A 141,707-nucleotide genomic window follows, 5' to 3' on the forward strand; every position below is an offset into this window, starting at 1 on the left:
ACTGCACATAGTTGGGTCATGCTTTTTTTATCCATTCTGCCAATTTTTTATTTTGATTGTTGAGTTTAATCCATTAATATTTAAAGTCACTTCTGAAAACGTAGAACTTCTGTTATTTTGTTATTTTATCTCTGTTAGTCATATACCTTTTTGCCCTCAATTCTTCCATTAATGACCGCTTTCATATTTGTACTGTAGCATTTTGAGTCTCTTCTCATTTCCCTATGTATATATTTTTCAGATTTTCTTTTCTTAACATAAGGTTTAAATTTAACATCCTAAATCTATAACAATCATGATTTCTTTGGTAATAACCTCTGCTAAATGCAGAAAAATTGTTCTCCTCATCTGACAGCCCACCTTTTTGTTGTACATTTTTCTACATTTGATGCCTAAAATCATTACTTTCCCATTAGCTTTATGCATTTGCATTTTAGGACTTGCAAGAAATAAAAATGATGCTAAATACCAAAAAATACAATATTTCTGGTATTTCTTATTTCTCATATGGTTACCTTTACTGACGACCTTTATCTCTTAGTGCTGCTTCATCCACTGCCTAGTGTACTTTCCTTTCAGTTTGAAGAACTTTCTTTATCATTGTTTGTAGTGTAGATTTATGGGACATGAACTCCTTCAGCTTTTGTTTATCTGGAAATTTCTTGATCTCTCCTCTATCTTTGAAAAATAGTCCTACTGATTTAAAAATTCTTGGTTAGCAATTGTTTTCATCCGATTTAAATACTTAAAATACCCTTTAAATATTTCATCCCAATGTCTCCTTGCCTCCATGGTTTCTCATAAGAAATTATCATTTAATCTTTCTGGGACTCCCTTGTACATAACATGTTCCTTTTCTCTTGCAGTTATCAGAAGTCTCTCCTTTTCTTTGTTATTTGACAGTCTTGCAAGAATGTGTCTAGGTTTGCTATGCTTTGATATTGTCTTATAAGGAGTTTTATTGGGCTCCTTATTCCCTATACATATTTCTCTCCTTCTTCTCCCTCTGGGATTCCCATAATATGTACATCGGTAGGCTGATTGTGTCCCACAGATATCTCAGGCTCTGTGTCACTTCTTCTTTCTGCTCAGCAGTCTGAATAATTTTAGTTGTCTATTCTTCAAGTCACTGGTTCCTCCTCCAGCTGTAAATCTTCTGTTGAATCCCTTGAAGGAATTTCATATTTCAGTTATTGCTTTCTTCAACTCCAGCATTTCTATTTGTTTACTTTTAAAAATTTCTTTCTCTTTATTCAGAGTGTTGCATCATTCATTCATCATTTTCCTGATACCTTTTGTTCTCTGTGTTTTGTTTGATCTCTTTGAGCATATTAAAGACCGTTTTTTGGAGTCTTTCTCTAGTATATCCAAAGTCTGGTATTCTTTGTTTGGGTTTCTGAAGTTTTATCTCATTCCTATGTTTGGACCATTTTTTGTGTGTCTTCCAATATTTTATTGCACACTGTACATTTTAATATTTTAGAGCTTTAAGTGTGGGATTGAGTCCCTATGCTGTCTCTTCCCTAAGTCTGTATCCAGCTAGTGATATGACAGAGATTTCCTTCAGTGCAATGAACTAACAAAAACAAACCCAATGCAACAAACACATTTCAGTCTTTTCAAATTTTCTCTGTGTTGGCTGGGGTTCTACTTCAGAGTTTAATCCTGCTGTCAAGGTCAGCCAAAGAAAGAATGTGAAGGTGTCCTGTCTGTCCTTCCTGAGTCTGTGTTTTGTCCTGGGGTGATGACCTTAGGAATTCCCTCACTTACTGGAGTCCAAATGCCCCCACTACTTCTTTTGAAATAGTCTCCCACCTCCCAGTCACTCTAATATGTCTTAAAGCCTGTATTTCTTTACCCCAGTATGTTTAAGTTCAGTTGATTCTTACATTGCTTAAACTTTCATCAAACTGCTTCTTGGAGGCTGAGCCTGATAGGAGTGTCTTAGTTCAGCCCTTCAAACTGCTAACCAACAGACTGGGACTGACATACAGGTACTGCCATATGCATGTAAGGGTTAAGCTGCTCCTTCCATATTGTGGCCAGGGATTCATAATGGGGGTGCAGGCCAGGTCTAGAATGCATCCAGGATGAGGGGGCAGGAGAGACAGCAGGGGTCACTTGAGCTTCTACTATTTTTAAACCATTTTATTCACACACTATAAAATCTATCCAAAGTGTGCAAGCAATAGCTGTCAGCACAATCACAGAATTGTGCATTCATCACCGCAATCAATTTTAGAACATTTTCAATTCTCTGAAAAGAAAAACTTAAACCCTTTATATCACACTATAACTGACATTTACACTTGGTTAAGATACTTAACCTTTGTTAAGATTGATGCAAGAACATTACAATGTCATTGTTAACTATAGTCCATAGTTTGAATTAGTTGTATTTACCTCACACACCACCTTATTTTTTATCTTTTATCTTTTTTTTTTTTTTTTGCATGGGCTGGCACCGGGAATCAAACCCGGGTCTCTGGCATGGCAGGCGAGAACTCTGCCTGCTGAGCCACCGTGGCCCACCCCCCACCCTATTTTTAACACCTTGTAACAGTGATGTGCATTTGTTCTAATTCATGAAAGAACATTTTCATATTTGTAATATTAATGACAAACCTTGATCAGCATGCTGACAGAAACAGATACTGAAAATCTCTCCTTGGAGATTCAGTGTTAAAAAAGAAAAATACTGAATTATTGAAAATCTGGAGGAGGATATTGCGTGAAGAGTGGCCCTACAAATCCTAAATTGAAGAAGTAGAAGAATATCAGGTAGGAAATTTCCATGCTGGATTGGTGGATCTTTTTCTCTTGCTCTCACTCAGTCTCACAGTGCGGGATGGGCAGAGAAACAGCAGCTGAGGCACCTCCTAATGTGGACACAGAAAACACATCCTTTCACAGCAATGGGACAGACCCTCACCTTTTGGAGAACTGGGGCCAGAGAAAAGCATTTCAATGCCCAGGTAAGTGAGAAACAGGGAGTCTGAGAAAATGTGGTAGAAGCAGTGTTTCCAGCCATGGGTCCTAATGTCCTCCCCCCACCCCTGTGAGAAATGGCATTGAGAGACCTGATCCCTGCTTGAAGAAAGGCTAAAGACTGGGGCAGTAGGGGGTGTACTCTGCCACAAATAAGGTGGGGCATACGAAGCCATATTGAGCCAGATTTTGGCCAGCAAAGATATGGAACAGCACAACTGCTTTTCAGCCAGACCTGGAGCTTGGCAGCCAGTGCTCTGAGGATAATTACGTTATCAAACACCGCCATCTACTGGGCATAACAGAAAATGCAAGAGAATTGAAGGGTTTCTTCAGAGACTATCCTGAAAATTTTTTCAGGCCAGCTGAAGTGGGTCTAGATCTCCTGCGTAGGAACCCACCCCCATTTTGGCTGAGAAACATACAAAACCCAAATGTTAAAGCAGTGCCCTAAAACAAACCCAGGTCTTGCAGAACAGTGAAAAGCAGAGCACCACTGGGAGACAGTAAATTTGTTTTACCCCCAAACAGAGACATTTCTGTGGTGCCCAGTGCTTGCTCTCATCCCTGAGGTAGGCTGCTGTAGAGGCCTGGTTTTGGGGGGAGACTGAGAAGCAGAATAATCTTAAATCTGGTTGGTGAGGGAGATAAACAGAGAAAAATGCAACAAACATGAAAACCCTGGTAAAAAGAGATAAGGCAACCTATAGATTAAGCAAAGCAAGAAAATCAGATGCCTCAACACCAGCAGAAAATTACAACTCATACCGGGAAGAATGAAGATGTGTCCCAACCAAAGGAACAAATTAACACCTCAACTCAGACACAGGAATTGAAACAACCAGTTAATGATGTTAAAACACATCTTCTAAACCAATTCAATGAGTTGAAGAAAAATATGGAAAAAATACATGAAGGATATAAAAAAACACAGGGGTGTCAATACAGAAGAACTCAAAAGCTTGAAAAGACAATTTGCAGGACTTATAGGAAGGAAAGGCACAATAGAAGTGATGAACAACACAATGGAGACATACAAGAGCAGATTTGAAGAGGCAGAAGAAATGAATAGTGAGCTAGAAGACAGTATATCTGAAATTCTACACACAAAAGAACAGATAGGGAAAAAATGGAAAAATTGAGCTGGGTTCCAATGGCAATTTTGTACAAAATTGTAATATTGTCCAATGGCAATATTAAGAGCATGAATATATGTGTTATGGGTGTTCCAGAAGAAGGCGAGAAGGGAAAAGGGGCATAAAGAATAATGGAGGAAATAATGAATGAAAATTTCCCAACTCCTATGAAAGACATAAAACTACAGATCCAAGAAGCACAGTATACACCATACAGAATAACTCCAAATAGATCTATGACAAGACACTTACTAAACAGATTGTCAAATGTCAAAGGCAAGGAGACGATTCTGAAAGTAGCAGGATAAAAGGGGTCCATCATATACAAGGAAAGTTCAATAAGACTAAGTGTGGATCTCAGCAGAAATCATGGAAGCAAGAAGGCAGTGGGTTGATATATTTAAGATCCTGAAAGAGATAAACTGCCAGCCAAGAATTCTATATCCAGAAAAAATATTCTTCAAAAATGAAGGAGAGGTTTCCTGGAAGATGAAAGAATAGGATAAGCCGAGTGCACACCCCTGCTCCATGGAACAACTAGAGAAGTGACAGAAAAATGAACAAGACAGTAGTTCCAGAATGCAAGTGACCTGAGAGAGTCTGATACACCATATATAGGGAGGTCCTGGATGAAAAAGCTGAGTAATTGTGATGCAGAGAATGGGGTGAGTTGGCTCGGTCATGACTCTGCTAGGGAAAAGAGACCATGCCCAGGAAAGTACCTGCACCCTGCAGCTAGCTTGGAGATTAGCCCCTTTAGCCCCACAGGCTGGAGCTCCCTCAGGGAAACTAGAAACCACCAAACTTGCTTTCCCTGCTCACAGAGACCGTCTATTGAGTGCACAGAGCCTACAACTTCCCTTTCCACGCAGAGGCCCAGACCTCTCAAGAGTGCATAGAAAGGGAGACAAGGATGAGGAATCAAGACATGCTGAGTATACTTACACTATTATCAGACAAATTAGACTTCAAGTGTAAAACAAATAAAAGAAACAAAGAAGGATACTATGTATTAATAAAAGGGACAATTCTTCAGGAAGCATAACAATCATAAATATCGTGAGTCAGGGTGCCCCAAAATATCTGACACAAACACTGACACTGAAAGGAGAAGTAGACATTTCTACAATAGTAGTTGGGGATTTTAATCCACCACTCTCATCTTTGGATAAAATGTCAATAGAGAGGATCAATAAGGAAGCAGAGATGTTGAATAGTACAATAAATGAGCTAAACTTGGCAGGCATCTATGGAACATTGCAACAAACAACAGCAGGCTACACATTCTTCTCAAGTTTTGGATCATTCTCCAGAATAGACCATATGTTAGGGCACAAAGCAAGTCTCAAGTAAATTTAAGAATATCAAAATAATACAAAGTATTTTCTCACATCATAATGGAATGAAGTTGGATATCAATAATAAGTGAAAGCCTGGGAAATTCACAAATTTATAGAGGTTAAACAACAAACTCTTAAACAACCAGTGGGTCAAGGAAGAAATTACAAGAGAAATCAGCAAATATCTCAAGGCAAGTGAGAATGAGAGCACAGCATATCAAAATTAAATGCTTATATTAAAAAAGAAGAAAGAACAAAAATCGAGGAATTAACAGCTCACCTGGAGGAAATGCAGAAAGAACAGCAAACTAACCCCATATCAAGTAGAAGGAATAAAACAAGATTCGAGCAGAAATAAATAGAACTGGGAGCATGAAAACAATAGAGACAATCAATAAAACCAAAAACTGGTTCTTTGGGAAAGCCAATAATTTAGATGGACCCTTAGCTAGGCTGACAAAGTAACAAAGAGAGCAGATACAAAGAAATAAAATCAGAAATGGGAGTGGGGACGTAACTACTGACCTTGCAGATATAAGGAGATTGTGAGCAACTATATGCTGTCATATAACTAGACAACTTAGCTGAAACTGCCAACTTCCTAGAAAAGCAAGAACAACCAACATTGATTCGAGAAGAAATAGAAGACCCCAACAAACCAATCAGGGTGAAGAGATCGAATCAGTCATCAAAAATTTCCCAAAAAAGGGAACTCCAAGACCAGATGGCTTCACATGTGAATTCTGTCAAACATTCAAGAAAGAATTAGTACCAATCCTACTGAAGCTCTTCAAGAAAATTGAAGAGGAGGGAAAGCTACCTAAATCATTCTGTGAAGACAGCACTACCCTAATATCAAAACCAGGCAAAGATGCTACAAGAAAAAAAAATTAAGACCAAATCTTTCATGAATATGGATGTAAAACTCCTCAGCAAGACACTTGCAAATGAAATCCAGCAGCAGAATAAAAGAATTATACACAATGACCAAATAAGTTTTATCCCAGGTATGCAAGGATGGTTCAACAAAAGAAAACCAATTAATGCAATACACCACAGAAATAAATTAAAGAGGAGAAACCACATGATTATTTATGCTGAAAAGACATTTGACAAAATTCAGCATCTTTTCTTGATGAAAATACTTCAAAGGATAGGAATAGAAGGGAACTTCCTCAACATAATGAAGAAAATATATGAAAAACCCACAGCCAACATCATACTTAGTGGAGTAAGACTGAAATTTTCCTCTAAGATCAGGAACGAGACAAGGATGCCCATTGTCAGTATTGTTATTCAACATTGTGCTGGAAGTTCTAGCTAGAGCAATTAGGCGAGAAAAAGAAATAAAAGGCATCCAAATTGGAAAGGAAGAAGTAAAGCTTTCACTGTTTGCAGATGACATGTTCCTGTAAGTAGAAAATCCCCCCAAAGTACAGTAAAGCCACTAGAGCTAATAAATGAGGACAGCAAAGTGGCAGGATACAAGGTCAACATACAGTAATCAGTAGTGTTCCTTTACACCAGTAATGAGCAATCTGAGGAGGAAATTAAGAAAAAACTACCATTTGCAATAGGAACCAAAAGAATCAAATATCTAGGAATAAATTTAACTAAGGACATAAAAGACCTTTACACAGAAAACTACAAATCTTTGCTAAAAGAAATCAAGGAAGATCTAACTAAATGGAAGTATATACCATGTTCTTGGACTGGAAGACTAAGTATAGCTAAGATGTCAATTCTACCCACATTAATTTATAGGTCCAAGACAATGCCAATCAAAATCCCAGAAACCTACTTTACAGAAATAGAGAAGCCAATAACTGAACTTGTTTGGAAGACTAGCTTGCCCTGAATAGCTAAAAATATCTTGAGAAATAAGAATGAAGTAGGAGGTCTCACACTACCTGACTTCAGAGCATACTAAAGTGGCCGGAACAGCATGGTGTTGGCATCACAATGGGTGTACTGACCACTGGAATCATATTGAGGGTTTAGAAGTGGACCCTTAACATCTATGGCCACTGATCTTTCATAAGGCAGTCAAGTCAACTCAACTGGGACAGAGCAGCTGTTTCAACAAATGGTGTTTGTAGAACTGGATATCCATATCTGGAAGAATGAAAGAGAACCTCTATCTCACACATTATATAAAAATGAACTCAAAATGGATCAAAGACTTAAAGATTAGAGCTTGGACCATAAGATGTTTAGAAGAAAATATAGGAAAAGGTCTTAAGGATCTTGTGATATGTTGTGGTTTCCTAGACCTTACATACAAAGCATGGGAAATTAAAGAACTAGATCAATTGGGTCACTTCAAAATTGAACACGTTGTTGCATCAAATGACTTTGTCAGGAAAGTAAAAAGGTAGACTACTTAAAGGAAGACAATATTTGGGAACCACATATTAGATTATGGTTTAATATCCAGAATATATAAAGAAGTCCTACAATTCAACAACACAAAGACCAAAAACTTTATTTAAAGATGGACAAAAGACATGGACAGACACTTTCCCAAAGAGAAACCACAAATATATGAAAAACTTATGAAAAGATTTTCAACTTCACTGACTATTAGTGAAATGCAAATCAAGACCACAGTGACATATCATCTCACTTCTACTAGTACAGTCATTATTAAGGAAACAGGAAACTACAAGTGCTGGAAAGGATGTGGAGAAAGAGGTACACACATTCACTGTTGGTGGGAATGTAGAATGGTGCAACCACTCAGGAAGGCTATTTGGTGGTTCCTCAGGAAGCTAAGTACAGAATTGCCAAATGATCCAGCAATCCCATTATTAGGTAGATATTCAAAGGAACTTAAGGTAAGGACACAAATGGATATTTTCACACCAATGTTTATAGCAGCATTATTCATGTTTGATAAGATATAGAAGCAGCAAAAATGTCAGATGATATATGAGGAAATTGTTAAGGAAGTCAGCACCTCCATTAAGAAAATTGGCTACAGCCCTGATATAGTAGCATTTGTGCCAATTTCTGTTTGGAATGGTGACAACATCGTGGAGCCAAGTGCTCACATGCCTTGGTTCAAGGGATGAAAAGTCACCCATAAGGATGGCAATGTCAGTGGATCAGTGCTGCTTGAAGCTCTGGATTGCATTCTGCCACCTACTTGTCTAACTGACAAGCACTTGCGTCTACCTCTTCAGGATGTCTATATAATTAGTGGTATTGGTACTGTGCCTGTGGGCTGAGTGGAGACTAGTGTTCTCAAAATGGGCATGGTGGGCACCTCTTCTCCAGTCAATGTTACAACCGAAGTAAAGTCTGTTGAAATGCACCATGACTTTGAGGGCATGTGGGCTTCAATGTCAAGAACATGTCTGCAAAAGATGTTCATCATGGCAATGGGGCTGTGACCACAAAACCGACCCACCAATGGAAGCAGCTGGCATCACTGCTCAGATGATTGTCCCGAACCATCCAGGCCAAATCAGTGCTGGCTATGTACCTATGCTGGATTGTCACACAGCTCACATTGTTTTCCAGTTGACTGAGCTGAAGGAGAACATTGATTGCCTTTCTGTCAAGAAACTGGAAGATGGCCCCAAATTGCTGAAATCTGGTGATTCTGCCATCATTGATATGGTTCCTGGGAAGCCCACGTGTTGAGAAATTCTTTGACTATCCCCCTCTGGGTCATTTTGCTGTTTGTGATATGAGACAGACAGTTGCTGTGGGTGTCATCAAGGCAGTGGAAAAGAAGGCTGCTGGAGCTGGCAAGATCATCAAGTCTGTCCAGAAAACTAAATGAACCTTACCCATAAAACCTGCCACCCCAGACTTAATCAGTCATGAAAGAACAGTCTCTGAAGTGTTTGTCTCAATTGGCCATGTAAGTTTAATAGTAGATGACTGGTTAATGATACCAATGCATTGTAAAACCTTCAGAAGGAAAGGAGTGTTTTGTAGACTATTTGTTTCATGTGGCAGTTTTAAGTTTTTAAAATCAGTACTTTTTAAATGGAAACAATGATCAAAACTCTGTTACAGAATTTTGAGATTCATTAAAACAAAGTTTAATGAGAAAAGAAAAGATCAATTATCCAAAGGTGTGCGGGTTTATTTCTGAAATGCAAATTTGATTCCATTATTCTATATGTCTGTCTTTATGCCCCAACCATGCTGTTTTGATTACTGTAGTTTTGTAATGTTTTAATATTAGAAAGGGTGAGTTCTCCAAACCTGATCCTTTTTTTCAAGACAGTTTTAGCTATTTGGGGCCCCTAACCCTTCCATATGTATTTGATGATTGGCTTTTCTGTTGGCTAGTGCAAAGAAGCCTGTTGGAATTTTCTTTGGAATTACATTGAACATCACTCTGTATATCATTTTGTATAGAATTGACATCTTAATAATACTTAGAGATTTTCAATCCATGAACCCAGAATGTCTTTCCAATTATTTAGGTTTTCTTTAATTTCTTTCAGCAATGTTTTGTAGTTTTCCATGTACAAGTTTTCACATCATTGATTAAATTTATTCCTAGATATTTGATTCTTTTAGTTGGTATTGTAAATGGATTTTTTTTCTTGATTTCCTCTCAGATTGTTCTTTACTGGAAACAGCACTGATTTTTGCATGTTGATCTTGTACAGTGCCCCTTTGCTGAATTCATTGTTGAATTTGAATTGCTACTATTTTGTCGAGAATTTTTGCATCTATATCCATGAGGGATATTGGTCTATAATTTTATTTGCTTTTGATAACTTTATCTGGCTTTGTTATTATGGTAGTGCTGGCCTCATTGAATAGTAGGGAATTGTTGGTTCCTCTTTAATTTTTTGAAAAAGTATGAGCAGAATTGGTTTTAGCTCTTCTTTGAATGTTTGGAAGAATTCACCTGTGAAGACATCTGCTCCTGGGCATTTCTTCGTTATAAAGTTTTTGATAACTGATTCAAACTCTTTACTTGTTTCTTGGTCTGTTGAGATCTTCTATTTCTTGAATCACTGTAGGTAGTTTTTGTGTTTCTAAGAATTTGTTCATTCTCTCTAGGTTATCCAATTTATTGGCATGTTAATGTTTATAGTATCCTCATAATCGTTTTCATTTTTGAGGGATCAGTAGTAACGTCCCCCCTTTATTCCCAGTTTTGGTTATTTGCATCTTCTCTCTTTGGTCTTTGTCAGTCTAGTAAAAGGGTTTCACTTGTATTGATCTTTTCAAAAAACAACTTTGGTTTTATTGATTCTCTCTACTGTTTTTATTCTCTATTTCATTTATCTCTGCTCTACTCTTTGTTATTTCCTTCATTCTGCTCACTTTCTGTTTAGTTTGCTGTTCTGTTATTCATTCTTCCGTGTTTGAGGTGAGGTCTTTGATCTGTGCTGTTTCTTCTTTTTAAATACAAATGCTTCATGCTATACATTTTCCTCTGAGCACTGCCTTCACAGTGTCCTATCAGTTTTTATATGCTGTGTTTTCATGTTAATTTTTCTCAAGAATTTTCCTGATGTTCCTTGAGATTTAATCTTGACCCATTGTTTGTCAATGTGTTGTTTAAATTCCATTTATTTTTTGATTTTCCGGTTCTTCCCCTGCTATTGATTTCTAGTTTCATTCCATTATGTTACAGAAAATGCTTTAAATACTTTCAACCTTTTAAATTCTTTGAGAATTGCTCTGTGACCTAACATGTGGTTTATCTTGGCAAATGATCCATGTACATTTGAGAAGAAAGTGTATTCTTTGTGGGGTGCAGTGTTCTGTCTGTTCATTTATAGTATTGTTCAAGTTCTCTGCTTCTGTATTCAATTTCTGTATAGATATTCTATCCATTGATGAAAGTGCTGTACTAAAGTCTCCAACTATTGTTGTAGAGGTGATATTTCTCCCTTCAGTTTTGACTCATGTGTTTTGGGGCACTGTTGTTAAGTGCATAAATATTTATAATTGTTACTTCCTCTTGGGTAATTGACCCTTTTATTAATACTTAGAGTCTTTGTCTCTTGTAACAGATTTTGACTTAATGTCTTTTTTGTCTTATGTTAGCATAGCTAGCCTAGTTCTCTTTGCATAGAATAGTTTCATCCTTTCATTTTCAACCTGTTTGTTTCTTTTTGTCTAAGGTGAGTCTTTTGTAAAAATCATATCGTTGGATTGCACTTTTAAATCTGTGTCTTTTTATTGCAGATCTTCATCCATTCACATTCATTGTACTTACTCAAAAGAAGGACTTACTTCAGCCATTTTGTCCTTTGTCTCATACATCTTATATCCTTTTGTCCGAATTTTATTTTATTGCAGCATTTTTGCGTGCATATTTCCTCTTTCATAATGTAATAGATTGATCCCTTTCTCATTTCCATTTCTGTGTTTCTGCATATATTTTAAATACATTCTTTGTGAGGTTTGTATTAAAGAACCTAATTTTATAATATGGTATTTTGCAAACATAAGTTAATTTCAATAGAATACACATTCTCTGCTTTGCACCCCTACATTTCCCCTCTTTATCTTATTTTGTCATGTGATATCGTTTTATATTTTGTGAATCCATAACATGGAAATAAATCTATTTCCTTTTCAATTATATTCTAAATTCCAAAAAGAAATAAAGAGTAGTTATATACTAAGGAATCCATACTATTAGATTTTTTATTTGCCCATGTAATTACATTTACTGGAAATCTTCATTTCTTCATACTGCTCCAAATTATTATCTCAGGTCCTTTTCTTTCAACTGAACTCCCTTTAGCACTTCTTGTAGGGCATGTCTCTTTGTGACAAACTCTCCCAGTTTTTGTTTATCAATGAATGTCTTAAACTCTCCATCATTTGTGAAGGACAGTTGTACCAGATAAAGGATTTTTGACTAAATTTTTCTCTTTCAGTACAGTAAATAAGCCATACCACTGTTCTCTCGCTTCTGTGGCTTCTGATGAAAACTCAGCACTCAGACATTGAGGATCCCTTGTTTGTATCAAGTCCTTTTTGCTGCCTTCAGAATTTGTTCTTTATCTTTGGTATTCAATGTATTGATAAGTATGTCTTTAAAAATGTCTCAATGTTTATCTAAGAGATGACATTCTATTTTCTTATATTGAACCATCCTTGCATGCCTAAGATCAGTGTCACATGACCATGCATAACTTCTTTAGTGTGTTGTTGAATTTGAGTTGCTCCTATTTTGTTGAGAATTTTTGCATCTATATCCATGAGGGATATTGGTCTATAATTTTTTGTTTGCTTTCAATAACTTTATCTGTTGACCTTCTTGGACATGTACATTTATGTATTTTCTGAGACTTGAGAAACTTTCAGCCATTATTTCCTCAAGTATTCTTTCTGCCCAAATTTCCTTCCGCTTTTCTTCTGGTGCTCCCATAATGAATATGTTGGTATGCTTCATGCTATCCCACAAGTCTCGAGGCTCTGCTGAGTTTCTTCCTTCTTTTCTGTACATGCTCTCCTATTTTATGATTTGGTGATTCATTGGACTCAACACTGACTCTTTTTTAATGATTTTTTTGATTGAGATATAATCATTCAAATTGTATGATTAGTGTTTTACACTATCATCATAAAGCAGGGCATTCATTATTACAGCAGATTTTTAAAGATTTTCAATACTCCAAAAACAATAAAAATAAGAATAAAATTAAAAGTAAAAAACACCCAAAACATCCCATACCCACACCCCCCCCACTATGGTTTATTTATTTATTTTTATATATTTTTTCTTATTCATCTGTCCATACACTGGATAAAGGAGTGTCAATCACAAGGTTTTCAGACTCACATGTTCACACCCTAAAAGCTCTATAGTTTTCCAATCATCTTCAAGAATCAGGACAATTGGATTACAACAGTTCAAGTTCAACAGTTTCAGGTATTTCCCTCTAGCTACTCCAATACACCAAAAACTGAAAAGGATTATCTATATGCTGCATGAAAATAACCTCCAGAAAGACTTCTTGACAGTATTTGAAATCTCTCAGCTGCTGAAACTTTGATTCATTTATCAAAATAAATTTAGTCAAGAAGACTTTCTCATTCCCATGATGCCAGGGCCAGGCTCATTCCTTGAAGTCATATCCCCCATTTCCAGGGAGATTTATACCTCCAAGACTCATGTCCCATGTAGATGGGGAGGGCAGTGAGTTCACTTGCAGAATTGACTTAGAGAAAGAGGCAACATCTGAGCAACAAAAGAAGTTCTCTGGGGGTGACTTTTAGGCATAAGCTTACGTAGGCTTAGCTTCTCCTTTGCAGGAAAAAGTTTCATAAGGGCATGTCCCATGCTTGGGGCCCTGTCCAGTCAAATTGTCAGTCCCCAATGCTTGTGAGAATATCAGTTCTTCTCCTGGTGGGGAAGTTTAATATTTCCACCTCTTTCCCCAGTTCCTCAAGAGCACTTTGCAAATACTTTTTAATCTTCTAGCCAGTTTACTCTGGGATGTATCAGGGCATCACCCTAAACTGTAGAAACCAACAAGATCTCTACTCCCTATTCATGGTTCCATGTAATTATGGTCTTTGAATAAGCTGACCATTCAAGTTAAATTAGATAGTGTGCTACTGCAAAAATGAACTTTGCACCAAATAAACATCCCTTTCTTTTGTCCCACACAGAAGTTGAGGTTTTAAAATATGGACCATATCATCCTTTTATCTTTAGTCTGACTTACCTTTGTCCTACCCAGATCACCTTCATTCATATCTTTAATTGAAATCTGATCACTTTTCAGTGTTTTTACCAGTTGCTGTGTGAGGTAATGCTGACTTTCATAGCTGTAGAACTCTAGCTCCAAGTCTCAGGTGTCACACAAATATCCGAAGTTTGATGAAATGACCAGTTTATACACAAAGAGCTCAGCATCTCAGAATTTAGAAATAGATACAAGTCCGGAATAGATGTGACTGCTGTCAGAGCTTACAATCTAGGAACCATTACAATAGGCCTTCACCTGATAACCTGCGTTCTCAAATTCAATTCTCAGAGCTTTAGTCCATGTTAATGAGGAATTATAATATTTGTCTTTTCCTTTCTGGCTTAATTCACTCAACTTACCATTCTCAAAGTTCATTCTCCTAGTTGCATGCTTCATGACTTCATTTCTTCTTGCACCTCCTCAGTAGTACTTTGTATGTGTACACCACAGATCCCCCTTCCGGTATTCAATTGAGGTAACCTTAGGTCACCTCCATCTGTTACAATTCACAAACACTTCCACCATAAACACCAATGTGCAAATATCCATTCATGTTCCCACTCTCACTTCCTCTAAATATAACAGGGCTGCGGTATCATATGGCACCTCCATCCCTGGCCTCCTGTGGAGCCACCACCCTGCCGTGTAGAAAGGCTGCACCACTCTGCTTCCCTACCAACCGTGACTAGGTACATCTCTCTCTCCACATTTTCTCCAGCACTTGTATGTCTCTATTCATTTTAAACAGTTTTATTCGCACATCACAAAATTCAATCTAAGCAAAAAAACCAATGGTTCCCATTATAATCACATAGCCATGCCATCACCACTACAATCTATATGAGGCATTTAATCACCATAATTGTTCACTCTAGGCATTCTTAAGTTATACCATCATGGTTTTTATCCTCTATCTTTCCTTCTGATGTCGTACATGCTCCCAGTCCTCCCTCAACCACACTCACACTCAGCTCCATTTAGTGTACTTATGACATTGTGCTAACATCAGATAGTATTGTACTATCCATTCCTGGGTCTTTACAATCAATCCTGTTGAACATTCTGTACTCCTTCAGCATCAAATGTCCAATCTCTACACTTTTTGAATCTCCAGATAACCTGCGTTCTCAACTTCAACTCTCAAGGTTCACTCACTAATGTTAGTTCATATTAGTGAGACCATGAAGTATTTGTCCTTTTGTTGTGGGTAATTTCACTCAGCATGATGTCCTCAAGGTGCATCCCTGTTATTACATGCCACATAGCTCTATTCATTCTTACAGCTGCATAATATTCCATCAAATGTATATACCACAGTGTGTTTATCCACTCATCTGCTGATGGACATTTGTGCTGTATCCATCTCTTAGCAATCACGAATAATGCCTCCATAAACATCAGTGTGCAAATGTCCATTTGTATCCTTGTCTTCAGTTACCTAGCAATGGGATTGCTGGATCATATTGCAATCTAAACTTAGCTCCCTGAGGAACCACAAAACTCCCTTCCAGAATGGTTGAACCATTTTACATTCCCACCAACAAAAATAAGTGTGCTTTTTTCTCCACATACTCTCCAGCACTTGTTGTGCTCCGTTTCTGTTATTTTTTTATAATGGCCATCCTAGTAGGTTTGAGATGATATCTCAATGTGGTTTTGATTTGCATTCCCCTAATAGCAAGTGAAATGGAGCATCTTTACATATGTTTTTGAGCCATTTATATTTCCTCTTCAGAAAAGTATATGTCCATGTCTTTTGGCAATTTTTTAATTGGGTTGTTTGTCTTTTTGTTTTTGAGTTGTTTATATATTCTGGATATTAAACACTTATCTGATTTCCAAATATTGTTGACCATTGTAGGCTGCATTTTGATTTTCTTGAAAAAGTCTTTGAAGTGTTCCATTTATCTAGCTCTTCTTTCGTTGCTTGTGCTTTCGGTATAAGGTTTAGAAATCAACAACTTTCTCAAGATCCTTAAGATTTTTCCCTACACTTTCTTTTAAATGTTTTATGGTTTTGATGTCAATATTTAGGTCTTTGATCCATATAGAGTTAATTTCTGTATAAGCTGTGAGATAGGGACCCTCATTCATTCTTTTGGATATGAATATCCAGTTCTCCAAGCACCATTTGTTGAAGAGGCTGCTCTGTCCCAGGTGAGTAAACTTGACCAACTTATCAAAGATCAACAGACTGCAGGAGAGAGGACCTATTTCTGAACACTCAATTCAATTCCATTGGTCAGTACACCTGTCTTGAAGGTTAGTAACATGCTATTTTTTTAACTTTATTATTGTAGAGTATAGCATATATATAAAGCAAAGAAATAAAAAAAGCAATAGTTTCCAAAGCACTCTTCAACAAGTGGTTACAGGACAGATCCCAGAGTTTGTCAAGGGTTACCATACCATCCTCTCAGATTTTTCCTTCTGGCTGCTCCAGAATATGAGAGGCTAGAGGACTTAAATACTTTTTTATCATCACAATAGACTTTTTTCCTTATTTTTTTTGTGAACAATAACGTATATACAAAAAAGCTATAAGTTTCAAAGCATAGCACGATGTTCTAGGTTGCTAGCCGCCAGAATGCAACACACCAGAGACAGACTGGCTTTTAATAAAAGGGGATTTATTTTGTTAGTTCTTCAGAGGAAAGGCAGCTAACTTTCATCTGAGGTTCTTTCTTATGTGGGAAGGCTCAGGGTAATCTCTGCTGGCCTTCTCTCCAGGCCTCTGGGTTCCAACAACTTTCCCCAGGGTGATGCCTCTCTGATCTCCAAAGGCCTGGGCTGAGCTGTGAGTGCTGAGGTGAGGAATGCTGAGCTGCTTGGGCTGTGCTGTGTTGAGTCTCTCATTTAAGCACCAGCCAATTAAATCAAACATCATTCATTGCAGCAGACACGCCTCCTAGCTGACTGCAGATGTAATGAGCAACAGATGAGGTTCAAGTACCATTGGCTCATGTCCATAGCAACAGAACTAGGTGCCTTCACCTGGCCAAGGTGACAACTGAACCTAACTACCACACATGACAATCAGTTGTAGAACATATTTCAGACTTTGACATGGGTTACAATTTTACAATTTTAGGTTTTTACTTCTAGCTGCTCAAAAATACTGGACACTAAAAGATATCAATTTAATGATTCAGCACTTATATTCATTTGTTAAGTCCTGTCTTCTGTGCATAATTCCACTATCACCTTTGATCTTTCCATACCTCTCATTGGGGGTTGGGGCTATGGCAATTCTAAATTTTTGATATTGGAAGGGTCTATCACTAATATGGGGTAGGGAGATGGAACTATCTGATGTTCTGGAGAGGCTGGGCTAGGTTTCAGGACATATCTGGACCAGGGACCCATCTGGAGGTTGTAGGTTTCTGGCAAGTAGCTCTAGTGCCTGGAACCTTTGTGGAATCTTATAAATTGCTGTAGGTGTCTTTAGGATTGGCTGGAATGGTCCTGGTTGTGGGTTGGCAAGTTATGATAGGTAGCAAGGTCTACCTGAAGCTTGCGTAAGAGCAACCACCAGAGTAGCCTCTCGATTCTATTTGTACTCTCTCTGCCACTGATACTTTATAAATTACACTTATTTTCCCCCTTTTGGCCATGATGTAATTGTTGATCCCACGGTGCCAAGTCTGGACTCATTGCTGGGAGTCCTTTCTCACATCACCAGGGAGACTTTCACCCCTGGATGTCATGTCCCATGTAGTGGGGAGGGCAATGATTTTACCTGCAGGGTTGGGCTTAGAGAGACTGAGGCCACATATAAGCTACTATAGGTAGTCTAAGCTTCTTCACTACCTACATAAGCTTCACAACAGTAAACCTCATGATCAAGGGCATGGCCTATTGATTTGGGTGTCCCTACGTTTTGACACAATTAGGGGATGGCTTGATGGTAAGGTTTAATAGTTCCATAGTCTTTCTCCCCTCCCTCAGGGGACTTTGTCAATACTTTCTCATTATTTGCTTAATATACTTTAGATTGTTTCCAGGCATTACAATAATTACAATAATCTATACAAGATTAAAGGATGTCTTTCTTATTCTGTGCTTCCTGTGTTTCAGTTGTTCAAATGAACTATACAAATACGTTGAATTAGATTATGTACAACAGAAAATTTCAGTTCCAGATTAAATAAACCTTTCTTCCATTGATCTCAAAGAGTATGTGTGGTTCTAAAATATAGACACTGTCTTCCTTACCCCTATGTTCTGAATTACTTTAACCCCAATCTGTTTGGCTTCATTCTTATCCCTAAATATCAGGTTATGTATATAAAACAGCTTCTCAAAATCCAGAAATAATAATCACCATTCCAGACTTAATGTGTCTACACTAAAAGCTTACAATCTAGGCCCCTTTTTTCTTATAAGCATTTTCTAAAAGTGACCATAACATTTTTTCGTTTCTGGCTTATTTTGTCTCACCAAATGTCCCACATGTTCATTCACATCATTGCATGCCTCACGACATAGCTCCTTTCCATAGCAGCACAACCTTTGTCATAAGTATACAACACTGTTCACCAATCTCCTTCTCCATCAGTGCATCTTTCAGCCACCTGCATTCATCAGGCATCATGTATAATGCCCAAAGTCCACAGTCCATCAGCATTCTCAATTTTAGGTAATTTCATTTTTCCCAAGAGAAAGAAAACCAAGAAACACACCCTCGTCAAATAGGAAATCTAAACCTCCTCTTAACTCTTGTCCCTCACCCCATTATTTACCCCTGCTGTTGCTGTGGTAGTGCTGATGGTTTCCTTTTGAACATAACTCACAGGATGCAAAAGCAGTTTTTCCCCTGTACCCTGAACTTAAACACTCTTTATACAAGAATCATATCTTTGAAGTAATTCTTATGAGAGCTCATTCATATTTATAGTGTGAGTCAGTGGGACACATATGTCTATACAACCCTTTCAATACTGTTCATTTTCAATAGGTTAATATTAATTCAAGACCCACTAGAGAATCACCTTCACACCTATCTACTCATTTACATTGGAGTTCAACCTCATTAGCTAACAGTTCACCCATCTCTAGCTTCTATGTATCTCTAAGTCCCCTGTATTCTGTATTATGAGCCTCTGATTATACCTTTATGCTGGTCATAAAAGTGGAATCATACAGTAACTGTCATTTTAGGTCTGGCTAATTTCACTCAGCATCATATCCTCAAAGCTCATCCATCTTGTCATGTGCTTTAGGACATCATTTTGTCTTACTGCTGCATAATATTCTATCGTATGTATATACTACATTTTGTTGATCCACTCGTAAGTTGATGGGTATTTGGTTTGTTTCCATCTTTTGGCAATTGTGAATAATGCTGATATGAAGATCGGTGTGAAAACACCTGTTTGTGTCGTTGCTTTCAGCTCTTCTGGCTATCTACCAAGTAGTGCTATTGCTGAGTCATAGGGCAACTCAATATTTACTTTCCTAAGGAACCACGAAGCAGTCTTCCATAGTGGCTGCACCATTGTACATTCCCACCAGCAGTTCATAAGTGTCCCAGTTTCTCCACATCCTCTCCAACATTTATAGTTTCCTGTTTGTTTAATAGCGACCATTCTTATAGGTGTGAGGTGGTATCTCATTGTAGTCTTGATCTGCATTTCCCAAATAGCCAATGAAAATGAGCTTCTCTTCATATGCTTTTGAGCCATTTGTATTTGCTCTTCAGAGAAATGCCTATTCATATCTTCAGCCCATTTAATAATTGGATTCTTTGTTCTTTTGTTGTTGAATTGTATGAGTTTTTTGTATATACAGGAAATCAAACCTTTGTCTGGTATGTGAGTTCTAAATATTTTCTCCCATTGAGTTGTCTGCCTCTTCACCTTTTTGACAAAGTCTTTGGAGGTGCAGAAGCATTTGATTTTGAGGAGTTCCCATTTATCTATTTTTTCTTTTTTGCTTGTGCTTTGGGTAAAAAATTAAGGAAGCTACCTCCTATTACTAGGTCTTGAAGATGTTTCCCTACATTTTCTTCTAGAAGCTTTATGGTGCTAGTTCTTATATTTAGGTGTTTGATCCACTTTGAGCTAATTTTGTGTAGTGTGTGAGATAGGGGTCCTCTTTCATTATCTTGGCTATTGATATCCAGTTCTCCCATGCCCAATTATTGAAAAGAATATTTTGTCCCAGTTCAGAGGATTTGGGGGCCTTGTCAAAAATCAGTCGACCATAGATTTGGTGGCCTATTTCTGCACTCTCTATTTGATTCCATTGGTCAATGCTTCTGTCTCCGTGCCTGTACCATGCTGTTTTGACCACTGTGGTTTTATAATAGGAATTAAAGTCAGGGAATGTTAATCCTCCCCCTTCATCATTCTTTTTTTTAGGATGCTTTTAGCTATTCAGGGTCTCTTTCCCTTCCAATTGAATTTGGTAGTTAGGTTTTCCAAATCTTCAAAGTAGGTTGTTGTAATTTTGATTGGTACTGTGTTGAATCTGTAGATCAATTTGGGGAGAATTGACATCTTAACTATATTTAGCCTTCCTATCCATGAGCAGGGAATGTCTTTCCACCTATTTAGGTCTCCTTTGATTCCTTTTAGCAACGCTATGTAGTTTTCTGTGTATAAGCCCTTTACGTCCCTGGTTAAGTTCATTCCTAAGTATTTGATTCTTTTAGTTGCTATTTTGAATGGAGTGTTTTCCTTAACTGACTTTTTGGCTAGATCATTGCTTGTGTGTAGAAATGTTACTGATTTTTGCACATTAATTTTACATCCTGCCACCTTGCTGAATTTGTTTATTAGTTCAAGTAACTTTGCTGTAGATTTCTCAGGCTCTTCTAAGTATAGTATCCTATCATCTTAAAATAATGAGAGTTTTACTTCTTCCTTTCTAATTTGGATGCCTTTGTCCTGCCTGATTGCTCTGGCTAGAACTTCTAGCACAATGTTGAAGAACAGTGGTGATGGGGGCATCCTTGTCTTGTACCCGATCTTGGAGGGAAGGCTTTCAGTCTCTGTTCATTGAGTATGATGCTGGCTATCGGTTTTTCACATTGAGGTAGTTACCTTTGATTCCTATCTTTGAGTATTTTTGTCAGAAATGGATGCTGAATTTTCTCAAATGCTTTTTCAGCATCAATTGAGATAATCATGTGATTTTTCCTTTTTAATTTGTTGATCAATTACATTAATTGATTTTCTTGTGTTGAACCATCCTTGCGTTCTGCTTTAATCTTTGTTATTTCTCTTCTTCTATTTGCTTTGGGGTTAGTTTGCTGTTCTTTCTCAAGTTCCTCCAGGTTCGCTGTTAAATCCTCGATTTTTGCTTTCTTTTTTTAAATATAGGCATTTAAGTCAATAAATTTCCCTCTCAGCACAGGCTTTGCCACATCCCATAAGTTCTGCTAAGTTGTATTCTCATTTTCGTTCATCTCCAGATAGCTACTAATTTCTTTAGCAATTTGTTCTTTGACCACTGGTTGTTAAAAGTGTGTTATTTAATCTCCATATATTTGTGAATGTTCTCATTCTTTGGTGATTATTTAGATCCAGCTTCATTCCATTGTGATCAGAGAAAGTACTTTGAATAATTTCAATATTTTTAAGTTTATAAAGACCTGTTTTGTGCCCCAGCATGTGATCTATCCTGGAGAATCATTCCATGGGCACTAGAGAAGAATGTATAACTTTGCACTTTGGGGTGCAATGACCTATATATGTCTGTTAGGTCTAATTCATTTATGAAGTTATTTAACTTCTTTATTTCGTTGTTGATCTTCTGTCCAGTTGTTCTATCTATAGAGGAGAGTGGTGTATAGAAGTCTCCTACTATTATTGTTGAAACCTCTGTCGCTCCGTTCAGTTTTGCCAATGTCTGTCTCGTGTACTTTGGAGCTCCTTGATTGGGAGCATAAACATTTATGATTGTTATATCTTCTTGCTGAATTGACTCTTTAATTAGTAGATAGTGTCCTTCTTTGTCTCTTATGATGTCTTTACATTTAAAGTCTATTTTGTCCAATATTGGTATAGCTACTCCTGCTTTCTTTTGGTTACAACTTACGTGGAAAACCTTTTGCTATGTTTTCACTTTCAATCTATTTGTATCCTTGTGTCTAAGATGAGTCTTTTGTAGGCAGCATATAGCTGGATTGTGTTTCTTAATCCATTCTGCCAATTTGTATCTTTTAATTGGTAAATTTAATCTGTTAACATTCAAAGTTATTACTGAAAGGGCATTCTTGATTCCACCATCTTATCATTTTTATTTTATTTTTCAGATCTATATATTCTTTTCCCTCTTTCTCTTTGTATTCTTTAAATTACCCTTAATAGTATTCTTCAATATTGTGGCCTCCTCCAGACGTCCCTCTCCTGTGTTTTTTTTTTCAGCCAGCAGAACTCTTTTTAGTATTTTTTGTAGGGCCAGTCTCTTGTTGACAAATTCTTTCAGGACTTCTTTGTCTGTGAAAACTTTAATCTCTCCCTCAATTTTGAAGTACAATTTGGTTGGGAACAGAATTCTTGGCTGGAAGTCTTTCCCTTTCAGGATCTTGAATACCACTGCTTTCTCACCTCCAGGGTGCTAGTTGAGTAGTTTGAACTAAGTCTTATTTGATTTCCCTTGTATATAGTAGATTGTTTTTCTCTTGCTGCTTTCAGGATTTTCTGCTTCTCTTCAGCATTTGACAGACTGATTAGTATGTGCCTGGGGGAAGGCTTATTTGGATTTATTCTGTTTGGAATTCTTGGGCTTCTTTGATTGTATATTTATGTCCTTTGTGAGGGTTGGGAAGTTTTCCCCCATTACTTCCTCAACTACTCTCTGTGGCCCTTTACTCTTCTCTTCCCCTTCTGGGACACCAATAATTCTTATATTTGTGCACTTTGTTTTGTCTGTCATTTCCCTGACTTCCCATTCAATTTTTTGCCATTTGCTGTTTTGAGTCTTTGAATTCAATTATCCTGTCCTCTATATCACTTATTCTTTCATCTGTCTCTTTAAATCTGGTGTTGTGTGCCTCTAGTATGTTTTTCATTTGGCCAACAGTCTTTAATCTCTGTGATTTCTGCTATTTTTCTATTTATTCTTTCAAATTCCTCTTTGTGTTCTTCTGCTGTCTTCTTGATCTCCTTTATGTCATTTTCTATCCCACTTATTTCATTAAGTAGAGTTGCATGAACATCTTTGACGTTCCAACATCTGAGTCTCTTCCGGTATTTTAATTTTGTCATTAGGCGGGGCTGTATCTCTCTGCATTGTGATAGGCTTAGTGATCTTCTGCTGTCTTTGTCATATGTAGATATCTTGATTGAATTACTTTGGGAGTTGATTTCTTTCAGTAGTCTAAGGCCTTGTGTTTGCGGGATGGTTGTATATCAGGGAGCAGGGTACAGGGTGCCGCACTACAGTATGGTGATTTGTTTCAGGACAGGTATGGGTGCAGTTTGGGGATGTTATGCTGATGCTTGTGCATGTGGGCACCCAACAGCCAGTGAGGATGCAGCTGTGCAGGTGCACCAGTCTGGGGGACGTAACCCTGGTCTAAGGCATGGGGACCTTTGTGCACATGCATAGAGCTGTGGCAATAGGTTGGCATTATGCCTTTGTGGATTGGGGGCAGATGTGACCTGGCTGTGCAGGTCGACACTTTCTGAGATCTGGGAAGTGAGGCTGAGGGCTGTGTGCATGCGCATTCTAAGACTACTGTAACATGCAGTTCCCAGAGCTGAATATTGTGATTGGGGGCCCATGTGCATGAGTGGACCTGAGAGTGCCATAAACAGACACACTGAGCTCAGGGAGGTGGGATGAGACTGCGACACTATGGGCAGGGGGGTGGCGGGAGTAGCCTAGGTTTGGAGGTTAGTGCCTGCAACCTTTATGTGCTGGTAACAGCCTGCAGGGAACAGGGAGAGGGAGGCAGTGCTCAGGAGGGTTGCAGGAGAGGTGGGTTGGGCTGCACTTGGGGTGGGGGTGTGGGGCAGGTAAGTGCACTGGGGGCTGGTGGGGGGGTGCCTGGAACACAGGGAATGGAAGTGGGTGGGGGGTTCAGGTGCGTGGTGTGTGGGGTGAGTAGCCAGTCGTGGGGCTGTGCTGGTGAGGGTAGCATGTCCAAGGAGCATGGCCTGGCTTACTTCCTAGTCCCGTGTACCCATCCATGCACTCCCACGGGCCCCACTGTTCTGCACCTCCACGCCAGCCTCCAGCTTTCTGCCTTGCAGTTCCTCAGCCTCTGCAACCAGGGCTGCCCCATGTGGTGCAGAAGGCTCTCCCAGGTCAGCCGCACTCCCAAATTGCTGCCTCAGTCGCTCTCCTGTCCCTTCTCTAACTTTTCCATAGAACAGAGCTAATCTCAAGCTGCTCTAGTTGGCCATATTCCTGGAAGTTCTTGGTCTCCCTCATTTTTGAAGGACAGTTTTGGCAAATATAGAATTCTTAGTTGGGAGTTTTTCTCTTTCAGTATCTTAAATATATCATCCCATTGCCTTATCACCTCCATGGTTTCTACTGAGAGATTGTACTTATTCTTATCAAGCATTAATTGTATGTGATAGATCACTTTTCTCTTGCTGCCTTCAGAATTCTCTCCTTGTCTTTGACATTTGACAATCTGGCTAGTAAGTGTCTTGGCATAGGTCTATTTGGATCTATTCTGTTTGGGGTATGTTTTACTTCTGAGACCTGTAACTTTATGTCCTTCATAAGAGTTGGAAATTTTCATTGACTGTTTCCTCCATTATTCTTTCTACCTCTTTGCCCTTATCTTTTCCTTCTCAAACCCCCAGAATATATATATTCTTGTCCTTCATGCTGTCATTCAGTTCCCTGAGACCCTGCTCAAATTTTTTATTTTTCCCCATCTGTACTTGTGTGTAGAATTTCAGATGTCCTGTCTTCTAGTTCACTAATCCTTTCTTCTGCCTCTTTAAATCGGCTGTTGTATATTTCTATTTTGTTTTTTGTCACTTCTATTATGCCTTTCATTCCCATAAGTCCTGCCGTATGTTTTTCAAGCTTTAGCGTTCTTTTGTATGGAACCCTGTTTCTTCATTATATCCTTCATACTTTTTCCATATTTTCATTCAGTTCATTTGAATTGATCTAGAAGGTCTGAATCATCTTCTACATGTCTAGTGTTTAGCATCATTAATTAATTGTTTCTATTCCTGTATCTCAGTTGAAGTGTTAGTTTGTTCCTTGGGTTGGGCCATATCTTCATTCTTCCTGGTATAAGTTGTGTTTTTTTGCTGATGTTGAGGCATTTGGTTTTCTTACTTAGTTTATTCTAGAGGTCATTTTATCTCTTTGGCCTAGGGTTGTCCTGCTGGTTGCATTTGTTCCCTATATTTTCATGTTTTTCACTGGTCAGTTGTCAGATTTATTTCCAGTCTTCCCCCAAAACCAGACACCTAAAGCAGCCTGCCTCAGAAATGGAAGTAGGCAATGGGCACCACTACAATGTCTCTGATTGTGGGTAAAATGAGTCCATTATCTACCCTTGGTGCTCTGTTTTTCACCATCATGCAAGACCTGTTTTTGTTTTAAGGCATTGCATTAACAGTTGGGTCATCTGTGTTTCTCAGACAAAACAGGGGTGGGTTCCCAGGCAGTGATCTAGACCCTCTCCAATCAGTCTGAAACACTTTTCTGTGTAGTCATTGAAAAACCCCTTCAACTCTATTGCAGTTTCTTTTCTTTCCAGCAAATGTCAATGTTTGATAACTTAATCTTCCTCAGTGCACTGGTTGTGTTTCTCCATATCTGGCTGAAACTGCAGGTTTCCTGTGCCCTCTCTTTGACAACCAAAATATGGCCTAATATGAGTTTATTTGTGGCAGGGTGCACCCCAGCTGTCTCAGTCTTTATCTTTCCCCTAGGCAAGGATCAGGTCTCTCACTGCCAGTTCTCAGAAGGGTGGAGGCAGGACTTTCAGACCCAGGGCTAGAGACACAGCTTCTGTCCATGTTTCTTCAGATTCTCTGTCTCTCATTGAACTTGGCCTTGAAATGCTTTCCCCTGTCCGCTATGTCTCCAAAAGGTGAGGGTCTGTCCCACTGCTGTGAGAGAATACGTTTCTTTGTCCCCATTCAGAGGGAATGCTGTTCCTCTACCTATCTTGTGCTATGAGACTGAGGGAGGGGGAGGGGAGAGGACTGGCTGGTCTGAGACAGACATTTCTTACCTGCTCTTCTTCTACTTCTTCATTTGAGGATTTGTAGGGTCCCTCTGCAGTCCATATCCTTCTCCAGATTTCTGAGTACTGCAGAATGGTTCTTTTTTAATGCTGAACCTCCCAGGGCAGGCACTGGGAATCGAACCTGGGTCCTCTGGCACCACAGGCAAGCATTCCTGCCTGCTGAGCCACCATGGCCCGCCCACCCCAGGAGAAATTTTGAGTAGATGTTTGCAGCACCATGTCTATGCCATTACTCAAATTCTCCCTGTGTATGCTCTTCTGACTATATGATTTCAATTGTCCTGTCTTCTAGTTCACTTATTTTTTCTGACTCTTCATATCTGCTGTTGAATGCCTCTAGTGTACTTTTATTTCCATTATTGTGTTTTTCTTCCCCATAACTTCCGTGATGCTCTTTTTAAACTTTCTAATTCTTCTTTTATTTCACTCATTGTCTTCTTATTCTCCTTTAAAGCTATATCCAAATTTAGCTTATTTATATCCATATTTTCCTTTAGCTCCTGTCTTTGATTAGTTGTTCCACTCTGTGTTTTTTCCTGAAGTTTTAATTTTTCCCTTGACTGAGCCACCTCTTCCTGTTTTTTGTTTGGCCTGTATGGGCATTATATTGTCTTGATTTGCTAATTCTAGATGTCAGTTTCTCTCTCTTGCCTAGGGTTTTAGTGTAGGTTGGTTTACAGTACTGGATCTTTCCTGCATTACCATGCTTCAGTGTCTCTTTTTTTTTGGCAAATTTTCTGCTTCTGGCAACTTACACTTTAGGGGATTCTGATCTATGGAAGCAGGTAGAGTCAGTATTTGAAAACATCGTATTTTTTCATTTAAGTACACCAGCAATTCGGAACCAGGCCGAGAGTGTGATAAGCTCACCAATAGTTCTACCATAGGTCACTCTGATAGCTGGCAGACCACTCTGTCTGCATGTGCCATGCCAAGTGCTAGATCCCTGCCTTGGACTATGGGGCCCAGGCCCCCTTTTCTGAATGAGTGTGGGACTCAAGTTGCTGTTGTAGATGGCTTTGTGGTCAGCAACAGCAGCAGGAGGTGCCTGGGCCACAGTACTGCTGCTGTGCAGCTGGCAAACCATAGAGAGGGAAGTCAGGACTGGCAGGTCTGCACTGCTATTCTATTTATTTTCTCTACCTCTGGTTTGGCCTTTCTCGAGTCTCTATTGTCCTCCAGAGTTCCAAGCAAATTGAACCTGCCCTTTCATTTAACAGTCTCCAACGGAAAATATTTCCAGGGATATTTTACACCAACACCTTAATGAGGTTTCGAATTTACTTTTGTAAAAAGGCACAGATTTGAACAGATTCAAGGTTTGATGCATTTGAAATGTTAGCAGCAAAATCGATTTTTTACTAGTGACATAATTTTTCTTTCAGAGAATTTTATCCAAGGCTTACAGCTCTAGGAAACTACGGGTGGGGTGCAATCCTCTTACCCTAGCTCCACATTCCAGGAAAAGCCCCTTCATCTAAGTCCTTTCATCGTTCTTCCCTTAGAGGAGAGAAGGAGGTGATCATCTATGTATTAGTTTGTTAAGCTGCCAGAATGCAATATATCAGAAATAAAATGGCTTTGAAAAGAAAATTTAATAAGTTACAAGTTTACAGTTCTAAAGGCTGAGAAAATGTGCAAACTAAGACACCAATAGGAGGTTACCTTCACTTAAGAAAGACTGATGAGATCTGGAACACCTGTCAGCTGGGAAGGCACATGGCCGGTGTCTGCTGGTCCCTTGCTCCTGGGCTTCATTGCTTTCAGCCTCGGTTCCTGTGAGGATTCCTCACTTTGCTACTCTGGGGCTGGCTTTCACCTCTTGATTTCCCTTGGCTCTGTCGAGGTTCTGACCTGCTTAACATCTTGTGGAATGGCACATGGTGATGTCTGCATGCCTCCAAGCAGCTCTGAACATCCGTGTCTCTGTTCTGAGTTCTCTCCAAAATGTTTCCTCTATTAAAGGACTCCAGTAAACTAATCAAGACCCACCTTGAATGCACAGAGTCACATCTTCATGTAATCAAATAGTCACACCCACATTTGGGCATGCCACATCTCTGTGGAGATAATCTAATGAAAAGCTACCACCCAGCCGTACTGAATGAGGATTAAAAGAAGCAGTTGCTCCCGCAAGAGTGATTCAGGATTAGAACATGGCTTTTCTGGGACATAATATTTTCAAACCAGCACAGTCTAGATTAAGTACCCTGTGATCAGTACTACTGTGCATTAGCAGGTGAAATCCACGCATGTAGGACATATTCACGCCCCTCTCTTCTATGCGGAGAGGTAAACTAAGCCAGTTCTCACTTGTGAAGGCTGGATTCTTCCATGATATTCTATCTTTGTTTCTTCTCACTGGATATTTTGGATACTGCCATCTATGCATGTTAAGGGTCAATTTGTGGTAAGGTGTGGAAGTAGAGGGGAAGAGAGACCTGGCTTCATTCCCAAGTCTAAGCCTCTGCTTCAACCCCAATTGGCCAGGGGGCTCTGCATTGAAGGATACTGGGAAGTGGCCCAGTGAATGATAAACCAGTCCTTTGTGTGTATGTCTCCCTTAGGAAAGTACTGGGAGGGGATAGAATGGCTGTATAGGATAGAAGTGGTGCATTCTTATGTCCCCTGGACAAATACTAGCTTCATACTATCAGATTCTTACCAGTTACCCCATGCATTCAGGTGTCTTTAACTCTACTGTAGATGGAGTACACATCCACAGAAATATCATAATCCACATTCAAATGTCACATGTTCCTATTCAAATAGACATGTCTTCATCCAGACGTCAGCCCTTGATCTTTGCAGGCCTGGTTGGTAGACTCCCTGCATGACAAGATAAGATAAATTTCTGCAGTTCTTAACAGCTCCAACCATTCAGAGGCACCATTTTCTCCCTGCTGTCCTTTTTGTTTTTTCTCCATTCATTCTTTGGAGGGCTCTATCCTACTCAGTCTTCATGGCATTTGCTCTCATTTTCTGGATTCATATCAGATTGTCATAAATGTACTTCTGCTCTCCTAGGGATTATGCTAATACACAAGTCAGTCTGAATGTCTGTTGATGGCAGGACCAATCGAGATCTCCTGAATTCCTGTGATTCTCTCACACATATCTTGTCCCTCAAGAGGTCATGTACCATTCTCTGGTACCATGAAGTCAATTTTCTAGTTCTTAAAAATGGTTCTCCAAATAATCAGGCTGACCACATTTAAGTCTCATTTTACCTCTCAGAAGATTAACCTTGACATTTAGATCATCCAGACTGGCAACCACATCCTAGGCTGACTCTCTAGCTTCTGCTAGAATGTTCCATGGGCACTAGAGAAGAACGTATAACCTTGCACTTTGGGGTGCAATGACCTATATATGTCTGTTAGGTCTAATTCACTTATGAAGTTATTTAACTTCTTTATTTCCTTGTTGCTCTTCTGTCCAGTTGTTCTATCTATAGAGGAGAGTGGTGTATAGGAGTTCATAGTATCATCTTATGATTTCTGAATGGAGCGACAGAGGTTTCAACAATAATAATGAGATACTTCTGATCATCTTCATTATTGCTTGCCTTTTATACAATGTTATTTTATGCCCCTCACATTGTACAATTGCTTTGAAATAAGCACTACATATAACTAATGTCATTTTGAGAAATGTATTTCAGCAATCATTAAATTGTATATTCAAAAATTTCTCCTTTCTTGAAAGGTATCCTAGTTGTCTTGCAGCATCACTACCACTTAGAAATATGCATTTTATTGTACAAAAATCTCACATGTGCAGGCCCATGGGATAATATAAGAATAGCCAAAATAGAATGAGATAATTTTCCCTTTGGCGATCAGTTTCTACATATACCTCCAAGTGAGCAGGTGGATTAATCTTTGTATTCTTTTCTAAACTGCCTGTTCTATAACTGTTTCTCCACAATCGGAAAATCAATTCTCTGTTCCCATAGGTTCTTGGCACGCCTACATTCCTCTTGTGTCCCCAAATAAATCCACTAGCAGAATCATATCCATATCACATGGTGCCGTCACTCAATTTGGACCCTTGGGGAACGGTCATAAACTCAGCACTCTCAAATGCATGCTCAAGAAAGAAGAGTGGAAGACCTTATGGCAAAGCTAAGATTGCTGTAGTAAAATGATTTTAGTATGGAAAGCAATTTTCCATTTCAATTCATGTGTATTCAGTATCAGACTGTGTTGAAAATACTGGTGTGCTGCTTTGAAGGTATTACGTACCCCCCAGAAAAGCCGTGTTTTAATCCTAATCCAAGGTGTGGAAGCAGCCGTTTCTTTTAATCCCTATTCAGTACTGTAGGTTGGAAACTGGATTTGGTCATCTCCACTGAGATGTGACTCATGCAATTGTGGGTTTTAACCTTGGATTAGAGGGAGATGTGACTCCACCCATTCCAGATGGGTCCTGGTCACTGCATCTTTTAAAAGAGGAAAACTGTTGGAGAGAGTCAGAAATGACAGAAACAACAGAGACCTCGGAACTGACAGAGAGAGAGCCTAAAGAAACGACAAGGCCTAGGAGAAACAACAGAAGCCTCAGAGCCTAAAGAAACTTCACAGCAGAGCTGACAAAGATGCAAACACGTGGAGGATGGAGACACAGATATTTGGAGATGCTTGGAGCTCAGCCAACGACATTGCCATGAGATGTTAAGCAAGCCAGATATTCCAAGAGATGAAAGCCAGCCCTGGAGAATCAAAGTGAGGAACAGAGGCTGAAAGCAATGGAGTCCAGGGCGATGGACCAGTGTCCCCTCCCAGCTGACCAGGGGTGTTGCAGACACATCGGCCTTCCTTGAATTAAGATATCTTTCACTGGATGCCTTGGTTTGGACATTTCCACAGGCTTAGAACTGTAAACTTGTAACTTATTAAATTCCCCCTTTTAAAAAGCCATTCCCATTCTGGTATATCACATTCTAGCACCTTAGACACGAAACACAATTGGTTCATGATGAATTATAAGATACTATTTGACAAATATTAAAATCGTATTGCAGTTTTATTTAACATTTACCTTAGTGTTTAATGATCATACTTGATAATATTTATTTGTGCCAGGTGACTGATGTTTTCGTGGCTCCTATATGACATTTCAATATTTAGTAGATTTATTTTTATCTTATGAATTAAAAATACCTTCGTGAAGATTTTGCTAACAAAGATGATTAGAAACTTTCCCAGTGTCTCAAAAGGGATAGATACTTCAATGTAAAATAGTCAATGGATTCCTAAGAGGAATTTTTCAATGATGACAAATGCAGCAGTTTATGCTCTTCATTCCTATAGTATTGCCAGTATGAACTTTTAAAAATAACACACCTGTTAATATTCTTTCACATGTAGGATGCAGTCAAAACTATTGGCATGTGGCCTATAAGGACATTTTTAGCAGGCCCATCTCTCCCATCTTCCCTAGTTCCCCCACCTCTTACCTGGCACCCATCATAATGCAGAACTCGGTCTTTTTCCATGTTACTGATGAATTCCCCCATAATAGCCCTGGGCTGTGACTTAGTTTTGGTGACTTTGCTCTATTTTCCTTGTAGCTACTATAATTTGGTGCTTGCCTGTCCTAAATTGTCAGTGCTCCTTGGTTGTTGGCGCTGGGACCTGCTCTTGGGTCAGGAAGGAAAAGCACGCCTCTGACTCAGCGATGCTGCCCTGGGCAGTGCTGGGAACTAAGCAATAGGGCTTTTCCTTACTTCCATGTGCAGACTAGTTCCACAGAAACGTACCTCTGGTATCTCAACATGCTCACCTTGGGAAAATTGGACATATCTCAGCATTCCAATCATGGAGGAGTTTATCAGGAATTTCACAAGCCGAAAGCCTCATGGTACGGTCCTTCCGTTCTTTTGTAAATTGCCCCTGGTGTTGGGTCATTAGTGTTGTGTAATCTTTTGTGCATTCATGGAGCTCCTCAATACATTGGGGAAGGTGTTAGGTTACAAAAGCATAAACAAGAATGTCAGGGTATCGGGCAGGTGACTAAAATTCCTGCAGAACTACGTCTGTGATGGGTGAAAGATGAGTCCATCATCCTTTATCTCTCTCCGTGTTCCTTGCTTCCTGGATGACATAAGATATTCATTTATCTTCTAACCCAGAGCAGCAGAGGTGCTGGTGTTGTTTCAGGAATGCTAGAGCCCTTTTCCTAGGTCTGTACTTCTGAATCTAAAAACCACTAATGCTTGAGTTTTTAATCCCCAGCACCAGGGCACGAAAACATGAAAGAGGAACCTAAGCCCTAAGCTAGAGCTAGTGCAGGATTTTTAACAACACTTCCCAAACAATACTATTTTCTTTCTAAATTGTTTTCAAAGTAGAGAGAATTCTGTTATGTTTCCTTGGGTTTCTGATATCAATGTGAGAAATCTAACTCACCAAATCAACCAAGTAAGGTTACAATAAGTCAGAAATGTTTGTGTGGAGGTGGAGGTGGGCAATGTGACCCTACATCCAGGTTGGGGGTCAGCTCGTGGCTGAACCTCCCGCCCACCCCATTCTGAGGTCGGTGGTCTTTGGTGCAACAAAAGTCTTATCAACCTCCAATAGGCCCCCTGAGGTGCTTCGTTTTTCATGGTCATCCCTTGCATGGCAGACCCTGGTCAGGCAGAGGGGTAAATTGGTTCTCAGTTGATTGACTTTGTAGAATGTGTGGGGAACTTCCCAACATGGGCAGAGGAACAGTTTGGAATATTAACTGACTTTTTCTTCCCTACTTCCTAGTACACTTCTACATTCCCACGATATAATCAGTCAGTCAGCCAGTCATTTGCTCCCTCAGGGAAAGCAGAAAAGATAGGAATCCTCACCCTCGCTCAGATTAAATGGTTGTCTATGTGCCAATGAAGCCTCAGTCTGGCCCCCTCTTTCCTCCATCCCAGTGTATGGCCTCAAAGCTACTTCCTCTAGACCAGAGAGTAAATGCTCTTTCCTGAGAGATTGAGGACCAATTTTCAGATCTGGTACTGTTTCTGAAGGAATCTGTGTTCTGCAAAAAACAACAAGAAATGTCACGATTCTTGTTGGAGATTAAATGCTTGCGTCTCAACAGAATGGCAACTGAGATTTAGAAAACTATTTATACCTGCCAGAGCTATAACAGGTTAACTGGACCCTGACATGTCCTTTCAGTATAAACAACTATAAAAATGCACATAAGGCAGTGCAATGGTGGCTCAGTGGCAGAATTCTCGCCTGCCATCCCGGAGATCCAGGTTCGATTCCCGGAGCCTGCCCATGCAAAAAAAAAAAAAAAAGTGCACAGAAGTCATTAGGAGACTGTTGTTGGAGACTGGACAACAAGCAGTACAGAGCTGTGATCTTTAAGAGAAGAAGATCACGTGAGATGAAACTTATGTTTGTCCCAGCACTCTGCCTAGGGATTTGTTCCAGACTGTAGCACAGGGACGTAGAGCCCAAACAGAGTACAGCAATCTCACTAAGTCGAGGAGACAAAGATCAGGGTTTGTAGCTGCTACAATAACTGAAATTCACCCGTCCTATCTGAAGAGGAGGCGCAGATTTCATCCTGGGAAACTTTGAGAAGCCCATAACAGAGCATTTCTGTGGGGCTCAGACTGTTGAGAAGCTTGGGCATAAAATTCAGACCACTGAAAGGCGGGGCACTAAGAATACGAACCATGTCCATAAGTATATGCCATATCCTAGAACTAAGTTCAAAACTGATAAATATCCACCCTAACAAAGACAAAAACAAGCCTGATAGGACCAACAGGACCAACAGTAATGTATTTAACTGCTTGCCAAAACAAAACCGAACACTGTTTTGTGGAAGATGACAAAATCCAAATTTTAAACAGTGCATCATTCACAATGCACTGCACAAAATTAAAGGAAAAAAATTTCTAAGCAGGCCAAGAAGCAGGGAGTGTGAACTAGAATCCACAAAATTACCAATTAATAGAAAATGACTTCAAGATGTCGAAACTGTTGGAATTAGTACAAGAGTTAAAGAAAAATATGTCCAAGTTTCCCCTCATCCTCCACCCTCACCACAGCTAACATCACAGATCTCTGTGAATTAAAGTGGTTTGTTTAATAACTTGTTTAAGCTCACACAGACAGTGGTGGAGCCAAGATTTGAACCCAGGGAACTTTTTCCATTGCACAGGTATTAGTGACAATTTTGACTGACAAACTTCTTCTATATTTAGGAGTTTGAAAATAGATTCCTCATTTTGCATGATATAAAATGAAATGATAACAGATTAAAAATTATTTTAGTTCAGATATTTTGTAAAGTTCCTCAATGGGGGGGGTGACAGAATGGAAATGAGATTTAGGGAACCCCCCCCACCATGTACTGACATTGGTATCTATCCTTCTGCCCCTACTTCTGTGGCTGGAATGGAAATGTGGAATTTGGACTCTTTCCTGCTGAAGCAGTTCTTAGGCTTTCCGATATGAAGAATCTTCGCCTCAAATGGCTGGCATGACCTGGCACAGATGGGCACTGTGTCCCTGCATCACCCCATGTTTGTACTTGAACCCAGGTCTGTCTCCAGAATCCTTGTCCTTAATGACTCTGCCAGTGTTTCCTGAACTTCAGGAATCATCTGTGTGCCATCTTTACTCTTTTAGCCATATTCAAGCATGGTAAATAATATTACCTATTTTCTCCAATCTATTTAAATACCTCATTTGCATTTATTATAACTCTGGTAAGGCTTTTAGTTTATCAGTCTCACGTGATAGTCTCATCTTTGTGTTTGGAAGGCCTAATCATTTTTCTTTAAATTAAATCATTTCACATCAATAACTGAATGTGAAAATGAGACTTTATATCTCTAGCATACGTGAAAAGCCAGAATCATTGCCATGTTGGCAAATGACCATAAAAGCATATTCAAGTGAAGCAAAAAAGCATTGTTTAAACAATTATTGCATGTGTATTGAGACTTTTAAATGGCTTGTTCAAATATACCACCCGAGTTCATTTTGTGTGCCATCTGAGTGTACTTTGGGAGGTTTTAGCAATGTGAGGCAGACTCCTATAGCCCGATTCCTTCTGAACATATTGACAGGATTTAATTTCTAGAACTACAATGCTGGGAATAACAGTCACTATATCAAAGTCACAGCTTGGCGTACTGACTACTGATTGTCACTGGTGTAGTGACCATGATTGTCCTGACTGAGTGGCAAATGGACTTCCCTGTGGAGAGCCGCCTCCCGGGTCAGGCCTAGTGGACACGCCGCAGCCTGCTCTAGAGTTCCCCCCGCCCATCGAGTGAGCCAAGATGGCGCCCGCATCCTGCTTCCGCGTATGACGCACACACCCGCCAACCGCATCTACCAATCACCCCTGTATACGTGGTGTTAGCCTATTGGATTTTGATTATGCATATAAGGCGTTACCCGGACGGGGTAAGCGGAGACGACCCACAGGGAGCCGTACCTGACGGCCGCATAGAGGTTGTTCCCCCGCGGGGTATCTTGTCCCGCGTGGAACCTGTAACAGAGAATGCAAGCTTAACTCCAGTAAAGGTCTGTGCTCACAACCGTTGCGTGCCTCGAACCCGTGTTTGTCACTTAAGTTGGTTTGCCTGCGTCTGTCTCTTTCTCCCCTCCTGTTCCCTTCGCCGGCCGGGGATCAGAAGCCGAACGAGACGGCTGCCGACACTTCCCCACATACTCTTAGGGTAACTGTGCTTTTTAAAAAAAACTATGATAACCAGTTTGTGAAAGTTTTCCGTACCACTCCAGGTTAACGAATTCAAAGTGGCCTTGACTGAGTCCATGTTTAATCTCCTCTATATCCTCAGCGCTTTGGACATCCTTTGGAGAACAGAAAGTTCTCAGTAAATGTTTGTCAAATAAGTTCTCATGGGTCTTTGAAAATTCTATTCCTTCTTCCTGGAATGTCATTACCGTAGACTTGACGACTGATAAACATGAATTCATCCATGCAAACCTGGTGCAGATGCTCCTGACTTCCTCAGGAAGTTATTTGTTCCTTCCTCTCTGTTCCCAATAGATATTTCCCATGCCTTTTATCATAGGTACTGTGAAGTTGGTTTGAGACCTGATTCTCCAATTAGACTCTGAGCTTTTCAATAGCAATGACTACTTCTGGTTTATCTTTGTAAAAGTTCATTAGCTTTTATAGCTATTGAGTGACATCATGTGATGGTCTTCATTTCCAAAACTGATTGTGAGTTCTGTGTTATAAGGGAGCAAGATCATCCATTCTTCCAAGCCACACAACTCTTCAGTCACTAAACATGCTCTTATACACACACCAACCCTTCTACCATCTCTTGGTTCTTGAGATTGCCAAAGTGTTGAAGTTTCAGTTAAGCCTCTTTCTTCCCCAGGTTGCAATCTCTGGACCCAAGAACTTTATATTTACCTTAAGATCAAGGACACTGTGTTTGTTTGTTTGGCAGGGAGAATGAACAGACTTTTCAGCTCTGGCGTTGTTTAAATCAAACTGAGTTCCACGAAAAATATTTGGATTCAGAAATAATCTTGTCGACCGCTTATCAAATCTATTTTGGACAAATAGATTTGTAAATGAAGTTTTCCAAAATATCTTCGAGTACATTGTGGTAAATGTAAATGTGGAAGGAGACAGCTTGGGTAGGAAGAGAAAGGGTGCTTCTGGGATAATTTGTTGGGATAAAAGTCATGAAAGATGATATTTGACCCCCAAATATTCTTCATTCCACCCCAAGCAGGTGCCTCCATCCCACCCCCACCCAAGGTAAAGAAAACCTGTCAAGCCCAGCCCATCAACAACCCAAATTGTCCTTACAGCTCACAAAAGTTAAGTAACTTGCTCAGCCTAATTTAGCCAATAAGGGATGATTTCATTGACCAAAAAATTTAAACGATTCTCCACCACACCAGCATTTTCTGATTCATAAATCCTTTTCATGGGAATGTGTTTGGAAAATGTTCATTTTTAAGTAGCCAGTAAGACATTCAAGTAGAAATGTTCGGGAAGCAGTTGGATTAATTGGTCTAGAGCTCTTGCAAGAATTCAGGATTGGAGATACAAGTTTGGAAGCCATCAGTATATTAATGTTTCAATTTATTTCTGAGTTTGGTCACATCTCACCAAGGACTGCAAGCAGAGAAGCTGTGAAGAGAAACAGACAGCTGGCAAAGGAGGTTGCTATGCAACAGATGCGAAATCTAAACAGAATTGATTTGGCTCTGTGGATCAAATGTTGTGGCCCCAGCAAAGAGCTTCTTTAAGTGGAAAAACTGAGACAGAGAGAGAGAGACAGACAGAAAGAGATAAGAATGGGGAAAAAAAAAACAGAAGCATTGGCCCTTGGCTTGGAAAAGTACAGGTACACTGTTAAATCAGAACCCATCACAGTCATATGTCATTCTGTCACTTAAGCAAACAAGAACAAATCAAACAAACACTTCCTATGTCATCCTCAAAGCACAGTATCATATGGGCCTTGGCTAAGACTGCCAAAAAAAAAAAGAGGAATATATTTTTTTTACTATTTTGTGGAAGTAGAATTGAATAGAAAAGTAGTAAAAATAATTTTCAATGTCATGATACATGCTAAAAAATTGCCTACCTAAAATATTTTATTGGTTTACATTTCCAACAGTAGTGCATCAACATTTTCTTTTACCACCTCTTTACCAAAACTGGGTATTATCTCTCCTTTTGTTTTTGCTTGGGCAGGCTCCGGGAATCGAACCGGTGTCTTGGGCATGGCAGGCGAGAACTCTGCCTGCTGAGCCACCATGGCCCGACTGCATTATCTCTCTTTAAATGTTGTTAATTTGATGTAATCCTCCTTTGTAAAGGAAGAATTGTTCATCCTCTCCACTATTCAACCCACTCACCTCCATGCACAAAGTAATGTGAGACTCTGAAGAATATAGTGAAGTTGTCAACGTGACAAAAATTTCATTTCACTTTTCAAAAGGTTTCTTTTTTTTTCAGAGAGTGTGTGCATTTTTAATTTAAATAGATGCAGGTGGGTAAAACTTCATTAATAAATTAAACAATTTTTGACTCAATCACCTTAATGCTAGAAGAAAGTGTCAGATATTGTGATTTTTCTTTGATGCTTACATTGCCTTTAAAATTGCAGAAGCAATGCATGCACCTAGTAAAATGTAATCAAGGGGTGCACGGTGGTTCAGTGGTAGAATGTTCATCTTTCCTGTGGGAGACCCGGTTTCGAGTCCCGCACCATGCACCCCCCCCCCCAAAGTAATCAATGCCCTTTTTTTTTAAAAAAGTACAAGTTCCTTCCCCTCCCATTCCATTCCCTTTTCCCAATTGTGAACATTTAGTATTATATACTTCCAGAACGTTTGCCTTGCATTTACAAATACGCACGTACACACAGTTTTTTCTTTGTACATAAATGTAACATAGATAGATGAACTAGAAATATAGATATAAAACTTGTTGTAATACTCCATTTTATTCTAATTTATTCATCTATTTATCAAATACACACAGTTTTTTCTTTGTACATAAATGTAACATAGATAGATAGACTAGAGATATAGATATAAAACTTGATTTCCCACTTGTTTTGGAGTTTGGAAAGGTTTGGAGCCATTTGGAGTTGACAGACATTTAGTCAAAAGGTTTCCTAATATAGAAAAATAAGACATTTTACTGATTTTCTAACCTTCATGTGTACCACATCTATGAGTTCTGAGTAATAGTTTCTCTCTTAGATTAAGCAACCAGAGTCCCTACCCTGGCTTCGGTGTAGCTTTGCCCCTCACAATGGGATAAGGAATCTGGGGGCTGAGAGGAATGCCCACCTGGAACCCTTGCAATCCCTCCCACCACCACCCCCCGCTTGTAGACCATATTCCAGTTACCTGGTACCCTGAAATTCCCAGCCCAAATGATCCCAGGCCTATTGTCAAGGCCTTTTTTTTCCTTTTTTTAGGTCTGTCCTTCTGAGGGTAAATCATAATGTAACTGAGTGGTGGCCAAGAACAGCTCTTTATGTTGGAAGGGGGGAGTGTGAATATATATTGGACTTTCAGGGCTTGGGTGTCTAAATAATGGAGAGAAAAGGAACTATGAACCAGGGACCTCCAGTTTACCTCTTGCCTTGTACAGTATAAATACTAGGAACAGACTTGTTGGGTCACATCAAAATTAATATACACATAAATATAGCTAGTTGGGGGGGGTGCTATATCTACCTGTGATTTTTTTTCTTTAATTGCTTGTTTTATTAGATAAACTTGATATTTGCATCCTTGAGTTGTGCCCAGAACCAAGCAGCCTAGATTCAAATGACCATTTCTCAGAGTCCAAATTATACTGACAACTCATTTTTGACAAAAGCATAGTAGTAATGATAATATTCATATTGTTCCTATAATGTATCAAATATTTTACGTATTGATCATCTGACACATTATTTCTTACACCATCCTTTGAAGTGAGTCCTATTATCTTGACAGAAAATAAAGTGAGGCACAAACTTGGGAAGTTCAGTGCCCAAGGTGGTCACTGCTGGAGACGGTTGCAGAGCCAGGTGGCCTGGTCTCCTCGGGCCATAGTTCTGAGCCATTGATACTGTGTAATTGACCAGAAAAAGGGACAAAGGAGGGGAATGATGGGTGGAATTGTCTGTGATCCCAAGTCTCTCCTTCCAATTTGTACCTAGGAAGAGAAGGGACATTAATGAGCAGGAAGCTTTCTACCAAGAGCTTTTTAAGGTGCCTTAGGAGATCAAAGGGACTGAGCCTGATGGCCCCTCAGAATGATCTACCTGAGCTGGTGAGCCTCATGCCCACCGTGGGTTGTGAGGGCAGCAGAGGGATCACCAGACAGTCTGGGCCCCCTGGAAGCCAGATTAAGACCAGACAGGAGGCTGGTGGAGCAGCGGGGGAGGGTAAATGGCACTCTGACCTGACACCTTCCATTTATGTCACTGGAATCATTCCTCTTCCTTGGGGGCAAATAGACAGTGATGATTCTGTCAGCTCTTTGTAATACTCACTGGCAAATGTGATTTGAATGGTTGGAGACATTTCATGAAATGAAACCTCCTTGCTGGACATTTACACCAATATCTTGGTTTGCTTTTTTTTAACTATTTTGCTCATCGTCATAGCTTTTAAGTGGGCTATTAAGTCAGACAGATGTGGGCAGAGAGCCTGGTTCTGCCCCTGGGTACGTGCCATGATCATCTCCACCTGCTCATTTGTAAACTGGGGTTGACATCAGCGCCTGGCTTGCAGGCTGCTCTCACACTTTCTACTGATGTTAAAGCGATATAATAGACGTGAGATAAAAATCTTGGCAGATAGTGTGCCCTTGTCCTGTCTTCTTCCTATGCAATAAGGACAATATTGATACAATGTTTAACTTATTAGCAATCAGAAAAAAATGAAAAGAAGGCACATCATCATCATAATAATCAATACATTGCATTTCATATATGGTAGCGGTGACCTGTTGTGCCTATGGAAGTAGAAATTGATATGGACTCTCACTACAGAATTGTGACAAAATATATTCGTTGCCCTTGAAAGTGCTTATCCTTTGACCAGGAAATTTCACCTTTAGGAATGTAGCCTACGGAAGTAATGAAGGGTGTTTTAGCTACAAGGATGTTCCTGGTTGCATTGTTTTATAAATTTGTTTATGAAAACGTGCTCTGGCAGCACTGTGGTAGCTAGCTGAGGGAGGTAGAGGGCCATATCTACCTGTGATTTTAACAGCTGCAATAAAAAGACATCAAATATATATCTTCTCCACACTACTCGTCCTATAATTCAATGTGTAGAGCGTTAGTTTTATTTATATTATTTTATTTAAGTTAGATGTATACTGGAAATTTTTGCTTTTGCTGAGAGCAAAATTTCTGCTAGACACACTTTCCATCTCTGAAAGTTTTCATGTCAAGACATTTTTTTTTCCATTCGATATTTTCAGTAGATATGTTCATTTGGTTCTCCCAACCTCCATTTCATCCTCTTTCTAGTATGTCTTCCTGAAGATTCTCTTGCAGCAGATTTATTGTTGGAAATTAGATTTTCCCAGTGAAATAGAGTCACACAATATTTAAAGGAATAAGTTGGTTGTAGATCATCTTATTGAAGCTTTTGTTTGCCATCTGCTCAAAAGGAAGGTTATGAATATGGTAATATATAGTCTTTAGCTTTTGGGGTGTTGAAAATTTGTTTCAGTGACTGGTGACAGATTCTGGGAGTCATTTCTAAAGGTGCATCCTAGAGCTCACTCCTCCAGCCTTTCCAATAATTTATGTTAAGTTCTAATTCCCAGTATTAAATCCCTTTCTGCACAATCGGGTGGAAAAACTCAGAATTCTGATGTCTGCTGTATATTTCTCACTGTTTTTAGCAAAGCCCTATGGGAAAGATGATTCTAAAATGTCAGTCTTAGCAGGAGACAAGACTGTGGCTCCAAACCTTTCCTGGGCGCCACCTGTAAAGGCTTCTCTTTAAGAAAATGGGAGTGATCCAAGAAGCAAAAATCAGATTAAAGCTATCAACTTTCCAATCCACGTCTATCATTTTCAGAGAACATAAATTTTTTTTTTTTCTGTGAAGAAGAGGGAATGAAGACGGGGTGAGAACAAAGACCAGTCAATAAATAATATAATTTTTCAGCACACACAGACATATCTAGAGGAAACACTTCTGGATGAGTGGAATAAGGACCCCTGAAAATCTGCTCTTCCATAAAAGCATCAACAATATGGCTAAAAATTGTCACAGTCAACTTTTAAAGACCCCCTGGAAATGAACCAAAGGCTTACAAAACTCAGAGGAATGTTTATGCAAGAAAAACTGCTGAATCTTGGTAATAACAGAATATCAATCTGATAAAAATCACCATGAATAACACACAGTTAGCATCACACTTAATGAAGAAAGGTAGAATGCTTTCTCCTTGTGATCAGGAACAAGATAAGGATGTCCTCTTCCACTGTTTCTATTTAACATTCTATTGGAGGTTCTATCAAAGGGAACTAGGCAAGCACATGAAGTAAAAGTTATTCTGATTGGAAAAGAAGAAGCAAAACTGTCTCCATCTACAGATGACATGTCCTTGTACGTAGAAAAATACTGAAGAATCCACTCATACATACAAAGAAAAAAAGCTGTTAGAACTAATAAAGGAATTCAGCAAGGTTGTAGGACACAAATCCATCTACAAGAACAAATTGTATTTCTATACAATAACAGGGAACAATCTAAAACAAAAATTGAGAAAAATATTCCCTATAAAATTGGATCAAATAGAATACAATAGAGGATTAAAGTTAACAAAATAAGCACAAGATTTGTATGCTGAAGACTGCAAAATATTCTTGAAAGAAATGGAGGACTACCCAAATAAATGGAAATTTACCCAGTATTCATAAGAATAGTCTTTTTCAATAAATGATGTTAAACAATTGGATGTGCACATGCAAAAGAGTTAGGTACAATACAAAATAAATGGTTCAACATGGATCAAAGATCTAAATATAAGACCTAAAACTAAGAAGTTATTATAAGGAAACATTGGTGTAAGTCTTCACGACCTGAAATTAGGCAAGGGTTTCTTACATATGACACCTAGAAAATACAGATAAACTGGACTTCATAAAAATTAATAACTTTTGTTTATCAAAGAACAGTATCAAAAAAGTGAAAATACATCCCACAGAATGGGAGAAAATATTTGCAACTCATATATCTGATAAGGATCTAGTATCCAGAATATGTAAAGAATTCTTACAACTCAGTAACAAAAAGAAAAATAAAAGGCGCCCACCTACATTGGTAATTAAAGAAATGAAAGAGAGAAATGACTCACCATGTAAAAGGGGGCTAAATTATATTGATAGTGATTTCCAATTAGAATCCAATCAGGCAAGAAACCAGTGGAATGATATATTCCAAGTGCCAAAAGAAAAAAATTGTCAACCAAGAATCCTATACCTGGCAAAACTATTAAAAAAATAGAAGTGGAAATTAAGACATTAGCAGATTTTAAAATGACACTAGATTATTATTCAATAATATTAGAACAACTAGGCAGAAGATCAACAAGGAAATAGAACACATTATCAGCAATATTAACCAACTTAACCTAACATATATCTATGGAGCACTCCACAAGCAACAGCAGAATACACTTTCTTGTCTACTGCATATGGAATATACTCTAGATTGGACCACAAGACAAGTCTACCCAATTATTTTTAAAAGTTTATCATAGTAGCATTAATATAAAATAAAATTTCCAATTTCAACCATCTCTAAGTGTACAATTGAATGGTATAATTACATTCACGATTATGTGCTACAATTACCACCATCTACTATCAAAATTTCCTCATCAACCCAAACAGAAACTACACCCATTAAGTAATAACTCCCTATTTTTCCCTCCCCAAACCTGTGCTAACTCTAACCAATTTTCTGCCTCTATTAATTTGCTTATTCTAAATATTTCTTCTAGGTCAAATCATGCAATATTTGTCCTTTGTGTCTGACTTATTTCACTGTGCATAAAGTTTTCATGGTTTTTCTATGTTCTAGCATGACCCAGAGCTCCATTCTTTTTATGGTTGAATAATACTCCATTGTATTCCATTGTGTGTATATATATCACTTTTAAAAGAATCCACTCATCTGTGGGCAGATACTTGTGTTGTTTCCACCCTTTGGCTATTGTGAATAATGCTATTATGAACATTGGAATACAAGCATCTGCTCAAGTTCCTGTTTTAAATCATTTTGGGTCTAAACATAGAACTAGAATTGCCAGGTACTTCTATGTTTAACTTTTTAAGAAACTGCAAAACTGTTTTCCACAGTCACTGCATCATTTTACATTCTCACCAACAAAGTACAAGTTTTCAGTTTCTCCATAACTTTACCAACACTTAACATTTTCCTTCCTTAGACAATAGTAGCCATCCTGGTGGGTGTGAAGTGGTATCTCATTGTGGTTTTGATTTGCATTTTCCTAATGACTAGTGATGTTGAGATCTTTTCATGTACTCTCTACCCATTTGTACATTCTCTTTAGAGATGTCTGTTCAAATTTTTTGCCTATTTTCAATGGGTTCTTTTTCTTTTTGTTTCCAAATTGTGGGAGTTCTTTGTATGTTCTGGATATTAAACACTTCTCAGATGTATGATCTGCAACTATTTTCTCTCATACTCTAGGTTGTTTTCTTTTCACTTTTTTGATAATGTTCCTCAATACAAAAGTGTTTTAATTTTGATAAAGTTCAATTTGTCTATTTTTCTATTTTGTTGCTCATAGTTTTTTTGTTTCATATTTAAGAATACATTTCCCAGGAATTAGCGAAAGTGGTGGGAAGTTTGTACTGGGTAGAAGGCGACCACTCAGCAGCTTGGGTAAAACTGCCCCGTGTAAAAGCAGCACAAGCTGGTAAACAAGGTTGCAAAGAGACATCTTACAGAACAGTTTGCAGATGGGGAGATAATAACTGACCTGATAAAAATGAAGCTAGGATTGCCCATTGGTCAAAGTGGCTTTGGCTGTATATATCTTGCTAATACAAATTCTTTAAAATTGGTTGGCAGTGATGCACCCTGTTGTAAAAGTGGAACCCAGTGACAATGGACCTCTCTTTACTGAATGAAAGTTCTACTAGTGAGCTGCTAAATCAGAACAAATTCAGAAATGGATTCATTCCCATAAATGGAAGTACCTGGGTGTTCCTAAGTATGGGGGATCTGGTCTACATGATAAAAATGGAAAAAGTTACAGGTTTATGATAATGAATCACTTTGGGAGTGACCTTCAGAAAACATATGAAGCAAATGCCAAAAAGTTTTCTCAAAAGACTGTCCTATAAATAAGCTTAAGAATTCTGGATATTCTGGAATATATCCATGAGTATGAATATGTACATGGAGATATCAAGGCCTCAAATCTTCTTCTGAGCTACAAAGAATCCTGACCAGGTTTACTTAGTAGGTTATGGCCTTGTTTATCGGAACTGTCCAGAAAGTGTTCATAAGGAATACAAAAAAGATGCCACGATGGCACCAGAGTTCACGAGTATCAATGTCCACAATGGCATGGCCTCCTCAAAAGCAGGTGATTTGGAAATACTTGGTTATTGCATGATCCAGTGGCTCATTGGCTGCCCTCCTTGAGAGGATAATTTGAAAGATCCTGACTATATCAGAGATTCCAAAATTAGATACGGATAAAATATTGCCGGTTTGATGGACAAATGTTTTCCTGAGAAAAAGTAAACCAGATGGAATTGCCAAATGCATGGAAACAGTGAAATTGCTGGACTATACCGAAAAACCTCATTGTCAAAGTTTTCAAGATATACTTTTGCAAGGACCCCAAACTGTAGGAAGTAAGGATAACGGCACACTGAACCTATGTGTTGTGGAGAATGGAGGTTTGAAAACAAAGACAGTAACAAAGAAGTGAAAGAAAGAAATTGAAGAAAGCCACAGCATCTAGTGTTGAAGATATGGAATGCTCAAATATAAAGATAGAGGAAGCTGTACAAACCCATACAAGAACCAGAGAGTTCAGAGGCAAATCAAATCCTGTGAACCAAATTTTCTTTTCTTTCTCTCCATTTGACTTTTTTCCCATTTTCTAGTTTAAGTGTTTTATTTTCATGTGAGTCCTGGTGGATTGGGGGATAGAAAATTAGACACCAATATCACTGAAAAACATTCGTAAACTGCTTTTGTTAAAATAAATGCTTTGTACAGGCATTAAAGTCTAATTTATAAAGTCCCCCCCCTCAGAAAAGAATACATTGACCAATGCAAGATGATGAAAAATTTCCCCTATGTTTTCTTCTAAATGTTTTAAGATTTTAGCTTACGTTTAGGTCCTTGACCCATTTTGAGTTGAGTTTTGTATACGATATAGAGTCAATTGTCCTTTTTTTTTTTCTCTTTTGGCATGTGGACATAGTTTTCCCAGTACCCTTTTTTGCAGAGACTATTCTTTCCCCATTGAATGGCCATAGATGTGTGGGTTTATTTCTGACTCTCAGTTTTATTGTATTGGCCTATATGTCTATTCTTATGCTAGTAGCACACTTTTGGTTACTGTAGCTTTGTGTTAAGTTTAAAATTAGGAAGTATGACAGCTTCAAATGTGGTCTTCTTGTTGAAGTTATTTTTGTCTATTTGGGGCCCCTTGCAAATCCATTCAAATTTAAGAATACGTCTTTCCGTTTCTACAAAAAAAAAGTTGCTGAAATTTTGATAAAGATTGAGTTGAATCAGTAGATTTGTTTGGGTGATACTGACATATTAACATAATTATGTCTTCCAATTTATGAATATGGGATATCTTGCCATTTATTTAGGCTTTCTTTAATATCTTTCAGTGTATTTTGTCATTTTCAGTATATAAATCTTTAATCTTCTTGGTTAAATTTACTCCTGGATACTTTATTATCTTATATGCTATCGTAAATGGAATTGTTTTCTTAATATCAATTTCAGAGTGTTCTTTGGTGGTATAAAGAAACAATGCTATTTTTGTGTTGATTTTTTCCTCTGCAAATTTTCTGAATTTGTTTATTACCACTAGCAGTTTTCTAAGGGATTCTATGGAATTTTTTTTCTATAAAGGATCATGTCATTTGTGAATAGAGATGGTTTTACTTAGAGAAATGTTTAACAGATAGCTACCACACATTTTATGTCCTCCGACCACAACAGAATAGAAACAGAAATCAACAGCAAAAGGATAGTAAACAGCACACTCCCAAGTAAATAATGGACCAAAAATGAAATCACAAGGGAATTTAGAAGATACTTTGAAATGAATAAATGTGTAAATATAGCATGCCAAAACATTGGATTCAGCAAAGACCATGAATAAAGGGATAGTTATAGCTGTAAAGACATATTAATAAAGAAAAAAACTCTCAATAAATTAACCTATATTTTTATATTGGGTGTATACAGGTAAAAGAATGAAGTTGGACCACTATGTCACAAAAATCAATGCAAAGTGGATTATGGACATAAATATACAGGAAAAGTTGTAGAAGTTTTAGAAGAAAACTTAGAAAAGCAAAAGGGCACCAAAAACCATAAGCTAGAGCACTACAAAATGTAGAGGAAGTTTAGACAAAGAGTAGGAAATAAATGAGTGAAATGGCACACACAGGAAGGATGAAAACAAGAGGAGTGTGGTTTCATGGAATCAGGGAAAATAAAGGATTTCAAGGAAGAGGAGTAGTCAGAAGTGTCCAATGCTACAAAGAGGTTAAGCAAGGATAGAGAATTAACCATTCAGTTTGACATTTTTAATGTTATTGTGGACCTTGTAAAAATCAGGTTTGGGAAATGGAAGGGGATACAAGACAGATCAGAGGAGCAGGTGAGAAAGTGGAGATAACACATTTATATAACTTATCAGAAAAGCTTTGCCATGAAAGACAACAGATATATGGCTCAATAGCTGGTAGGTAAATGTCATCAAGGGAAGATATTTATTGGAGAAAAGGATAGTGGTGCATGATTGTATGCTAATGGGAATAACCAGAATGGGGGGTGGAGCAAAATGGCAGTGTAGTGAGGTGTGGAAACTAGTTTGTCTCCCAGGGCAGCTAATAAATAGACAGGTACTGTATATAACAATTGTTGGGGGAGCGTCAGTGACCAGATACACAGCATACACCAGTCTGGAATGGGTGGAATGGCTGAGATCCCACACAGAGCTGTAAGTCCCCCAAGCCACAGAGGCTGGCATCCCTCCTGAACAGGCACAGCAGGCTGGTTCTCTGAGGGGAAAGGAAACAGACTTTACTAGTAGCAAGGGCTTAGCACAACCAAATTCCAATTGCAGAATTAATTAACAAATTCTGGCTACTGAAAACAGGTCCCCAGCACAGATAAACCTGGGATAAACACTAAAAGAACAAGGAGTTTTAGCCCCAGTGAGAGGGAGTAGGGCTAATGGAAAAGAAAAGAAAAAAAAAACCAGAGGCTTTTTGAGTTGACCAGCACAAAATATTGGAAAAAGGATGGATCCCAAGAAAAGTGGACACATACAGCCTGGTGATACATAGAGTCACATACCAACTAAAGCTCTTGATTGACGAGCATGATAAGTGGGGTTCCAGCTCTGAAAAGCCTGTTTGCTTTTTTTTTTTAGTTCTTAACAACTCATTAGATAGAACTGAAAGCACTCTCAGGCTCCAGCACTGTCCCAGGCAAGGACAGAACTAAGGCATGTTTGAGAGACAGAGTAACTAGTCAGGTGAATGGGTTAATTCTCTAACGGGCATGTCCTTCCTAAGAAAAGCAAGTGGGCTCCAGCTCAAATGGAATCCCTACTTCAAAGAATTCAGGTTCCAGAGGCTGGAAAACAAAAGTAATCGAAGTCCATCTACTACTGCAGCCCCTGTCACAACCATGATCCTGGCAGAGAGAGTCTGCTGAAATTAAAGGAACTGCATCACTTTAAGCTGGTGGGAACCTGCAAGTGGACAAATGCCACATGTTGAGCAGGACAGGAAAAGCACAGACTCTAGAACCTTCATAGGAAAGTCTGACAACCTGCTGGATCTCACCCTGAGGGAAAACTGATGCTGGCTAATCTCTCCTCCTGAGATATGGGACTGTCTGGTCTGGGAAAATCTGTCTGGAGTCCATATCTGAGGAGACCCTCCTAAAAAATAGGCTCCAAAAAGGCAGGGCAAGAAACTGAAAAATAAGAACTGAGAAAATCTGATCAGTTAAACAAAACCTATGCTACAGATCTAGAATAAGTTGAACTGAATGTCAAAGAGCAGATAGAGAACAAAGCTGTCCAGCAAGAAAACCCTAGGAAAAAGAGTGAAAACAACGTCCACAATAAAGTAATTAAGGAAATCAAATGCCTAGACGCCACCAAAAACTAATGAGTCATACTAGGAAAACCAAAGATATGGCCCAGTCAAAGGAACAAACAAACACTTCAAGTGAGATACAGGTGTTGAAACAACTAATTCAGGATGTTCAAACAGACATGCAAAATCTCATCAAAAATCAAATCAATGGAATGAGGGAGGATATAAAGAAGACATTGGGTGAACATAGAAAAGAACTCAAAAGTTTGAAAAAACAAATTGGAGAATGTATTGGAATGAAAGGCACAATAGAAGAGATGAAAATAAAATGGAAACCTAAACAATTTAATTGAAAGATGGAAGACAGGATTAGTGAACTAGAGGACTGGACATCTGAAATCAAAAACTAAAAAAAAAAAAAAAAAAAAAGCGCACACATAAGGAAAAGTATGGAAAAGCATGAGCAGGGCCTCAGGGAATTGAATTAAAAAATGAAGCTCATGAACATACATGTTAAGGGTGTCCCAGGACGAGAAGAGAAGGGAAAAAGAGCAGAAAGACTAATGGAGGAAATAATCACTGAAAATTTCCCATTTCTTATGAAAGACACAAAATTATAGATCCAAGAAGTGTAGCATGCCTAAAATAGAATAGATCCTAATAGACATACTCCAAGATAGTTACTAATCAGATTGTCAAATGTCAAAGGCAGAGAGAATTTTGAAAGCAGCAAGAGAAAAGCAATCCATTACATACAGGAGAAGCTTGATCAGATGATGTGTGGATTTCTCAGCAGAAACCACAGAGGTGAGAAGGCAGTGGTATGATGTCCATGCTGATTTGGTGTTCATTGTTCAGGCCCTTCCAGTCCACAGCAATCACCTCATCCCCATAGTCCGAGAGCCGATGTAGCCCATAATTCAGGGGGGCCTCCGTGGGGTGGGGGAGTGGCTCACAGACTCCGGGCAACTGCTGGCGAGAGCATTAGGAGCTGCGCTGCTGCCCCAACTGCTGTGCGATGCCACAGAGGTCGCTGTTCAGCTCCGCTCCCCACTCCCTTCTCCATTCCTCCCCACCACTGCCCCTGCCTGGCTCAAGGATAATTCTGATTTACAAACATATGAAGGATTTTCTTATTACCTTTTGTTATTAATTTGTAATTTAATGTCATTACTGTCTGAGAATAACAAATCCCTAAGACTCAATTTTTATGTACAATTCTGAGATTCTTGTTATATAAATATCTCCTTTGTAGTTTTTTTTCCTTTGTAACTTTTTAATTGAATGCAACACAAAAATGGAATTGCACAAAATGGAATTCTACAAAACATAAATGTACCCCTCAGTAAATTATTACATGGCAAGCATCTGAGTAATGGCAACCCATCTCCTTGATATACCCACTATTTTTTACTTTTAACACTATAATTCAATTAAATTTTGGTTAATTGTGAACTTCATATAGTTGGAATCATTAGAATACACATTCCTATAGTGTGACTTTCTTTATTATTCATCTTTGTTGTAGTGTGTAGTGTGTGGATGTATTTCATCCATTTTTATTATTGAATAGCATTTCATTGTCTTGAATATACTGCAATTTATTTTCCATTCTGTTGGTGATGGACATTTGAGTAATTTCCATTTCTGGGATATTACATATAATTATTGTGGTGCACCTTTATGTACATTTCCTTTGGTTGATTTGTGTATGCATTTAGGGCTGGAATTTCTGGGTCACTTTTATTTATTTACTTTTGCTTTCCTAAACAGTCTGTGGTGATAGTGGATATCCTGGTTATTTTCCTGATCTGAGAAAGATTTTGACTTTTCACATTAGATGTTTCTGCAGGTGTTTTAAAAACAAATATTCAGATTGACATTTTATTCCTAGTACCCAAAGAGGTTTTATCATAAATGGATGTTGACATTTTAAAAGTCAAGTGCATGGAATGCTTTTTCTGCCTCTATTGGAAATATTCTCCTTATTATGTTAATACTGTGAAACAAATTGAGTTTCAAGTGCTGTACCAACCTTGCATTTCTGATCATTCTTGACTTACTTGGGATATATTACCCATTTTTAATATATCACTGGATTTAGTTTGCTAATGTTTAATTTATGATTTATCTCTTTTTGCTCAAGGGAAAGATAGAACTGCATATTTATATTCTTGTAATGTTCTTAAAAGGTTTAAGCTTCTTAAAATAAAATGGGAAATGTTTAGTCTTTTTTTATAATTTCAGGTAGATATGTACTACTTGCATTCTTTCTTAAATATTTTGTAGAATTGAAGTCATCAGAGTCTGGAGGATTTTTGTTGTTATTGTTTTCTTCAAATTCCATTCATCTAGTATTTATAGGACAATTCAGATTTTTAATTTCCTTTTGTGTCAGTTTTTGTTGCATTGCAGTTTTCTTAAAATTAGTGCATTTTGGGGGGATTTGGGGGGGTGGGCTGCATGGTCCGGGAATTGAACCCAGGTCTCCTGCATAGAAGGCCAGCATTCTACCACCGAACCATCCAAAAATTTGTGCATTTTATCTAACTTTTCAACTTTATTGGCATAAAGTTGTTCATGAAATCAACTAGTAATTTCTTGGTTCATAACAATGTCTCCTTATTCATTCTAGATATTGGATAGTATATGTCTGCCTTCTTTTTTCTTCAGGTGCACGTGAGCTGTTTACCAACTGCATTGGCCTTTACAAAAAATAACTTTGGCTATATTTCACTGAACTGTGTTCTTATTGTATTTATCTCATTCATACTTCTTTAGATTTAATCTGCTATTCTTTTGGCAAAATTCTGAGATAAAGCCATCAGTCATTGATTTCATATCTTTCTTCTTTTCTAATATGGATAATTAAGATGAATTCCACAAGTTTTCATTATTTACCCAAAATATTTTGTAATTTCAATTATAATTTCTTCTATGAACTATTTGTATTAAGAAGGATATTTTTAAGTTTACAAACATATGAGGGGTTTTTCTAGTTATCATTTTTAATTAATTTATTGCTTAATGCAATTTTTGTCATGGAATAAAATCATTATTATTTCAAAATCTTGGAATCTTCTGGGACTTACTTTATGGAAAACATGTGGCCAATATTGGAAATAGCTATTGGACTTAAAAAGACTGTACCCTGCCTTTTGTGAGTGCAGTGTAATATGTATAAGATATTTAATATATATATTGGCAAATTTGATCATAATATTTTTCAAATCTTTCATATCTTTGCAGTAATTTTATCTGATTGTCCTATCAGTTATTGAAATAAGTGTTTTGAATACCTCTCACTATGATTACAGATTCATGCATACTTCCACATAATTCTGTCAATTTTGGATTATATATTGAGGCCTTGTAATATCTTCCTGGTGAGTGGATCACGTAGGGTTATTAAGTGTTCTTCTTTATCTATAGCAACACATTTTTTGCCTAAAAGGCAAAATCATCTGATATTTAAAAAGTTGCACCAGCTTTTCCCCCATGAATCATATATATATTTTGAAAATTTGTTAGAGAAATCATGGGGTTTCAGAACAATCATGCATAAAATGGAGGATTCCCATGCACCATCTCATTACCAACACCTTGTATTGGTGTGGAACATTTGTTGCAATTGATGAAAGCACTTTTTTTTTTTATAACTCTACTATTTTTTAACAGTAGTAGGCAGCATTTATTGAGAATGCCTATGTTCTAGGCACTGTGTGAAGCAATTTACATGGATTATTTCATCTAAAACACCCAGTACACAGGCCTGTGAAATATGTTTTATTTTTTCTTTTTCTTTTCTTTATTTTTTATGTCCCTCTTTTTAGTTATAGAAGTTGTAGGTTTACAGAAAAGTCATGTAAAAAATCATGTTGTTTCCAATCAACATGACAACATAAGCCATCCCTTGAAAAAGCCTCCCTAGAGATTTAACAAATACAAGTTTAAATCCCACTTGCTTAGAACTCTGGGTGATGGTAGAGACTGGAGAATGACTCCACAAATCCTAAATCAAAGAAACAGAAAAATTATTAGATAGGAAAATTCCCCCTCACTCAGTCTTGCACAACATGACCCAGCTCATTCCACAGTGAACAGACTGTAGAGTGATTCACAGCAGTGGGTTAGAACTCCATACATATCCAGGCACAGAGACCAAAGTCTGCAGAGACCCAGAGCAGAACACAAGCCATTGAGGAATGCGTACAATGCATACAAAAGGACCTCGAGGCAGAGACCATGATAGAAGTTCTGGCAAGATCTGTTGGTGCCTTCATGTAATCCATTTTCAATCATCTGGGCCACCTAAAGATAAAACAAAACTGACTCCAAGAGGTGGCGTATCCAAATGGGAAAGAAACTGGAGGTAGAAAAGCTGTTAATTACACTCAAAATTATTTGCTACTATCACCGCCATCCATTTCCAACATTTACATGAGTCTAAATAGGAATTCTATACAAATTAAGCATCAACTTTCTATTCTATACCTCAATATATCCCCTAGTAGCCTATAGTCTAGATTCTAACACTAAGAGGAGGCTTATTATAATTAATTCATGTTGATAAGATCATTCAATATTTGTCCTTTTGTGTCTGGCTTATTTTACTGAGCATATTTTCTCAAGGTTCATCCATGTTGTGGCATGCGTGAGGAATGCATTCCTTCTTATGGTCAAATAATATTCCATTGTATGCACATACCACATTTTGTTTATCCATCCATCACTTGATGGACATTTGGGTTGCTCACTTCTTTCAGCAATTGTAAATAATGCCACTATGAACATCATTGTGTAAATATTTGTTTGAGTCCCTGATTTCAGTTCTTCTGGATGCATATCTAGTAGCAAGATTGTCAGGTTATATGATACTTCTATACTTAGCTTCTTGAGGTAAACTGTTTACCACAGTGGCTGCCATTTTACATTCCTACCAGCAATGAATGAGTGTTCCATATCTTTTCCAACACCTGGAGTTTTTCTAATGGTAGCCATCTAGTGTGTGTGAAATATCTCATTGTGGTTTTGAATTGCATTTCCAAATTAATTAATGGTGATGTTGAACATATTTCCATGTGCTTTGTAGCCATTTTTATGTCTTGTTTGGAGGAATGGCTATTCAAGTCTTTTGCCCATTTTTAATTGAGTTGTTTGTCATTTTATTGTTGAGCTGTAGGGTTTATTTATTTGTTGTGGATATTAAACCTTTATCAGATATGTGGTTATAGTCCAGGTTCTTATATTTAGGTCTTTGATACATTTTGAGTTAATTTTTGTATATGATGTGAGATAGGGATCTGCTTTAATTTATTTGTATACAAATATCCAGTTCTCCAAGACCTATTTGTTGAAGATACTACTCTTTCCCAATTGAATGTACTAGGCAGTTTTGCCAAAAGTCAGTTGGGAGGACTTGCATGGGTAGTTCAGTGGTAGAATTTTCATCTTCCATGTGGGAGACTTGGGTCCAATTCCCAGCCTATACACTTAAAAAGTAAAGGATATTCAACAAATGGTGCTATGATAAGTGGATATTCACATGGAAAAGGAATGAAATGTGACCCACTACACAGCAGGCAAAAAAAAAAAAAATCAATTGGGGGAGAAACCAAGATGGTTTATTAAGGAGTGGCTGGGCTCATTTCTCCCCCAGAAAAGCCACTAGTAGAGAGGCAGAAAGTGTCTGGAACAAGGGTTCTGGGGTTCTGGAGATCAGGGGGAGTGCTGTGCAATACAAAAGAAAGTACAGGATAAAGAGGCAGGGGAGCTGTGGTGAGAGATCTTGAGTAACCCCCCTCAGTCCAGGCTCCTGGTTCCCATCCCCCACATTTGGGGCACTCACCCTGGTGGGTGAGTGGCTGCAGAATGTCAGGGATGCAAAAGTCCTCTTTCCAAAGAACAGGGTTGGACATGGTCTAGCACAGTTACAGCTTTTGCCCAGGAAATTTGGACTGTGGGGACCTGAGATTTCAACTCACCTTGAACAGCATTGCTATTCCATTGCCTGGACTTGGCAGAGAGTTAACAATAACTGGCCTTCTGAAGTCTTAAGAGAATAAATATACAAAGAGTACTGCCTGCTGGCAGACAAAGAAAGTGAACCTCCAGGAAGATGTCTAAAAGTTTTTTGGGCAAAGAGAGCAATACACTGGGTAGGCCAGGAAAGCACACCTGTAGGAGGCAGAATTAAAGGCTTTTTTGGCACTTTTACCTGACTCTCTCCCTGGGGTCCTGGGACCCCAGGACTGGTATGCACTCCCTTTAGTGTGTCCCTGGCCCTGCTCTGGTTGGGTAATAATGACAAACAATGTCAAATAATATCATTTTAAAAAGCCAACAGTAGAAAAATCTTAGATAAGAGAGAGAATTCGACCTTCAGAGTAAACTCACTGTTCTAGTTTGGTAGCTGCCAGAATGCAATATGCCAGAAATGGAATGGCTTTTAAAAAGGGGAATTTAATAAGTTGCTAGTTTACAGTTCTAAGACCAAGAAAATGTCCAAATTAAAGCAAGTCTCTAGAAATGTCCCATCAAGGCATCCAGGGAAATATACTTTGGTTCAAGAAGGCCGATGACATTCAATGTTTCTCTCTCAGCTGGAAGGGCACATGGCAAAGATGGTGGCATCTGTTGGCTTTTTTGTGGCTCTACAAAAAGGGGCTATCCAAAATGTTTCCTCTTTTAAAGGATTCCAGTAAGCAACTCCACCTTCAATGGGTGGAGACACACCTCCATGGAAATCATCTAATCAAAAGTTACCACCCACAATTGGGTGGGTCACGTCTCCATGGAAACAATCAAAATGCTCCCACCCAGCAATATTGACTGAGGATTAAAGGACATGGCTTTTCTGGGGTCCACTACAAATTCAAACTGGCACACTCACCAAAATAATCTGATGCCCAGACATTTGGCAGAAAATTACAAGTCATTCTAAGAAACTGCAAAGTATAGACTAGTTGAAGGAGTAAATTTACAAATTCAGAGGAGATACAGAATTTGGAAGAATTAATCAAAGATGTTCAAACAAATCTCCAAAATCACTTTAAGGAGAAGGTTAAAAAGATCAAAGATATTAAGAAGACACTGAGTGACTGCAAAGAAGAATTTGAAAGCCTGCAATGAAAAAAATCAGATCTTATGGGAATGAAAGCACAGCAGATGAAAATAAAAATACACTAGAGGCACACAACAGCAGATTTGAAGAAGCAGAAGAAAGGATCAGTTAGCTGGAAGACAGAGCATCCAAATTAGCACAGACAAAAGAACAGAGAAAAGAATGGGAAAAAATGAGCATGGTCTCAAGAAATTGATTGACGACATGAAGCACATAATATTTGCATCATAGGTGTCCCAGAAGGATAAGAGAAGGGGAAAGGGGTAGAAGAAATATTTGAGGAAATAATGGCACCAAATTTCCCAATGCTTATAAAAGACAGATAACTGTGTTCAGGAAGTCCAACGTACTCCAAAGAGAAAAAAAAAATCCAAATAGACCTGATTCAAAGTAATCAGAATGTCAAATGCCAAAGATAAAGAGAAAAGTTATTCATTACATATAATGGATGCCTGATAAGACTAAGTACTGATTTTACATCAGAAACCAAGGAAGTGAGAGGACAATAGTAGGATATATTTAAGATACGGAAAGAGAAAAACTGCCAACCAAGGATTCTCTATCTGGCCAACTATTCTTCAAAAATAAGAGATACTCACAGATAAGCAGAAATTGAGAGAGTTTGTTATCAAGACATATGCCCTACAAGAAACATTAAAGGGAGTCCTGTAGGCTGAAAGGAAAAGACAGAAGAGAGATGCTTAGAGAAGAGTATAGAAATGAAGACTATTAGTAAAGGTAACTAGAAGGGTAAAAAGAGCAAATATATATAATATGTGATGTGCTAGTTTGAAAGTGTTGTGTACTCCAGAAAAGTCATGTCCTTTTAATCATGATTCAATATTGTAGGGTGGAAACACTTTTTATTAGATTATATTCATGGAGATGTGGTGCCCCCAGTTGTGTGATTTGTTGATGACATTACCTCCACAAAGATGTGGCACACCCAATTGTGGGTGTGACCTTTTGATTAGATGGAGATGTAACTCCACCCATTCAAGGTGGATCTTGATAAGTTTACTGGAATCCTTTACATTTTGGAAAAGCAGACAACAGATGCAGACACTTGGAGAACACTTGCTTCAGAGCTGATAGAGACATGGATATTTGGAGTGCCGACAAAGAGAGCAAATGCCTAGAACAGACAGAGCCCAGCAGATGTCACCATGTGTCTTCCCATGAGATGCTAAGCAAGCCAAAACCCAGAGTTGTGTCCCAGAGGAGCTAAGTGAAGGCCCACAAATATTTAGAGAAGAAACACTGGTATCAGAAGCTGGAAGCAATGGAACTGGGAATAAGGACCAGCAGATGCCAGCCATGTGTGTTCCCAGAACAGTCTTCCTTGAGACAAAGTATCCTTTCTCTGGATGCCTTAGTTAGGACATATTTATGGCCCTAGAGCTGTAAATTGTAATTTATTAAATTCCCTTTTTAAAAGCCATTCCATTTCTGGTATATTGCTTTCTGACAGCATTAGCAAACTAATATATAGTGTGACATATAAAAATCAAAGGATAAAAGGGTGAAAGTAAGTACTGCCCTTACAGAAATGACATTGAATGTTAATGGGTTAAATTCACAAATCAAAAGACATAGACTTTTGTCTGCCATAGACTGGCAGAATGGATAAAATTTCTGAGCCGTCTACATGCTGTCTACAAGAGACTCACCTTAGACCAAAGAATGTGAATAGGTTAAAAGAGAAAGGCTGAAAAAAGATATTCCATGCAAACAGTATCCAAAAATGCTGTAATAGCTGTACTAATATCAGACATAATAGACTTTAAATGAATGCCACCATAAGATACTAAGAAGGGCATTATATACTGATAAAATGGGCAATCCACTGAGAATAAATAACAATCATAAATATTTATATACTTAAGCAGGGTGCCCCAAAATACATAAGGCAAACACTAGCAAAACTGAGGGGATAAATATATGTATCTGCAGTAGTATTTCAATACACCACTCACATCAATAGATAGAATATCTAGATAGAGGATTAAAAAGGAAATAGAGAACTTGAGTAAGTTGATAAAACTATACCTAGCAGACATTTACAGAACAAATATATCACAAAACAGGAGGGTATACATTCTTCTCAAGCGCTCATGGATCATTCTCCAGGATAGAACACATGTTGTGTCACAAAACTGGTCTCAATAGATTTTTAAAATTTGAAATTAAACAAAACACTTTCTCTCATAATAATGGGATGAAGCAAAAAATCAACAATGAGTAAAAGACAAAAATATACACATTTATGGAAGTTACACAACACACTCTTATACTATCAGTGGATCAAAGAAGAAATTGCAAGATAGATATGTAAATAACTCGAGGTAAATAAAAACAATAAAACAATAAATCAAAACTTATGAGATGCTGAGAAGGCAATGTTGAGATGGAAATTTATAGCCCTAAACACCTATATTAAAAAGAAAGAAAAAGCTAAAATCAAAGACCTAAGTATAAACTTGGAGGAACCAGAAATAGAAGAGCAAACTAATACCAAAGCAAGCAGAAGGAAAGAAATAACAAATATTAGAGATGAAATTGAGAACAAAAAAAAAAAATAGAGAGAATCAACAAAATCAAATGTTGGTTCTTTGACAAGTTCAACAAAATTGACAAAACCTTAGCTTAACTGACAAAAAAAAATAAAAGATACAAATAAATAAAAGCATAAATGAGAGAGGGACATTACAGTGAAGCACTCAGAAATAAAAAAGATCATAAGAGGATACTAGGAACAACTCTCCACCAACAAACAATAAAATTTAGATGAAATGGACAATTTCTAGAAACACAAGAAAAACCTACACTGACTCTAAAAGAAGTAGAAGATTTCAACAAACCAATCACAAGTAAAGAAACTAGAACAGTCATCAAAAATCTCCCAACAAAGAAAAGTCCAGGAAAAGATGGTTCTACATGTGAATTCTATCAATCATTCCAAAAAGAATTAATTCCAAGCCTGTTTAGACTCTTCCAAAAAACTGAAGAGGAGAGAATGCTACTTACTCATTCTATGAAGCCAACATCACCCTAATATCAAAGCTAGCTAAATAGACCAGTCTCTCTAATGAATATAGATGCAAAAATCCTCAACAAAATCCTTGCAAATTGAATCCAAATGCACATTAACAGAATTATACACCATGATAAAGTGGGTTTTATACCAAGTATGCATGCATGACTCAACACAAGAAAATCCATTAATGTGAAACACACTACCTTAACAAATTGAAGGGGAAGAATCTCATGATCATCTCAATTGATGCAGAAAAAGCATTTGGCAAAATACAAAATCTTTTCTTGATAAAAAGACTTCAAAAGATAGGAATATAAGGAAACTGTCTCAAAATAATAAAGGGCACATATGAAAAACCCATGGCTAACATCATACTCAGTGGTGAAAGACTGAAAGCTTTCCCTCTTAAATTGGGTACAAGACAAGGATACCCATTGTCACCACAGTAATTCAACACTGTGCTAGAAGTTCTAACTAGAACAATTAGGCAAGCAAAAGAAACAGAAATCATCCAAATCAGAAAGAAAAAAAATAAAACTTTCACTATTTGCAGATGTTATGATCCTGTAACTAGAAACTCCTCCCCAGAAAATCTACAGCAAAGCTACTAGAGCTAATAAATGAGTTTAGAGAAGTGGTGGGTTACAACATTAACACACAAATATCAATAGTGCTTCTGTTCACTATTAATGAGAACTCTGAGAAGGAAATCAGGAAAACTCCCATTTACAACAACAAATTAAAGAGCCAAATATCTAGGAATAAACTTAACCAGGAGGCAAAGAACTGTCATTCAGAAAACTATAAAGCATTGCTAAAATAAATCAAAGACCTAAATATTGTTCATGGATTGGAAGATTAAATATTGTAAAGATGTCAATTCTACCCAAATTGATGTAAAGATTAAATGTAATCCCAATCAAAATACCAACAGCCTACTTTGCAGAATTGGAAAAGCCAATTATCAAATTTATTTGGGAGGTTAAGGGACCCTGAATAGCCAAGAACATTTTGAAAAAGAAAAATGAAGTTGGAAGACTCGCTTCCTGACTTTAAAGTATATTACAAAGCTACAATACTCAAAACAGCACGGTATTGGCATAAAGGTAGTCATATTGATCAATTGAGTCAAATTGAGAGTTCAGAAATAGGCACAAATCTACGGTCAATTGATTTTTGAGAAGTCTGCCAAGTTCACCCAACTGAAACAGAGAGATTTATTAACAAATGGTGCTGGGAATACTGGATATTCATATCCAAAAGCATGAAACAGGACCTTTATCCCACACCTTATAAAAAATTAACTCAAAATGAATCAAAGACCTAAATATAAAAGATGGAGCCATAAAACTCCTAGAAGTAATGTAGGAAGCATCTTCAAGAGCTTGTGATAGGAGGTGGTTTCTTAGACCTTAAACTCAAAGCATGAGCAATAAAACAAAAAATGGATAAATGGGACCTCCTTGAAATTGAATACTTTTGCGCTTCAAATTACTTTGTCAAGAGAGTGAAAAGGCAGCTTACTCAGTGGAAGAAGATATTTGGAAACCACATATCCAGTAAGGGTATAATATCTAGGATATATAAAGAGATCTGACAACTCAATGATAAAAAGAAACACAACCCAATCTAAAAATGGGCAAAAGTCTTGAATAGACATTTTTCTGAAGAGATTATACAAATAGATAGAAAACACATGAAAAGATGTTCAACATCACCAGCTATTTTTGTCTGGTAAAGCTGCCAGAATGCAATATACCAGAAATGGACTGACTTTAACAATGGGGATTTATTAGCTTACAAATTTATAATTCTAAGGCCATGAAGATGTGCAAATTAAGGCATCAACAGTATGATACCTTCTCTGAAGACCGGTTACCAGTGAGTTTGGGCTCCTTTCTCTGACAGAAGGGCACATGGCAATGTCTGTTGGTCTTCGATCCTGGGTTTCATTTCTACAGCTTCTGATTCAGTGGCTTCATTTCTTATCTTCTGTGGGTGTGTCCTTGTCTCTCAGATTCTCTGGGGCTTTTCTCTCAATTCATGTCTTAGCTTTTTCTGTTTTTTATCTTCTTAAAAGGGGTCCAGTAAGAGTATTAAGCAGGTCTCCACCCTGGGGCAGGTCTCAACTGAAATAACCTATGCAAAATGTTCCACCTACAGTAGTTCTGCACCCACAGGAATGGATTAAAAGAACATGATCCTTTCTTGGGGTACATACAGCCTCCAAATGACCACATCAGCTATTATGGAAATATAAATAAAAGCTACAATAACATATCATTGCACAACTACTAAATTGGCCACTATTAAAGAAATAGAAAACTGCAAATGTTGGAAAGGATGTAGAGAAATAGGAACACTTATTCATTGCTGGTAGGAATGTAAAATGGTGCAGCAACTGCAGATGACAGTTTGATGGTTCCTTAGGAAGCTAAGTATTGACTTGCCATATGATCTGGCAATCCTGCTCCTAGGTATATACTTAGAAGAAATGAGAGCAGGGACACAAACAGACATTTGTATACCTATATTCATAGAAGCATTATTCACAGCTGTCAAAAGATGGAAATAACCCACATGCCCTTCAACCAATGAATAAATAAACAAACCGTGGTATATACATGCAATGGAATATTATTCGGCTATAATAAGACATGAAGTCATGACATGTGACAACATGGAGGAAACTTGAGGACATTATGTTGAGTGAAATAGGCCAGATACAAAAGCACATACATTGTATTACCTCACTAATAAGAACTAAATATAACTAGCAAACTCATGGTGTTAATATCTAGAATATAGGACAACAATAGATAAGAATTAAGGCAGAGAATGGGGAGCTTATGTTTAAATGGTGCAGAATTTTTAATAGGTTGATTGTAAATGTTTGGAAATGGATAAAGGTGATGGTAGCACATTATAGTGAGCGTATAATTAACAGCAATGATTTGTGGATGTGGTTGAGATCGAAGGGGTTGTGTAAGTCTCTAGCAGGAAAGCCAGAAGATGAAATAGGGGACTGTATAACAGTAAACCCTCTTGTGGATGATGAGTATGGTTAGTACTACAAGTATAAGGATGTTCTTCCATGTATTACAACACATGTATGATACTAGTATAAGGTGTTAATAGAAGAGTGGTAACTGGGTAAAAATACACCTAAAGCAAACTATGGACTGTAGTGAATACAAATATCTGAATATTCTTCCATCAATTGCAAAAAAAAAAAAAACAACCCAAGGGCATTATGTTAAGTAAAAAAAAAAAAAGCAGTCATAAAGCACTACATTCTCTTTGACTGCATTTATCTAAAATATAAACATAAATATAGAGAAGGGAAAAAGTGTTTGCTCTGACAGAAATAGATTAGTGGTTATGTAGGTCTAGAGAAGGATAGAGGGATTGAAAAACATCTGCTGAGGGATATGGGGTATTCTTTTTTGGAGTGGTGGAAGTGTTCTAGAATCAATTGTGGTGATGAATGTACAACTCTTCAAATAGATTAGAAGACATTGGTTGTACAGTTCAGATGGACTGTAGTGTATGCGAATTTATCACAATAAAACAGCTTTAAAAACAACAAAAAAAGATCCATTGGCCATAGATATGAAGATCTGTTTCTGAACTCTCAGTTCATTTTCTTTGGTCAATATATCTATCCTTGTGCCGGTATCATGCTATTTTGACCACTGTAGCTTTCTAATATGCTTTAAAGTCAGGAAGTTTGAGTGTTTCAACTTCATTTTTTTTTTCAAGATGTTTTTGGCCTTTCAGGGCCCCACCTTTCAAATAAATGAGATAATTGTCTTTTCCACTTCTGTAAAGTAGGCTTTTGGAATTTTGATTTGGAGTGTATTGACTCTGTAAATCATTTTAGGTAGAATTGACATCTTATTGATATTAAGTCTTCCAATTCATGAACATGGAATGTCCTTCCATTTATTTAGCTCTTCTTTGATTTCTTTTAGCAATATTTTGTAGTTTTCTGTGTACAAGTCTTTTACATCCCTTGTACCAGCATTTTTTATTACTAATTTTAAGGGAAATATTTTTCTATTTTTAACCTTTGATCTCTCCATAAATTTCATTTGAATGATGTCTTTAAAATCAGCATATTTTTCATTTCATTATGATGATTATTATCTTTACTATTATTATTGTAATTCAGCCTGTTAATGTTTCTTTTTAAATTTGAGCATCTACATTTAAATGCTCTTTCTCCTGACTCTTCATTTTCCCCAGTCTTTCTATATTCTTTTATCTCTAACTTTTGCCTTCTTTTGGATTAATTTTGAAAAATTATCCTATTTTCTACCTCTATTTATGTTAATAGATATACACCCTTTCATTATTCTTCTAGTGGTTATCCTGAAGACTACAACTTTCTTAATTTATCAAAATCACTGATAAATTGATTCTTTTATATCTTCTCAGAAAATGCTACTACCTTAGAGCCTTGTTTTAGTTTGTAAAACCTGCTGGAATGCAATATACCAGAAATGGAACAGCTTTTTAAAAAGAGAATTTATTAAGTTTCAAATTTACAGTTTTATGGCTGTGAAAGGGTCCAAACTAAGGCATCCACAGAAAGATACCTTGATTCAAGAAAGGCTGATGAGCCCAGAACACCTCTATCAGCTGGAAAGGCACATGGTGATGTCTGCTAGTTTTCTCTTCTCATTTCATAAGGCTTCCGTGGGGACGGTTTCCTTCTGCATCTCCAAAGGTCTCTGGCTGTGTGGGCTTTGTTGGCTCTAAAGCTTTTTCTAAAGTGATTCCCTCTTAAAGAGCTCCAGTAAGCAACCCCACCTTGAATGGGTGGGTCACATCTCCAGAGAAACAATAAAAAAGATCCCACCCAGCAATAATGAATGATAATTAATGAATTTGGCTTTTCTGGGATACAAAACAGATTCAAATTGGCACAAGCCTTTAGGCTACATTTATCATCTTCTTACTTTAATATTATTGTTGTCATGTAATTTAATCATCTGTGAATATACACACAGAAACACATGGTTTTAAACTCAGACAGTGTCATCATCATCATCATTTTATATTGACAATATCATTTAAATTTAGGCACATATTTTTCTTTTATGTTGTGCTTCATTAATTCACATCTTTGAGTTTCCATCAAGGGCCATTCTCTTTCTTCTTAAAGTACTCACTTAAGTATTTCCTTTAGAGTAGATGTGCTGGTGGATCATTCTCTTTGTTCTCTGATAATGTCTTTATTTTATTTTCATTTTTGAAGGATATTTTTACTGGTTATAAAGCTCTTACTAGCAGTTATGTTCTGTCAACACTTTGAATATGTCATTCTCCAGCCTTCTGGCTTCGTTGTTCAGCTCTCAGTCTAATTGTCCTTCCCAAATATCATTATTGGTTTTCTCTTGTTGCTTTTATGATTCTCTTTTTGATTTTTGGCAACTTGATTACAAAAGTTTAGGAGAGGTTTACTTCAGAATTTTCCTGCTTAGGTTTCTCAGTGTTTCTTGTATCTTAAGCCTGATGTTTTTAATCAGGTTTGGAACCACGCAGTTCCTAACTGTTCAAATGTTGGCTAAGCACCTGTCATGGTCAGGTTCATGTGTCAATTTGGCCAGGTGGTGGTGTCCAGTTGTCTGGTTGGGCAAGCGCTGGCCTGTCTGTTGCTATGAGGACATTTCATGGACTTAAATCATGACCACATTGGCTGCATCAGTCAGCTAAAGGGAGTGTCCTCTGCAATGAGTGATGTTTAATCTAATCACCAGAAGGTTTTTAAGGAGGATTCAGAAGAGACAATCACTCTTCCTGCTTCAGCCAGCCAGCCTCTCCAGAGAGTTCGTTGAGGACCTTCATTGATGCTGCCAGCTCATGGCCTGACCTATAGACCTTGGACTCTACATCCATTGTTACGTGAAACATTTTTATACATTTTATATTTACAGGTATCTCCTGCTGATTCTGCTTTTCTAGAGAACCCTAGTTAATACAGCACCTTTCTGTCTGTCATCTTTTTTTGGGACATCAATTAAAATATGTTAGGCCTATGTTAGCTCGTGCACCCACTATACTTCTCTTACTACCTATTCTGTATTTTCCATCCTTTTATCTACATATATTTCAAACTAGATATTTTTATCTGACCTATTCTCCAGGTCCACTAATTCTCTCTTCACCATGTCTTACCTATTGTAAAATATATCAATTCAATTCTTAGTTTCAGATACTTTAAATTTTAATAAAATAACTGTCCAGTTTATTTATTGGTTTTATTGAAAAATAATTTACTTTCATTAAACTCTACCTTTTAAGTGTACAGTTTGACCACATAGTTTCTTAGTGTGGCTTTGTAGTTAATCTTTGTATCTGCAGCCATGGGCAACCACTGATCTTTTTTCTCTCAATTTAGTTTTCAGTTCCCAAGAATTGTATGTAAAAATAATCAAAAAGTATGCAGTATTTTGTTTCTGGCTTCTTTAACATGCTCTTGATATTTTGGTGTGCCTAATTATTTTTGTATTTGACATTGTTTAGGTCACTAGTTTGATCCTTTATTTCAATTTTATATATTTACCAAACTTTGTTTATCCATTCAGCAGTCGATGGATATTTAGGTGGGTTTCAGATAATTATGACTAAAGCATCTACTAACATTCAATACAAAAGGATATGGACATATGATTTTATGTCTCTTGGATAAATACTTAGGAATGGAAAGGATGGATCATATGGTAGGTGTATGTTTAACTTAATTAGAAATGCAACAAAGTCACGTAAAGTAGTTATACCATTTCAACTTTAACCTAGCATGTATGAAATTTGAGGATGCTCCACATCCTCATCAACATTTCTCTTGTCAGTCATTTTTAATTTTAGCCATCCTGCAGTAAATGCAGTGGTATCTCATTTTTATTATAATTAGCATTCTCCTATTAACTAATGATTGTCAGGACGTTTTTTATGTGTTTATTTGCCTTTCTTGTATCTTCTTAGGGAAGTAACGGCTCAAATATTTCACCCATTTTAAGTGTAATTTTATTTATATATATTCAAATACCATACAACCCATCCAAACTATACAATCAGTGGTTCGTAGTGTCATCATATAATTGTACATTCATGATTCACCATGATAATTTTATAATATTTATATTACTCCAGAAAAAGAAATAAAAATAGAAAAGAAACTCCCAAATATCCCATACCTTACCCCATCCTCTTATTGACCACTAGTATTGGACTCTACCCAATTTTAAAACTTAAAATAGGGACAGGTTAACTAATACAGTGTAGTATTGTCAGATAGATAGATATCAGTGGCACGGAGCAAAATATCCAGGAGTCAACCACACAAACACAGGCAACCAACTTTTTTTCTCAGTATAGTTTTACAATCATTATCAAAGACCAAGGCTACTAGATTACAGTTCCACAACTTCAGGGAATTACTTTCTGGCCATTTTAAAACACTAAAAACCAAAAAGAAATATCAATATAATGAGTCAGTAGTCATAGTCATTTGTTAAATCTTAATTTCTCAGTCACACTCTCTCTCTCATTTGATCTTTCTCTTAATCTTAAGGGATATCTATGAACAATTTAACTTCTTCATGTTAGAAAGGGATGTTGACTTTACAGGGTAGAGGAATGAAACTGGTTGATATTCTTGGAGAAACTGATACCTCTGGGTTTCGGCCCTATTTGGCATGAGATCAATCTGGAGACCTTGGGATTATGAAAATAATAAACTTACTAAGAAAAACATTTATAGAAACTTAGATAGAGGTTAGGACACTCCCTAGAATTTTCAGGAATACTGTTGGTTGTGGCTTGGCAAACTGGTAGTTTGCAATATCTGGCTAAAGCTTGCATAAGAGTAACCTCCAGAATTACCTCTTCGCTTTATTTGAAATCTCTTAGCCTCTGAAACTTTATTTTGTTCTATTTCTTTTCCCCTATTTGGTCAAGAAGCCATTCTCAGTCCCATGATGGCAGGGCCAGGCTCATCACTGGGAGTCATGTCCCACATTGCCAGGGAGACTAATACCCCTGGGAGTCATATAGGAGGGTGGTTAGTGAGTTTACTTGCAGAGTAGGCTTAAAGAAAGAAGCCGCATCTAAGTAACAAAAGGGGCTCTTCTGGGTGACTGTTAGGCATTATTACAAGCAGTTTTAGCTTCACCATTTCAGAAATAAGTTTCATAAGGGCAAGCCTCAAGATCAAGGGCTTGCCTTATTAAATTGGAAGTCTCACGCTTGAGAGAGTATCAGGAATCCCCCAGGTGGGGAAGTTTAATATTTACACATTTTCCCCCAATCCCTCAAGGGGACTTTGCAAATACTTTTCATTTTCTGCACACAGTACTCTGGAATATATCCAGGTATTACATTAACCTGTACAGAATAGTAAGATCTCATCCCTGCTCTAGATTTAATGTAGTTAGGTTGTTTAAATAAACTGACCAGACAGGTTAAATTAGATAGTGTTCTACAGAAAATTTAAATTTTGGAACAAATAAACATCACTTCCTTTGGTCTCAAATAGAAGCTGAAGTTTTAAAAAACAGACAATATCATCCTTTACCTTAGTTCTAACCAGGTCCATTTCTTTTATATCTCTAATTGGATTCTTTTCTCTTTCTTAACTTCAACAGCTGCTGTGTGGAGTCATGCTGACTCTGAGTCTCAGGTGTTACCCAACTACCCAGTGTTCCAGGAAACTACAAGGTTAAAAAAAAAAGCAGATCTTTATGTATTAAAATGGAAGAACATTCAAGTCACAAAAGGTTGTATATAGAACACTAACCTTTGTGTGAAAAATATATGCATATGTATAGGGATTATCTCTGGAACTATATACAAGAGGTTGATATCAGTAGTTGCCAACTGAGAAAAGAATGAGGAGCTGGAGTGTTGTATACCTGTTTGAACTTTTTGAACTTTAAAAACTTCACACAATGAAGAAATATACTTAAGAAATAAAAAAAAAATCAAATGTGAAAAAAGAGCACAGCTTCTCAAAATTTAGAAATAACAGTTAAAATTCAGGAATAGATGTAACTTCTGTAAGAGCTTGCATTCTAGGAACATTTACCCTGAGAATTATTTGAACATTCTGTACTCTTTAATCATTGATTGTCCAATCTCTGCCTTTTTTTGTCCCTTGATAATCTATGCATTTCAATTCACTTTTCAGAGTTTGCTCATTATAGATTATATTAGTGAGGCCTTACAATATATGTACTTTGTTTCTTGCTTATTTTACTTAACATAATGTCCTCAAGGTTCATTCACCTAGCTGCATGCCTCACAACCTCATTCCTTCTTGCAGTCACTCAATGTTCCATTGTATGTATACACCACATTTTGCCCTTCTATTCATCAGTACTTTTAGGCTACTTCCACCCATTGCAAATTGTGAATAATGCTGCCATAAACACCAGTGTGCAAATGTCTATTCATGTCCCTGCTTTCTATTCTTCCAAGTATATACCAATGGGGTTGGAAGATCTTTTGGAAACCCTATACTTAGCCTCCTGTGGTGCCATCACACTGCCCTCCAGAGGGGATGCACCATTCTAAGTACCTAACAACACTGAAGAGCTATATCTCTCTTCACAGCAACTCAGCACTAGAGTCTTTCTCTCTCTCTCTCTCTCTCTCTCTCTCTCTCTCTCTCTCTCTCTCTCTCTCTCTCTCTTTGTTTCCTGGCATGTGCAGGTTCTGGGAATCGAACTTGGGTCTCTGGCATGGCAGGCGAGAACTCTGCCACTGAGCCACCATTGCCCACCCCTTTCTCTATTTTTAAACAGTTTTATTCACATACCATACAATCCATCCTATGTGACCAATCAGTGGCTTCTGATATAATCATATACTTATGCATTCACCACTACAATCTATATGAGAATTTTCCATCTCTTCCTTAAAGGAAGAAGAGGAAAAAATTAAAAATAATTAAAGCTAAAAAGAAAAGAATTAAAAAATAGAAAGGAGAAACAACAGCAAGAATTCATACCCCCTCTTTATATCCCCCTCTGAATGACATTTAGCTTTGGTATATTGCCTTTGTTAAAATTAACGTAAGAATATTACAGTGTTACTATTAACCACAGATCCTAGTCTGCACTGATAGTATTTTTTCCATATACCATACCATTTTCAACATCTTGCAATGGTGAAATTCTTTTGTTCTCCCTCATGTAAAAACTTTCTTGTATTTGTATATTTAATCACCATCATTGTCCATACTAGGTTTTGCTATGAAATACAGTACCACTTTTTATCTTCTCTCTTTACTTCTGGTGTCAGACATGCCCCTAGCCTTCCTCTTTCAACATACTCGCTCATCTTTGTACGTTATACTTCTTTGTACATCTTTGTACATTATACTTACAGTATTGTGCTACCATCAGATATTATTGTGCTATTCATTTCAGGATCTTTACAATCCATTCTGTACTCCTTCAGTATCAAATGCCCAGTCTCTAACCTCTTTCTATCTGCTGATAACCTGTGTTCTAAAATTCAGCTGACAGAGTTTGCTCATTATAGTTAGTTCACATTAGTAAGACCATACAGTATTTGTCCTTTTGTTTCTGAATAATTTTGCTCAACATTAATCATGCTTTCAAGGTTCATCCACATTGTTACAAGTGTCATGGCTTTATTCCTTCTAACAACTGCATAGTATTTCATCTTAAGTATATACCACAGTTTATCTACTCATCTGTTGATGGACATTGAGGACTGTTTCCATCTCTTGGCACTCATGAATAATATGGCTATAAACATCAGTGTACAAATATCTATTCATGTACCTGCCTTCACTTCCTCCAAATATATACCTAGTAATGGGATTGCTGGCTCATAGTGCAATTTTATGCATAATTTCCTGAGGAACTGCCAAACTGCCTTCCAGTGTGGTTGCACCATTCTACATTCCTACCAGCAGTGATTAAGTATACCTTTTTATCCAGCACGTGCCATTTTATGTTTTATGAATAATAACCATTCTAGTATGTGTGAGATGGTATCTCATTGTGATTTTGATTTGCATTTCCCTATAGTGAAGTTGAGCATCTTTTCATGTTTTCTTTTAACCAACATTTTAAAATATTGTTATACAGTTTTATAATCATTATCAAAGACCAGTGCTACTGGATTACAATTCAATAGCTTCAGGTATTTCTGGCTATTCTAAAACACTAGACACTAAAAAGAAGTGTCTATGAGGGTGCACAGGTGGTTCAGTGGTAGAATGCTCACCTTCCATGCAGAAGACCCAGGTTCAATTCCCAGACCATGCACCCCCCCCCCAAAAAAAGAAATGTCTATGTAATGAATCAGTAGTCACAGTCATTTGTATACTCTAATTTCTCAGTTATACTTCATCCTTCTCAATTGATCTTCTTCGCAATCATCAGGGGAAAATAAACCTACTAAGAAAAACTTTTATAGAGACTTAGATAGAGCTTAGAGCACTGTCTAGGATTTTGAGGAGTATTGTTGGTTGGAGCTTGCTATACTGTGGTAGTTTGCATTATCTGTCTGACGCTTGCATAATAGTAACCTCCAGAATTACCGCTCATCTCTATTTGGAATATTTTAGCCATTGCAACTTTATTTAGGTCTGTTTCTTTCCCTCCTTTTGGTCAAGATGGCATTTTCTCCATCCTACAGTGCCAGGGTCAGGGTCATCCCTGGGAGTCAAATACCATATTGCCAGGGAGACTTTTACCCCTGGGGAGTCTTGTCCCATATAGGGGGTTGGTTACTGAATTTATTTGCTGATTTGACTTAAAGAGAGAGGTTACATCTGAGCAACAAATGAGGCTATCTGGTGGTGACACTGTCATAATTACAAACAGGCCTAGCTTTGTGATTACAGAAATAAGTTTTGTAAGTGCAAGCCTCAAAATCAAGGACTTAGCTTATTAAATTGGTAGTCATTAATGCTTAAAAGAGTATCAAGAATTCCCCAGGTGGGGAAGTTTAACAGTTCCTCATTTTCCCCCAACCTGTCAAGGGGACTTTGCAAATACTTTTTTATTTTCCTTCCATACTACTCTGGAATGTATCTGGCTATTACATTAACCTGTACAGAATAATAAGATCTCATTCTCTATTTTAGTTTCCATGTAATTAGATTGTTTAAAGAAAACTGACCAGACAAGTTAAATTAGACAGTGTGCTACAGAAAGTTTAAAATTTGGACCATAACCACCTCTTCCTTTGGTCTCACACAGAAGTGGAAGCTTTGAAATACAGATACTATCATCTTTTATCCTACATTCTGATAAGCCCTAGTCTTAACTACATCCATTTCATTCTCATCTCCAATTAGAGTCTGATCTCTCCTTCAACCTCTCCAACAGTTGCTGTGTGGACCAATGCTGACTTTCAGAGCTGCAGAACTCCAACTCTAAGTGTCATGTGTCACAAAGATACACAGTGTTCCAGGGTACAACAAGGTCACATACAAAGAACACAGCATCACAAACTTTAGAAGTAACGGTCAAAACTCAGGAACAGCAAAAGACCACAACCCAGGAACCCTTACAATGAGCCCTACTTGAATCTTCTGTACTTTTTAATCATTGAACTCCCAACCTCTATCCACTCTCCATCCCATGACAACCCATGCAGTTGAGTTCAATGTTCAGTGTTTGCTCATTATAGTTAGTTCACACCAGTGAAACTATTCATTAATTGTCCTTTTGTTTCTGGACTATTCACTCAACATAACATCCCCAAGATTTATTCACCTAGTTGCATGCTACATGATTTAATTCCTTCCTGCAGCTGATCAGTATTCCATCATATGTATACGCTACAGTTTGTCCCTCCAATCATCAGTTGAAGAACCTTAGGCCACCTCTGTCCATTGTAAGTCATGAATAATGCCACCATAAACACCAGCATGCAAATGTCTATTTGTGTCCCTATTTTAAGTTCTTCTAAGATTGTCTAATAATGGGGTTGCAGGATCATGTAGTGACCCAATACCTAGCCTTCTGTGGAACTAACACACTGCCCTCCAGAGGGGCTGCACCATTCTACTTCACTAACAATAGTGAATAGGTATAGCTCTCTCTTCACATATTCTCCAGCACTTGTATCCTTCCACTTATTTTTTAAATAGTTTTACCCACACACATACAATACATCCTAAGTGTACAATCAGTGGTTCCTGGTTGTTCTAGTTTGTAAGCTGCTGGAATGCAATATACCAGAAACAGAATGGCTTTTAAAAAGGGGAATTTATTAAGTTGCAAGTTTACAGTTCTAAGGCCATGAAAATGTCCAAATTAAAGCATGAACATGAGGTTACCTTCACCCAAGAAAGGTTGATGAAGTTGAGGGTTTCTCTTTCAGCTGGAAGGGATATGGTGAAGTCTGCTAGATTTCTCTCCTAACTTCTTGTTTTCATGAAGCTACCCTGGGGGCATTTTCCTTTTTCATCTCCAAAGGGCTCTGGCTACCTGAACTCTGTAGCTTTCTCCAAAACGGTTCCCTCTTAAAGGGCTCCAGTAAGCAACACCACCTTGAATGAATAGAGACACATTCCATGGAACCCATCTAATCAAAAGTTATTACCCACAACATGGAAACAATCAAAATTTCCCACCCAAGATGGAAATACTAGTGGTCAATGAGAGGGAGGGGTAAGGTGTATGGGTGTATGGTATGTATTAGTTTTTTCTTTCCTTTTTTTTGCATGGGCAGGTGCTGGGAATCAAACCCGGGTCTCCAGTATGGCAGGCAAGAACTCTGCCTGCTGAGCCACCATGGCATGCCCAGTTTTTTCTTTTTATTTCTTTTTCTGGAGTGATGTAAATGTTCTAAAAAAGGAGCATGGTGATGAATATACAACTATGTGATGATATTGGGAACCATTGACTTGTACACAAGTATAGAATGTTCATATGTTAAGAATATTTGTATTTGCATGTTGTTTTGTCAATAAAAACGTTTTAAAAAGAAGTTCCTACCCAGCAATATTGAATGAGGATTAAAGAAATTGGCTTCCCTGGGATACACAACAGATTCAAACCAGTGCACTGTTATAATCACATAGTTATGCACTCACTACCACAATCTATATGAGAATATTTCTGTTTTTTTTCCACAAAGAAAGAAAAAGAGAAAGAGATACTACAAAATCAAGAATTCCATACCCCTCCCTTATTACCCCTGTTATTGCTATTTGACTTTGGTGTATTGCCTTTGTTACAGTTAATGAAAGAACATTACAATATTACTATTAACTATAGACCATAGTTTTCATTAATTGTAATTTTTCCATGCACCATCCCATTTTTAAAACCTTGCAATGATATTCAATTGTTCTCCCTCAATTAAAAACTTTTTTCTGTTTTTACATTTAATCACCATCATTGTCCACTCTAGGTTTTGCTATGTTGTACAGTCCCAGTTTTTATCCTCTATCTTTCCTTCTGGTGCCATACATGTCCCAAGCTTTCCTCTTTTAACCGTGCTCACATTCAGCTTGTTCACTATACTTAAAATATTGTGCTATCAATTTCTGGATCTTTACAATCAATCCTGTTGACTGTACTATACTCCTTCAGCATCAAGTGGTCAAACTCTATCCTCCTTCTATCTCCTGATAACCTGTGATCTCAACTTTAACTCTCAGAGTTTTGAGTGTTGCAGTTAAAGCACACTTCTACTCCACTAATCAGAACATGTCTACAATATTTTGCTCAGTTCAGAGGGAAGATGACAAACTGGACTTCAGCTAGAAGAGGAGAGAAGAGCATGGTACAGAATTTCAAAATCACGATGCAAAGAATGAAAACAGAAAAGTGTGAAAGCTCTCTTAAAATATTGAAAGATTATCATTTAACAAAGAAAGTGGAATTGATCCCATTCTCTGGAGTTTACAGAGCTAGAATTAATGTGTGAAAGTCAAAGGGAGGTAGATTTCGAAACTAAGTCAGAAGCCAAAGCCCTGCCGTATGTGCAATGAAGATGAGTGTCAGTTGAGAGGGTGAGACCACCTCACTCAATTCACATTTATCTTTGCACAAACATGTCTAAGTGCAGCAATCCTGCACCCAAAATATGAACCAGTCCTGAATTGATATCATAATAACAGCTCCTTAAGCCTCCAAATTGCCAACCTTGCTTTCTCCTTCAGTGAGAGGTTTTATTATTGAGACCATACAGTATTTATCCTTCAGTTTCTGGCTCACTTTATACAACATAATGTCCTCAATATTCCTCCATGTTGTTGCATGCTTCAGGACTTTATTCTGTCTTATAGGTGCATAGTGTTACATCGTATGTACATACCACAGTTTTGTGTATCCACTTGTCCATTGATGGACACTTGGGCTGTTTCCATCTCTTGGCAGTCATGATTAATGCCACTATAACCAATGATGTGCAAATGTCCATTCGTGCCCTTGACTTCAGTTCATCCAAATATATTCCTTGTAATGGGATTGCTGACTCATAAGGTAATTCTATACTTAGCTTACTAAGGAATTCCCAAAGATTTGTCCAGAGCAGTTGCATCATTTTACATTCCCACCAACAGTGAATGAGTGTACCCATTTTTCCACATCCTTCCTCTGTAGCACTTGTGATTTTCTGTTTTCTGTTTTTTTTTTTTTACAATGGGCATTCTAGTAGTTATGCGATGATATCTTATCATGGTTTTGACTTAAATTCCCTAATAGCCAGTAAAGTTGAACATCTTTCCATGTTTTTAAACCGTCTGTATTTCCTCCTTGGAAAAGTATCTCTTCATGTCTTTTGCCCATTTTTTAAATGGGGTTGTTTGTCTTTTTTGCCGTTCACTTGTAGTATCATTTTATATATTGTGGATATTAAACGTTTGTCTGACATATGTTTTCCAAATATTGTCTCCCATTGTGTAGGTGCCTGTTGCTTCCTATTGAAACGGAGCTCAAAGGATATTAAGGAATGATGAGAAAAAAAGAAAGGAAGAAAGAAAGAAAGACACAGACGGGCTCAGGGGGGTCTGAGGCTTGAGTTTACTTCAGACAGACTTCAGACAATTTTATTCTTAACCAGATCCTAGTTATATACCACAGGATGTCAATAGATATGCAGGCATTTCCTGAGGGAGCAAAGTTCTTATCTTACAGTGTTCTTCATACTTAACATAACCATTTGGGGTAAACATTCTCTTCCTCCCAGACTGCTCTACATAACAATCTCCACAGTTTACTGCCGCCATCCTGAGGCCAGCTGCTTGCAACAAATTCTGTAGGTCTTGCTTTAAACCTTTGGCTCCTACATTTCCCCCTTTTTATTTTATAAGCCGAGGAAAACAAGAATCACCTTTTTAGGGTGACTATAAGCAGAGGTGACTGCGCCTGTCTTAGGTTGCCCTTAGGCTCTGAAGGGTCTTACCCATCATTGGCTGCCAGTCAAGCTCTCTGACTTTGATTCAGGAGGGAGCCAAGAGTTTTTGCAAGAATCACATTTTTAGGATGGTTATAAGCAGAGGTGACCAGCGCCTGCCTTAGGTTGCCCTTAGGCTCTGAAGGAAGGGTCTTACCCATCATTGGCTGCCAGTCAAGCTCTCTGACTTTGATTCTTTGTTGTTAAACACAGCTGAGGAAGAAGCGAAGAAGTATAAACAGCCCCAAACCTAAAAAAAAGATTTTTTAGCTCTTGGGTAAGTGATTGTGTAACATTACCTCCATAAGCTATATGTAAATTATTCTGAGATAATTCTAATACCCCTTTTTTGTAATTCTAAGATATCAGGACTTAAATCTGAAAGCCTTAAAAGATGCCTTTTCCCTTTTCCCATTCAATTTCAGACAGGCCATATGTTAAAAGAGGGTAATACAAAAACTGCTCTCATTCCTTTTACACTTTAAACTTTGTAAAAAATTTAAATTATACATTTGATTTCCAATATGAACCAATGTCATTTCTATATCATTTAGTCTATTATTAATTTGCTCATCAATGAGATTGTCTATGCCACAGTTCACTGGTGTTTTTCTAACAGTGCTGCATCTGTATAGTTTGTTGCAATGCGGTTCCAGCGACTGTAGCCACCGTGATGCTTCCAATGATTCCAATGACAGCTGCAATAATGAGTCCAATTAGTCTATTAGTCCTTTTTAGATATTCTTTTGCCAGATGGATCAGTATATGTGTTTCTGGAGAGGATTGCCAGGATCTTGACATCTGCACCAGCAGCCAAATAGCTCTTCTTCTCCTTGCTGCTACAATCGTCTCATTTTTCTGCAATATAAATGCTTGGAGACAAGTGAATAGAGAATAATTCTCACAATTAAAAGTTTGCTTTCTTATATGCATATGAACTTTAACAAATATATATGGATCTCTAATACATATTTGTACATAGTGTTTATGGCTGCTATTTAAAGAGTTACTAGAATTGGCTATAAAAATTGGTCTCAGTCCTAGGAAAATTTTCTGTCAATTTCTTTGACTAATGCTATATTTATCATCCCATGAATTTGGCACAAATTATTCTCCATGAATTAAACCCTGATTTAGCTTGCCTGTCCATATAGTCTCAGTTATCTTCAAGTTAGAGATTGGAGACCCCACAGGGGCTGCATCTCTTACAATTCCAAGGGAATCATTAATTATGATAACTGCTCAATCCGTATGCCATAACTGCCATCTATTCCAACTTTCTTTCCCATCTAACAGGCAAGTATCCTTTGTTTCCATAGAGTTATGCATACAGGTCTTTCTAAAAAATGGAAGAATTAAATTTGACACCAGTTTTCTTCTTACTGGACCTGGGAATCCTAAACTTGTATTCAGATTATTTTGGTAAAGTTGGATTGGCCCATGTTAGGGCCCACAGCAGAGGTGGGTTAGGTATATAAACCCAATAAGTATGACTATGTCCCTGTCCTTCAGCAATTAAAGTTATATGTCCTATAATATACATTACCCATTTAGTTATTTTCATCTGGGTTGACATGTCTGGGTTTTATTCTCTTCGAGGGAATCCAAACTGAGGTTCCATCATCTGCAATGACAAGAGCAAAAACCCCTACCCCCACACCTCTACCATTCCTGGTTTCCATAAATCATCTTTAACATCTTTCCAATAGATTGGCTACAGCTGCAGTTCTGTTTGGGTTGTATCATTTTTCTTTCTCAAATTACTAAAATGTTGTTCTGCAGGAGTCTGTGATGAATTATCAAAAATTTTTAAAAAATTTAAACAGTGGTTTTGCTAATTGATGTTTGGTGTACATATTTTCATAACATCATCCTCCTGATCTCCCCCTTTTTGTTTTATGAGCATAGACTTTAACGTCTGGTTTGTTCATTCAATAATTCCTTTCCTTGAGGAATTATGTGGAATTCCTGTGATATGAGTAATATTAAAAGTAGTACAAAATTTATGAAATTATTTTCCTGTATAAGCATGACCATTGTCCATTTAATAGATTGGGGGCACTCCATAACAGCAAAAGCATTAAGTAAATGTGATTTAACATGGCAGAAATGCTCTCCAGATTGTGCAGTAGCCCACATGAAATGAGAACAAGTGTCTATGATAACATGTACATACTGCATTTTATCAAAATATGAAATATGAGTAACATCCATTTGCCATAATTTATTTGCTTTTTGACCTTCAGGATTAACCCTTGATGCAAATGGGAGTGCATTCAAAGGTTCACAGGTTGGACAAGTCCTGACAATGTCCTGAGCTTGCTGTTTAGATAAAGATGGAAATTTCTTTCCCTGCCCTTTGCTACTGATGTCAATTTGTGAAATGTTGTGGGATCTTGAATTAAACTCACAAGACTATCTGCTTGCTGATTTTGTAATGACAAAGGACCTGAAAGATTGGTATGAGCTCTTTATATCCACGATAAAAAGAGGATTAATTTGACTTCTGACTAATGCTTGTAAATGTAAAAACATTCAGGAGAGTTCATCTCTTTCAAACAAAGAAGCTGTGTCAATGTGAGTAACTGTTTGGTAAACATATTCAAAATCAGAAACAATATCAAGAGATTGTGGAAAACTTTGCAATACTTGAATTACAGCTGCTAATTCAGTACGCTGGGCTGAGGTATAAGGCATTTTCTAACTTGTTTTCCACTGGGGTGACATATGCAGCCTTCCCATTAATATTATCATTGGTAAAGACAGTAATAGCTAGCGGGGAAGCCGGAACTATTTTAGGCAAAATCCATTGCGTTCATTTTTAAAAATTGTAAAAGTTTTGACATAGCAAATGATTATTCATTTGTCCTTTAAAGTCACTTAATGCTGTTTGCCAAAAGGTATTGAAAATATATAGACTTTGAACCTCTTCCTTTGTGAGATCACATACTGTGCGATTAGGATCATGACCTCTTAATTGATAATATCTTTGGTGACCTTTGGCTATTAAAGAAATAATCTTTTGCAAATATGTATTTAAACATTTTTGTCAATTGTTTGGTAAAAAAATCCATTTTAAAACACCATCTTGCTAAAATAGGCCTGTGGGAGATTGCTAGGTAAAGAAAATAATAAAATCAACAGGCTTTTTTAGATCTATTTGAACAAGCTGTCCTTTTTGAATGCATTGTTCAATTAATTGTAACTCTCATTCAGCTGCAGCTGTTAACTGCCTTTTGCTTAATAAATCAGAATCTCCTTGTAAAATATCAAAAAAGTTTTGTAACATATAATTAAGAATCCCTAAAGTGGCAGGTAAGAAAAATGAAAGCAGAGTGTCAATAGTGACGTGTACCCATAGTAAATGACCAGATTTTTAAAATTGAATTCATTGGATTGATTGAAAAAGAATGCAAGAATGTGGATTCTTTATAATTGGTTGTGCGTATTTGCTAATTTTAAATTTATTGTGTGCAGTTTTTATGATACTTTCTCACAATAGTGGCCAAATTCCGATTTGCTTACATGACCGGGCCCAGTTGGGTCCTCTGGGAACTGGCTAGGGACCAAGAGGAGCTTCCTGGGACCTAGATATCTTTATTAAAGTACACCTCCTTCTGGGAGGATAGCCAGTCCTCCCAGCTAGAGTGTACATTTTAACTATTTCTTACCAAGGTCATGTGATAGCAACATCAGCTGCATGTAATGGCAACATCAGGTGAACAAAAAAGACTCCACAAGTATATTTTTTCCTTGCATTCAACCCTCAAATCTGATCTGCTTCCAATATAAGCCATGGTTATCTTGGGATAAATTTAGTTTATACATATATAGTTTATATAAACACTGGATAAAGCATTAAAGTATTTTGGCTTAAAGGAATATAGGTATTTATATGATTTGAATATGATTTATCCAGTAATAGATTCATTTATAGTAATAGTATTTAGATTAATAGATTAATCCACCTGGTTTAGGGCAAGAAAAGAAGCAGTTTTTGCCAGTATAATAATACCCAGGAGAAAATCAGTATATTTTTTATACAGATAACAACATGATAAAAGTTAACATAAGTTATTTTGATAAAACACAGACTCTTTGCTTTTTAACTAATTATTTAGAAAAAAATTTTTTTATATCTTTTCATTAGAACAGGCTAAGAGTCCAAGAAAACATTGTCATTTCAGACTCATTAAATCTTTCTTGATTTTAACCATAATTTCTATTTTTACAAACCCTCAGCACTTATTATACTAGTTTAGGCTTTGTCCTATATTTTTCTCATTTAGTAACAGTTATTCATTTTAGGATAAAACTATTTTGTTTTCCTATTAATAAAAATACATCTTTCATATTTTTCATACTTAAATCATTACTTTGAACAAATATTTTACCACATATAATTACCATCAAAATTAAATTTGTTAGAATAATGTTAAATACTTAAAATACTTTAGTTAATATTTCAAATATGCATTAACTATCAATATATAGTTTTTAACAAGAATTTTTAGTTTTAAAGTTCTTAAAATATATTTCTTTTTAAAATATGAATAGGAGCTAAACTCATGGCCAGTTTCCAAACCACTGCCTGTCGAGAATTTAAGCCAACAAAAGAAGATGGGGCTACCATTCCCACTCTCTGTCACAAGACTTTACCTGTAGCATTGGTATAAATCTCATAGAATAATCATTCAGACTAAACAAAGGTAACCTAACAGAATACCTTGAGTCAGAACTACAATCCCGAACTGCACACCCCGTTGGGGTCCAACCTGCCACAGGAACCATCAATGAGCACTGACCCCCGTTTGGTATGGCACCTTTCTCACTGAGTACTTTCTGACTCAGGTGTACATGAATCCCTATATAAAGGCAGCCCATCAAGAACAAGCCCAGAAACCAATCTTTTTTTGTCCTGCTCTGCCAAAGGCATGGCAAAGAAGCAATTTTTAAAATCTATCATAATAAATCAGTTCTTAGAAATTACAACTGGTGTGGGCAAGTCAGGCTGCAATGACTCCATAGGCTGAACCACAGTATCAACTTTTATCAAATCAGTCAACATTCTCCATTTTCCTGACCTCCCTTCTACAATAAATATTGGAGAATTCCAAGAACCACGAGACTCCTCTAAACGTCCTGCTCCAAACTGTTCCCAAATCAACCGAGTCAGAGCCTCAAACCTCTCTACAGATAAGGGCCACTGCTCAACCCACAAAGGCCCGCCTGTAGTATTTGTAGTGGATGTCCTTGGAGCATCTCCTCACTTTATGCTTTAAGAGTTCCCTTATTAGGTCCCTGTTTGGGCACCAATTGCCGAGTCCGGCTCAAGCAACTGTCCAAAAAGGGCAAGAAGTGGTAGTGGGAGATTGAGAAGAAACACAACTTAGAGTTTAAGACAAAGCATGAGCCAGGCAGTTCATTGTCTGACTGAACACAATAACCAAATAGAAAGAGGAATATTTTCCCCATTTTGTTATGTTCACTGCAAAGCCTTCATAACCAATTTCCATTACTTAAGATTTAAAACATTATGGCCTTAAGGCTGAAACCAACAACAATGTTTTTGAATGAGATCAAATAAGCTTACTAATTCAGATGTTTTAACAGGCACCCCAGTAGCTTTAACACACACACATACTCCTCCAGCCACCTATTATGATTACCCGTTACCCTGATGATCCGAGGAAAATGCTTACTTTACCAAAATGACTCGAGTCCTTTTCTATCGGCTGGACACATGTGCCTCTAATGAGGCTTTTCCTTGGTTCCTTAATATTGATTTGGAGTCTTCTTCTTCGAGCCCCACGTTGGGCACCAGATGTTGCTTCCTATTGAAATGGAGCTCGAAGGATATTAAGGAATGATGAGAAAAAAAGAAAGGAAGAAAGAAAGAAAGACACAGACGGGCTCAGGGGGTTTGAGGCTTGAGTTTACTTCAGACAGACTTCAGACAATTTTATTCTTAACCAGATCCTAGTTATATACCACAGGATGTCAATAGATATGCAGGCATTTCCTGAGGGAGCAAAGTTCTTATCTTACAGTGTTCTTCACACTTAACATAACCATTTGGTGTACACATTCTCTTCCTCCCAGACTGCTCTACATAACAATCTCCACAGTTTACTGCCACCATCCTGAGGCCAGCTGCTTGCAACAAATTCTGTAGGTCTTGCTTTAAACCTTTGGCTCCTACAGGTGCCTTCTTACTTTCCTGACAGATCTCCAAGCACCATTTTTTGAATTGGCTCCTCCGTCCCAGTTGAGTTTACTTGACAGTCTCATCAAAGAACAATTGCCCATAGATTACAGATTCCACTTCTGAATACACAACACTATTTCCTTGGTCAGCATATCTATCTTTACCTAGTGTCATGCTGTTTTGACCACAGTAGCTTTGTAATATGCTTTAAAATTAGGTAGTGTGAGACCTCCCACTTGATTCCTCTTTCCAAGTTATTTTTAGCAATTCAGGGCATTCTTCCCTTTCAAATTCATTTGGTTATTCCCAGAGCCTGCCCATGCCAAAAAAAAAAAAGTCAAATACATTGGTTATTGATTTTTCTGTTTCTGCAGAATAAATTGTTGGGATTTTAATTGGTGCTGCATTGAAACTATAAAACAATTTGGATAGAATGACATTTTAACTATATTTAATCACCCAATCCATGAACACGGTATGCCCTTCCATTTATTTAGGTCTTCCTTAATTTATTTTAGCAACACTGTGTGCTTTTCTGTGTATAGGTCTTTTGTGTCCTTGGTTAAATTTATTCTGAAATATTTTATTTCTTTATTGCTATTGTAAATGGAATTTTTTTCTTGATTTACCCCTTCTATTGCTCATTACTAGTTGAGCTGGTTTGAAACTGTTATGTACTCCAGAAAATCCATGTTCTTTAAATCGTAATCCAGTCTTGTTGGGGCACTTATCATTTAAGGTGGAACCTTTGATTAGGTTGTTTCCACAGAGATGTGACACACCCAGCCATGTGTGGGATCTTTTGATTAGTTTATCTCCATGAAGGTGTGGCCCCACCCATTTAAGGTGTGTCATAATTACTTTATTGGAGTCATTAAAAGAGCCAGCAAAGTGAAACATTTGGGAGAAAATGTAGACACAGACATTTGGAGATGTTTGGTGTCCCAACAGAGATGCTTAATGAAGGTGTGTGAAACTAGGTCAGAAACATTTAAAGAGAAGAAATCTCAAGCCTTGGGGGATGCTAAACTAAGAGATGAAATCCAGAGTTTTGCCCTGGGGAAGCTATGCAAGTGTCCACAAATACCTGGAGAGAAAGCCACTGTAATCAGAAGTTGGAAGCAATGAACCAGGAGCAAGGACCTCAGATGCCAGCCACATGCCTTCCCATGTGGCAGTTATTGGCTTTTCTTTGCACTCAAGTTATCTTTGTCTGGATACCTTACTTTCGAAATTTTTATGGCCTTAGAACTGTAAACTTGTAATTTAATAAATCCCTTTTGTAAAGGCCATTCCATTTCTGGTATATTGCACTCTTGCTATACTCATTTGTTCTCTCTAGTAGCTTTGCCTTAGATTTTTCAGGATTTTCTACATGTAGGATCTGCAAACAGTGAAAGTTTTAGTTCTTCATCTCCAATCTGTGTGCCTTTAATTTATTTTTCTTGACTATTCTAGCTAGAACTCTCAGCACAATATTGAATAACAATGGTGATAATGGGCATCCATGTCTTGTTCCTGATCAGAGAGGGAAAGCTTTCAGCCTTTTCCCATTAAATATGGTGTTATATTTGGGTTTCTCATATATTACTTTTATCACATTGAGGAAGTTCTTTTCTATTCCTATCCTTTGAAGTATTTTCATCATGAAAGGATGTGTAATTTTATCAAATGCCTTTTCTGCATCAATTGAGATGATCATGTGGTTTTTTTTCCACTTTGATTTGTTCATGGGGCACGTTATATTAACTGATCTTGTGTTGAACCACCCTTACATACCTGGGATAAAACTCACTTGGTCATAGTGTATAATTCTTTTAATGTGCTGCTGGACTGGCTTTGCAAGTATTTTGTTGAGGATTTTTGCATCTATATTCATTAAAGATATTGATCTGTAATTTTTTGTTCTTGTAGTATCCTTGTCTGACACTATTATTAGGGTGATGTTGACTTCAAAAAATGAGTTAGGTAGCTTTCCCATCTCTTCAATTTCTTTGAAGAGTTTCAGCAGAATTACCACAGAACAAGTTATCTGCTGCCAATGTAAAAGGAGGGTCGGTCATAGGATACATGTATCCATTTCCATAGGCAGAAATTGGAAGGAACACAGGGGTCACAGGACCCAAGCAGTTCTGAAAATTTGCAGCACAAATTCCATTAGATTTCAAAGTCTAAAAGCAGCATTCCAACCCTTTCCAAGACCCTATAAAAGCAGCATTCCAACCCTTTCCAAGGGCCTATACAGTGGCTCTACTTTCTCCAAATGCTGGGGTGAAAGTTGCAACACGGATGCATTTAGGAGATCATCTTTCACTTGGCTCCACCCTCTCCAAGCTTCAGGACAATACCTGGAATTTGCTATCTCTAGGGCACATGCTCAGCCCCTCAGGAACAATGGGGTAGCAGCTAGGCTTCCCCCAAGCCCTGGTTTATGTGCTCCACCTTCTCTGAGGCCTGAGGTGGCAAAACTCTTCCTGAGCATTGAGGAAGAAGGTCCACCCTCTGCCCTCAGGGAAAACTCAACCTCTCCAAAAACATGGGTGGGTCTGCTCTCCTGGCCTAAGTTTAACTTCAGACCTTAGCTTCCATGGTTCTGCCTTTGAAGTTATTTTTCCTTCAATTTGTCCCTTCTGGTGCAGACTTGCAGTGGTTTCATTTATACAGATTCCACACTTTTTATTGGTTTTCTATACAATACGTTGGGATCATGCCCATCAGACAATAGGACTTTCCACAAATTCTTCCTGTATAATAATACCATCTTAAATCTTCATTTGTCATGTAATGGCTGACTGCTTCCATATTTGGTTAAATCCTCATGTGGGGCACTATTCACTGGGGTCTCCCTTTCTGGAAGCCCAGAATTTTCTAGGCCATCAATTTCTGTTTTCTTTTTTACCAAGAGTTCACTTTTCACCTCATCTCTTTCCTGTCACATTCCACTATAAGCTTCAAGGGGAAACCATGCCACACTTTCTACATTTAATTTGGAAATCTCTTCAGCTTAGCATTCCAGCTTATGACTTTTAAAATCTTCCTTCCATCCAAAACCAGTAGTCAATTTGGCTAGATTCTTTGCTACTTTAAAACAAGGATTGCCTTCACTCCAGTTTGCAATAGCACACACACCATTTCTGTCTAAGGCCTTATCAGAAGTATCTTTACAATCCACATTTCTACCAACAGTATCTTCAAAGCAATCTAGGCCTTCTGTCAAGCATCTCATGACTCTTCCAGAATCCTCCCCTTATCCATTTAAAAAGCTGTTCCAACATGTTTGGTATTCACAAACCTCAGTAGCACCACATTCTCGGTACCAAAATCTGTTTTGGTTTGTTAAAGCTGGTGGAATGCAATATACCAAAAATGGAAAGATTTTTAAATTGGGAGTGTTGCTTCCTATGAAACAGAGCTCAAAGGATATTAAGGAATGATGAGAAAGAGAAAGAGAGACTGAAAGAAAGAAAGAGACAGACGGGATCAGGGGGTCTGAAGCTTAACTTTAGCAAACAACAGACAACTTTATTCTGCACCAGCTCCTGCTTATATACTGCAGGGTTTCCTAAGGAAACAAAGTACTTAACTTTCTTCATACTTAAGTTAACCATTTGGGGGTAAACAAACATTCTGTTCCTCCCAGACTGTTCCAAACAAAGCAAGTAACAATCTTCTCAGTTTCTTGCCCACCCAGGGATGTCAGCTGCTCCCAGCAAATTCTGCAGGTCTTGTTTTAACCCTTTGGCTCCTACATGGGAGTTTATTAAACTGCAAGTTTACGGTTCTAAAGCCATAACAATATCCAAACTAAGGCAACCAGAGAAAGATACCTTGACTCAAGAAAGGGCTGATGACATTCAGGGTTTCTCTGTTAGCTGGGATGGCACATGGCATTGCTTACTAGCTTTCTTTCCCAGCTTCTCATTTCAAACAGCTGCTCCAGGGACATTTTAGTTCTGCATCTCCAAACATATCTCTCTGGTCATCTCTGAAGCTTTTTTCAAAATGGTTCCCTCTTAAAGAACTCCAGGAAGTGACCCACTTTGAATGGGTGGAAACGCATCTCCATGGAAACCACCTAATCAAAAGGTCCCACCCACAATTGGGTGGGTCATATCTCCATGAAGACGACTTAATCAACAGCATCCCATCCAATAATATTGAATGAGCATTAAAGAACATGGCTTCTCTGGGATAAACAACAGTTTAAACTGGCACAGTAATTTAAAATGCCACAATGCTTTCTGACCAAAATTTAGCACCTTCTATCTTAATTAAGCATTTTTCCAGTTCTTGAGGGTTCCTGATTAGATTGCAGAGTTCTAAAAAAGTTTATTCTGTCGGGTTTTGCAAGCTTTTTTTTTTATTTTTTATTTTTTACATGGGCAGGCACCAGGAATCAAACCCTGGTCCTCTAGCATGGCAGGCAAGCATTCTTGCCTGCTGAGCCACCGTGGCCCACCCTTTGCAAGCTTATTGTCACTTTATTGGAGGGATGGAATTTTGGAGTTCTCTACTCAGCAATTTCACTAAGTCCAATCTCCAGTTCATTCTTGCATCCACAGCGTAACAATTCTCCTATTCCACTTTTTTCACAGTCTAACACAACTTTCATGTTCATACTTCCTTCCATCTTCAGTTTATATTCCATGGTCCATTAGAAGCTCTCCCTTCAAGCACATTATACAGGTGCTATTCAAGTGAGGTGTTCATGCCAGGGCTGGACCATAGGCTGCTCATCTTTGACAAGATAACTAAAGAAATTTAGAGTGAGCCTTTGAAACGTATATACAATTTGCTAGAGTAATTTTATGTCTTTGGAATAACGTAACAAAAAATGAGTTTGTATATTGTAATCTTTACATTTTTCTTTTGGTTATTCTGTAATTCATTTTTATTTTATTTTACTGTATAGTTATTGATCAATGACAGATGGAACCTTTTATGAAAGAATCGCTCTTCACTAGAGATAAATTTAGACATTGCATCTGACCCAACATTTGAGAGGGGACTTTCCCTTCTAGGAATTTTTCAGTTATGCATTTTGTTAATCTTGTTATTAGTGGAAGGGTCATTGAGAGGAGAAATGGGCTGAGCCGGTGACAATGACATAAATGCCTACAGAAGGCTTAAATTAGAAAATGATGTAACCAAAGCTAGAAACCACTGTCCACCTTCAGTTTTTATAGCCATATTATGATCCACAGCCAAGAAGAAAGCCTGTAAATCCAGTATATCCTGCCACCTCCCTGCCCATTCATTTATGGTGATTGCTCTGAAAAATGAGGAGATGTAATATATGCTGCAGAGGAATTCCTCTTCTGAGATTGCAATTCCTTTTCTGGGGGAGGGTGTGAACCTTCTATCTCAAAAAGCCTAAGAAAAACTGTCTCTTAAGTATCCACTATCTCACGCTCTATAGCCCCCAGTTCTTCCCAGTTTTGAGGTTGGGGCAGGTAGGTCAAGAAATGCTAGAAAGTGGCATTTCTGTGGATATGCCCATGCACATACACATACTACAGACTCAGAGACACACTCACAGATATAACTACACATATAGACTAGCATACACATGCACAGATGAGGGCATCTTACACCCACATATAAAGATCACCATGGGCAAGAGCACAGCACCAGTATATGGACTCCAGAACATTACCACAAATTCACACAGACCTCAGAGACAATCACTCACTACACATGGGACCATGGATACTCATACATATACCCCAAAGACATGTTCAAGTCATGCACACCTTACTGATACACATTCCACAGGCCCACTGAAACTCTAGTAGAGAGACACATTGTAGACATACACACATGGACACTCTCAGATACCTGGATGTTCTGTACACGCACAATTACACAGAATACAAGGCTATCCCCTAAAATGTACCACAGGTACAAAAAATAAACAAGTTACCTACACACATGGAAACACACTCTTTAAATCTCATGGCTGTATCAGTAGAAACTTATACATTTAGTTGTACATTACACATGAAATAGACTCACCTTCAGATCTGCTGATGAACACATACAAATACACGGCTGACACATTTCATTAACATAGATCTATGAACACACTGTTAGGAATACTCTGATTATACACATATGTCTCACAAACACTCACCTCCACACATGCTTTCAAAGCACATTCACCTGTACACACTCAGAGATGCACAACTCATACACACACAATTGAATGCATTCACACACAAAGAGCTGTGAAAATCTAGATGTCATGGTCCAAGGGAAGAAGGTAGAAGGTGCTCATGGGATGGTGAGCCACCTTCATTGGACCACCTAAGATATATTGCAAAATCTGTGCCTCAGTACTGAGTTAAGGATATCTGTGAGGTGTGCTATGGGGAAATTCAGGAGTGCAAATTGAGGTGTTTACCCTGTGAAACCACTGACACTGTTATGACTACCACTCCCATTCTCACGAATTCCAGAGGAGAATAATATGTTATGTATGGTACACTTCAACTAGGTAGGACTGCATATACCTAGAAATCTGGGGGGCGGAATCTCTCTCTCAGGCAACACAGCAAGCAAACTCACTGCCTCCCCCTGTCTACGTGGGACATGACTCCCAGGGGTGTGGACCTCCTTGGCAAATGGGACAGAAATCCTAGAATGAGCTGGGACTTGGCATCAAGGGATGGAGGAAACTTTCTCAACTGAAAGGGGGAAGAGAGGAATGAGACAAAATAAAGTATCAGTGGCTGAGAGTTTCAAATAGAGTTGAGAGGTTATCCTGGAGGTTATTCTTACGCATTATATAGATAACCTCTTTTTAGTTTAAGGTGTATTAGAGAGGCTAGAGGGAAGTGCCTGAAACTGTGGAGCTGTGCTCTGGTAGTCATGTTTCTTGAAGATGATTGTTTAACGATATAGCTTTCACAATGTGACTGTGTGATTGTGAAAAAAAAAAAAAAAAAGAAAGAAAGAAAGAAAAAGAAATCCGTGAGGTGGGGGAAAGGAGGTGGATCTCAAGTATACACCCTCCTCCATGTTCAGCAAAACAAGTGCCTCTGGAAGGGGGAAATCCACTTTCAGTCTTTCTCAGAATCATGGGTTGAGTGAGTTAATTAAATCCAATGGGGGCATCACCTGTGAAAGAGAAAGGCTAGGAGGTGTAGGGACTGAGCAAAGCTGATCCTCAGCAGCCAAACATCAGGTAGCTTAAGTGCGTGTGTATGTGTGTGGAAAGGATGAGGTCTAAAATAACTCTCTTCTCCCATGTAATCTGTCAATAACCTCCCACCCACCTGAAGCCTCTCTTAATATCGTTAACATCCGCCTCCATGAGCCCGGGGTCCTATTCTGAAAAGGATCCCCCAGGGATAGACAATGATAGTCATATCCATGGAGAAAAAAAAACCCAAACCTTTACTCTCTATAGGGAAATTATATCTATATACATGCTAATAAACTCAAAAACTGAACAGAAATTAACAAATTACTCCAAAAAGGCAAATTACCAAAATGGGCTCAAGAGGAAAAAGAAATTCTGAGCAGCCCTATTTCTCAAAAGAAAAATGAATTTGTAAATAAAAACATTACTGCAAAGAAAACTCCAGATTCATATACCTTTACCAATAAATTTATGGAATAATGATAAAATCCTACACACAGCTTTCTGAAAGTACAAAAAATTTCAAAACTCTTTGTGAGGTCATGATTACGCTGGTACCTGTAGCAGACAAAGACAATACAAGAAAGGCAGGTAGTAGTCTAGCATTCCTCATGAAATGTGATGCAAAAATCCCTTACAAAACAATAGAAAACAATCATAGAAAATTAGGGTTTATGCCAGAGATGCAAATTTGATTTAATATTCCAAAATCAATCAATCAATATAATCTACCAGTGTAAAGTAAAAAACATGATCATGAGAATAGAAGCATATTGAGTATTTGACAAAATTTAACACATGTTCATGATTTAGAAAAAAGTCTAACTATATTTGCAGGCACTCCTTCAGTCTGATAAAGGATCGACACAAAACCAATAGATAAAAATTCAAAAGCTTGTAGGCAGTCTTTCTGAGAGTATAGACCAAACAAAAATGTCCACTTTTGCCACTTCTGTTTGATATTATACTAGAAGCCCTACCTTCCAGAGCATAAACAAGAAAAAGGAGAAAAATATGGACTGTGAATTTTAAAGGAAGAAGTGACATTGCCTTCATTTACCCAGAGCATGGTCAAATAGATCAGAAAATCTTAAGGAATCAAAAAAACATGACGAGATCTAATATATGCATTTAGCAAGACCATAGCATACAACATCAATAGAATTATATAACTAAATACTAGAAAAAAAATTTGGAAATCCAAATTAAATAAACAAATTCTCGGTAGCATCAAAAGCATGAAATACCTAGGAATAAATTTGACAAACTGTATACATGACCCATAGACAAAAGCTACAAAACAACTGAAGGTAATGAAAGTGGACATATATAAACATTTATGAAGTGGAATTCCAATACTGTTAGGATGTCACATCTTTCCAAATCAGTCTATAGTTTCAAGGTAATCCCAAATAAATACTAGAACTATTTGTTGTTGAAATTAACAAGCAGATTCTAAAATTTATATGGAAATGTGAACAATCTAAAGCAGCTAAAACATTGCTGGTGGGGAAGAACCACACCGGAGTACTTACACTACCTAATTTAGGGTTTACACATAGATCAATGGGATGGAATAGATAGCACAGTAATAGATCCTACACATATATGGTGAGATGAATTTATAGAAAGAAGCTAAAGTAATTCGATAGGGAGAAAGTATAGTGTTTACAACAAATTTTGTGAGATCAAGTGGATTTCTATGTGGAAAAAAAATGAACTTCTACCCTTTTCACACAGAAATTAACACTGAATGGATCCTAGATCTAAACCAAAAGAAAGCTAATATTATAAAACTTCTAGAAGAGAATATAGGAAAAGTGACAATGAACTTGGAGTAAACAGTTGATTCTTATATTGTAGCAGGCATGCCTCTCCCTCTTTCTGGTTCAGCTGTGCTCTCTGTGGAAAATCTCCAAACCCCCTCTCCTTGCAGGCAAGCGAGATAAGACACATTCCTGGGATACAAACCCCCTCCCCTAGCCTTCAGGAACTGGTGAAGATGCATGTAGGCAAGATAAGACATTCCTGGGGTGGGGGCCCCTCAACAGTTCAGCTTTGGGCCATTCTCAACTTAAATCAGCCAATTATTTACCTTGTCTTTAACATTTCATACAGTCTATAAAAGTTAAGGTTGCCTTTTGTTTGGGGCTCAGACTTTCAGAGGCTACTCAGCTGAGCCCTATGGCCATAGAAAATAAAACCTGCTTCCCAGGATCCTTGGTCTCAGCCTGTACTAACTTCCTGGAACGTTCCTGGAGGTGGTTTTCGTGCTACAATATAGCACACAAAAAGTCATAACCATTAAAAAAATTGACTGGAAATCATCAAATGTAATAATAAAAAGGCAAGTCATAGAATCTGAGAAAATATGTGCAATATATATACCTGACAAAGGAAAAATAACCAAAATATATAAAGAATTCTTACAAGTCAATAATAAGAAAACAACCCAACTATAAAAGGGCAAAACACTTCCACAGAACTTCACATACATGCATAAAAAAAACACAATTAGAAAATAAGCCCATGCAATGAATGATACTCTGCATCATTAGTTGTCAGGTAAATTCAAATAAAAATGACAATGTGACACCACAACAAAGTCACTAGAATGGCTAAAATTAAAGATTGAAAGTGTCAAGTGCTGACAAAGTGTTGTGGGGCACACCAGAAGAGAGACCACACAAGTCAAAGCAATTTGCAAGCCAATTAGGAGTCTTTATTAGCCGGCCTGCGACTGCCTCAGAAACTCAAGAAAGAGGAATCAGAGAGCAGTCCCGAGGAGTTCTCAAGGGGGCTTATAAAGGTAAAAACCACAAGCGTATCCACAGAAGCAGGAAAAAGGACATTATCTTTTTGAGCCACATCTTGGTTTGCAGCTGTAAGCAAGCAATTTTATCTACAGAAGCAGAGAAATGCCATTTGCTGTTGCACAATACATCCCATTCTTTTTGTTTCTTAACAATGATTATTGTTTAATTTTTAACTCCTGGGAACTTCCTGCCCTGGATCTTGTGACTCCGGATACCTTCTTCTTGCTAGGGCCTGATTTATTGCCTGATTTATTGCTCCTGACCCCCCACAAAAGATGCCCTGTTGATGGGAATGTTGAATGGCATGACCACTTTTGAAAATATTTTTCCAGTTTCTTATGCATTTACACATACACAATTTTGGAAAGATTTGACATCCTGACAATACTGGATGTTCTACTTCATAAATGTTTATTTATTCAGTTTTACTCCTAGGTATTTGCCCAAGATAAATGAAAACATACACCAAAGAGACTGTGGAAAGATGGCAAAGTAGGGCGATCCAGGATTCAGTCTTTCCACCAGAACAACTATTAAACAGGCAGGAACTGTCTGAGATAATTATTTTGAAACTCCAGAGTTCAGAGACCAGAACTCTCCAGGGGAGAGCAGGAGGAAAATGTTCGTAAATTATGGTAAAGAACAGTACATTGATATCACTATCAAGGGAGGCTACCAGCAACAATCCCCCACTCTCACAGCTAGCCACTGTGGGGTTCACCCCTTGCTAGTTTGCTGGTGACAGAAAGGGATATAAAAACCCCTCTCCAAGACCAGCAGCAGGTATGACTGATCACAGATCAGGGATTTTGATTAGTGACTTCAAATTGCTGGAGGCCCAACTCTGAGGGCAGCTATTGTTCCAGTTCACCATTGTCAAAGATGGAAAAAACCCAGTGAATTGATAATCAACAAGCGATATATACAAACAATGAACTATTTATTATCAGTCATAAAAATGGATGAAGTCCTGATACAGGAGACAACAAGGAATCTTGAGTGAAACTAGAAACAAAAGGATAAATATTGTATGTTCTCACTGATATGAAACAACAAATTCTTTAAATAATAAATAAAATGAGCAAATTCATACAGTCAGAATCTAGAGTGTAGGGTAACTGTATTGGGGTAGGGACAGAGAATAGGAAGTTAAGGCATGAATGAAGGAAATGGTTTGGTAATAGATAGTGGGGATGGTAGCTCAACATTGAGAATGTAATTAACAGCAAAGAAATATAAATCTGAGTTTGGTTAAAAGGAGAAATGTTAGGTTGTACAAATGGTAACAGAACAAAAATTTTACAGGAAATCCAAGGAAGTACACTACAAGGTGAACCTGAAGTTAAATCATGGACTATCATTTATAGTGAAATATTTAAAGCGTGCTTTCATCAATTGTAGCAACAGTTACACACCTATGAAGGTGTTAATGATAGGGTGCTATGTGGGAATCCTGTACTTTATGATTCTTCTGCAAACCCATATTTTTCTAACAAAGAAAAAAAGAAACATACACCCGTACAAGAAATTGCACAAAAATACTCATAACAACTTTATTCATAATTATTAGTAAGTGAAAACAGGTGAAGGAATAAATGCTTACCCATTAACAAATGAATGGAGAAATACGGTGTGGTGGATTGCCTAAATGGAATAATTTTCAACAATAAAGTGGTGCTATCTACTGACCCATGCTATAACAAGGATGAATCTCAAAAGCATTCATTCTGAGAGATGGAAGCCAAACACCAAAGATTACATACTATATATGGACATGTATAAGAATTTCTAGGAAAATAAAACTCTCATATACAGCGATAGCAAGCCCAAGATTGGTTGTGGATGGTAGAGATTTCCTAGAAAGGGGCACAATGGAACTTCTCTGTAATGAAAATTTCACAACAGGTGGAAAACTTGTGCCTCACGACAAGAATTTGAAAATATAGCTGGAGAATGACTGTGCTTGTTTGGAGTGGTTATGTACCTGAGAACAGACCATCCTCTTTTAATCCATTGCTGTGAAGGCAGACCTATTGTAGGTGGGACTTTTGGTTCAATTGAGATGTGACCCACCCCATTCAAAGTCTGTTTTAATCCAGTACTGCAGTCCTTTATAAAGCACACAGAGAGAAACACCCAGACACATTTGGAGAGAGCTTAGAGAGAACAGAAGCTGGGAGAGAAAGAGCAGAAGACACCAGCCATATGCTTTCCCATGTGACAGAGGTGCCCCAGATGCTGGCAGCCTTTCTTCAGAGCAATATTGTCCTGTTGATGCCTTAATTTGGACATTTTCACAGTCTTAGAACTGCAAATTAGTAAGCTAATGAATTCCCATTGTAAAGGCCAACTCATTTCTGGTATATGCATTTGGGCAGCTTTAGCAAACTGAGACAATGACAGGGGTTGGACTGAACATCATGGTGAATGTGCTGCTGCCCTGGTCCTTACTCTTGCCTTTCCCCTTGCCCCACTGCATTCCAGACTTGTGCATTGCGTCTTCTGTGGATTGGGGGCAGATTACAAGGAAGGAAGTAACGGGATGGACTGATCCTAGGGCAATTCCACAGTATCCCCATTGCAATGGCCAGGATCCCACATTTTCCTAGAACACTGCAGAGACAAGGTGGAGCATAATTTGTAGTTGCTCTCAACCCCTGTAATTTGGCCCACAGCTATCTCACATTCCTAGCTAAAGGCAATGCACTTGCTCCCCAGCTGCTTTCAAGGGGCTCACATTTGCCTGGATCCTGTCTCTAATCGCACCCCCCTCCTCCCAAAAAGCTGCACTAAATATTCGACCCGTTCTAATTTCCTAATGTTTTCAAGAGGTGTCGTGGAAAACGTTAATTGCATTGACAGAGTCTGAGAGTTCCCTTTGCTAAACATCCTCATCAACAGTTAGTAGCCTCAGTCTTAACAATTTTAAACTGCCACATGGGTATTGGGTGCATAGAGCTGTTTTCATTTTTCAAACTTTGTGCCCGAAGGGTATACTAATTATTCCAAACTAAAATTCCTTACATAGGCTGAGCCACAAACTAGGGCAGGTGGCCTGAACTATTCTGTCCATTTCTACTGTGCATGCTGAAGTGTTGGCATTTCCAAGCTATTTTGAGGGTGTGTGAAGACAGTGGAAAGTGATATTTGAACTCTGCAATGTCTGATAAACTTGGAACTTTTTTACAATGCTAGCTTCTAAATAAAGAGTGTGTGTAATGAGGAGTCACCCAGAATTGGAACCCAGGGAACTTGGGAAACTGACATTGGGCAAGTCATTTCCTCTGCCTGCTCCTCAATTTCCTCTCTGGTAAAAGGTAATGGAGGATGGGGTAGGGGTTCTTGGAAGGTTGGGTTACTGACACTGTTTGCACCTCTACTGTTTGGTGCTTTCTTTTGAGAATGAGGCAGGCATAATAGCCCCCATTTTCTTGCAAACCAAAACCACAATGAGATATCATCTCACCCCCACCAGAATGGCCATTATCAATAAAACAGAAAACGACAAGTGCTGGAGAGGATGTGGAGAAAGAGGCACACTTCTCCACTGTTGGTGGGAATGTCAAATGGTACAACCGCTGTGGAAGTTTGGCGATTCCTCAGGAAGCTAAGTATAGGATTGCCATATGACCCGGCAACACCATTGCTAGGTATCTACTCAGAGGACATGAGGGCAAGGATACAAATGGACACTTGCACACCAATGTTTATAGCAGCATTATTTACAATTGCCAAGAGATGGAAACAGCCAAAATGCCCATCAACAGACGAGTGGCTAAACAGGCTGTGGTATACACATACAAAGGAATATTATGCAGCTGTAAGACAGAATAAAGTTATGAAGTATGTAACAACATAGATGGACCTTCAGGACATTATGCTGAGTGAGATCAGCCATAAACAAAAGGACAAATACTGTATGGTCTCACTGATATGAGCTGACATTAGTGAATAAACTTGGAGAATTTCAGTTAAGAATAGAGACCATCAGGAGACAGAAATAGGGTAGATATTGGTTAATTGGAGCTGAAAGGATACAGATTGTGCAACAGGACTGATTGTAGCACAATCATGTAAGTTTACTGAATGAAGCTGCATGTGAGAATGATAGAGGGAGGAGGGCTGGGGGCACATATGAAACCAGAAGGAAAGATAGATGATAAAGACTGAGATGTTATAATCTAGGAATGTCTAGAATGTACAGTGATAGTGACTAAGTGTACAAATTAAAACATGTTTTTGCATGAGGAAGAACAAAGGAATATCAGTATTGCAGGGTATTGAAAATAGATGGCAATTCACATTCCAAAAGTTTAACTTATGCGTGAGACTAAAGCAAATAATGTTTACTTGGCACAAAACTCATATTTGACTAGTGCATTTCCTAATATAACTTATGTGGACAGCTTAATTGAACACCATAAGCACATGGAACCTTGAGTAGGGCATGAGATTTTGTAGGTTTGTCCAGAGTGATGCCCCCATAAATCCCAGAGTGATTGGAACAGTTAATAAAAATGTATTTGCAAAGTCCCCTTGGGGGAATGGTGAGAAAGGGGGATAATTCAACTTCCTCAAGTGGAGAATTCCTGATAGTCTCACAAGCAGTGTGGACAACCAAAGCAATAGGCTGAGCCCTCAATCTTGGGGTTAAGGTTCATATGAAACTTAACCATGCAAAGGATAGGCTATGCCAGAACTTCTTTTGCTGCTCAGATGTGGCCTCTCTCTCTCAGCCAACACGGCAAGCAAACTCACTGCCTTCCCCCTCTCTATGTGGGACATGACTCCCAGGGGTGTGGACCTTCCTGGCAATGTGGGACAGAAATCCTAGAAGGAGCTGAGACTCAGCATCAAGGGATTGAGAAAACCTTCTCGACCAAAAGGGGTAAAAGTGAAATGAGACAAAATAAAGTGTCAATGGCTGAGAGATTCCAAACAGAGTTGAGAGGTTATCCTGGAGGTTATTCTTACGCATTAAATAGATATCACCTTTTTAGTTAAGGTGTAATGGAGAGGCTGGAGGGAACTACTTGAAAATGTAGAGCTGTGTTCCAGTAACCATGTTTCTTGAAGATGATTGTATAATGATATAGCTTTCACAATGTGACTGTGTGATTGTAAAAACCTTGTATCTGATGCTCCTTTCATCTGCCTTATGGACAGATGAGTAAGACATATGCATTAAAAATAAATAAATAATAGGGGAACAAATGTTAACATAAATTTAGTAGATTGAAATGCTAGTGATCGGTGAGGGAGAGGGATGAGAGTATGGTTTGTATGAATTTTTTTCTTTTTTCTATTTCTTTTTCTGGATTGATGCAAATGTTCTGAGAGGTGATTGTGGTGATGAATATACGACTATGTGATGACACTGTGAGTTATTGGTTATATACCAAGAATGCAATGATCATATGGTAAGGATGTTCGTGTTTGTATGTTGTTATATTTAAAAAGAAATTTAAAAAGTAAACAATAAAAAATAAGCCCCATTTTCTGGATGAGGAAATGGGGGCTCAGAGGTGATGTGACGTGCCCAAGTTCAGAGGACTCCAACTGGCAAGGTTAGGATTGGATCGCAGGTGCATTCCGGAGGCCCACCCCGCTCAGACACAAGTGGAGCCTGTGGGGGTGTGACCTCCCGTTCCTGCACTACTTTATTCACTTCCTGCACGTGCTCACGCACAGGGTCACATCAGCTGCCCACAACTGCCCTGGGATCTGAGCTGGGCAGGACAGATGTCCTCACTTACTCCCATGACTCAGGTGAGGCTCAGAAGGACGATGTGACAAGGACTGCGGACCCACAGAACCGCGGAGCCGGGGCCCCCTCAGAGCCCTCGAGTCCAATCCTGTGCTGTGAGAGACGGGGAGGGCCAGAGAGAGGAGAGGCCGCTGTGGAGGCAGGGGCGGGGCCGGGTCAGAGATCTCAGGCGAGTCTTTTCTGTTCTCCGAGTCTGTTTCCTCATCTGTACAAGGGGCAGCAGTGAGCCACTCGGAGTGAGTGAGGATGGAAGGAGATAGGGAATAATGAGTGCTTGGCGCAGGGCCTGCTGCTGCTGACAAAGTTGGGGAGGAGAAGCAGGACGGCCACCCAGGGAAGCACCAAACCCCAAGTCTCAGGAGGCTGGGAAGGCAGGAGGGTGGGGCAGGCCTTAGAAGCCCAGAAGGAAACAAAGGGGCAGGAAAGCCATAGGGATGGGATTTCGGCTAAAGGACGGGAGAAAGGGAGTGAATGATACATGCAGACTGGGTGGCTGGGTGGGCGTTAGGAGAGGAGGGGAGCAGGTGGGTGTGTCACCCCAAGACACCTGGAATGCAGTGGCAGCACTCTGAGGTGGGCAGAGAATGCGTCACGGCCTCAGGAAGGCCCAAGGTTGAGTCCTGGCTCTGCAACGTCCTGTGACTTTAATGAAGAGCCTCACCCTCTCGCAGCCCTCAGAATCCTGAGTCACAGAAAGGCCTAATGGTCCCCTCCTGTCAAGGCTGCCGGTGAGGAGTCAGACAGGCCTGGGCTGGGGAGAAAGCTGTGGAAGCCGCTGAGTGCCACGCACCCCTCCCGCAGGGGCCCGAGGGCACAGTAGAGTCCCAGGAAACACTGCTGTGGGCCTTGGTGGCGAGGGAGAGTGCGGAAGGACCGAGGCTGCGAGTGGGTAGGAGGCCTGGCTTGGCCTCACGTTTGCCCAGTTGGTGAGGACGTCGGCTATCACCAAAGTGGCCAGCCTGACCCTCCTGTGGGGCCCACAACCTCCCTGCGTTTCCCACGGCCCTCCTTCCTTCCCAGGCCTGAGAATTCCCTCTCGGCCCACTTGCTTCCTGCCCAACCCTCTGTCACCACTGCGGAGTGTGGGAGAGACAGCCCCTGAGGTGGTGAGGAAACACCAGGGAAGGGGCCTTAGAGGGGAGGAGCCCTGAAGACTGGGGTGGCAGTGCCCTCCCGAGCACGGACCATCTCTGATGGCTGCTTTCTCCTCCTTGATAGATGAGCCGCTGCATCTCACGTGCGCTCTGCACACTGTGCTCAAACCCACACCTGTGACTTATGGTGAGCACTCCCATCTTGTTGTTTCCTGTTGAAACAGAGCTCGAAGGATATTAAGGAACAGGAAGGAAGGAAGGAAGGAAGGAAGGAAGGAAGGAAGGAAAGAAAGAAAGGAAGAAAGGAAGAAAGAAAGACACAGATGGGCTCAGGGGGTCTGAAGCTTGAGTTTACTTCAGACAGACTTCAGACAATTTTATTCTTAACCAGATCCTGGTTGTATACCACAGGATGACAATAGGCATGCATGCATTTCCTGAGGGAACAAAGTTCTTATCTTTCAGTGTTCTTCCTTCGTACTTAAAATAACCATTTGGGGTAAACAAACATTCTCTTCCTCCTAGACTGTCTTACATAAATCAGATAACATAAAGCAGCTTACTGCCACCACCACCCTAATGCCATCTACTCCCAAGTACTTCCACAGGGCTTATGTTAATCCTATCTCCTACATTTCCCCCTTTTTACTGCAACTAAAATTATATGTCCTAGGGCAGGCCACAGTGGCTCAGCAGGCAAGAATGCTTGCCTGCCATGCCAGAGGACCCGGGTTTGATTCCCAGTGCCTGCCCATGTAAAAAAAAAAAATTATATGTCCTATAATATACATTACCCATTTAGTTATTTTCATCCGGGCTGACATGTCGGGGTTTTATTCTCTTTGAGGGAATCCAAACCGAGGTTCTGTCATCGGCAATGACAAGAGCAAAACCCCTACCCCCACACCTCTACCATTCCTGGTTTCCATAAATCATCTTTAACATCTTTCCAATAGATTGGCTACAGCTGCAGTTCTGTTTGGGTTGTATCATTTTTCTTTCCCAAAGTACTAAAATGTTGTTCTGCAGGAGTCTGTGATGAATTATCAAAAATGTTTAAAAAAATTTAAAGTAAACAGTGGTTTTGCTAATTGATGTTTGGTGTACATATTTTCATAACATCATCCTCCTGATCTCACTCTTTTTGTTTTATGAGCACAGACTTTAATGTCTGGTTTGTTCATTGAATAATTCCTTTCCCAGAGGGATTATGTGGAATTTTTTGTGATATGAATAATAGGAAAAGTAGTATAAAATTTACAAAATTGCTTTCCTGTATCAGCAGGACCATTGCCATTTTATTAGATAACAGCAAAAGCATTAAGTAAATGTGATCGAACATGGCAGAAAAGTTCTCCATATTGTGAGGTAGCCCAGATGAGATGAGAAAAAGTGTCTATGACACTGCATTTTACCAAAATGTGAAATATGAATAACATCCATTTGCCATAATTCATTTGCTTTTTGACCTCAAAGATTAACCTCTGATGCAAATGGGAGTGCATTTAAAGGTCCACAGATTTGAGAAGTCCTAACAATGTCCTGAGTTTGCTGTTTAGATAAAGATGGAAATTTCTTTCGCAGCCCTTTGCTATTGATATCAGTCAGTTTGTGAAGTGTTGTGGGATTTTGAATTAAACTCACAAGACTATCTGCTTGCTGATTTTGTAATGACAGAGAACCTGGAAGATTGGTATGAGCTCTTTATATCCACGATAAAAAGAGGATTAATTTGACTTCTGACTAATGTTTGTAAATGTAAAAACATTCAGGAGAGTTCATCTCTTTCAAACAAAGAAGCTGTGTCAATGTGAGTAACTGTTTGGCAAACATATTTACAATCAGAAACAACATTAAGAGATTGTGGAAAACTTTGCAATACTTGAATTACAGCTGCTAATTCAGTACGCTGGGCTGAGGTATAAGGCGTTTTCCAACTTTTGTTTTCCCCTGGGGTGACATACGCAGCCTGTCCATTGCTACTACCGTCAGTAAAGACAGTAATAGCTAGCGGGGAAGCCGGAACTATTTTAGGCAAAATCCATTGCGTTCGTCTTTTAAAATTGTAAAAGTTTTGACATAGCAAATGATTATTCATTTGTCCTTTAAAGTCACTTAATGCTATTTGCCAAAAGGTATTGAAAATATATAGACTTTGAACCTCTTCCTTTGTGAGATCACACACTATGCGATTAGGATCATGACTTCTTAATTGATAATATTTTTGGTGACTTTTGGCTATTAAAGAAATAATCTTTTGCAAATATGTATTTAAACATTTTTGTCAATTGTTTGGTAAAAAAATCCATTTTAAAACCCCATCTTGCTAAAATAGGCCTGTGGGAGATTGCAAGGTAAAGAAAATAATAAAATTAACAGGCTTTCTTAGATCTATTTGAACAAGCTGTCCTTTTTGAATGCACTGTTCAATTAATTGTAACTCTCGTTCAGCTGCAGCTGTTAACTGCCTTTTGCTTAATAAATTAGAATTTTCTTGTAAAATATTAAACAAGTTTTGTAATATATAATTAGGAATTCCTAAAGTGGCAGGTAGCAAAAATGAAAGCAGAGTGTCAATAGTGACGTGTACCCATAGTAAATGACCAGATTTTTTAAATTGAATTCATTGGATTGATTGAAAAGGAATGCAGGAATGTGGAGTCTTTATAATTGGTTGTGCATTTTTGCTAATTTTAAATTTATTGCATGCAGTTTTTATGATATTTTCTCACAATAGTGGCCAAATTCCAGTTTGCTTACATGACCGGGCCCAGTTGGGTCCTCTGGGAACTGGCTAGGGACCAAGAGGAGCTTCCTGGGACCTAGATATCTTTATTAAAGTACACTTCCTTCTGGGGGAATAGCCAGTCCTCCCAGCTAGAGTGTACATTTTAATTATTTCTTACCAAGGTCATGTAATAGCAACATCAGTTGCATGTAATGGCAACATCAGGTGAACAAAAAGACTCCATAAGTATATTTTTTCCTTGCATTCAGCCCTCAAATCTGATCTGCTCCCAAAATAACAGAACACTTTGTGTCAGAACTACAATCCTGAATTGCATACCCCTTAGGGGACTGATCTATTATAATTCTACAGGAACCATTAATTAGTACTGACTTTTGCTCGGCATGGCATTGTTCCTATTGAATATTTTCTGACTCAGGTGTATATGAATTTTTATATAAAGGCAGCTCTTACTGATGTAAAATTTTTATAATTACACATCCCATCTTAAGTTATTTATTTGCTGTCCTTTTCCCTTGCCTCAGGTTTACATTTCTGTGTTTCTATTTTGAAGATTTTTTTTTTTTTAAGAAATAGTTTCTTTCTTGAAGAAGCTTTTTTAACCTCTTTTTCCCAACTAGAGTTACCTTGTCCCTGGCTATTATTTCCTGGCTGTGTCGTCTTTATGCTATTAACTATTTCCCTTTACTATTTTCTTCTAACAACAAGAACACAGTTTCTTTATTTTTCCTAAACTCCCGTCTGATATTGCCCCATGTGGCCTCACTGTATTGTCATGGAAAACTGTTTTTAATTCAGAACTTTCTTCACTCCTTTTCCCTCAATGTCTCCCATCTCACTATGGGGAGTCTGCTTTAGACTCTTCTCTGCTTTATCCACAAAGTCTTTTTTCCTTTAAAATACAAATAACTCAAACTTTATTAGAACCTTATTTTAGTAATGACACCCTAATGATGTTTTCAACGCACAAACATACATACATACATACTCCTCCACCCGCCTATTGTGATTACCCGTTACCCTGATGATCCGAGGAAAATGCTTACTTTACCAATATGACTCGAGTCCTCTTCTATCGGCTGGACACACGTGCCTCTAATGAGACTTTTCCTTGGTTCCTTAATATTGATTTGGAGTCTTCTTCTTCGAGCCCCACGCTGGGCGCCAGATGTTGCTTCCTGTTAAAATGGAGCTCGAAGGATATTAAGGAATGATGAGGAAGAAAGAAAGAAAGAAAGACACAGACACAGACGAGCTCAGGGGGTCTGAAGCTTGAGTTTACTTCAGACAGACTTCAGACAATTTTATTCTTAACCAGATCCTGGTTATACACCACAGGATGACAATAGGCATGCATGCATTTCCTGAGGGAACAAAGTTCTTATCTTTCAGTGTTCTTCCTTCATACTTAAAATAACCATTTGGGGTAAACAAACATTCTCTTCCTCCTAGACTGTCTTACATAAATCAGATAACATAAAGCAGCTTACTGCCACCACCACCCTAATGCCATCTACTCGCAAGTACTTCCGCAGGGCTTATGTTAATCCTATCTCTTACACCATCTCATCCAAGGAAGGGCGTGTGCCTGCTGTGTGCCCAGCAGCGTCCTGGGAAGTTCCCAGGGTAAGAGTGCTGGCCACGTTATATATAATTCCTCACCCTCGGGCAGGGGTCTCCAGTATACTGCGTCTCTCCCATGGCCCTCAGCCTAGTCCTGGAAACCCAAAGGGGACTCGATTTCTGTCCAGAATCACATATGGCCACTGTGGCCAAACCCTGACGCAGCAGCCACAAGGGTGCGTGACCAACACGATAGAGACCCTCCCCAAACATTTCTGGAGGGAGTGGCCGGGACAGAGCCAGCTGCCTAGCATGGGACCAGTGCACCTGCATAAGGCCAGGCACTCAGAAGGGCCCCATGCTGGGTTTAATGCGCTGCTGTCACCATCTGGAAGTGCTTAATAGCTTTTCAACTAGGGGCTTGATGTTTTCATTTTGCACTAGGCCTTGCAAATTATTTAGCGTGGCCTGGGCCAGTATCCATATCTGGCTGAGAGAGGGATCTTCTTCTGGGGGGAAAGAGGTAAGGGAGGGGCAGGTCCTTGCGCTGCTGGCTTTCATTATCTGAGGCCCAGTCCTCCAAAGCTGTGGCATCACCACGTAAGCTGAGAAAGCCCTGATATGTCCCTGCCCACGACTGAGCCCTTCCCAGGAGTCCAAACTGTTGCTGCCTTTGTCTTCTGCTTGCAGAACCTGCAGCCTCCACACCCGGCAGCCCCCACCCAGCCACTGCCGACACCAGGCCTGGGTCTGACCTTGGGCTCACAGAGAGAGCTTTCAGCACCCCCACACCGGTCTCAGTTCAGTCACAGAACAGGCTGTCTAGGTCAGCGCGCAGCTGTTTCTTCAGTCCTACGCTCTCAGTGATAACGGCCTCCCCTTCTCCCGGCTTGGTAGGCGAGAACGCCATCATGAGGCCCACCTCCTAGTCCTGAAGGCCACACCCAGTGGTGACATCCTGAAACGTGGGGGTGGGGAGGGAAGGTTTCTGGGAGGGACAGTGCCTCCAAAGAGCAGGAAGGACGAGGCGGGTCCAGGTGAGAACCTGTGGTCCCTGTTCCTTGGTGGGTGGACAGTTGCACCAAACCACAGCCCTGCATTTGATCCCTTCCGCCCCCCTCAAGGCATCTAACTGGAGCTGCTGAACAACCCCTGTTGGAAACCACATCAGCACGTGGACTGGGACCTCTACAAGCTCATGGTCTCTACGCCCAACTGAAGCCTCAACCCTGCTCAACATCCCCTCCCGTACCTTCTGGGCAGAGGTGGGGCCCATCGGTCCCAGAAAGCCCAGTTTCCCATCCTATGAGCACTTATCGCGCCTCTGATAGCTGCACGTGCACAGGAAAAGGAGGAAACGTCCAGATTAATACTGCAACTTTAATGTCACACTGATACCAAAAACATGAAAGCACAAGAAAAAGCAAACAACAAAAGCAGGAAGAGAAAAGGAAGACTCCTCTTGCATGCTCTCTTCCACAGATGGCTACACGCTGCTGAGAGTGCCACGGTAAGAAGGAATCTGAGGAGGCACTCTGGTCTGGTGAGTAAGATTGCTGCACTTCATCAGCGATGTCTGCAAACGCAAGAAAGAAAAGTGAAGACATGAAATGGAGGGACATCAAACAGAGGTGGATATAGATAACAAAAGCAGTGTATTTCTACCCCCTCATCAGTCCCCCACCCGACCCGACCCCAGGCCTTCCCCTGACATCTCACGGCACCTCCACACCCCACCGTCAGAGTCTAACTGAACCACCAGAGCCCTTACTGGATCCAGGAGAAGAAGTTGGCACCAGCCCGGGCGGCATTTCTGGTCCGGATGGTAGAGCTGGTGCTGGGGCCATCTAGGATGCTGGTGCTGGCCCCAGCATTGGTGCCACTGCTGACACCCGCTCTCCACGTGGCTCTCCTGTTGGCACGGTTGCTATTCAGAATGTATTGATGGTATCTGGCCCAAAAGGAAAATGGGATCCTGGCCCAGGCATCGCCAAAATCTCCATCCTCATCCCAGGTCAGGAGCTCCGCCTGGATGTCGTCCCAGCTCCACCTTCCCATCAGAGCTTCCTCCCCGATATTCAGCTGCGCCCTCATCTGGGCCCTGGCATGTTGCTCGGCCATATCCACATCCATGGTTTTGAAAGCGTCTTCCACAGCCTCCAGGAAATGAGCTCGCCATTCTCGGGGGTCTCGGTTCTGATTCTGAGACGAAATCACAGCAAGGACAATAATGGAGCTACCAAACATTCACTGGCCACGGGCTTCCCGCTGGGTGCCCTACTACGTGCTCTGCATCACGATGCTAAAAACAAGGACTACGGGAACCAGGCTCCTTTTATTCTGTGCCACACCTGGGATTTCACCCCATGCCTCACACTTGATACTTCTGTGACCTTCTAGAAAGTACTGAGGCACCTTTCTGAGGTTCTGAACCCTCACTGGAAATATGGGATAGGAAGAAGTGGTCTGTGAAGAATAAACAGAGAAGGCACGGACAGGGCCTTCCCCAGTGCACGGCACGTAGTAGAGGCTCTCTCTACCTGCGCGATGAATCTCAGCACCCTCATCTTGCTGGTCTCATGGCGGGCTCGCAAGCCCCAGAGGAATTCATACTCAGGTGGGCTGCTATTCGGAATCTTCTTGTATTCCAGGTACCTTAGAGAAGGAGGAAGGGAAATGTTTGCTTCTAGCCCAGCTGCCTTGTTGTTTAATGGGCTCCAGATGGCACCTCCCCCAGCCCAATGCTGCAGCTCAGCTCCTGGAAGAGGCCCCAGCCTTGGCTCCCTCCCAGGGTTGCCCTCAACACCGAGGCCTTCGAAGCCTTGTCATCGGTCTTGCCAAGAAGCTACTTGGGTGTACCGAGGGGAGACATGTGTAGGGCGTTAGTTCATGGGAAGGCCACACAACTTTTGTGCCCCTTGTCACAATGAGCCCAGATTCCTGTTGGGTGTGTTATAAATAGAGGGTCATTCTTCAGGCCCCTGCTCTGAGCACACCCCCTGCCAAGGCCTCCTCGATGGCCTGGCTGAGCTCTGGGAAGGCACAGCAGGTGACCGCACAGGGAAAAACCAGCCAACCAAGGGCACTGCGCCCCAGGCGTGTTCCTATACTCCTGACCGTGTGTGTGTGTGTGTGTGTGTGTGTGTGTGTGTGTGTGTGTGTGTGTGTGTGTGTGTGTGTGTGTGTTTAACACCTCTAGCATGGTGTACACAAGTTTTCCAAGCACCAAGGACAGGGTGAGCCTCACCAGCACTGGGCCATGCTCAGACCCTTCCCTCCCTGAGCCCCACATTCCTCGCAAGTACAACAGGGGGAATTCTCCTAACAGCCTAAAGGGCAGGTGTTAATGAGATGGCGATGACAACACACCCTGCACCAGGTTCTCAGGCAATGCATATTCCCTTTCCCTGACCCTGCCCTGGAAGTCTACAACACACACACTCATATACTCCAGCCCGGACCCACAATACCGAGGCACCCAGCCATCTAACATAAGGTATAGGGTAGTGAATGGCCTTCTCAGCCAGACCTGCATGCACAGGGGACATCTGAGTGTGAGACAAAGTTAACGTAGTCACTACTTACCTCTGCTTCACAAAGTCATCAGTAATGAGCTTCTTCAAATCGCCAAGAAATGGGTGCCTTGTCCTGACAGCAATAAAAGTTGGAACCCATGTTTTCAGAGAGTGGCAGAGCCCCAAAGTGGGCAGGAGCCCTTCCCTGCTTAGTTAAGAGCTTCCAAGCCCAGTGGGCATGCAGCAGAGACCAGATGACTGCTTTTCAACAGTAGGGATTTGATGGGGCCCCTAACCCTGAGGTCTAGCTGAGATCTCATCTGGGGACAGGCAGGGGAGAGGAAGCAGGGAGGGGGCTGAGTGCTCCCTATCCAGCCTGCTGAGGCCCTTTGCTCTCTATCTAGTCCAGGACTGCCCATTTCCTTGCACCAGACCAACAGGCAATTGCAATTGCAATCCTGGGACCTCTTTTGCCAAAGGACAACACTGAGAGCAGGAGCTGAGAGAGCCCAGGCATACCCAGGACGCAGTCCCATCTTACGGAGCGCCTCCCACACGACAGCTGCAAGGAGAGACGAGGGACAAGAAGTTAGCATGCAAAAGTGAGACTGTGGACTCACCACAGCTGCAGGTCCAGCCACTCACCCTCGCTGGCTCGGTTGCCATTCATGAAGATGACACCCAGAATCACCAAGAGGAGACTCAGTCTGGGAGTGTCCTTGGTCCTGCAGGTGTAGAAAGAGGGAACTTGTCTAGCAGCTGTTTACATGAGCGACTAAAGATGGGTCACCCAACTAGCCTGTCCCAGATTTCTCGGCTAGATGGGACTTCTTCCCAACGCTGTGTATGGATTGCTACTTGATCATGGACAATTCATACCTCCTTCATCAATAGCACGTGGACACTAGTACTTCCCTCCCAGAGCTCCTCTCTGGAGGACAGCATTTGGCAGGGGGCAAATGCTTGGCAAAGGTGTATGCGGACCTTTCCTGCCCTTTGAGCCTCAGGATCTCTCATCCACAATAAGCTTTCCCTTGGGGACCACCCTGACAATTCCTGGCCAGACAGTTAGTAGGAAGAAGCAAACAGCAAGCCTGCTTTCCTAGGAAGCTTCAGGTGGTGGGGCTGAAACCCTGAGAGCAGCGATGCCCCACCCCAGGCCACTCTCCCTTTCATTCAGTTATCCTTGGGCACCACGACCCGAGTGTGGAAGCCGTGGTGGATCCTGCGCTTTGTTTTGCTCTGTTCCTCTGAGAGAATGTGGGACACTGGCAGGAAAGGGGTAGCATGGAGGAAGGCTGATCCTCCTTTCCGTTCTTACTTTCCCAGGAGGCGCGCTGAGGAGTCCCGTGTGCACACAAGAATATACAAGTGTTCTTCCTTGTCAATTTCCTTCAAGTGGATCTCAAACTTCTACATGGGGGAGAAAACAGAATGAGAGATCAGAAATGCAGCCTGGGCATCCTGCAGCAGCCCCTCCATTCCCCCTGTTAGAACTTTTCCTGAGCAGGAATCCCACTTGTCGGGGGAAGTGGAGGAAGGGAAGGCATGAAGGACCCTCACTGTGGGAGCTGCAGCACTGCCCGAGGGAATAACACTCACTTCATGAGTCAATGAGAAGCTCAGAGCGCCCGGGAGAGAGGGGTCAAGGGGAGAAGTACATGGCAAACTGCAAGTGCAGCGGACGCGCACAGGTGGAGAGGCTGGGGAAGGCTTTCGGAGCAGGCACTACTGAAACTGGGCCTTAAAGGGGAGCAGAATTCAAGGCCTCCCCGCTGCTCTTATCCTGCAGAGCTGCTCCCCTTCCCTGCACCCACCTTTTCCAGAGTGTACGCTGCTCGCTCAATGATTTCTGGGAAATGCTCATCATATTCTCGGATGACATCCTTCAGCATGTCTGCAGGAGGGGACAGTTGGAAAGAGCATCTGGGCTGAGTGGAGGCCGCAGAGCCCCTTGGGTCAGCCCCGCTGAGGGTAGCACAGCGAGGGCCCTATGCTGTGAAATGGAGGAGCAGCCGTGGTCTGATACGGAGGGAACCCATGAGTGAACGGATGCCCAGAGCTGGGGTGGGGAGGGGGAGGAGTGGCGTTCTGGGAGGGGCACAGGTGGCCTACCTGAGCGCTTAATGGGGATCTTCTTGTAGTCCTTAATCATCAGGTACTTCACCAACTTGTTTGCCTGGGGAAGGGGGAATTCAGGGGAAATCAAGGCCTGGGTACCTGTCAAGAGCTGGCGGGTAAGGGAGGAGCGGAGCAAGAGCAGGGGCAAAGGCAGACATCTCACCCTCTCCTGCAGAAGGGTCACGTTGCGAGGTGGCAAGCACAGTACGTGCCTGGAGGGTGCCTGGGACGTCAGGCCCACTGGGGGCTGAGGGCTCATCTCAGCCTGTGCCGTCAATGGGGGCTGCGATGCTCTCCAGGTCAGTGGGACCGTCAGAGGCTCCCTCTCCTCCTTGCTGCTCTCATAGTCATCATCCAGGTGCTTGGACTGTAGCATTGGGGAGACAAGAGACCAGGGGTGTCAGGCTCCCTACGGAAAAGTGCCCAGCATGCAACTTGCCCGTGGCGATACTGGGTAAATAAGAGTAGCTCAGGCAGCAAGAGTGCACTCAGTGCTTACGAAGTGCCAGACACTGAGCCAACCTCTTTTCCCGCCAGGCTGTGAGCCACCTGAGGGTAGGAACTACATGGAGTAAAATAAAGCTCAGCACACTTGTGTTGGAGGAACAAAGTCAAGAAGAGAGGAGGGAAGAGGGGTGTGGAAGTAGCAGGGAGCGCTTACCTTCTTTGTCCTCTTGCCGCCCATCTTGGCCCAGGGCTCAACACTGTGCTGAACACTGGCAGCTGCACCCTCAGGATCAGGGACGCTCGTGGCCAACTTGGCCTTGGCAGCAGTTGCTGCCACAACATTCTGAGGCTCTACCCACCGAGTCTTAGCAAGAGCCTTCCCAGACTTGTTCATCTTGGGCCGGGTGGCTGCCACCTCCCTGGCAGATGCGGCCTGGGACACGCCGGAGGCAGCACTGGGACCCTCCGTGGCAGCCTCTTGGGCTGGGGCAGGTCTCTTGGGGCGGGGAAAAGCCATGCCACTGACACCCGCTGGCTGGCTGAAATCAAAGACATCATTCGGACCCAGGAAGGCTGCCGTGGGCTGCGTGGCATCCATTGCACTGGCACATGGAGCCTGAAAGGAAGCATGAGTGGTGCTAGGGCCCTCAGTAGCAGCCTCCTGGGCCTGGGAGACTGTCTGGAGCTGTGGGGAGGTTGCCGGAACCCCAGGGGCAGTCACTGCACTGTTCATTAGCATCTGGGGGATCTGCGGAGATGCAGGGGGTGTCTCAGGGGTGGCTCCCTGAGACTCTGTATATGTCCCGGCCAGGGTGTCACCTCCTAAGGCCTGGTCTGTGTCCACCAGGTGGTTAATGGGCACCCGAATGTTGGAGGCAATACGGATAGCAGCGGCGGCGGCCCGAGCGGCACGGTTGGAGGCGGCGGCACGGGCCACATTGGCAGCACGGGTGGCCGCCTCATTGGCAAGTGTTTCCGGATCCAGCTGCAATGCATCCATCAGGGTCTGGGCCAATACAGGGTTTTCCAGTTCCCAGGGCTCATTCTGTAGGGCCACAGAGATGGGTAAGGGAAGGCACACAACTCTCCACGCTTGCATCATGCCTCACTGCGCTGGCCAGCCTCCTTCCAGCAGCCAGCCTCTCCCCAACCCCCTTCCTCTGAGCAGGAGAGGGAGCGTGGGGGAGGCCAGGCTGTCTCTACCCACTCAACCCCTTTCTTTCATCCTCCCCCTACTCCACTCCTCCTCTGTCTCCCAGGGAAGGAAAACCCAACCGTGGCCCGAAGTGGGAGTGTGTAGGTCAGAGGCATGTGGGCCCAGGGCAAACAGGTGGCCAAGAAGGGGCCTCACCGACAAGATGCGAAGGCCTGGCCCCAAGCTCCCAAAGGCTCTGAGGACACGGATGTCAAGGCTGGTGAAGGTGCCATAGCCACCAAAAGCACCATATTCTTCGTAGTCGTTTCCTTCAACCATCTCTTCCTCCCCAACTTCATCGCTACCCTCATCTATGTCTTCAACAGTGAAGCTTTCCGATTCCATGTTGTAGCTTCCCTCAGCCATGCTGCTGTCCCAAAGAGAAGAGAGCTTAACCCCAGAGGGGGGTCGAGGCACTTCAGGGGGAGATGGCAGGACCCAGCGTGCTGGGGGGGATGGGATTTCGGGGGTGGGGATGATAATCAGCAGGTTACTAGGCAGTCCCAGGCAGTGGGGGAGGTAGATTAGGTAGACTCAGCCAGGACCAGAGCCCCAGGAATGGGACAGAGTAGGTTGCAGGAGGCTCCTGAACTGAAAGGGCAGTTCAGGATGGGCTGGCTCCTTCCCCATCCCAGGAGCCAGATGTGAACAGGGGACCTGAGGGCTTAGGTTTGAAGAGTCCCAAAGGGCCTCTCTGAGAGAGGGAGAAACAAAGGCTCTGAACTTGAGGGCCTGAGCAGGAGACCTAGATGAAGGAGGAACAGATGGGAGGGCTCAGACAACAAGGACAGGGGAACACTGAGAAATCAAATCCAAGGAACCCAGGTCGGGGTGGGGGAATTCAATGGACACCGGTCTCGGTGGCGCGCACACAAGAGCCCAAGGGGTGGACGGGGTGGGGACCTCGGACCTGGGTGAGGCTCGAATTGGAGCGCTGGAGGTTTCAAATCCAAGGATTGGACACTCCAGGCAGGGTCAAGAGGTCTGGCTGGAGTGATCTCGAAGTGGTAGGGGTGGGGGTGGGGCGTCTGGTCTAAGGAAGCTCCGGTCTGCTTGAAGGGGTTCGGACCATGGGCTCCGGGGTGAGTAGGGCTCGGATCGGAGCTCCCGGTTCTGGGGTGGGGGTGGGGGTGGGGCTTCTGTCCAGACCGCGGGTGTAAGGAGGTTCCGGTTGTGCGCCGCGGTTTTCTTCAGACCCTGAGGGGACGGGAGGCGCAGCGGGTCGGGTCTCTCTCGCCCTCCCGGGGTCCTCGCTGCAGCTGAGTCCTTACCTTCCCTGGGGCTCCAATGGCGTCCGTCCCTAGCACCGGGAACCCCGCAGCCGCGCCGTCGCCTCCCGCTGCCAGCACAGCAGCTCAGACCACCCCGCCCCTTCAATCTGCGCTCCCCGTGAGCTTGGGTAACCATGCGCATGCGCCGACCCCTCCTCCAGCCTACCCGCTTTCCCAACAAAAGCGCGTTCCATCAGGACCCCACTGCGCATGCGATTGCGCTCTTGGTTGAGGCGTGCAGCGATTTCTCCTTCTAGCCAGAATCCTCTCACCCGCTCCTGCGACCGCGGGTCTTGAGCCACCTAATCGTCTACCACAATCTCCCCTTCCCTTTTGCACAGTACTTCTCAGTTTTTCCCTAACCCCCTTCCCCAGAGCTCCTCCAGGCTGGTCGGGGTTACACCGTGCCACATTTCCCCAGCAAGGCCATGTGGTCCCAATTAAAGCGGTCTCTAGCTGGGTCGCTAACTGTCACAAGTGCAAATCCTCAACCCGGGACCAAAGAAATGAAATGGCCAAAAGTTAGCAGTTTCCTTCTTATTTTCTTCCACTATCCATCTCTATGGCCCCCAGACACTCTGGTAGCATCAGCTTACTCACCTGCCCATTTAGGAAACTTGCATGTCACAGCAGAATCTTTGCTGGGGTTTGTCTTCCTCTAACAGCAGCCCTGGGAGGTCGATGTCAGCATCCCGAATTTATAGATCAGGAAGCTGAGTAATAGACATATCGCCTGAACTAGGCAAAGCCAAAGAGCCAGTAAACAGAAAATAAAAAACTTGGGTCTGGGTCTTTCTGTCTCCAAAGCCCGGATTATACCTATGTGGCCTGGGGACTAAGGCACTCTCCCCTCTTCAGGTGGGGTGACCAACCCTCCTCCCCAGTATCAACACAGGCAGAGGCCGCCGTCCTCACATTCTGACTGTTCAGTGAGGGTCTATCCAGGTGTGGAAATTGCTCCTTGGGTTCCACTGCCTGCTCCAATTGTCACGCCTCTTTACTGTGAGTGGCACAACCACCCTGCCTGTGAGGGCTTCCTGTGCTGCTGTACCAGGCAGGACCATCGGACCCTTGGGAATCTGAGCCATGATAAGCCCTTGTTCAGAGTAAATGCTCTGGTTCCTCCTGGGGAAGCTCTGGTCTTGTGCAAAGAAGCTGAGCTGAGCTGAGCTTCAGATCCTGTCTTTCTGTAGTTGTTCAAGCCCAATCAGGTCACTCAATGTCTCTGAGCCTCAGTTTCTCAAAATACAAAGGATCATTTACTTGGATCCTACCCAAGGACAAGCATGCCACTGTGCTTACTGGATGACCGGTGGAACTCTGAAAGACAGAAAATGTTATGTGCTCATCTCAAGTTGAACATATCCATTTTTAAAAATGCATGGAGGATTTTCACACTTGTTTTTATATCAGCCTCCGCCAGGACCCCTGTGTATGAATGAAAGCTATTACTCTCCAGTGACCGGTATCAAATCTGCCTGGCCAGATGATTTTCCTTTTCTATCATGTAGTAACCTCTCCTGTCAGCTGTCTGTGTCTCTTCAGCCCTTCCTCTGTAACATGTCCTCTGTGGAGCCTGACCAGACCCTATAAACAAAAGCCTTGACAAACTACTCTATGTTAATAACTCCAAAATTTACAAGCCCCATTCAAATGTGTCTTTGAAGGCCAAATCCATACATTCACCTGCCTACATCACATCTGCACTTGGATGCCTCATGGGCTTCTCTTCATTAGCCTGTCAAAAACTCATCACTTGGTACTACCCACTCTTCCCACACACTCCCATAATCTTTCTCTCTCGTCTGTCTCTGTCACTGTCTCTATCTCTTCCCCCTCTCATCTTCACCATCTCAGCAAATGGCATAATTATCCAGAAATTAGAGGTAATCTTTCACCACTCCGTCTTTCTCACTCACTGCACCCAGGGAGGAAACTTCTGGAGAGACCCAGAGATACCTCTCTTTGCACCTCTCTCCTCTCCATTAACTGCTGTGAATTCTAGTCACATTGGCCCCTCTGAATTCACAACTCTCTCTCCTTCACTCAGGTTGTCCATTGGGTTCTTTTTGTGTTCCATCTCCGTGTGTTGCAGCCTAGCATCTATCCAGGCATAATGCTGGGGCCATCAGAGAATCAGAGGTCTCACCTCAAGTAGTTTCCTTTCCGTCAGGGACCGCTGTATTGTGTGGGTGATGTTGCCATGACTTAAACCCATATGTATTTTTTTGGCTTCCTAGTTGTATAGGTGGGAAGTTAAATCTGGTTCCTCTTAATCCATCATGGCTGGAAAAAATAAGTATCCATCATGCTTCTAAACTTTTTCACAAGCACTACGCTTTTAAGATGTATCTCCTTTGCTATGTAAAAATCGAAGATGTATCCAAGTAACTATGCACAGATAACCCATGGTTTGTATTCATGGAATTTTAGCTATTTGCTACGTCAAAGATTTAACTTTCCTCTTAACAATTCTGAAACTAGAAAATATATAAGAGATTGTCAGAAGACAAGAATCAAAGTAGGCTTCTCTTCAAACAAATTACAAGTCAAAAAATATATGGTATACCTGTTTTGAAATTGTGAAAGAAAAATCGCTGTCTACTCCCAACTCCATGTTCTGTGAATGTAGCTTAAAGAAAGGGTTTTTCAGACATACAGACGTTGAAGAATTCATCATCCGTACATATGCAATACAAGACATTTTAAAGGAAGATCTTTAGGCTTAATGGAAATGACACCAGAAGGAAATATGCCCTTCACAAAATTGTGAAGCAGTATGGAAATAGTACATATAAGCAGATATATTAAATTTATCATTTTTAACTATTTTTAAAAGATAATCGTTTATAGCAAGTATAATAACAATGCATTTATGGGGTTTGTAAGTTATATAGAGTTAATTTGTTTGACTACAGTAGTGCATACAATGGCTGGGGGCAATAGAAGATACTGTTGTAAAGTTTTTGTATTATATGTGAGGTGGTGTAATATTACTTGATGGTAAATTGTGATAAGTTGAAAATGCAACCACCATAAAACGCTATTACAACCACTATTGGACACCTATATACTCACCAAGAGTTACAGTTAAAGCCACAACAAGACCCAAATGGAATCATAATACACATACTTAATTTTAGAGAAGTCCCAAAAAGATAAAAAATAAGATAAAGTACTGATGGGACAAATAGAAAACAAGTAGCAAAATGGTAACTTTAAATCCAACTATATCAATCATTATATATACTAAAAATGGTCTAAACTCACCAGGGAAAAAACAGTGTTGACAAATTGGATTTTAGAAAACAAGATCCAGTTATATTTTGGGTACACAAAGCCCACTTTGTATATAAAGACAAAATAGGTTAAAAGTGAAAGGACAGATAAAGCTATTTCATGGTAATGCTAATCAAAAGAAAGCTGTAATGGCTATTTCAATATGAGGCAAATTTGATTTTAGAGCAAAGATTATTGACAGAAGCAAAGAGGATTATTTATAATTGTAAAGAGATCAATTCATGAAGTGAACATAACAATTCTAAGTGTTTACACACTTAGTAATAGAGCTTAGCAACGCTTGAAAGAAAAAATGATAAGCTTGCAAAAGAAATAGAGAAATCCACAATTAATGTTAGAGATTTTATTTCTCTTCTCTCAATACTTGTTGGAGCAAATTAAGAGAAAATCAATTAGGTACCAAATGCTTATAAAACACTATCATCTGGCAGGCCACGGTGGCTCAGTGGCAGAGTTCTTGCCTGCCAAGCTAGAGACTTGGGTTCAAATCCCGGTGTCTGCCAATACGAAAAAACCCAAGAAAACCCCGTTATCATCCAAGTTGATCTAATTGACAATTTTAGCACTCCTTACCCAACAACAAAATAATATACATTCTTTACATGTTATATGCATATGAACATTTACCATGATAGACAATATTCTGGGCCATATATAAATCTTACTTACTTTGAAATGATTAACATCACACAAAGGATTTTCTTATATGACAATGAAATTAAACTAAAAATTTATAATAGAAATATATCTGGAAAATCCATCAAGTATCTAGAAACCATAAAACACACTCTTTAATAGCATATTAACAAAATAAGAAATAAAAAAGAAACTTAAAAAGTGTTTAGAATGTAGTGAATGAAAAAGTATAACATTAAAAGTTGTGGGACACAGCTAAAGCAGTCCTTAGAATCAAATTTATAGCATTCAAACACCTTTGTTAAAAAAAAAAAAATCAATGGCCTAAGCTTCAACCTTAGTAAATAATAAAACAGAGCAAATTTAAACCAAAATACAAGAAGAAAGGAAAGTGCAGAAATCACTGAACTACACAATAAACAATAGAGAGAATCAATGAAACCAGACATAATTATTGAGAATATCGGTACAATTGATAAGCTTCTACCTAGAATGATAAGGGAAAAAAATAGAGAATTTGAGAATTACTAATATCAAGAATCATTATTATTACTGTTCCTACAAACATTAAAAATTAATAAGTGAATATTATCAACTTTGTCAATCAATTGTATTATACGCAACAGCAATGACTAATTAAGAAGTAACATTTGTAATACCATAAAATATATAACATTTAAGAATAATCTGGCAGTTTTATCTTGAGAACTGTAAAACTTTGCTGAAAACAATTGTAGAAGACCTAAATAAATGAAGAAATATCCTATAGTCATATAATCCAAGACAATATTGTTAAAGACATGAATTCTTCTGGAACTGATCAATATAGTCAGCACAATACCAACAAAAATTACCACTGAGCTTTTGGTGAACTGTTTCTAAACTTTATAAGGAAATGAAAAGGATCCAGAGTAGCTAAAACAACTTTGGAAAAGAAAAACCAATTTGGAATATTTACACTACCAGATGTCGTCATTTATTATAAAGCAACAATAATCAAAAGTGTTTGCTGTTCAAGAGGCTACTGTGGAGGTTGCTCTTATGCAAACTTCAGTTAGAACTTGCTACCTATCATAACCTGCCAACCCCCAACCAGGACCATTCCAGCCAATCCTAAAGACACCTAGGGCAATATATAAGATTCCACAAGTGTTCCATGCACTAGAGTAACTTTCCAGAAACCTACAACCTCCAGCTGGGTCCCTGGTCCAGATAAGTCCTGAAATCTAGAGGGCCCAGCCTCTCTAGAACATCAAATAGTTCCATCTCCCTACCCCATATTAGTGACAGACCTTTCCAATACGAAAAATTTTGAATGGACATAACCCAAACACCTCTAAAGAGAGGGATGGAAAGATCAAAGGTGATGGTGGAGTTATACAGTGAAGATAGGACTTAAATGAATATGAATGCTGAATCATTTAATTGATATCTCTTTTAGTCTCCAGTATCTTAGAACAGCTAGAAATAAAAACCTAAAATCCTGGAATTGTAACCCATGTCAAACTCTGAAATATGTTCTACAACTAATTGTTGTGCAGTGCTTTGAAATTTATTGCTTTTTTGTATATATGTGATTTTTCACAAAAAAAGAAGGAAAAAGTCGATTGTGATGGTAAAAAAATATTTAAGCCTTCTAGCCTCCTATATTCTGGAGCATCTAGAAGGAAAAAAATCTGAGAGGATCGTATGACAGACTCTGGGATCTGTCCTGTAACTACTTGTTGAAGAGTGCTTTGAAAACAATTGCTTTTTTATTTCTTAGCTTTGTATATGTGTTATACTGTACAATAAAAAAGTTAAAAAAAAAACAAAAAAAGGTTTGCTATTGGCATAAAGATAGACACATAGAACAATTGACTATAATAGAGGTACCAAATACAGAGATATAGAAGTGTATAGCCCATTACTTTTCAAGCAAAGTGCTAAGGGATTTCAATGGGCAAAGGATGATCTTTTTAAAAAAAAAAGGTGCTGGAGCATTTGGCTATCATATGCAAACAAAAAATCTCTACCTTTACCTCACACCATAAATAAAAACTAACTTGAAATGGCTAAATTTCTAAAATCTTTAGAAGGAAAACATAAGAACTATGATTTTCTTAGTGTCCTTTGTGCAAAGATTTCCAAAATAGGACACCTAAAGCCTAAACTATAAAAGAAAAATTCATGAATTTATACTTCAAAACTTTTGCTCTTCAAAGGCCATTGTTTTGGAATTGAAAGAAAAATACACAGAATGGTATAAAATATTTGCAAAATATGTATCCAACACAGGATATTTCTAGACTATATCCCGAAATCTTACACCTCATTTATAAAAGACAGTTACCCACACAACACAGTGAACCGTAAGCTAACCCATGGACTATAGTTAATAGAACAATTATAGAAATGTCTTTAAAGAATGCACAATTACCCAAAGTAAAAAAGTGAATAAAATACTTGATCAGACTACTTCAACAAGGATGATATAAAAATCACAAATAACTATGCCAAAAAATACTATCAACACCATTTATTATTACGGAAATGCAGGTAAAAATCCCACTCAGACACCATTATGGATGCATTATCATGACTCAAATTGAAATAACTGACCATCTGAGGTGCTACCCGTAGTACATTTTTGAAGCAACTAGAACATTCATACACTGGTGGTGGAAATGTAAAATGTTATAAACACTTTGAAAAAGAGTTTTTTTTATTTAGTTAAATATACACCTACTGCACAACCCATCCATTCAGCCCCAAGGTGTACGCACAAAGACATATAAATGTTCATACAAGTTTATTTGTTGTCTCAGTTTTCCAGGTTTCTATGACAAATATCACACATTGGGTTGGCATAAACAATGGGAATTTATTCTCTCACGATTTCAGAAGCTAGAAAATTACTTCTTCCCAGGGGCAGTAGAATTCAGGTGCATCATTGCTGCAATCCTGGAGGTTTCTTGGCTTGTACCCTTGACTTGTGTCACATGGAGATGCCTTCTCCTTTCTCAACGGTTCCCACAGATTTCAGTTTCAGGCTCCTCCCTGTGGCATTCTTTCATTATGTCTGAATTTCTTCTGCTTATAAAGGACTCCAGTAATCTAGATTATGACTCAACCTCATTCAGTTGACCACACCTGAACTAAAAATAATGTCTTCAAGAGATGCTATTTATAGTAGGTTCACACCCTCAGATATATGGTGTTTCAGTGTTCTAATGCTGCCAGAATGCACTATACCAGAAATGGATTGGCTTTTATAAAGTAGATTTATTAAGTTACAAATTACAATTCTAAGGCTGAGAAAAAGGTCCAAATTAAGGCACCAACAAGAGAATACTTTCTCAGAAGAAAAGCAGCATCCAGAATTTTTCTTTCACATGGGAAGGCACATGTCAAAGACTGCTGGCCCTTTAAGGACTCCAGTAAACTAAGACCCACCTTGAATGGGCGGGGTCACATCTCCATCTAATCAAAAGGTCACACCCACAGGTGAGTGGACCATATCTCATGGAAACAATCTAATCAAGAGGTTCCATCCTACAATATTAGATTAGGATTAAAAGACCATGGCTTTTCTGGGGTACAAAACAGTTTCAAAGCAGCACATATGGATTTAAATTGGTGTGCATAATTCAATCTGCAACATTTGCAATAACCTGAAGACAAATCAATTGTCCAACAGCAGGAATATGTATAATCAAGGTGTGGTATATCCATACAATGGAATACTATTTGGTACGAAAAAGGAATTAATTACTGACACATGCAGTAACAGAAATGAATCTGAAAATATGCTGCCTGAAAGAAACCAGACAATAAGAGTACTAAGAATATGATTACATTTATGTAAATTATATTAAGTTAAAACAAATCTGTAGTGATAGAAAGTAGGTCAATTGTTGCCTAGTTGTAAGAACATGGAGCCGACAGGATGAATTTCAGAAGGGAACCAAAGATATTTTGGATTGTGATAGATATGTTCATTATCTGACTGTTTCATTGGTGTATATGTATGTCAAAATTCATCAGATTGTATAATTTAAATATGTACAGTTTACTGTATGTCAATTATATCTCAAAAATCTGTAAAAACAAGCAGAATGGTATATACACATTATACGGTAGTATAATAATATAGAGAGAAATATAGGTAATTTCGTGTAAATCAAGAACACAGGTTCAAGCGTACATATTTTTAAATTACACAAAGAAAATGATACGTGTCGAACACACTAAAATTACTTATTTAGATGAGTGGCACAAAGCAGGAGCAGAAAATGCATATACAAGGAAGAAATACATGACAGCAGGAGAATGACTTTGCAATAACAAATGATAAGAATACTGGTATTAAACGGGAAATAGGATTTTCTCAACTCTCTAACCCTAAAGTAATCCCACCCTCCCTTACTTGAACAATTTTGACCTTCTCTTAGGACCTGGTTGGAACAATGCTCGTTAATCCTTAGGGCATTTATTCAGTTGCTCTTGATAATGTTCAGTTGTACACCCTCCTTCCTCTCCCTCTCAACTGACTACTTCATTTTTTCTGAGGCCTCAGTTTAAATATCATTTCTTCACAAAGGCCTTTTTAGGCCATGTACCATTTCATCCCCAATATGGTCATCTCTTTTACTTTCTATTTGCACTGTGAAGACGTCCTCCATAGCACTTAACAGTAATTGTTATAACATGTATATTCTTTAGAGAACTCCATTTTAAAACACATATCAGGATGGCATCATCAATCTTATGATGAAAGACAACCCTGAAAAACCTCCACAGAGATTTAACAAATAAAGTGACAAATCTCACATGCTTAGAACTCTGGAGGATGGCAGAGACTAGAGAACAACTCAACAAATGCTGAATGAAATAAACAGAAAATTCTCAGGTAGGAGAATTCTATCTTGGAGCATCAGTCAGTTCCAATTCCCCTCCCCCTCACACGGTTCCATGCAGCTTGGGAATCACACAGGGGGGAGCATGGCCTGGATCCCTCCCACTGCAGACAGGGACTGTAGAGGGACTGACAGCAGCGAGTTAGAATTCCACACACATCCAAGTCCAGGGAAGTAAATCCAGAGAGACCCAAGGCTGAACACAAGTTGCTGAAGAGTACTGCACCCAAAAGGGCCCGAAAGCATCAAAAAAAGAGAGACCGTGATAGAAAAGCTGGCAAGAATTGTTGTGCCTTCACTCAATCTAGTTTCAGTTGTCTTGAATACCTATGACAAAACCACTTTTTCTGAAGTGACTCATATTTCTGGATTGACCCCATGTGACTTCAGGGTGTGATATACTAATGGGGAGGAAACAGTGCAGAAAGGCCTCATAGAGAAAGTAGTGGGGGTTAAACTGAACTGCTGTAAGAAAGGATGGTGCTGGAACTTAAAACTATAAGGAAAAAAGTGCAGTGAGTAAGGGTGAGAACTTAACAAAATATAGGAGATAAGGAGAAAAGTCAGCACACAAAAGACAGAGCAGATCAAGACTCCCAGAGAAGGAGCAAAAAAAAAAAAAAGAAAAGAAAAGAGAAAGAAAGACATCTCTCTCCTGGGGGCGTAATAACCACACAAAAATTGCCATCATAAAAATTGGACCAAATATCCAGGGCAAGAATCTGATGAAGAAGAGCTGAGAAATTCTGAACAGTTAAACATGGGCTATCCTAAAGATCTAGAATAAGCTCGACCAAGCATCAAAGAAGAGCCTTAACACAAAGCCAATCGACAGTCAAACTCTAGGCAAGACAGAAAAATGGACCTTTAGAGTAAACTCATTAGGATAATCAGATGCTTAGACATCAGCAAATAATTACAAGCCATACTAAGAAACAGAACATATGGCTCAGTAAAGGAAACAAATGAAAATTTCACAGGAGACTCAGAAGTTGGAAAAACTAATCAAAGAATTTCAAACAAATAAAGGATATTAAGAAGAAAACGAGTAACCATAAGAAGAATTTGTAAGTATGAAAAGAAATATAGAAATTGTGGGGCTCAAAGGCAAAATAGTAGAGATTAAAAATACGCTAGAAAGACACCAAAGGACATCCGGGAAGATGGCAGACTAGGATAAGTCGATTTCACCCCTGCTCCAAAGAATAGCTAGAGAAGGGACATAAAAAATGACCAGGAGAGTGATTCCAGGGTGCAAATGACCTGGGAGGGTATTCTACATCACATAAGGAGGCCCTGGTTGAAAAAGCTGAAGAATTGCGGTGCAAAGAACCATAAACCTGTTGCTAGTGCAAACAGCCGAGCATGTCTATTTCCAGACTGAGGCCGGAGTCCTCAGGAGTGCATGGACAGGGAAACAGGGACAAGGAAGGAAGCCAAGCCACAATCCTTGAACACGCAACCCTCATGAGCACTGCCCCCAACCCACAACCCGTAACTCTCCCCACACCCCAGCCACCCGAACCCTGTCAACTGCCCCCCACCTGCTCTCCAAGCACCCTCCACCCTGACCTCCTTCCCACGCATGCACACAGGCCTCTCCCAACCCGACCAACTTGTCCAGCACAAGCACACAGTCCCACCCCACCCCAGAGACCCACATACCTGCTGCCAGCCCCTTGACCCCCATCTCCCTCTCTTTGCCCCCAGCAGACAGTCACCTGAGCATCCTGGCTGCAGGCACTCACCTTCATACCCAGGCCGCACCCACACCAGGCCGCACCCACACCCAGCCCGCACAGGTGCTCAACCATGCCTGATCATCCCCTGAGTTATGCACACATGGACATCAGCATCTGACCCCCCAGACTCGTGCATGCGCACATGCCCACTCATGCCACGGCCCCTCATCTCTTGGCAAGCACTGACCTGCACATCCAGGTCACACCTGCCCGAAGCCAACGCAGACACTGTCCCATCCCGCTGCCCCTGAGCTCTGCACATGCACACACCAGGGCTCTGCCCCGCCCCCCCAAACCCACACAGCTGCACATCCATATCTTCCCTGAACAAAGATGTTCAAATAACTTTACTAAATAAAATCTTGGGATGGCTAATGACATAAAGGAGATCAAGAAGACAGTAGAAGAGCAGAAAGAGGAATTTGAAAGAATAAATTAAAAAAGAGCAGATATCACAGAGATTAAAGATGCAAACTAGAGGGCAGAACAACTGATTTTAACACACAAAAGAGCAAATGACAAAAAAAAGATGGAAAAATTTGAAGTGGCTCTTAAGGAAATGATGGACAAAGCAAAGCACACAAATATAAAAATCATTGGCTTCCCAGAAGGAAAAGAGAAGAGTAAAGGACTAGGAAGATTAATGGAGGATATAATAGGATAAAACTTCTGAAACTTTATAAAAGACATAAACATGCAAATCAAAGATGCCCAATGAACTCCAAATAGAATAAATCCAAATAGGCCTACTCCAAGACACATACTTATCACTATGTCAAATGTGGAAAAGAAGCAGAAAATCCTGAAAGTGGCAAGAGAGAAACAATCTACTACATAAAGGGAAACCACATAAGACTGAGTTTGGACTACTCAACTGGCACTATGGAGGTGAGAAGGCAGTGGAATAATATATTTAAGATCCAGAAAGACAAAGAGTGCCAATCAAGAATTCTGTACCCAGCCAAATTGCACTTTAAAGCTGAGGAAGAGATTACCATTTTCACAGACAAACAAATCCTGAGAGAATATGTCAACAAGAGACCAGTGCTACAAGAAATACTAAAGGGAATTCTGCTGGCTGAAAAAAAAAAAAAGACAGGAGAGGGAGGTCTGGAGGAGGGAACAGAATTGAAGAGTACTGGTAAGGGTAACCTAAAGGATAAAAAGAGCAAGAGGAAAAAGAAAATATTGATCTGACAAATAAAACCCAAAGGATAAGATGGTGGATTCAAGAAATGCCTTTACAGTAATAACTTTGAATGTTAACGGACTAAATCTACCAATTAAAAGATACAGATTGGCAGAATGGATTAAGAAATATAACCCATCTATATGCTGCTTGCAAGAGACTCATCTTAGACACAAGGATACAAATAAATTGAAAGTGAAAGGATGGAAAAAGATGTTCTATGCAAGCTGTTACCAAAAGAAAGCAGTAGTAGCTATACTAATATCAGACAAAATAGATTTTAAATGTAAAGACATCATAAGAGACAAAGAAGGACACTATATATTAGTAAAAGGGACAATTAAACAAGAGGAAAATAACAATCATAAATGTCTACACTCCAATGAAGGAGCTCCAAAGAACATGAGATAGACATTGGCAAAACTGCAGGGAGTGATAGACATTTCAGCAATAATAATAGTAGACTTCAGTACACCATTTTTTAGGAATGAACTTAACTAGGGACGTAAAGGACGTGTACACTGAAAAATACATAACGTTGCTAAAATAAATCAAAGAAGATCTAAATAGATGGAAAGACATTCCCTATTCATGGATAGGAAGGTTAAATATAGTTAAGATGTCAATTCTACCCAAATTGATCTAAAGATTCAATACAGTACCAATCAAAATTCCAACAACACACTGTGAAGACTTGGAAAAGCTAGCTACCAAATTCAACTGGAAGGGAAAGAAATCCTGAATAGCTAAAAGCATCCTAAAAAAGAAGAACGAAGTGGAAGGATTCACACTTCCTGATTTTAAAACTTATTATAAAGCCATAGTGGTCAAAACAGCATGGCACTGGCATAAAGATAGAAGTATTGACCAATGGAATTGAATCAAGAGAACAGAAATAGACCACCAAATCTATGGTCAACTGATCTTTGGCAAGGCTCCCAAATCCACTGAACTGAGACAAAATAATCTTTTCATTAAATGGGTATGGGAGAACTGGATATCAAGAGTCACAAGAATGTAAGAGGGCCCTTACCTTACACCCTATACATAAATGTACTCAAAGTGGATCAAATTACCTAAGTATAAGAAGTAGTACCATAAAAGCTTCTAGAAGAAAACGTAGTGAAAAATCTTCAAGACCTAGTAAAAGGAGGTAGCTTCCTAAACTTTACACCCAAAGCACAAGCAACAAAAGACAAAACTGATAAATGGGAACTCCTCAAAATCAAATGCTTCTTCCCTCAAAAGGCTTTGTCAAAAAAGTGAAGAGGCAGCCAACTCAACAGGAGAAAATATCTGGAACTCATACATCGGATAAAGATTTGACATGCTGTGTACATAAATAAATCATACAACTCAACAACAAAAGAGCAAGCAACCCAATTACAAAGTGGACTAAAGATATGAATAGACATTTTTTCTGAAGAGCAAATACAGATGGCTAAAAAGCATATGGAGAGATGCTCATTTTCATTAGCTATAAGGGAAATGCAGATCAAGACTACAATGAGATACCACCTCACACCTGTAGGAATGGCTGCTATTAAACAAACAGGACAGTACAGATGTTGAGAGGATGCAGAGAAATTGGAACATTTCTGCACTGCTGGTGGGAATGCGTGATGATACAGCGACTATGGAAGACAGTTGGGTGGTTCCTTAGGAAATTAAGTATCGAGTTTCTCCATAACCCAGCAATACCACTACTCAGTATATACCCAGAAGAGCTGAAAACAGTGACACAAACAGATATTTGTACACCAATGCTCATAGCAGCATTATTCACAATTGCCAAAAGATGTAAACAATCCAAATGTCCATCAACAGACGAGCGGATTAACAAAATGTGGTATATACATAAGATGGAGTATTATGCAGCAGTAAGATAAAATGACATCCTGAAGCACATGACAAGATGGATGAGACTTGAGGACATAATGCTGAATGAAATAAACCAGACACAAAAGGATAGATAGTGTATGATTACACTTTTATGACCATGGTAAAGGTAAAATCAGAGGCTTATAATGCAGAATATAGGGGATGTAGAGATACACAGAGGCTTGAGATGGGTGAACAGTTTGCTAATACGGTTGTACTTAATTGTAAAGGAATAGATAGAAGTGAAGGCAGTTCACTAGTGGGTCTATAAGTAATATTGCCATATTGAAGGTGAACAAAATTGGTAGGGGTTGTATAGCCTCATGTGTCCCACCAATTAACACTACAAATAGAAATAAGTTATTGCATGAACTACTGCAAAGGTATGAATCTTGTATAAAGAATGTATAATTTCAGGGTATAGGGGGGAAAATGATATTTCATGTTCTGGTTTATGTTTAACAGGAAAACATCAGCAGTATCACAATAATACCAGGGGTACATACTGGAGGGAGGGAGAAGAGACAGAAGGAGGTTTGGATTGTCTATTTGGAGAGGGTGTGTTTATTGGGTACTTTTCTCTTGGGAACAATGAAATTGCCTAAAATTGAGAGTGTTGATGGACTGTTGACTTTCAACATTATATATGATGCCCAATGGACAGAGGTGGCTGAAGGATACACTGACCGAGAAGTAGAATGGTAAGCTCTGTTGTATACATATTATAGAATATTGTGCTGCTACAAAAAGGAACGAAGTTGTGAGGCATGTAAAGCTGTGAATGAACCCATGGGACATTTTATGCGGCAAAATAAGCCAGAAACAAAAGAGTAAATATTGTATGGTCTCATTTAGAAAATACTTACAAGAAAATTGGGCCTAGATTGTAAACTCTTATAGCAGTCATATTTAGCCCGGAGTGGTAATTATTACTTCTAGATTTTGAGGAGCTGTTTTTTATATATGTATAATCTGGTATTGAGAGATAAGAATGAAGCCAGTTGGGTCAGGACTAAGGTCATTCAGATTACAGGGGTAAGGAAGACATTGCCTATATTTTGGAACTTCACCTACTCTTTAAGCCAAAGGAAGAAACTTATATTATGTCCAGAACCCAGGTTTTCTGTAGCACATAATCTAACTCAACTTGTCTGGGTAGATCATTTAAACAATCCAAACACAGGGAGCCCAGAATAAGAATGAGGGCCTTTAATCCTGTATAGCTTAATGTATTGCCTGGATACATCCCAGAGTATACTAAGCAGATATTCAAAAAGTATTGGTTAAGTCCCTTAAGGGATGGGAGAAAAAATATGGAACTATTAAACTTTACCACCAGGGAAACGTTAAGGATATGCAAATCAATAGGCCAAGCCCTTGATCTTGAGGCTTGTTCTTGTAAAGCTTATGCAGGTAGCAGAGAAGCTTAGCCTGCCTATAGGTATGTGTAAGAGTCACCTCTGGATGACCTCTTTCATTTTTCAGATGTGGCCTTTCTCTCTCTAAATACCAACTCTGCAAGTGAAACAATAGTCCTCCCTCCTACATGGGACATGACATCCAGGGATGAAAGTCCCCCTGGCAGCATGGGAGATGACCCCTAGGGAGGAGCCTGGCCCTGTCACTGTGGAATCAGCAATGCCATCCTGACCAAAAGGGAGGAAAGAAGTGTAATTAATGAAATATCAGTGGCTGAGAGTTCAAATACACTCAAGATGCTACATTGGAGGTCACTCTTATACAAGCTTCAGTTAGACATTACTACCTATCATAACTTGCCAACCCCCAATCAAAACCATTCCTGCCAATCTTAAGGAACACCTAGGACATTATATAAGATTCTACAAAGGTTCTATGCACTAGAGTAACTTTCCAAAACCTACAACCTCCAGATGGGTCCCTGGACCAGATGAGTCCTGAAATGCAGAGGGGCCAACCCTTCCAGAACATCCACTAGTCCCATCCCTCAATCCCATATCATTGACAGCCCCTTCCAACATGTAAAAGTTAGAATGGCCATAGATCAAATATCCCTAAAGAGCGGGAGAAAGATAAAAGGTGATGGTGGAGTTACACAGAGAAGGTCAGGTTTAATAAATGAACATGAGTGCTGAATCATTATTCTGATATTTCTTTTAGCCTCCAGTACCTTAGAGTAGCTGGAAATAAAGACTTAAAATTGTGGAATTGTAAACCATACCAAACTCTGAAATTTGTTTTACAAATAATTGTTGCAATGTACTTTGAAATTTATTGCTTTTATGTATATATGTTATTTAAAGAGAAAGAGGAGTATAACAGAGAAGATAGGATTTAACAAATGAGTATGACTGCTGAATTATTATATTGATATTTCTGTTGGTCTCCAGTGTTTTGGGGCAGCTGGAAGAAAAACCAAAAATCATGAACTGTAACCCACACCAAACTTTAAAATCTGTTCTATAACTACTTGTTAAATGTATTTGGAAATTTATTGCTATTTTGTTTTTAGGTTATATTTCATAGTTAAAAAAAACGCTAAAAAACGGTGGTGTGAAATTTTGTTTGTCTTGTAGGGCAGTTAGTAAATAGCCAGGAACTGCCTGGAACAACTGTTTATAAAGACTTTCAAAACCAAACACACCAGTATGGAAAGGGTGGAAGCAGAACTGCAAATAAAGTCTCCCTAACTGTGAAGCCTGGTGCCCTACCCCTAGTGGCATGGTAGTCTGTTTCCCCACGGGAAAAAGAAGCAGGATCTACTAGGATTAAGGGAAGGAGAGCTCAGTCAAATGGCCATTGTGGATTTAATTGACAAATTTAGACTGCTGGATACAAGCTACAAGCACAAATAAACCCAGAGTGATCATGAAACTTAACTGAGATCTTTCCCAGCAGAGAGGAGACAGGGATGCTAAAAGTAAAACAGAGGCTTTTAGAGTTGGCTGAACTCAGAATACTGGAAAAGGCGCATGCCCCAAGAAAAGGCACACAAATGACAAAATAATTGAAAGTTTTTGAAAATGAATAAAATAGGAGGATTGACTCTAGCTGATTTTATGCTTACTTTTACTATGGAGTAATCAAGTTAGTATGGTATTAGCAGATTTATAGATGCATAATTCAATGGAAAAGAACATATTAACCAGTAATAGATCCATACAAATGTGACAAACTGACTTGACATACATGCAAAATCAGTTCAATGATGAAGTTTACACTTTTCAACAAATAGTGCTGGAGCCATTTGACATCTATAAGCAAAACAATGAATACAGACCTAAATGTCACAATTTATACAAAAATTAGCTAAAAATGGATCATAAATTTAACTGTAAAATATAAAATTAGAATACTTTCAGAAAACAGTAGGATGAAATTCTTGTGTCCTAGGGCTAAGGGAAAACTTCTTAGAGTTAATACAAAATGCATGCCCCATGAAAGAAACAACTGATAAATTGGACTTCATCAAAATGAAAAACTTGTGTTCCATGAAAGGCTCTGCTTTAAGTATGAAAAGCCAGGCTACAGAGTTGGAGAAAATATTTGCAAATCATATATCTGACAAAGGACAACTATCTGGAATATATAAAGAATGCTCAAAATTCAACGATAGAAACAAACAATCCAATTATTAAATAGCACAAGAAATGAACAGAGATTTCCCTAAAGATAATATACATCATTGTATTGTTGGTCCCATAACATATATAAGTGCAATATATTTGGCAAGAGCAGCCCAAAGGAGATGGGTAGGAGCAAAGTTGTTTTGCAGTGGGGTACCACTTGCTGGTACTTGAATCCACAGAAATAAATGAAGAAATGTGACCAACTGAATCATAACGGATCTTAATCCTATTATTGGAAGCCTTAGAAGGAGAGAAAGCTATGGGAAGGAGCTGGAAGCCAGAAGTCAACTGAACCTGGAAGAGCAAGGAGAGGACAATGCCATGTGGCGCGAGGCAAGCACTGAAGCCAGGGAACACCAAGTATTGCCAGCAGCCAGCACCAGAATGTTACAAAGCTTAGGGAAAAAGTATTGCCTTGCTGATTCTTTAATTTCAGACACCTCCTAACCTCAAAACCATGAGCCAATAAATTCCATTGTTTAAGCCAACCCTTGTGCAGTATTTGTCAGAGTGGCTGGGAAACTGAGACAAACCTATAAATATATACGTGCTCTTGTTTCCTCTCTTTGATCCTCTAAAAGACGTATAGTTATAAGATTAAAAAGAAATAAATTATAGCAATGTATTATTGAGTTTGAAACATATATAGATGTAAAATATATAATAAAAATAGAACAAATGGCATAAGATTGAATAGCTATAGGAGTCGTGTTTTTATATTTTACTGGAATTATTAGCATCAATCTGAAGTAAATTTCAATAAATTAAGATATTTATAATAATCCCTAGAGCAATTACTGAGAAAATAACTTTTTTAAGTAAAAAAATAACTTAGAAAATTTATTTAGCAAAAATGCAATGAATTAAAATGTTACACTAGAAAACATTAACTTAATGAAAAAGAAAGCAGTAAAAGAGAAAAAGAGGGGAAAGACAGGAGACATATAGTAAACAAAAAGTAAAAATGGCATATATAAATCCATCTATATCCATAATAGTATCAATTATGAATGGCTTAAGCAATCCATTCTAAAGACAGAGATTGTCAGAGTGCATGAAATTCAACTAAACAAGATCCAACTAAACGCTGTCTGCACAACACTTTGTATTCAAAGATAAAAATAGATTGAAAATAAAAGGATGAAAAAAGTATGTCATGCTAATTGTAACCAAGTGAGAGCTGGAGTGAACATGCAAATATAAGACATAATAGCCTTTAAGATAAAAATTGTGACAAGACACAAAAAGGGATATTTATAGTGATAAAAGGGTCAGTCAGGAAAATATAACAACTATAAACATATATACACTTAAAAACAGAACCCTAAATACATGAAACAATAACCGACAGAATTGAAGAGAGAATTAGACAATTCATCACTAATACTTGTAGACTTCAAAACACCACTATCAATAATGGATAGATAATTAGGCAGAAGATCAAGAAGGAAATAGAAGAATTGAACAATATTATAAATTAATTATACCTCATAGCCATCTATAAAACACCCCACACAACAGCAGAAACACTCTTATCAAGCATACATGGAATATTCTCCAATATAAATAATATACTAAGCCATTAATCAAGCCTTGGTAAATTTAAAAGTGTTGGAATCATACAAAACATGTTTTCTGACCACAGTAGAATGAAGTTAGAAATGAATAACAGAAAGCAATTTGGGGAAATCATAAATATGTGCAAATTAAAAATAAACTCTTGTATAGTGAATGGGTCAAATAGAAAATCACAAGGGAAAGTAGCAAATATTTGAAATAAAATAGAAAATCACAAGGGAAAGTAGCAAATATTTGAAATTAATGAAACTTAATTCACAACATACCAAAATTTTTTGGATGCAATGAAAACAGTGCTTAAATGAAAATTTATAGCTGTAAATACATGTTCTTTTTTAAGAAGAAAGTTTGCAAATCAGTAACCAAAATTTCTTCCACCTTAAGATATTATAAAGTGAAAAATAGTCTAAATCCAATGCAAGCAAAGGAAGAAAGGAAGGAAGCAATACAAATTAGAGTCGAAGTGAATGAAACAGAGAAGAGAGAAGCAACAAAATACATCGGTGAAATGAAGAGTTGGTTCATTGAAAAGATTAACTACAGAGTATCCCTTCAGAATGTGAATGCAAAAAAAATTTAACACTATGGAATTTCTGAGTGTCCCAAGCAATGAGAACTTTCATTTCTAAACTATGTGTGGCAATAAGAGGCCACCCGAGGTGATTTCAAGTCAAGAACTGGGTTTCCATCCTGCTTCAAGATTTACAGGCCCTCAGACTTCTGGGCACAAGTTCCATCCTCTGTAAAATGAGGGCTCTTATACCCTCTCTACAACTCTCTCAACAAGGTACATGTAAACAGTGAATACGTATTAAGGTCGGCCCTTTATCGAACATCTACTATGTGCAAAATCCTGCTCAAAGCATTTGATGTTCACTAATTTACATAACACTCCTAACAATCCCCGGAGGTAGGTACCATCAGTATCTTCATTTTAGATGAGAAGTCTTAGGATTCCTTTCCAGAAGGATCACCAGAGTCAGGATAGATGGAGCTGTGAGGAAAGGGGAGGAAGAAAATGGAAGTGAAGAAAATATCATGCTTGTCATTATCAGTAGAGAAGAAATGGCAGCCCAAGAAGGGTCTTTTCAAAGCTATATCACCCCTTTTACAGGAAAATTTGTGAGGGCTGAAAGGCAAATCTATAGAGACAGAAAGTAGATTAGCATTTGCCTGGGGCTGAGAACAAGGAGTAACTATAAACAGACACAAGGGATATTTTAAGTGGAATGAAAAAGTTCTAATACTGGATTGTGGTAATGGTTGCACAAGTTGGTAAATTTACTAAGAAGTCACATAAAATGAGTGAATTCTATGGCATGTAAATTATTCCTCAACAACTTTGTTTTAAAAAAATTTTAAAGTCTGCATGGGTCTTGTAAAAGTCACATTTAGTCTGGAGCTGTAATTGTTATTTCTAGGTTTTGAGAGGCTGTGCTATATATGTATAACCTGGTATATCCCTGGAACTTTGGATATGTGTGTGTGCTGGTTTGAAAGTATAATGTAACCCAGAAAAGTCATTTTTAATCCTGATCCAATCTTGTGGAAGCAGCCATTTCTTTTAATCCTGATTCAATACTGTAGGCTGGAAAATTTTGATTAGGTTGTCTCCATGAAGATGTGAACGCCCAATTGTGGGTGTGACTTTTTGATTAGATGCGGATGTGACCCCACCCATTCCAGGTGGGTTTTGATTAATTTACTAGGGTCTTTAAAAGGGGAAACGTTTTGGAGAAACCTCAGAAACAACAGGGCTGACAGAAATGACAGAGCCAACAGAAACTTCAGAGCAGAGTTGACACAGATGCTGACACTTGGAGAACAGAGACACAGATGTTTGGAGGTGCTAGGAACCCAGGAGACATTACCATGAAATGTTAAGCCAGAACCTAAAGAGAGCCAAGGAAGCCAAGAGATGAAAGCCAGCCTTGAGAAGCCAAGTGAGGAACCCCCACGGGAACAGAGGCTGAAAGCAATGGAGTTCAAGAGCAAGGGACCAGCAGATGCCAGCCACATGGCTTTCCAGCTGACAGAGGGGTTCCTGACCCATCGGCCTTTCTTGAGTGAAGGTAATCTGTTGATGCCTTAATTTGGACATTTTCATAGGCTTAGAACTGTGAATTTGTAACTTATTAAATTCCCTTTTTAAAAGCCTAAAAAAAATTTAATAAAATCCTAGCAAATTGAACACAGGAACACGTACCAAAAAATTTATACACTATGACCAAATGGGATTTATTCCAAGATTCAGTATTGGTTCAACATATTAAAATCAATGATGTAACACACCCTATTAATAGCATAAAGGAAAGAACCACATCTTCATTTCAAAAGATGCAGAAGAAAGGGTTTCACAACCCCCAAAACTCTTTCATGATAAAAAAATAAAAATAAAAACACAAAATAAACTAGAAACAGAAGAGAACTTTCTCAACCTGGTAAAAAGCATCTACAAAATCCCACAGCTAACATCGTACTTTATGAAGAGAGACTGATTTTAAAACCTACCGTAAAGTTATAGTAATCAAGACTTAGAACTGGTATAAGGATAGACATATAGAACAGTGAAATAGAATTGAGAGCCCAGAATTAAAACTTCATATTCATGTTCAATTGATTTTTGACAAGAGTGGGAAGAGAACTGATGGAGAAACTCTTTTTAACAAAAGATCCTGTGACAACTATATAGCCACAAGCAAAAGAATGAAAATTGTACCTTTTCTTTATACCATACATAACAATTTGTTCAAAATAGATCAAATGCTTAAATGTAAAGGGAAAAAACCCCATAAAACTCTTAAAAGAAAGCATAAGGGTAATTCACCATGAACTTTAGTTACACTATGGTTTCTAAGATATGACACCAAAATTACACGTAAAAGAAAAAAGATAAATTTTAGTGAAAATGAGAGGTTTTGTGCATCAAAAGGACACCAATGAGCAAGTACAATCCAATCTATAGAATCTGAGAAAATATTTGCAAACATCTATCCAATAAGGGACTAGTGTCCAGATAAATGAAGAACAAAAACATAACTCAATTACAAAATGGGCAAAGGTTTTTAACACACATTTTTCCATAGAAAATGAATGTATTGCCAAAAATCTTATGAAAATAAGCTTAAAATCATCAGTCATTAGGGAAAAACAAAACAAAACAAAACTACAATGAGATATCATTTCACACTCACTAGTAAAGCTATAATAAGAAATATGGACAATAACAAGTGTTGGTAAAAAGAGGTAGAGAAAGTAGACTCCTCATACATTGCAGGTAGAAATGTAAAATGATGCAGCTGCTTTGGAAAACAGGCAGTTCCTCAAAAATTAAATATATAACTGTATAACCTAGAAGTTCTACTCTTTGTCATATTTATCCACACAAAACATGTATCCAAATATTAATAGCAATATTATTCATAATAAGCAATAAGTGGAAACAACCTAAATGTCCGTCAACCGGTGAATGGATTAGCAAAATATGATTCATCCATACAATGGAATATTAGTCAACCATAAAAAGGAATGGAGTAGTGATACATGTTACAACATGGATGAACTTTGAAAGCATTATTCTGTATGAAATAGCTCAGTCACAAAACAGCACATATTATATGATCCCACTTATAGGAAATGTACAGAATAGGGAAATACATAGGACATAAACTAGATTAGTGATTGCCAGGGTCTGAGAGAGGTGGGGAATGAAAAATAACTGCTAATGGGCATGAGATTCCTTTTCTGGGTGAAGAAAATGTTCTGAAATAGATAGTGGTGATGGTTAGACAACTCTGACTATTTTAGAAACCACTGATTTGAATGCTTTAAAGGGGTTAAAAATTATGTTATGTGATGTATAACAATAAAAATATCTGAACTGGTATTACCATATGATACAGCAATTGCGCTCATCAGAATTTATCCCAGGGAATTGGAAACTCCGTTCACACAAAAACCTGCACAACCTTTATTTATATTAGCTAAAAACCGGACATGATCCAGAAGACGTTCAACAGGTAGGTGGATAAAAATACTGTGGTCCAACCATATTATGGCACACAGCTCACAGCTCAGCAATGAAAAGAGCTAATTCTTAATAAGCAACATATGGGTAAATATTAAAGGCTTTGTGGTGAGTAAAAGTCAATCTCTAAAGCTTACATAGTGTATGGGAATCTACGATCACCTCAAATTTAAAAGTTTAATTAAAAACTCCATCCTCACATCTTGGTATTCACTTGCAAAACAAAAGGATAAATTCATATGTGGATAGCTGAAAAGAAACAAAACTCGACAGAAATTTACGTTCAGAACAATGGGCTTATACCACACATGCAATTTGTAATCAAAAGTATTTAATTAAACTTATTGACGATGATAAAATAAATGTAAGTGAAAGAAGAAAGAGAAGTCTGTGTAGACATTTCTTTAAAAAGGGAAATATTCATTCCTCAAAGGATCCTCTGTGTAAAAAAGAAAAAAGATTTTCAGAAACGTTACCGATTTGAAGCTATAGGATAAGTATTTGTATGCCAGTGCTCAATGTTTCTTAAATCTACTTTGTACACAAATGCTGAACCCGCGCTGTAGAATCTTGTGAATATTTTCACAGAATTCTTGCCCTTTTGATCATTAATTTATATATTTAGACCAGCCTTGGTAAGCTTGTACCTCTTTTATTTTGGGTTACAAACCGGTGGCGTGAGTTTTTCATTTTAGTTTGTAAATTTTCACACTCTTTATAGTAGGATTTCTTAACCTTGGCACTATTGACATATTGGGTTGATAATTCTTTTTTTAAATTTATTTATTAATTAAAAAAATTAAGAACAAACAAAAACATTAACATATAATTCCGTTCTACATATATTCAGTAATTCTCAATATCATCACATAGTTACATATTCATCATTTCTTAGAACATTTGCATCAATTCAGAAAAAGAAATAAAAAGACAACAGAAAAAGAAATAAAACAATAACAGAAAAAAAAGATTATACATACCATACTCCTTACCCCTCACTTTCATTTATCACTAGCATTTCAAACCAAATTTACTTTAACATTTGTTCCGCCATTCCTTATTTTTTAAATTTATTTATTAATTAAAAAAATAACAAACCAAATAAAACATCAACGTATATAATCAGTAATTCACAATATCATCACTTAGTTGCATATTCATCATTTCTTAGAACATTTGCATTAATTCAGAAAAAGATATAAAAAGACAATAGATGGAGCGTCGCAGCAGCCGAGAGGTCCGGGAAAGTTTCTTTGGAGGTCCGGCCGGGAGCGGGTATGTCCCACGGCCCCAAGCAGCCCGGCGCGACCGCCGCGCCGGTGGGCGGCAAGGCCCCGAGCCAGCATCGGGGCTTCGTGGTGGCCGTCAAGCAGGAGCGCGGCGAGGGCCCGCGGACCGGCGAGAAGGGGTCCCACGAGGAGGAGCCAGTGAAGAAGCGCGGCTGGCCCAAGGGCAAGAAGCGGAAAAGATTCTGCCGAATGGGCCCAAGGCCCCGGTCACGGGCTACGCGCGCTTCCTGAATGAGCGGCCGGAGCAGATCCGCACCCGCCACCCGAACCTGCCCTTCCCCGAGATCACCAAGATGCTGGGCGCCGAGTGGAGCAAGCTGCAGCCGTCGGAGAAGCAGCGGTACCTGGACGAGGCCGAGCGGGAGAAGCAGCAGTACATGAAGGAGCTGAGGGCCTACCAGCAGTCGGAAGCCTACAAGATGTGTACTGAGAAGATCCAAGAAAAGAAGATCAAGAAAGAGGATTCACGCTCCGGGCTTATGAACACCCTCTTGAATGGACATAGGGGTGGGGAGTGCGACGGCTTTTCCACCTTTGACGTCCCCATCTTCACCGAAGAGTTCCTGGATCAAAACAAAGCGCGGGAGGCGCAGCTGCGGCGCCTGCGGAAGATGAACGTGGCCTTCGAGGAGCAGAACGCGGTGCTGCAGCGGCACAAGCAGAGCATGAGCAGCGCGCGCGAGCGCCTGAAGCAGGAGCTGGCGCTGGAGGAGCGGCGGACGCTGGCGTTGCAGCAGCAGCTGCAGGCCGTGGGCCAGGCGCTCACCGCCAGCATCGCCTCGCAGCCAGTGCCGGGCACGGGTGAGACGCCCACGCTCAGCACCCTGGACTTCTACATGGCCCGGTTGCACGGCGCCATCGAGCGCGACCCCGCCCAGCACAAGAAGCTGCTTGTGCGCATCAAGGAGATCCTGGCCCAGGTCGCCAGTGAACATCTGTGAGGGTGCTAGACCCCTGTGGACCCGAAGAAAATCAAGCTCCAGTCACGGCCCTCCTCCCCACACCCCCAATGGATGAGGCTTGGCAGGGGGATCCACCCTTTGGGGCCAGACCCGGCCCTGCATGTTGGGGGCTGCAGACCCCACCCAGTGAAATTTCTACAGCCTCCGTTTAGGCTTCTAATCTCCCCAGCATCCCAGAAAAAAAAATACCCACCACATTCTGGACATACAGAAGCCAGGACCACAGCAACTGGGGGCCCAGGGGGCAGGGCACACACTACGGGGGGCGGGGTAAGCACAGACACCCCACATACATGGCTATGGGCCCCAGGGCTCGCAGAGACCCACAGCAGCGGCCCGTCCTCCTGGTGGGGTGGAGGTGGGCACACACATGTCGATGCAAAGTGGCTTGCAGTCACCCCCCTACACAGGGGGACACCTATGAGTTGACAGTGTGACATGGGGCCAACCAGATGGTGGGGCACACTGTAGTGATCTGTTCCCACCTGCATGGGGCGGGGCCGCACTGGCTGGTCCCTTTTGTCCCTGCCCTCCCATTCCTGTATCCCGGGGTGGGGGGAGGCTGGTACTGACCTGCCCCCCCACCTTGGCAAGCAAAGGGGTTCTCGTGGAGGCTGTCTCTTCAGCCACTGCTTGAGCCACACTTTTGAAATAAAAACAAGTGAAATTTGACTCTCAAAAAAAAAAAGACAATAGAAAAAGAAATAAAACGAACAGGAAAGAAAAAAAAAGATTATACCTACCATACCCCTTACCCCTTGCTTTCATTGATCACTAGTATTTCAAACTAAATTTATTTTAGCATTTGTTCCCCCTATTATTTATTTTTATTCCACATGTTCTACTCGTTTGTTGACAAGTAGAAAAAAGAAGCATCAGACACAAGGTTTTCACAATCACACAGTCACACTGTGACAGCTATAATTCTTTTTTGTGGGAGGCTGTTCTGTACATCATAGGATGCTTGGCAGCATCCTTAGCCTCTACCCACTAGATGCCAGTAATATTCCCCTCCAATTGTGACAACCAAAATTACCTTCAGTTATTGTGAATTTTTCCTTAGATGGGTGGTAGCTGCAAAACCTCTTTCCCTTGAGAACCACTTCTTTATAGACATACCTTTCCCCAGCCCAAATTCAGACAGTCATCACTCTGTATTCAACATAACTACGTGTGCGTATTTTTGAGAATGTCATATAAATAGAATCACACATCATGTAACACTTAATATACTGGCTTTCCTTCAGCATAATGTGTTTGAGGTTCATACAAGTTTGTTGCATGTGTCAGTAGTTCTTTTACTTTTATTAATGAAGAATATTCAATTTTATGGCTGTATCCAAGATTTTAAAAATATTTTAATTGTAGTATCATATATATATATAATTCAAATTTTCCCATTTTAACCAATTTAGTTGCATTGATTGCATTCACAGTATTGTACTAATATCAACAATATTCATTACTCCAACTTTTTAATCACCACAAACAGAAATTATGCACCCATTAAGCAATAACTGCTTCTCTGCCCCAGACCCTGATAAACTGTGTTCTGCTATCTGTCTCTATGAAATATGCTTGTTCCAGGCATTCCATTTAAGTGAAATCATGCAATATTTGTCTTTTTCTGTCTGGATTATTTCATTCAGAATAATATCTCTAAGTTTCATCCATGCTGTAGCATGCATAAAAACTTCATCCTTTTTTATTGCTAATTATCAATTGCATGTATATATACCACATTATCTTTTCATCTGTTGATGAAAATATGGTGGCTTCCATATTTTGGCTATTGCGAATAGTGCTCTATAAACATTTTTTACAAATATCTGTCTGAGTACAAGCTTTCTATTCCTTTAGGTATATACCAAGAACTGGCATTGCAAATCATACGATAATTCTACAACTTTCTGAGGAACAACTTAACTGCTTTCACAGTGGCTGCAACACTACAATGTATTCAAGAATATATAAGGTTTCTATTTCTCTGCATCCTGGTCAACACTTACAATTATCTGTATTTAAAATAATAGTCATCCTATTGGGTGTAAAGTGGAATTTCATTGTGGTTTTAATTTGCATTTCCCTGATAACTAGTGATGTGGAACATTTTTTCATGTGCTTATTGGTATTTGAATATATTCTTTGGAGAAATGTCTATAAAGGTTTAATGCCCAAATTTTAATTGGTTTATTTGCCTTTGGTTGGTGAACTATAGAAGCCCTTTATATATTCTGCATATTAAACTCTTATCAGATATTTGGCTAGCAATTATTTTCTTCCATTCTGTAGGCTGTTTAATACTTTATTTATTTAATTAGGAATTTGTAGGTTTACAGAAAAACCATGCAGAAAGTAAAGAGTTCCCATATCCCCCCCCCCACATACAGTTTTCCTTATTATTAACACTTTACATTAGTGTGGTACCATTGTTGCAACTGAAGAAGCAATATTATTATGATTATACTGTTAACTAAACTCCATAGTTTACATTAAGGGTCACATTTTGTGTTGCGTGGTTCTATGACTTTTTTTTTTTGTTCTATGGCTTTTAAAACTTTTTATTCTGGTGACACATATACAACATTACATTTCCCATTATAGCCACGTTCAGATATGCAATTTGGTAGTGTTAATTACATTCACAGTGTTGTGCTACCATCACCACAATGCATTATCAAACATTTCCATCACCAAAGCAGAAACTGTGTACAAATGAAGCATCAGTTCTCCTTTCCCTGTACCACCTTGGCCTCCAGTAACCTGTATCCTAGTTTCTGACTCTATGAATTTTCATATTCTAATTATTTAATTTAAATGGGATCATCCAATATTTGCTGTTTTGTTTCTGACTTATTTCTTTGAAAATAATGTGTTCAAGACTTACACACGTTATCACATGTACCAACGTTTCATTCTTTTATATACCTGATATCCCATTGTATGTATATACCACATTTTGTTTAACACTTCATCTGTTAATGGACACTGGGTTGTGTCCATCTTTTGACAATTGTGAATAATGCCGCTATGAACATTGGTGTGCAAATATTTGCATGAGTCCCAGCTTTCAATTCTTTCGGGAATATAACCAGAAATAGTATTACTGGGTCACATGGGAATTCAGTACTGAGTTTTCAGAGGAACCATCAAACTTTACCACAGGAGCCACACCATTTTACATTCCCATGAACAATGAACATTCCCACTTCTCCACATCCTTTCTAGAATTTTCGTTTAGGATTTATTTTAATTTTTGTCTTTTTTAGTAAATTGTGGGTTTACAGAGCAGTCATTTTTGAAATACAAGATTTCCATATACCACCCCACCAGCAATACCATGCATTGGTGAGGAACATTTGTTACAATTGACGAAAGCACATTTTTATACTTGTGCTATTAACTACAGTCTATGGTTTGCCTTAGGGTTCACTGTTTGTGTATTGCAAGTTCATGCATTTAAAGAAATTTCATTCTGTTACCATATAAACAATCTAACATTTCCCCTTTTAGTCACATTCAGACATATGTGTCAGTGCTAATCGCATTCACGTTGTGCTACCGTCACCAGCATCCATTACTAAAATATTTCCATCATACCACATAGGAACTTGTATATCTTAAGCCTCAACTTCCCATTCCCTGTACCCACCCTGTTCCCAGGTAACCTGCATTCTAAATTTTGACTCTGAGCTAAGTTATTCTAATACTTTCAAATCAGTGAGATCATACAATATTTATCCTTTTCTGTCTGGCTTATTTTACTCCATATGTCTTCAGGATTCACACATGTTGTTGCATGTATCAGGACTTCATTCCTTTTTACAGCTGAATAATATTCTATCATATATATACCACATTTTATTTATTCATTGATTGGTTGATGGACACTTGGGTTGCTTCCACCTTTTGGTAATTGTGAATAATGTGTCTATGAATATTATTGTTGTGCAAATATATGTTTGAGTCCCTGCTTGGATATATACCAAGTAGTGGAATATATGCAGCTGGGTCTTATGTAATTCTATACTCAGTTTTCTGAGGAACCACCAAAGTGTTTTTCACAGCAGTGACACCATTTTAGATCACCATCAGCTATGAATGAGTGTTCCTATTTCTCCGCATCATCTCCAACACTTGTTATTTTATTATTTAAATAGCAGATTTCTAATGGGTATGAAATGATATATCATTGTGTTTTGATTTGCGTTTGCCTGATGTTGAGCATCTTTTTGTGTGCTTTTTGGCCACCTGTATATATTCTTTAGAGAGGTGGCTATTCAAGTTTTTAACCCATTTTTCAATTGAGTTGTTTGGCATTTTGTTGTTAAGTTAAAGGATTTCTTTCTATATCCTGGATATTAAACCTTTATTAGATATGTAGTTTCCACATATTTTCTCTCATTGTGTAGGCTGTCATTTTAAATTCAAGATGAAGTCCTATGAGAAACTAAAGTCTATAATTTTGATGAGATCCCATGTATCTATGTTTTCTGTTATTGTGTGGGCTTTGGTGTAAAATCTAAGACACCATTGCATGAAACAAGCTCCTGACTAGGATCCCCTACATTTTCTTCTAGGAGTTTGATAGTTCTGGTTCTTATATTTAGGTCTTGATCAATTTTGAGTTGATTTTTGTATATTATGTGAGATTGAGGTCCTACTTATTTTGGCAAATGGAATACCAGTTTTCCCAGTACCATTTATTGAAAATACTATTTTTTCCCAATTGACTACTCTTTGCTCCCTTGTAAAAAATCACTCACCACAGTTATTCAACATTGTGTAGAAGTTCTAGCTAGAGAAATTGGGCAAGAAAAAGAATTAAAAGGCATCCAAATTGGAAAGGAAGAAGTAAAACTGTCACTCTTTATAGATGACATAATCTTATCTTTACAAAATCCAGAAAAAAATAACAGCAAAGCTACTTGAACTGATAAGCAAGTTGAGTAAAGTGGCAGGATGCAAGAT

General features: G+C 39.3%; 1 protein-coding gene, 1 non-coding gene and 3 pseudogenes across 3 annotated transcripts; 3 read left to right on the top strand and 2 right to left on the bottom strand.

Annotated features, from left to right (window-relative positions):
* Nucleotides 1–8,388: 8,388 nt before the first annotated feature.
* Nucleotides 8,389–9,254, top strand: LOC143672034 (elongation factor 1-alpha 1 pseudogene; annotated as a pseudogene).
* Nucleotides 9,255–40,099: 30,845 nt separating this feature from the next.
* LOC143672035 (serine/threonine-protein kinase VRK1-like) lies at nt 40,100–98,773 on the top strand (annotated as a pseudogene).
* Nucleotides 98,774–104,442: 5,669 nt separating this feature from the next.
* LOC143671552 (melanoma-associated antigen D4-like) lies at nt 104,443–111,770 on the bottom strand. Of its 2 annotated transcripts, none has more exons than XM_077146769.1 (13): nt 111,627–111,770; nt 110,512–110,725; nt 109,375–110,205; nt 108,877–109,080; nt 108,708–108,771; nt 108,410–108,489; nt 107,914–108,005; nt 107,238–107,317; nt 107,112–107,154; nt 106,663–106,725; nt 105,618–105,732; nt 104,849–105,279; nt 104,443–104,653 (listed from the first exon to the last, which is right to left on the bottom strand). In XM_077146769.1, the coding sequence occupies exons 2-13, from the start codon at nt 110,719–110,721 to the stop codon at nt 104,644–104,646; spliced, it is 2,223 nt and encodes a 740-aa protein (XP_077002884.1). In that variant the 5' UTR covers nt 110,722–110,725; nt 111,627–111,770; the 3' UTR covers nt 104,443–104,643. The 2 variants fall into 2 exon arrangements, with proteins under 2 accessions (XP_077002884.1, XP_077002883.1); XM_077146768.1 differs by having other exon boundaries at nt 110,512–110,722; nt 111,627–111,769.
* On the bottom strand, nt 105,948–106,076 carry LOC143672378 (small nucleolar RNA SNORA11). Its single transcript, XR_013169831.1, has one exon. It is a non-coding gene; the product is annotated as a small nucleolar RNA SNORA11 (small nucleolar RNA).
* Nucleotides 111,771–135,708: 23,938 nt separating the features above from the next.
* On the top strand, nt 135,709–136,715 carry LOC143670546 (SWI/SNF-related matrix-associated actin-dependent regulator of chromatin subfamily E member 1-related pseudogene; annotated as a pseudogene).
* The last annotated feature ends 4,992 nt before the right edge of the window (nt 136,716–141,707 follow it).

The sequence above is a fragment of the Tamandua tetradactyla genome, chromosome X (assembly GCF_023851605.1).
Source record: "Tamandua tetradactyla isolate mTamTet1 chromosome X, mTamTet1.pri, whole genome shotgun sequence".
Lineage (NCBI taxonomy): Eukaryota > Metazoa > Chordata > Mammalia > Pilosa > Myrmecophagidae > Tamandua > Tamandua tetradactyla.

Coding starts and splice junctions, on each gene's coding strand:
- LOC143671552 (XM_077146769.1), bottom strand. CDS start 110,721: ATGGCTGAGGGAAGCTACAACATGGAATCGGAAAGCTTCACTGTTGAA. Junction 108,490..108,707: donor GATCCCCATTAAGCGCTCAG/GTAGGCCACCTG, acceptor CCCCTCCTGCAG/ACATGCTGAAGGATGTCATC. Junction 107,318..107,913: donor TCAGCGCGCCTCCTGGGAAA/GTAAGAACGGAA, acceptor CTACACCTGCAG/GACCAAGGACACTCCCAGAC.